The 129,495-nt window shown below is 43.1% G+C and overlaps 7 protein-coding genes across 8 annotated transcripts in view; 2 read left to right on the top strand and 5 right to left on the bottom strand.

Annotated features, from left to right (window-relative positions):
- LOC306704904 (unconventional myosin-Ic-like) overlaps positions 1-11,541 on the bottom strand; it is a 12,170-nt gene extending 629 nt beyond the window's left edge. The window contains exons 1-32 of one of the 2 annotated variants that reach the window (XM_079171505.1): positions 11,054-11,541; positions 8,574-8,732; positions 8,369-8,484; positions 7,270-7,468; positions 6,943-7,023; positions 6,643-6,822; positions 6,448-6,546; positions 5,930-6,043; positions 5,763-5,834; positions 5,544-5,663; positions 5,368-5,450; positions 5,109-5,214; positions 4,914-4,994; positions 4,724-4,815; positions 4,508-4,602; positions 4,327-4,373; positions 4,140-4,214; positions 3,825-3,930; positions 3,400-3,517; positions 3,188-3,301; positions 2,915-2,991; positions 2,494-2,562; positions 1,982-2,066; positions 1,717-1,876; positions 1,499-1,582; positions 1,312-1,405; positions 1,159-1,214; positions 926-1,061; positions 544-614; positions 364-461; positions 162-261; positions 1-42 (exon numbers count right to left, since the gene is read on the bottom strand). The exon at positions 1-42 is cut by the window's left edge and continues 629 nt beyond it. In XM_079171505.1, coding sequence (XP_079027631.1) covers positions 16-42; positions 162-261; positions 364-461; positions 544-614; positions 926-1,061; positions 1,159-1,214; positions 1,312-1,405; positions 1,499-1,582; positions 1,717-1,876; positions 1,982-2,066; positions 2,494-2,562; positions 2,915-2,991; positions 3,188-3,301; positions 3,400-3,517; positions 3,825-3,930; positions 4,140-4,214; positions 4,327-4,373; positions 4,508-4,602; positions 4,724-4,815; positions 4,914-4,994; positions 5,109-5,214; positions 5,368-5,450; positions 5,544-5,663; positions 5,763-5,834; positions 5,930-6,043; positions 6,448-6,546; positions 6,643-6,822; positions 6,943-7,023; positions 7,270-7,468; positions 8,369-8,484; positions 8,574-8,732; positions 11,054-11,071 — 3,132 coding nt within the window. In that variant the 5' untranslated portion in view covers positions 11,072-11,541 and the 3' untranslated portion in view covers positions 1-15. Of the gene's footprint in view, positions 43-161; positions 262-363; positions 462-543; positions 615-925; positions 1,062-1,158; positions 1,215-1,311; positions 1,406-1,498; positions 1,583-1,716; positions 1,877-1,981; positions 2,067-2,493; positions 2,563-2,914; positions 2,992-3,187; positions 3,302-3,399; positions 3,518-3,824; positions 3,931-4,139; positions 4,215-4,326; positions 4,374-4,507; positions 4,603-4,723; positions 4,816-4,913; positions 4,995-5,108; positions 5,215-5,367; positions 5,451-5,543; positions 5,664-5,762; positions 5,835-5,929; positions 6,044-6,447; positions 6,547-6,642; positions 6,823-6,942; positions 7,024-7,269; positions 7,469-8,368; positions 8,485-8,573; positions 8,733-9,421; positions 9,525-11,053 lie in introns of those variants that run through there. The other variant, XM_079171506.1, reaches the window with a different exon arrangement.
- Positions 11,542-16,986: 5,445 nt separating this feature from the next.
- Positions 16,987-25,817, top strand: arhgap35b (Rho GTPase activating protein 35b). Its single transcript, XM_079171250.1, has 7 exons — positions 16,987-17,178; positions 19,317-23,219; positions 23,495-23,636; positions 24,004-24,081; positions 24,255-24,386; positions 24,616-24,721; positions 24,860-25,817. Exons 2-7 carry the CDS (start codon positions 19,503-19,505, stop codon positions 25,275-25,277), a joined length of 4,593 nt encoding a protein of 1,530 aa, XP_079027376.1. The 5' UTR covers positions 16,987-17,178; positions 19,317-19,502; the 3' UTR covers positions 25,278-25,817.
- A 6,127-nt stretch (positions 25,818-31,944) lies between these two features.
- Positions 31,945-80,978, bottom strand: LOC306704790 (cell adhesion molecule DSCAML1-like; the record flags this gene model as incomplete). Its single annotated transcript, XM_079171308.1, has 33 exons — positions 31,945-32,378; positions 32,980-33,291; positions 33,774-33,974; positions 34,186-34,338; positions 34,458-34,576; positions 34,692-34,722; positions 34,862-35,017; positions 35,109-35,396; positions 35,739-35,927; positions 36,216-36,314; positions 36,428-36,591; positions 36,730-36,847; positions 37,415-37,568; positions 39,986-40,125; positions 41,914-42,069; positions 43,164-43,310; positions 44,377-44,617; positions 45,460-45,530; positions 45,674-45,841; positions 45,931-46,059; positions 46,262-46,358; positions 46,668-46,867; positions 47,441-47,617; positions 47,713-47,832; positions 48,006-48,290; positions 49,150-49,422; positions 50,155-50,451; positions 50,767-51,042; positions 52,359-52,637; positions 52,727-52,873; positions 68,802-68,948; positions 71,362-71,682; positions 80,756-80,978. 33 exons carry the CDS (start codon positions 80,976-80,978, stop codon positions 31,945-31,947), a joined length of 6,312 nt encoding a protein of 2,103 aa, XP_079027434.1.
- A 6,375-nt stretch (positions 80,979-87,353) lies between these two features.
- Positions 87,354-93,660, bottom strand: scn4bb (sodium channel, voltage-gated, type IV, beta b; the record flags this gene model as incomplete). The annotated part of the gene is made up of 5 exons (XM_079171541.1): positions 87,354-87,450; positions 87,607-87,736; positions 88,788-89,007; positions 89,093-89,256; positions 93,576-93,660. The coding sequence occupies 5 exons, from the start codon at positions 93,658-93,660 to the stop codon at positions 87,354-87,356; spliced, it is 696 nt and encodes a 231-aa protein (XP_079027667.1).
- Positions 93,661-99,060: 5,400 nt separating this feature from the next.
- mpzl2b (myelin protein zero-like 2b) lies at positions 99,061-106,971 on the bottom strand. The gene is made up of 5 exons (XM_079171200.1): positions 106,717-106,971; positions 102,834-103,003; positions 101,674-101,884; positions 101,171-101,339; positions 99,061-100,291 (listed from the first exon to the last, which is right to left on the bottom strand). Exons 1-5 carry the CDS (start codon positions 106,775-106,777, stop codon positions 100,234-100,236), a joined length of 669 nt encoding a protein of 222 aa, XP_079027326.1. The 5' UTR covers positions 106,778-106,971; the 3' UTR covers positions 99,061-100,233.
- A 2,600-nt stretch (positions 106,972-109,571) lies between these two features.
- On the top strand, positions 109,572-115,220 carry pafah1b2 (platelet-activating factor acetylhydrolase 1b, catalytic subunit 2). Its single transcript, XM_079171616.1, has 6 exons — positions 109,572-109,702; positions 110,151-110,232; positions 110,881-110,970; positions 111,228-111,344; positions 111,809-111,931; positions 112,576-115,220. Exons 2-6 carry the CDS (start codon positions 110,152-110,154, stop codon positions 112,852-112,854), a joined length of 690 nt encoding a protein of 229 aa, XP_079027742.1. The 5' UTR covers positions 109,572-109,702; position 110,151; the 3' UTR covers positions 112,855-115,220.
- Positions 115,221-122,298: 7,078 nt separating this feature from the next.
- On the bottom strand, positions 122,299-127,090 carry LOC306705443 (transgelin-like). The gene is made up of 5 exons (XM_079172203.1): positions 126,903-127,090; positions 123,576-123,762; positions 123,322-123,493; positions 123,061-123,163; positions 122,299-122,948 (listed from the first exon to the last, which is right to left on the bottom strand). Exons 1-5 carry the CDS (start codon positions 127,025-127,027, stop codon positions 122,798-122,800), a joined length of 738 nt encoding a protein of 245 aa, XP_079028329.1. The 5' UTR covers positions 127,028-127,090; the 3' UTR covers positions 122,299-122,797.
- Between the last annotated feature and the right edge of the window lie 2,405 nt (positions 127,091-129,495).

Raw genomic sequence — 129,495 nt, 5'->3', positions numbered from 1 at the left:
CTGTTTTCTGTTTCTTCATGTGCTGTTGCACCGCGGGGCAATCTGCAGAGTGAAAGCAGATTGAATACAGTCAGCTGGCTGAAATGTTTTTCATATTAAAAAAAACAACAACTTCCTCCCTGCAGGCTCCACACATGACATAAGAACAGCCACTGACTCACCACTAGCAGATGTCCTCGCTTGCCTTTGGCCACCTTTAGCTCTGGGCCCCTGACGAAATCAATGATTCCTTCTTTGCCTCGAGCCAAAGCGAACCTAATACTGTATGCCAGACAGGAGGTAACAAATAAAAAGACAGGATAGGACATGAGTACTGTTGGGTTGAAAATGACTTCCATAGAGAAGCAGTCAGAGAAGCCTCACCTGCCCGGGCTGATGTTGACAGAGTTGACTTTGCTGGCCATCATGGCTAGTTTTGTCACCAGCTCAATCACATGGTTGCAGTGCAGTACCACGTCACCCTGAGAGGGACACAGACGGATTTATTGTGGTTGCATGAGCATGCACTAGTAAAACAGCCATGACTGCTGTGTCTTACTGTACCTTCTGCTTATTGTCCTCATTGGGCATGTGCAGAACAAAGATCCCATCGCTGAGAGAGCTCACAGAGATGCCTGTTAAAAGAGAAAACCGGGCTTGGATTCATTAAACTAATGAATAAAATCACAACGAATGTATGTCCCCATCTCCTGATTTGGTTTCATAATAAATGGTCATCCTGGAGAGAAACACTTTTTTTCTGTCACAGAATATTTCTGCAGAAGTGCACAGATAACGTACAGTAATTGAAGTGTTACAACTGCTGAAAACTGTAGCAACTTAATAACTTTAGCTAGAGAAATAAAAAAAGGGCTCAGCAGTGATCGTGGATTCAAGGACATTGATCAATATCTTAACATAATACATTTCTCAAATTGCCTTTCACCTCTCAGAGCTGTGTAGTCAATCCTCTGTTTGATCTTGGTCCTGTCCACTAGCACAGCAAAGGCGTTAGTGAGCAGCAGCTGGCGAGGGCGAGGCTTGAAACCCCTCCTGTCATACTTAACGACTGATACGCCATACTGAAAAAGCACAAGGAGACGCGTGACTGTGAGGCAGCTGTAAAGTTATGTAGCACTTTTATTACATTGCATAGAATAAAAAAAAGGTCCATCCCACCTGCACTTTGTCATTGCCGAGGGTCTGGACGACTTTGAGATTGATTTGTTCACGCTCTATATAAAGCAATGGGGAAGTCTCTGTAAATGTTATTACATCCTCTGTGTGGTGTTAATTAGTACAGAGGTAATTAGTTCATGTATCAACACGTACCCAGCCTGGAGTCCAAAAACAGCCTTCCAACACCCAGAGGATAGCTGTCTTTCTGGTCCTTGAAGAGCTCACTGGCTACAACCTTCTGCATCATCTAGAGCAAAGACAAATCAGGCAAGACTTTTTTGAAGTTGCACATTTAAAAGAACAACAACTAGTAAGGCCATGTTTTCTGGAGTAAGTGTACCTGCTTCTTCCATTCAGGCTGGACCCTCCTGCAATACTTCATGACCATGTTTCTCATGTGCAGTGTCCGCAGGTGCTCAGAGGTCTGTAGGGCACCATGGAATTGACAATGCAGAATTTGTATTAATAACTCTGCAAATTCCCCACTTACTTCTGCTACTTATTCATTCTTTAATCTGTATGTAACGATGTGATGTAGCAGAATGAGCCTCTGTGTACCTCCACGAGTAACGGAGGGGGTGTCGGCCAGTTTTTGTCCAAAACGCTCCTGGGCAGGTTGTTACGTAGATTCTTGAGGAAGGAATAGCGCACATGATCCAGGAAATACTCATTCTCAGGGCAGTATTCCTCATGGCGGTAGATGAAGCCTATTATGAACCTGAAAAAAAAGATTAGACACAAAGAAGGAAATCAACTGTTAATGCAAAATGCAGTTGCAAAAATACAAACAAAAACCAACAGTAACAAAGTATCAGTGAAGCACCTGCGTATCAACTCAGCAGCCTGTCGACGCCTCTTAGCCCTCCTGCGTGCTTTCATCCCTCGCCACCCAGACTGGATCGCAATCACTGAACATACACATACATGCAAAGATCATCACCACAACTACTTTTACACTCAGTCAAAGAGACCATTCCAAGGTTAGTAAAGCATAGAATGTCAGCTAAATAAATGTGTTGTTAAGTGAGATAAAGTGACATCTTCACAAGCATATACACCCAAATACATGAGCTGAGACGTGGACTAAACTTTGATGGCCACCCAAAAGTATTTTATGTGCTTGTTCATTCACTTAACGAAGCACAAAGTCTGAAAGTCTGGAAAGAGACTGAAACGAAAGTTTGTTTGGAAGGCTAAATAAAAATAAATAAATACAGAAACATAATAAACCTGATGAGTAGTTATGCATGCATTCAATTAAGCTTTAGGGACTTAGTGAGACCGTAAGGGAGACAGGAAACTGAGGGGGGAGTCAACAGAGGGAGGTGCTCTGACCTGCGCTTCTGATGCGTTGGTACTTGGCTCTCTCCCTGTAGCCTCTCCATGACGTCTGCAGGGTCAAAGCTACAACACAACAAAAAGGTGGATTCATGCCTTTCCAATGAGGTGTTGCAGTGTTCAGCGTAGGAGTTATACCACTGATTAGATTCGTTGTGACAGAGTGCGATGACCGGAGTGAGGACATTGTTTGCTGTTTAATAGGCGTGAACACAATAATATAAATATCTCACAATATGTCGCCATCTAATACAACAATACCTCAAATTATGACCTCAGAAACAGTTGAATCATAACCCCTCTGACACCATAAAAATAGTATATATGTACTTCCCAAAGGTAATATTCTTAATAATAGTCTTCCTTTTCATTTACATTCTGATAACCCATTGTTACAAACCTTGCCACTGTTACTCACCTATCTCTGGCTTTTTTGCTTCTAGTGCATCTTCAGTGGCGAAGAGAGTTTTTGGGAAACGGATGAAGATTTTTGACCTGCAGAAAGTGGACAAAGAAATGTGTGATCAACATGACACTACAATTTGACAATCACTGCAATTAAAATGTTACGCATGGATGCATGCATTTAGTCTGGATGGTCCCATAATCTGCTGTGCCCACGAAGCGTCTCATGGACCCCCGTTGCCAAACTCTGCTCCCACTCTATACTCTCCCTCCAACAGTACATTACCTGCCCAGTTTGTACTCCTCTGCTTGGTAGCCTAGGTGGTTGACCAGTATCGAGACACCATCCGCGAGTCTCCCGTGCCAATTGGGCCAAGTCTCGGGACACAGGGGTTTATATCTGTGGCCGTTTGTACATACAAAATAATGACAGTTGGTGGAGTCAACATAATGAATAATCACTGGGACTGTAAGCCATTCAGAAAGAAAGTCAGTCACCTCTGCAGGAAGGCTTCAAAGCGACGTCGATAGGCAAAGCCAGCTCTCCTGACCCTCAGGTTCTCCATCAGGCCCAGGTACTTCACCTGGTGTCTGACCAGAACTTCATCAAACCTTCCTGCAGGGAGAGATCTTATTTACTACAACCTATTTACTTAATTACTACTTATTTACAATAATACTTATTTTATATTTATCAAAGACACCTGCCATTATTTATAATTCTCCTTGTTTTATTAGTGCCTTATTATGAACCTTGTTTTTTGATTATATTCAATCTCTTTCACTTTAAAATACTTCACAGGGCACTTCAGAGGGCACACGATAGCACAGGTGACATTATTTAAAAAATGTTTTAACTGCTTTTATTTGAGAACGGTACTGTAACATACAAGAAATTCATATTACAAGATGTAAAAGTGTACCTGGCTGCTTGGCATCATTAGGTTTGATGCAGCGCACGTAGGATGGCTCTTTAGACATGAGGATCTCCATAAGTTTCACCAGGCTGTTTTTAAACTGAGTGGCGGCCTAAGGAACACATTTCAAAAACAACATGAAACTACGGGAAATTCTCTGTATATTTCTGTGTGTGTATAGAACAGAAGAGAGAAAGGATTCATAGGTTTATTGTTATCAGTATCTATAAACGACAGGAAAACTTTTGAGCCACACCTACAAATGATCAAAAACAGCTGAGAGAGAGAGAAAGAGAGAGAGAAAAAGAAAGAAATTCTCACCATCTCAGGGCGTTTCTGGTCTTCCTCTCTGTGGAAGCAGTGACTTACGATCTGGTTGTCTGACTGGCACATGACCTGAACAGAGACCAAACAACACAACCACATGTCAACACGGCGCAGCCCCGCTCTCTTTCTCTTCACTCAAGGTTTCTAAAGGTTAAACCGTGTCCATTTTCATTATTCTTACCTCTTTCAGGTGCCTGTTCAGATATTTATTGTTCTTGTCTAGGAAACCTGAATGAGATAAACAGTAACACTTGTCATTAAGAAACACAGTGGGTTGTGGGTCATGCTCTAAAATAATTGTGGAATGAATGCATGAATAAAAACAGTCCACTGGTTGATCGAGTGATGAACTACAGCTTTACCATTGACATTGTAGTTGACCTCCCCAGCATAATGCAGCAGCCTGAACTCCTCCCTACTCAGTACCCTGCGGGTTTTTCCATTTGCCAACTTGTGACTGAAAGACATACACACGCACAGAGAGGTTCAAACATACGTAGGCTTGCAGATGTAAGAAGCTGTGGTGAGAGTCTTTGCACTGTTGGTCAAAATAATATTCGATATAAGACAATGCTTACGTGACAAAATGGGGATGGCCGCCCAGTGTGTCTTCCAACTTCTCTAAAAAGGAGACATCACAGGTCTCTCCAGGTCTCAGGCACTCCTCATCCTGAATAAACAGTCACACTATTTAACTTTATCTACAGTGACAGAGGGTAAGACGACATCACATACATGACAGACATATAAACTAGTTCTTGTGCGCACCAGAATGGAGATGATGCCTTTGTGCTTCTCCTCTATCAGGTCACAAATGATCTTGTTGTCGAAGTATTGCACCGTCTCCCACTGACATTAGAGGGAGAGAGAACAATGTTGTGCTAGCATGGAAATATATACTGTATATATCCATAAGTACATCCAACTTTTTTGTTTTGACGACCCAACCAACAATCAACTCACTGCAATTCCCTCTGTCTCGTACTCCTCCTGCTCAGATTGCAGGGTGAGCTCAATAAACAGCTGCTGGAGCTTCTCATTGCAATAGTTAATGCAGAACTGCTCAAAACTGTCAGGAGAAATATAAGGCAAGTTAGGCCAAATCCATGCTGGAGCGATGTGCAAAAGCTATGTGCATTAGAGACAATTTCTGACAATTTCTGACAAAACAGAGGCAGATTAAGATGCACTGTAAATAAACGGAATTGAATATAACTCTCACCTATTGTGCTGTAGGACCTCAAAGCCATAGATATCCAGAAGCCCAATGACTGAGCAGCCCTTGCCGCTGTGGTAGATTTCCTCCTGCATAATGTGTAAAGTACACAGCATGCAATCAATGGTAAAACACAACAATTGCATGTTGCATTTGAGTTGTTATCAGAACTGTTACTCAACCTTCAGAGCCAGCGACTGATTGATCTTCTTCACCAACCAAGTGAAGGTCCGACCGTACACGGCCTTGGCTAAGGCATCGCGGGCGGACATTGCCTGCTCAAAATTTAGCGGGCTGATCATCTGTAATGCACAAACGCAAGCAAGACACAAAATGATAAAATCACAAGATACACACCAAACAAGTAAACATGTGGGGAGCACGGACACAAAGGCTGTTACCTCCTCTCCTTTGGCAGTGAGTTTCTTGTGAGTGAGTGCCTCCCTGAGCACTGAAATGTCGATACCCAGCAGCTGGAAAACAACAACACATCTGCTGTTAGCTATGACTTTTTGACAGTGTTTTTGCATCTTTCAACGTCCAGTAATACTAGTGGGACTGTTCTGACCTTTGAGAGATTTGTTAACTGAGTCTCAGTGGTGATATAAGCTTCTCCTTCCTCCCCTTCCCCAAACTGAGTGTTTCCCAGATGGAGAACACTGGCGATGATATTCAGCAATTTCTGAGGTCAGACACAGGAAAGACAGTTAACAACAACCTCACAGATGTTTTAAAGTTATTTTTTTTTAACTCAATGAATGTCTGGAGAGTCACTGAGAATATGATCATCCATACACAATCAGAACCAGAGACATTTTAAGTGTAAAAGTGTTTTTTAATAACCTTTTTAATTAAATGGTCACCACAAATGCCTGATGCAAAGTTGATGTAAACAGTGCAGGATTAAAAACACTTTAAAAGAAGCCTTTGCAAAAAAAACAGTGGACATATTCATGATGGAAATTAACATTCCCAGATCATTGCTCATATCCATTCCTACGACCTTACCTTTTAAAGTTCCACATCGATGTGGTAAACCAGAGAAAACGAGTGAAAAACAATGTCACGGCTGTGATTGCTACTGACCTGCACTTCTTCCTCTGTGAAGCCAATGACAGACAGGGCCTTCATCACAACTTTCCAATTATTCCTGTCACTGACGGAGCTGAGTCTGGGACAGTTGCCCTAATCAAGAAAATTAAATATCGCACCACAATTGATCTCAGTAAGAAATATCAGTTTGAAAAAATATAAGTCATCATACTTCTGCACCACACACACCTTCACCAGATAGTTGTAGCTCTGAGGGTTCCTTTCCAGGGCCAGTGCGGTCAGCAAGTAGTCGTCCCCTCCACTCAGAAGCTGATAGAAGATGTGGAAGTTCCTCTCACCTTGGTTCTGGTGCACTACACGTGATTTCTCCAGCAGGTACTTCAGGATGTGACCGCCCGCTGGCGCCCCCTGGGAGGAGTTACGGGACACAGCAGGTTGAGTGCCCTTGACTTTTAAATGTTTGAGCTTCTATCAACGATATAACTAAACTAACTGCTGTTTTCAGAAAGCAAAGAAGGGAGCGTTTACCCTAAAGTCAAACTGGATATCCATGTATTTTCCAAAGCGGCTGGAGTTGTCATTCCTAAATGTTTTGGCGTTGCCAAATGCCTGCCAAACAAAAAAACAAAACAAAAGCATGGAAATTAGAGGGAGGAAGGGGACATAAGAGCAACAATACAATGACAAAATCAAACAATCAGGAATAAATATTAAGAAGCAGTTACAAATAACAAATATGCAAAGGTCATTCACATTTCTCAGATCAACCAGATAATGTAATTTATTGTGAAAGTCAAATAAGTCTAAATGTACTGTGCTTTTAACTGATTGTGGCTGTTTAAATAGTTGAAATACCTCCAGAACAGAGTTGGACTGCAGTAGGCGGTCACCAAGGGTCGCCATGTGTTCATTGACGGGGCAGGTGACAGCGTAGTAGAGGAGGATCTTCTTGGACGCTTCGGTTTTACCTGCTCCACTCTCACCCGATATCATAATACACTGGTCCTTCCTCTCGGTCCGCATGGCTCGGTAAGTGTTGTCTGACAAGGCGTAGCTGAGGGGAAAAACCAAAGCAGCTTCAACTATACCGATCAACATATAATTGAATCATGGTGGTGGAAAAGTCACACAAACGTGTCAGTCCAATGGAAGCAATGCAAGCAGACTGTTGTGACTGTTATGAGTAAAATCTGAGTAATAAGTAGGCGCACATAATCACATGCTATCCATCGTATATCACAATTTGTATAGTTTTCTATTTTTAAATTTCCCTTTAACCCCAACTCACACATGACCCTGCTGTCAAAAATACAATATCTCAAAGAAACGTGTCATGTATACACATTAAAGACGAAATATAGAGAAAACATGAAGTCACATCAACACAGCGAAAGAAAACAGCAAAAAACAAAAGGATGGCGTATTCAACACTTTGAAAGTCAACAATCTTTTCCCAAATACCTTTAGTTTTGTCACAATTATGTAGCATATGCACCAGAGTACTTGTTGCTTCCCCACTATAACATGTATTTGTAATCATTACAAAATTACATGTATTCACAAATGATAAGAATGCATAAACCTGGTAAAACCTATTTTTGTGATTAAATATTTTTATTTCATGATCTATTTATAAATGATATGAGGCAAAATCAAAAGAGGTTTATAAATCTAGTAACAGTTTAATGTTAATTATATTAAGGTACTGAAACAATTTGATTAATTGAGTGACATCCCCCCCATTATTGGATAATAAAAAAAAGTAAATTGCAGCTTAAAGTTATATATATGCACCGTAATACTGTATATGTATCGAGCTACTAGAAAGCCTCTGTGGAGGTTTCAGTATTAAGGCATATAATACTCAGCATGCCATGTGATTATTAGCTGTTGGCAGCAGAGGACAGTGGAGGACTTTAATAAATAAATGTCTGGGGACCATGAAGTGACTCACATGTGAGGCGATATCTCATAGAAGCTGACCCCTCTGTAGCGTTCCATCTGCTGCTTGGAGTAAATCTCCAGCTCTTTGTAAGGGTTCACCGACACCAACACGGAGCCAATATACGTCTGAGGCAAAACATCAGAACACATTTGTTTATGTTTCACCACAGCAACTGAAATGTTTTGGAACACACAAAGGAAATTGGCTCTGTTACATAGATGAGGTTTTCCCCGAAGCGTCTCCGTAGGTTCTCTATGAAGGCAGCCTCACTGGTGTAGTTTTCCAGCAAGACAAAGTCCTGCACCCCGACCCTGTCCCGGGCCGTCAGGGCACTCTCCATCACCAGGCGCACGCGTCCTTCAACATCCACCTCCTGCAGGAAGAGAGAGAAGGAGGAGCATTACGGAGAGGAACAGAAATGAAGCAGACAGTTCAGCAGAACTGCAGAGAGAAGAAGATCTCTTGTTTTTGCTGTTAATCTTCCAATAGATACAATTACACTCTTTTGACCAACAGGGGGCACAATGCGTGATACATTTCACCCAGTTATGAAAAAATGTACATCTGGCGCTCAATAGCACAATAATTGCCACATCATTTTATCACAAGATAGAATCTATGAAGAAAGACATATTTCAAACATATCAGGGAAAAATGTCTCCAGACTTACTGACACCAAAAGAACTCTGTAAAAACACAAAGTAAGAACGGTTCCACCAGAACGTGCCAGGATTAAACAATGAAGACATTCAACTAAGGAATCCAAATAATAAGCAGACAGGATAGACTCTTTTATCATGCGATAGTGAGATATTGTCTTATGATGTATCTACAGTACACACAGCTCGATATCACCAGACGAGATTTAACCGATGCCACAAGAAAAAGCGTGTGTACATGTCAACCCCACTGTGACGGCAAACATTATAGTGCAGACAGGAACTAATTACCAGACGGCAGAGGGAAATTCTAAGATATTCCTTAAGGTAAGGTAAAAACACAACCACACGCACGCTCATACGCACATGCAGAGAGATAAAACTGTCAGCAGTCAATACTTACTGATGAAAAATATCCAGGCGCACAATTCAGTGTGTAATCAATGCACTATACCCCAGCCAAACCAGCTGCACTCCATCTTCAGTATCAAAGATACATTTATGAGAAAAGCCCTGCTGTTTTTCTTTACGCGTTCATAAAAAAGAAAAAAGCGAGCAGAAAGTGGAACAAAGGGGCTAGACTTCCACAGGACTTCTGTTTTTCTTGAATGCAAGAGCCTCCCAAGGGTCCCATTTAATGCCGGTAAAAGGTCATTATCTCTGGGCACTGGAAGCAGGAAAATCCTTCAAAAAACAAGAGGACAACAGTGGAAGATTGCCAAGAAGCGAGAGCAAAGGAAAGTCACTGGACATTCCCACTGCAGCCACTCCTCTCTGCTCCACCTTGGAGTATTGTTCTCCCACTCCTGCAGGTGGGCTTCCTACAGATAGTAATTACAGTTCACAGATTTTTCCAGAGGATACAAACTAAGGAATGTTAGGGTGAAGTTCGGGGCAGGCGTTGAGTGGATGCCACTAAATGTTTCTATGTTGTGTGTCAACAGCTGTGCATGCTTTTATACACTGAGGATTTGCTTTTGCATGCATGGACAACAAGAAACTTGCATTCATGACACATTCATGGCACATTCATGGCAGTGCCTGTGCAGTGTCCACTTTTCCAATGTCCGACACATCCAAATTTGTGATATTCTTGTTATCCCCACTTCTTCTTTTTTCATTGACACAAAAACACAGCAAGCGTTGTTTTCAAAGACCTATCTCTCTGCAGTCATGAGTTCTTATTTTTTCTGCTTTTTTACTTTTATCCCAGAGGGATTCTATTACAGTAACACGTGGAAGTAATTTTAGGGATGAGAAGCCTCACAGAAAGCATTTCTGCCTCTACGGCTGGGGTCGAGGAAGTCGATGTGAAAATCCTTCTTATGGAGATACTGTGGCTGAGATACCCTCAGAGTTGCAGGTCTGGGGTGGAGATAAAAACCAAAACACAAATTAACTCTTGCAGCTTTGCTGTCACTGAGGCGTGGTTGCTCCGGCAGTGGGATTCTGATTTAACTGACAGGCTCCCAGCAGAGCTTGGATGCTTTATGGAAGGGGGGGGGGGGGGGGGGGGGGGGGGATTTGACTGATAATCAGGAAGCTTCAGTGAAATCTGCAGGTTTGTAGGTGGAGCAGCAATGACAACCAGTGAGGAGGCTAACCAAACAGTGGGACTTGGCTCCAGGCCCCATGACTAAGCTCTGCTGGGCCGACTACATTCGGATTGTCTTCCTTATAAGGCATGCCCCACCACTCTGTCCCAGGGCGAGCTGCTCTGGTACCGCAGCTGTGCCTGTAATGGATATCGTGGAAAAATACCACGTTTATTCTTTCTGGGCCGCATGGGTTAAAGCTTGTACAAAAAAACCCAAATATTTACTGACTCATACATGGGCAAAAAAGGAAAAAGAAAAAAACCTCTAAGTGACTCATTGTTCTGTTTTGCTTCCCCTTCCATAACAGAGACAGAGAATTAGTGGATCGGATCTTGTGCTTCACTTTGTAAGCCCAGATAAGGAACATAAAATCCAGTCAGTGTGCAGCACTAAACATGAAAACACAACAAGGAGCATCATGGTAGTTAGGATCTTACCCTGCCTTGGTACCTCATCCTGTCCTGTTGTTGTCGGAAGAAGGCTGTATTGGTGGTCCCCCCCCCCCCCCGGCTGGCGCTCCTCCTCTCGTGTCAGACAGACTCCTCAACTTTTCATCCACCTTTTCTCATGGGTGACACAATTAGGTAACTTTTCTTCTTTTTCTTCTCTCTCTCCCCCCGCGTCAGGTACTTTCTCACTTCCTCTCAGCTTTCGTCTCTTTCTCCACGCCTTTCCTCCTCTTCATCCGACTCCCCTGTGAGGAAAAAAAGCATACGCACTCGGGCCAAAACACGAACAGCCCCTCTTGTTTATACCTTCAATTCATCTTCCCTTTGACAGGTCAAGTAAATGTCCGCCTCTCCATGAGTCCCTCTCCTTCCTTCTAAACCAAACTGCATGAAACAAGGGCAGGGACTCCACTCACACGTCACACAACTGGACCAAAAAAAAAAGAAAAGCCAGGGGAAAGTAGGCTGTTGAAAAAGAGCCAGAGAGCCGAGAGGGTTTGGAAAACTTTGCTAAGAGCCCCAAACTACAAACATGTAATCACTGTGCAGCTATATAAAAAGAGAGAAAAAAAAAACAGAAATCACATGATGAGATCTCAGTACATTCTTTCTTCCCTTCCCTCCCTATTTAGTTTGCTCCCTCCCTTTCCTCCCACAAGCTGAGACAGATTCACATGAGATGTGACTTATGAAAGTGTTCCACCAGGCAAGACCGCCTGGCCGTCGTCCACTGTCGATGAAATAACTTTCACCATCATCGTAATGTCGCTCTGCAGATTTTTCTGTTATTATATTAGTCTGAGCTGTCACATTAGCCCCGGTTGGGTTTCCCAGGCAACACTCACAAGCTAACATAATAGTAATTATATATAAAATGTGCTGTCTGCACTGGCCATCATTGGATTCCTGACTTCTTACGTTGCCTCTCGTTGAAGGCATATCTGGGGAGTGCTGCCAAGGCCACATCGTCTCTGTGAGAGAACAGCGCCCTCCTTTGGTTTCCCTCCCCTTGTGTGTGCCCTCACCCCATTTTCCCTCACTCTGTCTCCACGCCCCACTCGCTTTCCTTTGCCAGCATCATCAAATATCTAACGCTGAGGAATCTGAATAATGTTGCCCAGATGGAGGGAGCCTCTCGCTCTTTTTCTCAATCCCCGGCGGTCTCAATTCTTCTGAGAGCAAGAAGGAAATGTCTCAAATGGCTTTTTATGGTGTTATTTATTTGTTGTACTGTGTTTTCTGTTTATGTGCTGTGAAAGTTGTGTGCTGTTTTAGTGTCTGTACGAGTTGATTTGGTGGCAAATAAGGGATTAATAAAGCTTTCTATCTAACTATCTAACAACTCTTTATGCTGCTCCCTCCCAGCCACTCCCTATATATGGAGTGTACACAACTATGGGGAAGTTGACACTGCTGCATTCATTAAATTATTCAAAAGATTGTGTGCCAATTGGTCTCACTCAAAGCCTAATTTTGGTGCCTTGCCTCCAAATGGTAAGTGGTGCCAGATCTACACTAGTCAAGTCAAGTCAAGTTTATATATATATCTTATTTCTCTCACAAATCAAAGATTTGCCTCAAGGGGCTTTCACCCAATATTTCCTCACTTGAACTCTTTCAGTCAAATGTTCTCGCATACCTTTTCTCTATGAAAGGTTTGCCTTCATGTCTGCTTAGTTTACTTGGTTACCTCATCGCATTCCTCCACAATGTGCTCTATTCACACCAGCGTCACCTCAAATGATGAGGTCAATTTTGTATGGGGCGCAAAAAATCAAAAGAAACTCATACAATGAGTTGATCATTTAGTGGGCACAGACACGTTGACTACAGCAGAATGGTAGGTATTGTTGGGTTCTCCTATCAGAGCCAAACAGTGCTCTCGGGAGATATTATGAAAATGATTGCATGCTGAACACTTGTGCCTGTTGTTGGGAGTTATGTTTTATGAAAGCTGAGTACAGAATGTTGAATAAGAGTTAATGTGCTCACAGGACCACCACGGGTCCATGCCAGGCTACCAGGCGCTCACGTGTGAGCTCCACTTTCAGGCCCTAGTGTGACTCAACTAGGTGTCAGATGTCATACAGGCCTTGCCTTTAGTCTGGACCCTCTCTGAGAACAAATTTCATGTGGAAGACTTCCCCAGCAGCTCCTGCCTACAACAACTCAACTCCCAGGATCACATGGACAAACAGCTTCTCCACCCCTGCATCACTGATCACTGGAAGAGGCCATCATTTCGTCTGAACATAGCAATTGGCTAACATGTAATTATGAATTAATAAATAATAAAACATATTTTCTTTTAAATATGCTACACATTTATTCCGCTGATGGTTGTTGTAGAAACCTCAGTTTCTGTTCACAAATTCAACGTTGGGCCTGTTTTTCATGGTTTTTTTCATCAGAAAAGTCAACTTGAAAAGTCGAAACCGTGCACAGACGCCTCAGACAGAATATACTGCAGACGGATTGCTGGCAGCGTTTTTTGACTTACTTTTGAAGGGCATCCAAGACATAGCATATTATGTAACCACATGCATGTGGAAAACATAAGGTTGCTCTCCGAACACATCTGGTTCGTCTACTCTGCACACATTGCAGCATCTGGCTCAACCTCACTGCCAATGAAATCCAAAATAACACTAAAGTCAAGCAGAAAGAAACTACAGTTCCACAGCAGCATGCATCTTCACCATCATCCTGACGTCTCCTTCTGCATTATTTCCTGCTGAGTGTTTTTTAAACAAGTGTTCCTATCTTTGTTTAGCCGTTCCTGTAAGAAGGATTTCCGTCCTAGCCGTTTCCTGGTGTTCGGGGTCTTCCTTCATGACCATTTGTTTGAGCTCAGTTCTGATGTGAACCATACCTTTCTAGTTCTTAGTTCTATTTCCTGCATTGTACATTTATAAAAAGGTAGCACTGAGCTGATTGATTCAAACCAACTTCCTCTCAGGAGTACATGCACTTACTACTCACCTCAACTGTCACCACTTCCATTTCTGTCAAACGCAGTACCAAAACACTGAAATAAATATCCTTCTCTTTTACAATGCAACCTGGAGCCTGACTTCAATTTCAGATAATATAAAAATAACTCTGAACATCTGACATATTCTGGAACATATCCAAAGAATCCTGACACAACCCTCCACCCTCCTCTCATAAACTAACTGCCTGCATGTTTGTACAGTGTTTGAATCTGAGGTATAGTAATCGCTTTGCCTCATTTTGTATTTAAATAGCTACGGTTTTACGATTCAATATCACAATGAATCACAGAGGAATGATGACTTTTTTGGGCGGGGTGGAAAATTGGTTTCTTCCAATTCTCTCTCTTACTCTCTCCTTCTCTCTCTCACACACACACACACACACTTGTGTGAATAAATGAGATAGTGTCAGATATCATCTTTAACCCCTATCTAGCTCATCTAAATCTCCCCATGCTAACTAATGTCTCTCTTTCTTCTTTCCTTCCTATCTCTGACCTGTTATGTTGCATTATGCATGCTTGAATGTAGAGCTATTTTGGAGTCATGACGAAAATATGCGAACGCTGTGTGGGGTTTCCTAACCTAGGTTTCCTGTTTGTAATGTCCTTGGTTGAGAAGTTGTTTTGTCGCCTATCGTCCATCTGCGCTGAGCTCCCTCAGCACCCGTCTGCTTTGCCTTTCACCCCGTTCTCACCTCAACTGCCTCTCATCCCCCAGATACTTGTTACACCACAAGAGCTACTAAATTGATCAAGGTGTAAAACAAAACCCCATGAGGGAACACATTTATATATGGCGTAGGAATTTAAAAGCAAAGAGACCGAACAAATATGTATTGGGTATGTGTAGTAATCTTAAATGTCTTCTCTCTTTATAAAAATAAGCACAGTCAACATGAGGATGAGGAAGAGGTTTTAAGTCAATAGTTTAACTTAGCATGATCACTGGAACAATAAAAAGCACAATCTTATAGATCAACTCCTCTTGATCATATGAATCATAGGATGGCTTAGGGCTCTGCCTAGTGGTAGCAATATCAATTACACTAAACTGGCTCTAGTGCCTCTTTTTTTGTGTGAAAGGGATGGGATGGCTTGCCATTACATTTGGTTCCTAGAAGATGAATCCAAATGAGCTTGATGACTGCTTGACTTTAGGTCTGGTGCCACAAACAGATGAAGATTCCCACTGTCTTTTCTTAAAACCAATAACAGAGCCTTCATTTGCATACAGGATTGTTCTTGTAATAGTATTTCTACACCGTGACAATTCTACTTTTATTCAAGCAAAGAATCTCAACATTTCTTCTACCAACACCAAGCACAAAAGCTTTCATCAATTTATCAAGTACAACCGGGAAAATTGTATGCACCTTGCACATCACAAAACTATAGACAAATACATGCACACATACACAAATAATGTCCATGCACATCTGTAATAAACACATAGAAATAAGCCTACCTGGTCTTCCTTAATATTCAGAGGGCATGAACAGTCTTCTTCTTGGTCTCCAGGTGCAGTCTGGTGGTGGCCACACAAGTTACACTAAGATGCACTCCCACTCGGAACCGCTGGATCGAGACGCAATGAAATGACGACACAGCGAACGTACTGAGTGGAAAATGGGTGGAATTGATACAGAAAGTAAAAACTGCGAACGCATGAAGCCCTCACTGCAAAGGGGAATTTCAGGTAGTTTCTAGCCCATAAATCCGCTAGGAGGCGGTGACACTGAAGTTAATCATCAAAGTAATCAGATATGATGCAAATGATGACGACTGATGCGCCCTGTTAAAGGTGGAGGAGCTGAACGCTACCATATTGACCTCAGGTTTATAAGCATGCTGCAGTCTCATTTACTACCAACTGTTTGTCTGTTTACTTAAAAGTGAGTTTACAAAAGACTTTAGCAGTTTCTTTTTTCATATGATGTAATTAAATACCCCATTGTTTTACATTGTGTTGTGATTTAATGCAATGCATTTTCATCATTAAAGATGAAAACTTGCCATTTTTCTAACATAACTTTACGGGAATAAGCAATAGTGTTAACTGAAGTTACTTTTACTTTTCGGTATTAAAATAAAATCACCCACGAACATCAGCTTGTAGTTTACGTAAACGTTACTGCAAGCACCACCTGTATCAGATGGAAAACGCTAACGTTACAAGTCACATAAAACCCCTCACTGTAAATTGGCTTTATAATAAAAACCTTAAACCTGTACGTTACTTTCTCTGGGTGAACCTTTCAGGACCAAACGGTTGCATGAAACATAGAAAATGACAATACTTTTAATTAAAGACTGAATGCCGAGAAATCGATTCCTTGTAGGTAACGAGCCCCTCATGGGCAGTGTAACGTTCCTGGTGAGCTAACGTTAGCAGAGCACCGAGCTGCTGCAGTTGTGTGAGGGCGCCGCTGGGTGAGTCCCTCTCTGCGCCGCTTCTGTCTCCACAGCTCCCTTTTCCCAAAGAAAAGAAGAGGAGAACTAGGTCCGGGGAGGAGGGCCGCCGCCATTATCGGAAAGCTTTGCAGAAATACCACTTTCACACACGCAATCTGCTCACGAATTGCATCCGGACATGAACAATTTCTGTTGCAGTAGAAACATATTTTCCGACGACACACCACGGCGATTGCACGAACCTCAAACGTTGTCTCGTGTGCGCGACCGGCCCAGCATTATGTGAGCACAACAATGGACAGAATAATTATTGAAAAAGCAACGTGGTGAACCGAGAAGAAGACGGCTCAGCAGATTTTTTTTTCTTTGAACGCCTGAAATTCTCACGAGGACAAAACAAAACCCACCCTTTGCAAGAACAAAATTGGATTGTTCTGTCATTTTGGGGATATTTATTTCTTCCTCTCCCCGTGTTTAATTGCAACGAAAACAGTGATGCGAAACCAGAGAATCCAGGCACGGGCAACGGATATTTGAATGAAATAACCCCATCGCACAAAGGTGTGGTATTACCAGTGTTGCCCGTGAGTTGAGACGACCCCATAGTGCATTCTGCGGCTCTACGCTTGTGCACATCAGGCGGCGAGGGCTGCGGCAAGCGCTGGCCTGACAGATGCGAGAGGAGAAAGGGAGAAACGCGATGGTACGTACGCATGCTACATATGCCCTTTTCTCTCACGGGCTATTTCCTATGGACGCTGTCGAGTGCTACACTCTAGACAGCTGGGTCAATACATTCTCTTTGAACATGCTCGGTGTGGAGAAGGTAGGCTATAGATTTCGGCTCTGCTGTTTCATTCTGTAGACAGCAGGCCTGGCGTGGTCAGCCCCTCTCTCTATGTGTGTGTGTGCTTGTGTGTGCGCACCCTAAAGCTCATGTTAACTGTTAATCCTTTGCCAAACACAGGCTGTAACCTTTTACCAAATCTTAACTAAGTAAGCGCGTTATGTAAACGGAATTGCTCGAAGGTGCACTTTAGCGAGCTGTGATTTGAGGCCGATGGACGGAGCAGTTTGGTGGTTTTTATTCGCGGAGAACTTGTCCGTCCGTTTTGGGGTATATATATATCAGGCCTAGCTCAGCTGAGCGGTGTGGACTGCCCGTGGTTGCTTTTGACCCTGCCGGCGGAGCTGTTTCGTTTCTAATGTGCGGTCACTTCACGTGACATGATATTCATTGCAATGTAAGCCCATAACTCCACTTGTCATGATGTTTGACTCCAGTGAATCCCATTACGCATAGGTGAAATTCTGCAATCGGTCCTTTTTTTTTTTTTTTGTCCCTCCTTTAGAAATTATGAGCCGACTACATATAGGCTATATCGGAATTGCACCAGTGCTATTATAATGGAGGTGTTAATCAATGCTATAATAGTGGAAGTAGGCCTGTTAAGTGTCTTAAAGCATTGAGCAAGGTCAGTGTCGTTTGGCAGAGATTGTGCTTGTGTCTGGCTCTCCAGTAATAAGTTCTTTATTCACTCACAGTTTTGTCTGCGGAGATTGGGCTGATGGCTGCTGTTTCATTTAGGTTAATAAAAGACTGAGGTGTCTACAACACAGTCATTTTCATGCTTGTCACCCCACTCACTGATGTCAGCTGACATTGTCATTTAAAGAGCACCACTCCCAACAGGTTTTCTTCAAGGATCAATGTAACGACTTTGACCCTGGTTTGATATTGAGTTTGCCTTGAGATGAGTGGACCAGGGCTGAAATGAGTTGATTAATGAAGTAGTTGATCGATGTAAGATTGATAGGAAACAGTTTTGATTACTCTAATGATAATAGTATTCAATATTTAAGCAAAAATACCAACAACTGGTCCAGCTTCTCACATGTGAATATTTTCTGGTTTTCTTAAGTTTCTACGATAGTAATTATAATACTTTTGGACTGTTGGTCAGACATAACAGGAGATGTCACCTTTGGCTCTGGGAAGACCGTATGAGCATTGTTATTAAAACAAAAGAGAGTAATAGCTGCAGCCCGAGCATATACAATACATCTGCTTGACAATTTAATATAATTTGCGGAAGTCAGTGTGCTGTCTGCTTTAAAATTGTATTTACTTTACTCCGGCCATTACTTGTAATATCTAAATGTCAGGAGATATTGTGACTGGTCCTGTAACACCATCTTCATTCAGCTTTTGCTGGTGGTTAGATATAATGCCAAAAACTACAGCAGTGTGTGTACTTGGTGTGTACAGTGATAAAATGGATGCAGTGATTTCACACATATTACAACTAATTGTGTTTCATAAATGATCAGACTTGATATACGATCAAGGCCATAGTCAGGGACAGTAATTAGAGCCCAGTAACCAGTTGAATTCAGAATCAAAGAGCCGATGTCAGTTGGTCTTAAACATTATACCCGACGTTTACCATTGAGGGTCAATTCCTTTAATATCATTTGGTATAAAAAGGAAATGGGCGTTAGCTGGAATGAGATGTGCCTCTTTCATTCCTCTGTAATTGTCATATTGAGTTATTATTAGAGATCACTCAATTATTAAGAAGGAAAGGAAAAATAGCTTTATGCAAGTTGACAGACATTTGCAACGTCTATGTGGAACAATTTGTCAGCTAAAATATTGTCGAACACAAGTCCATTATCATGTGAAGTAGCATGTTTTAACAATATGTTTTTATTTAATGTAAGTTGCCTAGTATGTCCTACGGTTAGGGGTCTGATATTTTTTCCCCTTTTTAATTTATTTTTTATTTGTTGATTGCTCAGTTTGTCTGATTTCTTTGTTGTTCTTTGTTTTTTTGACAGGATCTGATTCATATAAGGAGTGAATGAAAGAACCCTCTGCTCATATCACGGCACTTATTAAAACCAAAGCCCAGCAGAAGAAAGTGAAATCTGATCTCCTCTGTGGATCAGCAACTTTATGGACAAACATTCAAGTGAACTCCTTTATACAGTGCCTGTTTGTGGCAGGATGAGCATTAGCAGGCCATGATGGCGAAAAAGCAAGATGTCCGGTCGCCTATTTACAACCTCATTGTAGTGGGTTTGTCAGGAACAGAGAAGGAGAAGGGCCAATGTGGGGTTGGCAAGTCCTGCTTCTGTAATCGGTATGTGCGGCCTAGTGCTGATGACTTCTACCTGGACCACACATCAGTATTGAGCACCAGTGACTTTGGGGGTCGAGTGGTCAACAATGATCACTTTCTGTTTTGGGGGGAGGTGTCCCGGCTTCTGGAGGAGGGGCCTGAGTGCAGGATGCATGTTGTGGAGCAAACTGAGTTCATTGATGACCAGACATTTCAGCCACACCGTAGCACTGCTATGCAGCCCTACATCAAACGGGCTGCGGGAACCAAGCTGGCTTCAGCGGAGAAGCTCATGTACTTCTGTACCGATCAGCTGGGCTTGGAGCAAGACTTTGAGCAAAAGCAAATGCCCGAGGGCAAGCTGCAGGTCGATGGCTTCCTGCTTTGTGTTGATGTCAGCCGGGGCATGAACCGCAACTTTGATGACCAGCTGAAATTTGTCACAAACCTGTATTTACAGCTTAGCAAGTCTAAGAAGCCCATTGTGCTGGTCCTCACCAAATGTGATGAAGGAGTGGAACGCTACATCAAAGATGCACATACCTTCGCCATCACAAAAAAGAGTCTACCAGTAGTGGAGACGTCTGCACGCTCAAATATAAACGTGGACCTTGCCTTCCTCACTTTGGTTCAACTTATTGATAAGAGCAGGGGCAAGCCCAAGATCATTCTTTACTTTGAAGCGCTAAAGCTCCAGAGTCAGCAGATAGCTTCTGCCAAGGATCGCTATGAATGGCTAATCAACCGCATTGTAAAGAACCATAATGAAACCTGGTTAAACACCAGTCGACGCATGAACACCTCCCCAGAGTACAAAGAATATGTGTTCTTGGAGGGAACGGCTAAATGCAAGAAGCTCTTTCAACAGCATGTCTACCGCCTGAAGCAGGAGCACATTGAGAGGCGTCGCAGAATATACTTAAGCACTCTGCCTTTAGCACTTAGTTCTTTGGTGCCTGACCTGGATGAGATAGATCAGCTGAGCTGGTCTGGGGTACAGAAGGTCCTTGAGTCCAAGCAGCACTTTGCCCACTGGTTTGTCGTTCTGGAGGACTCTCCATGGGAGGATACGTCTCACATTGATAACATGGAAGATGAGCGAATCCCTTCCGACCTGCTGGAGACTGCTGAAGCGGAGGGCTTATTTAATGCCCACCTGGAACATCTGCGTAACGAGTGCAGACGGGCAGAGATGAGGCTGGAGTTTAAACACAAGTTGGCCTCCTCTCCCTTTGTCACACCCGGTAGACCCTGGGAGGAGGCCCGCAGCTTTATCATGAATGAAGAGTTCTACCAGTGGCTTGAAGAGACTGAGTACTTGGACCTGTACAACCGCCATCAGAAGGAGACCATTGACCGCGCTAAAGAAGACTTTCAGGAGCTCTTACTGGAGTACTCCGAGCTTTTTTATGAGCTTGAGGTGGATGCCAAGCCAAGCAAGGAGAAGATGGGGGCGATTCAGGAGCTTTTGGGGGAGGAACAGCGGTTCAAGGCGCTACAGAAGCTACCAGCTGAAAGAGATGCTCTGGTACTGAAGCATATCCACTTCGTCTATCACCCTACCAAGGAGACCTGCCCGAGCAGTCCTAACTGTGGAGACTCTAAGATTGAACAAATCTTAGTCTCACGTTTCCCCACGTGTTACCCATTTTTTGATGTGAAAGCTCATTTTGGGGACACAAAGGCTGACCGAATTAACCTTGTCATACTAGGGAGGGATGGACTGGCCAGAGAATTTTCCAATGAGATTAGGGCTCTCTGCACAAATGACGACTGGTATGTGTTGGACGGGAAGATGTATGAATTGACGCTGCGGCCTATCGAGGGCAACGTGCGTCTTCCAGTGAATTCCTTCCACACCCCCACTTTTACCCCTCACGGATGTCTGTGTCTGTACAACTCAAAAGAGTCCCTCTCCTATGTGATTGAAAGCCTTGAGCGACTTAGGGAGTCAACTCTGGGCCGAAGGGACAGCCAGCTAGCACAGCTGCCAACGTCCCTGCTTTTAGTCACTAAAAGAGGCGTAGGATCATATGTGGATATAGGTGGAGAAACTGCCGTAAACCTAATAACACAGGGACAGCAGGTTGCAAGGAGGCTGCAGTGTAGCTTTTTAGACCCTGCCACCCCCGGTGTGGGCTATGGCCATAATGTCAACGAGACTCAAATCAACCAGGTGCTAAGGAGCCTTCTGGATATTAGGAGGAGCACATCTTTTAGTAGCAGCTCCCCTCCCCTCCTCCCTGAGCCTCCAGGTCTCCGAGACTCTCCTCACCAGCCGGCCCACGAGGCCGACCTTCGCATTGTCATGTGCTTAATGTGTGGAGATTCCTACGACATTGAGCAGCTCCTGTCCCCTTTCCTAATGCACCAGCACTGCAGGCCCATGTCTAATAGTGGCACTTCTGTATTACTGGAGCAGACGGTTGGAGGACACAAGATAGCTATTGAGCTCTCTCTGCTCTCATACCACGCCTCCTTCACTTTGCGGAAGAGCAGGTTAGTACACGGCTACATTGCTGTGTACTCGGTCTCCCGAAAAGCCTCCCTGGAGACCCTGTGTGCATTCTTGTGTGAGGTTCAGGACATCATCCCAGTTCAGCTGTTGGCAGTGGGAGATAGCCAGGCAGAGCTCACTGACAGCGACTATGCCTGTGAACAGCTGATCCAAGGGGAGGAGCTGGCCCATGAGATTGAGGGTCGTTTCAACAGTGTGGTTTGTGGATCCGGGGGGGTGGTGGGAGGCCTGCACAGGATAGAAATGTTCCATTCCTTTCTGATGGAGGTGATTGAGAAACGCAACATTGTGGAGGCCACGCATATGTACGATAATGTTGCAGAAGCATGTACCAGTGAAAACGTGTACTCCCCGCGCTGCAGTTCTCCCAGTCCTGTCACCATGTACCTGGATTCAGAGGATGACGTAGAGCCATCACCCCCGTACTATGATGGCACGCTCTCTTCTCACAGTGGGGGCTTCAACCTGCCCGACTTAGATTCCAGTGACATCTCTGTCATCTCTGACATCAGAGACTTTGAGAACAAACTCAACAACAAAGTGCCCCACCAGGTGAGAGTCAAACCGGGTGTCACTTTTGACTTCCGGAAGGTGAGCCGTAACCCATACATCGATACAATGGGTCATCGTCGCTCCCTACCCTCTGCTGTTACCTGGGTTCCCGGTGGGGATGTGGGCTACGATCCCTCAGATTATGCCGAACCCATTGACGCCGTTTCGAAACCTCGTCCCAGCAACGAGGAGATCATTTACTCGGTGCCACACGACAGCACACAAGGCAAAATCATCACCATCCGCAACTCCAACAGGATGCACTCCAATGGAAATGGCTCGGACAGCGAAGCGGACAGCAGCTCTCTGGAGCGAAGGAGGAAGTTCTCGGCGGCGGGGGTGAAGCCTCGTCTTTACCGCGACCGCTCCAAGCGGCTTGGCAAGTTCAGCAGCTTCCGCACAAGCTTCATAGGCAGCGACGATGAGATCGGAGCGCTTCAGAAGTCCAAGGAGGACGACTTTGGGACCCTGAAAGGCGAAAGTCTTGTTGAGGAGAGTGAGGACCCAAAAAAGAGGAACATTCTGAAGAGCCTGCGACGAACAGCCAAGGTGTGTATTATATCACTTTTTTCTCTTTTTATATTAACGTGTTCATAATACAGATTGTTTTTGGCTTTTATGAAAAATAAACAGACGGGTAAAAGAGCACCACTCACTGTCGAGTGAGTGTGTTTAAACTGTTGTAGGAACTGTGATGTGAGGAACTCCTGATTTGCTGGATGGAGAACATTACATTTTGTTAGAAATCTACCAGTGCAACTTAGTATCAACTTAGTATCCCTGTTTTGAGACACTCACATTCCTCTGTCTTTATTTCTCCACAGAAATCAAGACCAAAGCCCCGTCCAGCCATTCCCAAGCCCCCGGAGAGCATTTACTTTGGGGCCCCCCTAGTGAATGTGGTATCCCCAGACAGACCCATCCCACTCTTCATCGACAAGTGTGTCCGCTTTATTGAGACCACAGGTACGTTGTTTTATCTTTTACCCATGTTGTGCTGTTCTGCATGTGATGTATGCAAAATCAATGGTCATTTACCAGTTTGTATTCTTCACAACAGCTAAATATATTTTATTAAATGAATGTTATTGAATACTCACCTAAAGAAAAATGCTTATTGTTGGAACTCAGTGCACCTGTTCATGACCACATTGTGATGTGAAAGTAATTCAAGGGTTTATTCAGTGGAGTACTCCCCCACAAACTGCCAGCATCTGTATTGCCATGTCTGTTTGCAACGGGGCTAATGAAGTGTTTGTGCTTTGCTCATTTCCCACTGTGGCCCCCCCCACGTCTTCCCCTTTTTCTCTGCTGCGCTCTTTTTTTTCCTCAGGCCTGAATACAGAGGGGTTGTACCGCGTAAGCGGCAACAAGTCGGAGATGGAAAGCATGCAGAGGCAGTTTGAACAGGGTGAGCCGATCGTCAGACTTGTTTGAACCAACTGTTTGACATGTAATTATGTGGCTGCCGAATCAAAACATAAACAGTTACCAAAGGAAAGTGACATGCAAGTGATTGTTCAGTCCTGCTGACGGGCTTATTTCCTCTGATCCCTGTAACTCTCTCATTCTCTCCTTGTGTAGACCACGGATTAGACCTGGTAGAGAAAGACTTCTCCATAAACACCGTGGCTGGAGCCCTCAAAAGCTTCTTCTCTGAGCTGCCTGAGCCCCTGGTGCCTTGTGCTCTGCAGGTGGACCTATTGGATGCTTTCAGTAAGCAAACACTGCTGGGCTGGGAGGGTCTTCACAAGCACATACAAAGATTATTTCTTTAGTAGGGAAGAGGGTAGGGAGGGTTTTGGCTGACCTGTTTTGCTCCCTTTTAGTGTTGACAAGAATCATTTTCATGGTAGTGTATGAAGACATTTAAGTTTGAAATGACTGTGTTCGGTGATGAGGTCTTGATTTTGACTAACTTAACTTCTCTCTTCTCTATGTGCAGAGATTAATGACCGAGAGCAGAGGCTATATACCATGAAGGACGTCCTAAGGAGGTTCCCCAGGGAGAATTATGAGGTCTTCAAATATGTAGTGAGCCACTTACACAAGTACGTTCCCTCTCCACTGTTTGAGTCATGTTGTGAATGTGTTGCTCCTCTGTGGTAGACACCCATCTGTTTTGTTTTTTCTGCACTGTATGATGAGAGTTGATAATTTGTTGTCTGTCTGTCTGTGTTTTTTCCCAGGGTGAGCCAGCTGAACAGGTTGAACTTGATGACCAGCGAAAACTTGTCCATCTGCTTCTGGCCCACCCTCATGAGGCCAGACTTCACCACTATGGATGCCCTGACCGCCACGCGCACCTACCAGACAATCATCGAGAGCTTCATCCACCAGTGTGCATTCTTCTTCTACAACCAGCCCTTCCTCGACTCCCCCACCGGCCTAGCAGGCCTCCCCGCCTCGCCCACCACCACCCTCAGCGGGAGCTCTGCCTACTCTTGTTACCGATCCTCTCCCCCCCACACCGCCGCGCACTTCAGCCCCCTGCAGCAGTCCCCGCCCACCACCCCCCAGTCTCCGCTTCAGTCCCTGCTCCCTCCCCTCCACCAGCACCCCCACCCCCACCCCCACCATTCCCCTGCCGAACAAGAGACACTGTGAGAGACGGTGAAACCACGTGTGCCCATGATGATGCTGGACCTTATCACCAACACACACACACACACACACACACACCTGTGCACACTATGTCTTTGATCATTGACAACCTAGGTTATGAAGAGAGGCGATAGGAAGTGTATGAGAGACTTCCCTAACCTGCCATTTTTATCCACACTTATGTGCATCAGCGTCCCGTTATCAGTGACTCTTCCTCTGCCCTCTGAGCCCCTCATCGCCTGGAATTTAAGGGTTCCAGGTCCGAAGAGGAGGACAGAGGTTGCTGTCACAGCGAGCATCTCTTCTGTCAACAGCCACCATTTATCCTACACTACCAACAAATAGAAACCTCTATATGCCAAGCTGGAAGATTTGTGGCCACCGTGTTTTTATCTGTGTAAAACTGTTTTTTTTCTCATGAAAGTACTGCCACTGGATTTCTTTTGAGACTGTTCCTCTGTAGGTCCTTTGGGCAGCAGTTTGCTCCATATAGCAGAGGTTCCTCTGTCTGCCTTTGGGGTTTCTCTCATCGGCTCTACTTGAGCGGTCAGCATGGGGAGGGGAGGGAAGGGAGGGAGGTAGGGGTTACACATCCAGGGATGCACTTTAATGATCACTGTTGTTTTTCCCCTCGAAAGGGTTCTTTCTTGTTTTTTGTTGACATACTGTTTTTCTTGTGTGTTTTTTTATTTCACAGCTCAAACAGCCATACCCATTGCCTTTACAGAGCTCTGGCAGATCAAACTTTGTTTACATCAAACTTGTTTTTGTATCCACAAACTTATCTGAAGCACTTTTTGATAGTGTAGTGTTAAATTTGAAGAAATGCCACATTGATTTATTGTCCATATTGTTTGTTCAGTGGCTGAATGTGGCATCAGTGCAGGCTTGTGAAAAAAAACAGATCCTTTTTGTAAAAACTTGCGTTCTTTAAGTTGATCAAGACGTACCAGTTTAGATTGATGGGGAGTCTGAATCTACCCATAGTCCTCATTCATCCAGCCATGTGGAAAATAGGTTTCTTTAAGAGTTCGTCCTCTTTCTAGCTGTTGGTTGATCGGAGTGGATGTTTAGGGAAGGTCGGTTTAATTTCACCAATGTAATATCAGAGAAAACGTTGCCTGCCATCAGTCAAGTGAAGGAGAAACATTTGAATGTGTAACGTAATCGTACCACAACACAACTCTTGCATTGCCACCTGCTGTCTGTTGAAACCAAACGCTTGGAACGTGATAGGTTGCTGGATGTGTTTGCCGTGGCTGTCCATCAGCCCCAGGCTCTTTGTCTTCATCTAATATTAAGGACCTTTAACTCAGAAGGTTTAGTATTTTTTGACGCACTGTTACTGCTAGTCCTGCTATACAATGACCAGTAGAAGTTAAATATTTGTGGGTAGGACACATTCAGGAAGCACCACTGCCCGTTTACCTGCTCTAGTGAATTTGTTTAGTGCTGGTCCTCCCCTTTCATGGGTAACAGTCAGCTGATTGTCAGTGGTAGCAGTGTTGGTTTGACCCATTACACTTATGACAGGCAGCACTGTCTTTTCAGTGGGAACAAGTAAAAGTGGACCACTAGAGATTGAAGTTCAGGATGATTGAAGCTCTGTTCTTGTTGCAACGATGACCAGACAAGTTGGACCTTTTGGTTGTCGTAGTATTTGGGATCATCACCTTCTGGTACTTTTTGGAATCGCAATGCTGTTGGAAGTCGTTTTATGTGTTTGTCCGACTAAACTGAGGGCTCTTTCAAACTGCTCATAGCTGCAAGCTGTAACATAAAGACCGGCACAGAGCCTACCAAGCAACTGTCCCACTATAACACAACTCCCGGGAGTATATAATCTTACCACATCACTTAACTTCTGACACAACCGTGGCAAATTTACCGCTCAATGAGGAAAAAAGCGAGTGCATACTACTCTATAATGGTTGTTTATTTGTATGTTGGGGAACACCACCCGTTAGTCAATGGTAGAAAACATTTCTAGTGTGTATTTCAATGATTAAAGGTCCATTTTTACAATTTTTGTGAATGGTTCAAGGCCACTTAAGTTTAGTGCATGATTAAAGTAAAATAAAAAAAAAACACACCAAGGGAGAAGGATGAAAGCCTCTCCCTGTTTTAAAACATGAAATTAGTACGTGAACAAAACGAATACTAAAGTGAAATAGCTGAAACGTGAAAGTTTATGTACTGTGCACCAAGAGCAAACCATGGAATTTATCTGACTGAGAAAAGTGTTTGAAGATGAAGGCCTTATGTGAACTGTATAATAGTTAATAAATTAAATTGTAAAATTGTCCTCAGCTTTCTGGAGTTGCATGTGTTTGTGTCTTACAAGTTGAGGGGTTCCCTCCATTCATTAGAGGAATCCCACAAGGTCGAAATTCAATTGGAAGTTCATTTTTTAAATTTCATTCTAATTCATGAGACCTCACAATACCAGCTGGATTAATATGGTCACAACAAAGGGGCCGTGCGATTCGAGAATATCAAGCGTATCGTGTTGGTGGTTAAAATGTTGAGTATTGTGTGAAAATCCGATGACAGTTTTTTGGAACGCCCGGCTACACCCTGCTGTCATCTGACAACATATCAGACAGGCTACTATTATTCACATTTTTTTCCCGGTGGAATAACGGAGCGTGGTTTAAACTATTTCCCTGATTGACAGGCATGTGTGGCTGCTGCTCCTCAAAGACAATCAGAGGCCCAAGCTAAACTAAAGCAAACTCTTTAACTCTGCTCTCGATGAAGCATTCGTCTCACAAAGAAGCTTAATCCTACACAACATATATCACCGCTGCTGTAGTATTTAGGCAGTGGTGCAGGTGACTCCGAGAAACATCAATTATTCACAGCATGTTAGTCATGATTGACTGCACTCTTTTGGTAGAACACAGTATCTGTTGACCTGTGTGGAGAGGCGAGACATTATAATGGTATGACGCCATCTTGTGGCTGAACAGCTACTGTTACAGGAGGCGTTGCGTCTCACTACTCACTGTGGATTTGCCTGTGATTAAACAAGTGACATGACTCTACTAGTTATGTATTTCCCCCCTTTTCCTTTTTCAGATTCATCTCTGGGTTTGTTCGTTGCCTGCTGACCGCTTCATGTTCGGTCGCGTTGCTGAGATCGCGTCTGGTGCCAGAAATCTAAAGAAAGTGTCTCTACGCTCACAAAGTCTCACAGGTGGTCTGGACCGCCTTACTCCTCTACGACTACTTATAGAATGTTGACTCGTGCGGTGCCAGACATATTCTCAAACATCATAAAGTCATCTGACTAATCTCTTGTGTCATTCAGAGGAATGTGGTTTTGCCATTATTTTATTTATTTATTTAGGTGACTGATCTAAATTCAGTAGTGTTCATAGTGTGTTTTCTTCTTATGGTTAATATATACGACTATGAATTGAACTCTCCAGCTTGAGTTTATAAACTACGTAGTTTATGAGAAAGATAAGTGGGACGTTTCCAACAACATGCAACACATTTGACTGAATGACGCGTATCACTTGATTTAAGTGTAATTGTACCCTTTTCATTGATATTGTGAGTATTTTCCCTGAATTTGCTATCTTCTGTGAGTTATCAGTATTGTTACTGACAATAGTGTTCAATGTATAACTTGATTATTCTGTGTGGTTCTTGTCTTCCCCTGAAGGCCTCTGAGAGCACAATGTTGCAGCCCAGAACGAGGCCTCCTTAACAAACATACAAAGTCTTTAAGTCAGTATGACGGACACGTTTACACATCTATCCAGACCAGCGCATGCTCTCATTGGATCATTTTCATAATGGTTTGGCCATTTTCATACCAGATAAATATTTACATTTTCAGATTATATTTATAGCTAGTTTCAACATCAGCTGAGTATCGACACCAAAAACTTTATTCTGTTTTTGGATTTAATTTAGGTTATATTAATATCAACCTGCTACAGGTCGTCCAGTGATACTCTAAGCACTTTTCCCGTCTCGTCCTGTCTCCTTTCGTCTCCTCTCGTCTCCTCTCACCTCGTCTCATGGTCCTGCCAGCATGAGGACTGCTTTAGCTGTCTTTGTTTTCATATTCAGATGATATGCAAACAAACCTGTTGAGAATGACAGAGGCCGTGACGTATGAAAGATAGCTTTATTGCACAAGGTGTTAGAATGATCTTTTTAGTTTTTCTTTTCTTTTCATAGAAAATGTACTTTTGAACACAAGCAATTGCTATAACAAGCAACTCAAACAAATGTTTGGGATACCCTCAACATTTTTTTTTTCTTTTGTTTTGTTTTGTTTTTGATTTTCATACATTTTTTCCTTCATTTTTTCCCTTTTAGCAAGCATGCAATGATTTTTTGAGGATGAACAAAATACAAAATAATGATAATAAAAAAAGTAAATAGGACAAATGACAACAGCAAAAGACCTTTAAAAAAAGAATAAAAATTCAACAAATTAGTATCAAAAACATAAAGGGAAAGAAAAAATGTTTTTTGCCCATTTCAGAAGTAAAATATTTTATTTTTGATACTATTTCAATTTTGAAATTGGGGCATTCAACCCTGATGTGTCCCCTGATTTATTCTGACGAAAATAGCTCTTCATACAAAACTGTGTTTTTATGTACAAGACTTAATCTATAAACAACACTGACAACGGTAGAGATGATGGATCTAGCATGTTCCGGGTGGTGAATTTTTACTTTAATTTATCTGAACGGGGGGGAAATGGACGGGAGCCGGAATGATTCAGGTTTACAGACCGACTCCAGTCCAGTATATACACAACAGTAAGTTTGTGTGACCAAAAGAGCTACGAGTCCCTGATTTCACTTGGCTGAACTGGTTTTAGCCACAGGCCACATACCTCACTACCAAAATTTTGACAAAACCCCAAACAAATTATAATGAATATTATGAATCAAAATCAACGGACCAACAGACACCCCCTCCCCTAAACGAACAAACAAATAAAGTACATGGATAAATAAATATAAACCACAAAACGCTATCATGGAGACATTCCGAAAGGTTCTTGTGTGAATGTACATCAGAGCAAAATGGAGGGGTATGGAGATAAAGAAAGCAGGGCATATACAGTAATTCAGACAGGGCAACAACAAAGATATCAATTGAGTGAACATTATATCATTTTCAAAACTGAACTCCCTGACATATAACATCGCTCAACATTATATTATTTTACTTCATTCACATCATGACTGGGATTCTTTCAGCTACTTGTACGTTTCTTTGAAGAGCGAAGCTCGGCTGGGTGACACCAAGGCAGGCTGGGAAGTTGGTAGGATGTGTTACTGAAGCCGTGATTCGACATCATGACTCATGTCTGCAACCACTCTCCCAACATAAAACTTATTTGTGGATCTTCTGTGACACTTGTTCTTTGTTTTTAACCAACCCGCTCAGGCTTTCGAGAAGCCCAATAGAGTCAAAGAGGCTGTATTCTCGAAAGCAGACTTGAATAATATGACGGAAGGCTTTCTGCCATGATTGTTTCCGCCGAACACACGTCCACAGCAAAGTAGGTTTTTATTTGTTCACCCAGTCAGCCTGCCTTTTCAGGAACTGAAACTAAAACTAAGTATATCTTGCTTTTCCCATCTTGGAAAGGGCCGCTCGCTGTCCACACAGGAGCGAAACACTCTTCTGTTAGTCGGTCTACATACAGCAACATACAGAACATCCCGTATATATACTAAACTTTTTTCTTTCTTTAGTCCAACCTTCTTTTTTTTTTAATTTGGGTTGAGCGATTGTCTCATTCTTAAATTTGACATTAACATTAAATTGCTGTACATACTACTAAACTATTGTAGTACATACAATTTATACTTTGTCATAATTTCACTTAAATGGCAATAATATACCTACATAGAAATATATATGTAAATTCTTTATAATACCAAATATTCTCTATTTGTAATGTGAGAACTTATAGCTGGTTCAGTTGGGTTGTCGTGATTTGTTTAAAAAGTTAGACACTGTTCAGCTGGAGAGAGATGTGTGGAGAATATTATTGTGATAGACATTTTTATCCTTCTTGGAAGTGAACCTGAATCATTTGTTTTGGAATCACCATGAAGAGAAGAACTGCCAATAGCTATTTGGGACTTGTAAGAGACACATAGAGGGTGAAAGATACAGTAAGAATAGGGAACTTAACTGGAAGTCCTGCAAGTTGACAATAATACTCAAACTATGGAGGACAGTATGTGTGTGCATATGAGAGACAGGATGGCCACACAGCTTCATACTGGCTATCGTAGTCTTCATCATCATAAACACAGAGCTCTTAGCTCCTCAATTATAGTCAATATTTTCAAATGACCACAGAATCACTTCCTGTTTTTTCTTTTGCTGTGCGACTCCGCGAGGACTGAGCGGAGCAGAGCACCAGCCGGCTGGAACTGTTAGTTGGAGTTAGTAATTCTTTTATAGAGTCCCAGGTGAACATGAAAAGCAGGGTTAGCTGGGTCTCTGTCTGGGAGAACACCTATCCCGAGGAAAATTAGAATGCTGGGCAGTTCACCATTAGTTGGGTTTAAAGAAAGATGGTTGCATGCCCTTTCTAGGCCCAGACCGAAGAGCACCAGAGGGGGGGGCTGGCTGAGGAGTGTGATAGCAATGCAAGTCTGTGCAGGAGGACGGACTACACCAGTGTGTACGACTTGGAGTAGGCCCCCACGCTCTGTTTCTGCAGTCTCCCCAGCGCAGAAGAGCTGCTCTCTAGCAGCGAGTCTCTGGAGCCCCCCACCTTGTTACTGTTGGTGGGGTTGCTGCTCGTGCTGGAAGTGGAAGCAGTCGCTGCAGTGTTGGAGCTGGGCATGGTGAGAGTCCTTTGGGGCAAGGTGGCGGTGCCCGAGCTCGCGCCCAAGCTGGCCAGCCCAGAATGGCCCAGCGTCAGGACCTGCTGCTTGGCAGGGTCTAGAGTCTTGTGACGGCCCTGGGTGTGATACGCCCGCTGCGTCAGGCTGCGGATTGAGGCTTCCCGCGGTGGCACAGCTGGGCACGGATCATGCAGCTCCCCTTGCTTGCGGAAGAATGGGTCCGTCTTCATGTACAGGGGTAGGTTGCAGAATTCACCTGAGAGAGGCGAGAGAAGAGACGGGACAAGAGCAGACAGTGAGGGGATTTAGAATTGTATGCTATTGTGTCTTTTCCATTGCTGAAATTAATTATTTCCAAATGCATCTGAATAAATATGACCCTGGTGCTTTTCTTACTACAATATAACTCATGACTTGGTGGTTTTGATTTGAGATTGATTTGTTTGCAGAAAAACCGATGCCTCTGAGGGATTGTTTTGGCATATTGGGTCAGGAAACTTCAAGATGACCACTTGGCTTTTGATTCAACCTGGATCATTCAGAGTAACAGTGCGGGATTTACTCGTTTATTATCCACATTATTGTGGCAGATAAACCTTTCTTTGGTGTGTCAGCGTCGCTACACCAACTCCCAGAGAGTGCAGTCCATTCCCACTATGTATTTATATATAGTTTGAGTAATTTTGTATTTCTTTAGTGAAATCTCTCTGGATTCTGTTACAGCATTGTTGTTGTGACTTTGTGTTGCTCTTTTGTCAAGGGAAGACCTTTTCCCATCGTTTTAGGTCACTTTAAGTAAAATCCCTTGTGTTGGTTTGGGAGAAAAAGCAGGTATTCATGCATCTTTTTGTACTTACTTTTGTTTGCGCGGTGGGGAATGGGCACAGCCACATTTTTACCGCGGTCATAGTCCTGCGGTTTGGGCGGCGAGGCAGTGAAGCGGCAGATGCCTGGTTCGGACGGCGTGCTGAGGGAGGTCATGCTGTCTGCCGGGTCGTTGGTGCCTGTGGTCATCTGGTCGGATGAGCTATCGGAGATGAAGCACTCTGTGATGGTGAACTTGGCGTGCTGCAGGTGCTCCTCCAGCTTGGCGTGCTCGTAGGCCCTCGCCAGCTCCTCATAAGTGGAGGAGGCGCTCTCTGTCGACACCATACTGTTGCGACCCTTATCTGGAAAAACAGACATAAAAACACAAACATTTTATATAATAATTGAGGCAACAATTCTTACTTAGCTGGTTTGATTGATTAAAACATTTTAGTCTGTTTTAGAGAAACTGTTGGTTGGGAGCTCATGGTTTATGAGTTTTGGGGAGCGGGCAAACTATATATGGTTTCGTAATTTTAATTATTATCATTCGTTTCACTCTCTTTTCTGTTACAGAGTACCTTGTTTCTTTGTAATAGCGTTACTGGTAGTACTAGGCAGTGTTAGGCAGAATAGAATAGATTTTCTCCATTCTTTGATTTGGTAACTTGAGAATGCATGTCATGGTGTATATACTGTTCATACGCTGCTGGATTGGGTTAGACTTTGATGTTAAACCTTCAAATAAAAAAAAATAAAAAAAACGGCGATAACATAAAAGCAATAGCAGTACATACGAGCTGCAGTGTCATTGTATCAGGGGTGCTGGCTGGGATTGACCCACCTGTGTCTTGCGACAGACTGGCGCTGTAGCTGTCGCTCTCGGTGGCGGTGATGCCGTGAGAGCCCATCGTCCGCCAGTCGGACGTCAGAGTTCGCGCCGAGGCCGTCGACTGGCTCTGACTCGGTCGGCTTAGGGTCCACTGGCTGGAGTATCTGTTCCTGGAGCTGTGGGCTGATTTTATACTCTTCCTGGACACGGGGTCTGAGAGAGGTCACGGTGATCAAAGAACAGCTTGACAGTACAAAGACCGTGTATCCATATATTGATTGTCAAGACAGCCACATACTGTCTTTACTGTCTGAAGTGCTATTCAATACGAGATCGAAGCTTTCACCTGGATTTAGCTGCTCAACCTATTTCATGTTCTGTCACTGTAAGAGCTGTGAAATGTAAAAAACAAAAAAAAACTCACTTGTGCCTGGGCGGATGTCTGACATGTCGATCAAAGGCCCTGAGTTCTGGATGAGGGCTTGGTGGTGCAGAGACACGCCGGTACAGAAGTTCTGCGGATTGACTGATTGGCTGAACTCCGTGTCCGTCACTGGCACCGCTGCCTTGTCCTCCCCTGTTGCAAGCAAAAGATGAGGACATACAACTAAATGTTAATTATCTCACAGAAGATACTAGAACATGCGTGATACAGTGATGAATCAGTTTATGCTGGTGTTAAGTGCAGCCACATGCCTATCTGTTTGATGCCTTCCTTGTCCTCAATGAGTAGCTGAACACGAGGGATGTCAATGTGGAGCCTCGGTCCTTGAGGAGGGCCCTTCACCGGAGTGTCTATGCTGCGATTGTTCTTGCTGCACACACACGTTGAAATAACACATATAGTTTTCCAAAGGTTGACCTATGTGAAATATTACATCCTTTACACAGTAGGCATAAAAACTACGCCCGTAAAACGCTGGCTCTTACCTGATAAGCATCTCAGCGAGGCTCTTAGCATCTATAAGAAGACAATATCTTAATTAGATCATAGCTGGCTATGAAGATAATCGTTTCAACTCGTCACTCTTTGTCACATTAATTAATTACACACAATAATAATGATCTCTCTCTGAACTCTCGCTTTCTTTCTCTCTCACCTCTAAGACGCTTAAGCCTCTTCTCTTTGCGTTTCTTGCGGATAATGAAGAGCAAAGCAACGCCCAGAGTGATGAGGATGACCGGAGAGCCGATGGAGAACAGCTTCTTCACATCATCCCCTTCTCCACGAGCTGATTTGATGGGAGGGATTGTACCTGTGGAGAGAAGGGCAATGAGAAAAATATTTAGGAAAGAAAATTCAGTGCACGTGGCACTCAAATAGGAAAAGATGTAGGATTCACTTACTGCCATCGTAGTCAGTGGTGGCAAACTGGGAGCTCTGGTTGCCACACCCAGCACTGTTGCACGCCTTCATCTTGAGCTCATACCAGGTGGCCTCACGCAGCTCACTGAGGAAGAGCTGAGTGGTAGAGTTGGCCTTGAGGCTCTGCCAGGCCCAGGTACCTTTGGGCCTAAAGTCCAGCATCATGTCGGTGATGGGGCAGCCGCCGCTGGTCCAGCCCTGCAGGTTGAGACCCGCATGAGTGGAGTTGATGTGGGTGAGCAGCGGCTGGTCCTTATTGAACACTGGTTCTGTAGAGAAGAGTGGCAGACAGAACGGCAGGTTAGAAAGATGCTGGTAATGCCAACAAAGCAATACAAGCAGTATTACGAAAACAGGCAACAAATTCTCTCCACATAAAGCATTTCTTTTGCACAAACTATGTGACAATTACGCATGTTTTCAATGCCCGAGATCTGCGAGGGGCAGAAATTCATATTGCCATAAAACAACATTAAATAGGATAGAACAGCAAAAGCCAAAAAAAACCAAAAGCGAAGACAACTTTATTCTGTTTTGAGGCCAGAGTTATAATCTGTTCACTTGTCTCCTGCTTCACTCATGTCTACAACACTTTTGCCTCCGCCCCTCACCTCTTCCATGTGTCTTTGCTTCAATGATCTCACTGATGCGCCCTGAGCCCACGCTGTTCTTGGCCGCCAACTTGACCTTGTACCAGGTTCCACAGCGCAGATTGTCCAGCCTGAAGGAACGTTCACTGGAGCTGATGAACACATCCCTCCACTCCTCTGTGTTGTCCACAGAATACTGCAGCACAAATCCTGCAGAATCACACAACGCGTCAAGTCATTTAGAGCAACTGATGTAAATCCAAGAAATTAAAGACGGTGGAGAGTCCTTGCTGCTGCTACGTCTATTGGACACCAGGGGGCAACAATAAGCTACAATCAGTTGTAGTTTGACTACTACTTGCACAGAAACATTGTTTACCCTGTTATTTGCAGATTTAGAACAACTGATAGCAAGAGGGTGAAGCGCATTGAAAGGATGTGTTGTCATGAGACAGCTGCAAGGTGGGCAGGTGTTTCTCTGTTCACAGAGAGTCTTACCCCTGATGGAGCTCCCCCCGTTGTCCCCAGGTATCCAAGCCAGGGTGATGGAGGAGGTGGAGGTAGTGGAGACGGTCAGACGAGGCTGATCAGGAGGAACTGGATGTACACACAGAGACAGTGACTCAACACTCAACACTCAATGAAACATCACAAAGGAAACACATCCTCCGCTGGAGTTCCTCTCAGAGGCATCTTCTGTTTCTTCTTACCTTGCACCACCAGGTTGACTATGATGGTGTCGAAGCCCAGCGTGTTGGTGGCAGTGCAGGTGTAGTACCCAGAATCCTCCGCTTTGACTGAACGTAGCACCAGTGTGCCGTTGGATAAGATCTGCCGTTGACTGTCAGCTGTCACCGGAATGGCAGAGTCCTCACTGACGAAGTACAGACAGGTTACAGATGTTAATCTCGTTCCAGAAGTAAGTGATTTTGTTTTTCTCTCACACAGGCAGCAGTGTCTGTCTGTGTGAGTCATGATGCTGACATGTAAGTGCCATTAGATGAGCTCTGACCTGTCTTTGGTCCATTTAATTGTGGGGGCGGGTTCTCCTACTGAGCTGCAGGGCAGACGCACTTCCTTCTTCCAGGGTGTGGTCACCGTTCCCCCAAAGGAAAGGATCTTAGCCGGGACTGCACACACAAAAAAGTCATGAATCTTTTGACTACACCAAGACAAAACAAAAACTGCTTCAGCGTCTCTCACACAAATATGTCTTTCTTCGTATTTTCAGATGTCTAACTGCACGTCTCTGCTGAATGAGTGGCCCAGTTGTCCTGAGGGGAAAGGCCTTTACTCACTTCTGAGGGAATAAAAAGCTGTAGTGTGGTGTTTTAGTGTAGCCCCTCCTCGAACCGCTCAGTTTCAGTCTATCTTTTCTCCATAGATCCTCCTCTCTATTGATTCTCGCCTGCTACCTCTCTCCCCAAGGGTCATTTTACTGGATAGGCCCTGTTCATCACCACATAATTAACAACAGTGTTTCTTGCAACATAGCCACTACTTAATCAATACTACGGCTGTCAATCCATAACAGAGAGAGCAGGACAGAGAGAGAAGGAGAGAGGGTGATGAGAGAGATTTGTGTACAGGAGATCATGTTGCCGTTTCATATCCATCTCTAGAGCGCTCTCCCTCATAACCTTTACAGAAATCCCTTTACCCTTCTCCTCCACTACAGGCTCGCCCGAAGGACCCACCTTTCCCAGCAGGCTCCACTGTGACCTTTGAGCTGATGTTGCCACGGCCGGCAGTTGTCACGGCTGCAGACCAGATGTGGTATTGTTTACCACGGGTAAGGTGTGTGATACGGTAGAAGAGCATCTCTGGGTTGGCCTCGTACTCACTGGGCGCCTGGGACAGAGGGCATGCGATGTCATGTTAGCAAAGTGTGATGAGACAGTGACACGACAGACTTCATGGCCGCTCTCGAGACTAAAGAAGTGTTGACGGCTCATAGCGCCCAAATGGGTATTGAAAGACAACACTCTTTCTCATTTCAAGTCTTACATTTTCTTGGGAACGAAAGAAGTGAACTTTTTCGCAGCCATCATTTTAAATAGATCAGATATCAGCACAGCTTGCCTTCTTAAAGATAAAATGATGAGGCTGACATGTCTAGTGTGTGGGGACAGGTGTTTCACACAGGTGTTTCACACAGGTGTTTCACAGGGCACTAACACAGACACAGACATAGAGTAAATAGAGATTTTAAAACGATCGCATGGGAAATTCCTGTGTGCTATATTGACAGGGATCCATTACTGTAATTTCATGTAGTACTATTTCTATATACTACATCTTCCCAAATGCTCTTCTGTTTCTAAATTGTAATCTGTGTTCATTTTAGGATACATTTCACTGTCTTTGGTTGACCTCAATTGTTGCATGTGTAACTCTGATATGTATTCATATTCCTTATGAATTGTGTTATTGCTTAAATTAATTTAGGCATCCAGATGTTCTCCAATTAGTTATTTCTCTCGTCTTGTATTTGCTGGTTCTTGGAATAGGGACCAGTCTTTGTCAAATGTGAATGACCTCTCTAAGGACTAATGTAAATTGCCCTGTGAACTCAGTGCTTTGAAAAACTCAGAAGGTTACTGGCAAACATCCTGAAGCAGGCAAGAAACCTTAATCAGTAGACTTTTGACAGTCTTGAGTGAAACGATGACGAATGGAAGTGTCATTGTGATGGCAGCGATTTGCTCGTTGATGAATTCATTTACCTTTGACGCACACGTTTAATGTTTAGAGAAAGTGACATTCTTTTGAAGGACACGATAAGTGCTGTGCTACACAGTGCAAATGAATGTGGTGATTGCATTTAATGTTTTGAGAATTGTAAGAGTGTTTCAGGACCGTTACAATTAAGTATTAACTACTACAAAAAAGTGTAAGATAAACAAATGAAATAAAAACATTCATCAAGATTAAGTGCATGTTTTTTTGAGTTTTTTTTTGGACAAGACAGAATAGAACAGATCACTCCAAATAAATTGAATACAAATTAAATTATATCACCTCACATAGGCAGATTTATTAACTGGGTTAAGAAAATTTGTATTTCAGGCCTCGGTGATGGATTAAACTGTGTTCCCGTGGATATTTTTCCAACAAACACATCTTTGAGAAAATATTCACACATACACCTGCAGGCACAGAAACACACACACACACACACATGCCAACGCGCGCGCAAAAACACTGTTCTCTCTCAAGTCGATCCTCTGTTCTATCTCTTTAATCTGTTCATCTCTCAGTGTTCATCTTCTGTTCCTTCACCATTTGCTTTCCCCTCTTTCCTTCGATCCCCCTCCGTCTAGCTCAGCGAAGAGGAGAGGATGGAGGGACCGAGGGAGGGAGGGGGGGGGGGGAGTGTGTGTGTAGGGGGTGCGTTCGAACATTCCTTCAGCAGAGCGGCGGTGTTGTGGTGATCCAGGGAGTGATACGGGGAGATAATGAAAAGACGGACAAAAGCACTCTCATCTCGATGTGACTGATACCCTCCTCTGCTCCTCCCTTCTTCCCAGCCCGTCTCTCACTCTCTCCCTCTCCCCTCATCTCTCTCTTTTCCTCTCATTTCCCCCCTCAGTCTCTCCCTACCTCTAATGGTGTGTCTCTTTCTCCCTCTCAACCTCCTTTCCCCCCTCCCTTCCTCCCTCTCTCTCCTCCCTGCCCATGCTCATTTACATGGCACTCATGCACAGAGAGGGAGGAGTATGTGTGAATAATAAGAAAGTGAGATTCTATCCTGATATCAGATTTCACTGTGTGCTGGTGTTTGTGTGCACACGATCTAACCAAAAACCGAGATGCCGCACACACGTGTATAAATAGAAAATGTTGAAATGTGATGTCTGTAAATGTGTGTATGTGTGTGTGTGTGTGTGTTTCTGATGCGGCAGTGTGCATGTGTGAGCTTGTTCTCTGCTTCATTTGCATATCTACGTCTCATCAGGTTGCCAAGACAACCTCATCTGTTCATCTGGGAGGGCAGGAAATAAAGCGATGGTGCAAACACGGGGAAAGAGAGACACTCGCAAGGATACTCACACACGCACACGTTCAATTAATAATAGTAGATAAAAATGAATTATTTCCATTGGTAGATTTCTATCAAGTTCACAAATTCCTTGCTTCTCAATCACCTGGAACATTTTCTACTGGCCCCTTATACTGTATGAGTCACACACACACACACACACACACACACACACACACACACACACACACACACACACACACACACACACAGAGGAAGGACTTACCGGCTGCCCAGACCCTGGACTGGAGCAGTAGATGGTGTACTTGCGGATAACACCGTTTGGTTTGTGTGGAGGCAACCAAGACACAACCACACTACTTGGAGAGGAAGGAACTGCCTTGATGCCAGCAGGTGGACCAGGAACTATAGAAAACACATGGGAACATCAGCAAAGCGGAAATGTGCATGTGTGTTTGTGTGTGTGTGTGTGTGTGTGTGCATGCACATGCTGGGTGTTGGACGTTGGACGTTAAAGTGAGCAGGCTTGTTTGCAGATTGCTAGTCTTATCCTGCACTAAGCCGCTCTAGGAGGACTTGGAAGAACTCCCTTTGGGTGGACGGTGGCGACATATGTTCAGTCAGACATTGGTCAGCAGTTCTGACTCTGTGACACCCAGCGGTCTCTCAACTCTTGAACCCACAAACAGATTAGACAATAGAGTCTGATCCTCTGCTAGCCACTTAAGCCGGACACTGGACACCACATAATGCTCTCATCGGCATCTAAAGGCGTTAGAAGGGTTTAAAATGGATGCACACTTAAACCAAAACACATCAGGACACAGGATACTCAGAAAGGCTTTTGTCGCATTGGCCTTACAGTATGTGGTTCACAGTGTCGAGCCTATTCAATCCCCACCATAAATAGGGCTTGCACTTGACAGTGGGCCTCATCTGGGGTCTACAGAAGGTGGCTACCGCATTGTAAGACCCGGCTCTCTAAATCCAACCCCCAACTCCTCTTTTTCTTTTATGTGAGGCCCCCTGATCCAGTCATTCAACCAGCCCATGCTGTCGGGACTCCTTCATTTTGCACATTACATGAGCAGGGATAAAAAAAACTCCAAAAGGATGGATGTAGCAAGGGAGGTTCTAAAAGAGGGAGGCGGGGGATGAAAGAATGGGGAGAATGATAGGTGCAGTTCCTGGGGGAGTGATGATGGTGGTGGTGGTGTTGGGGAGGGGCAGAGAAGGCAGTCATCATTATCATAACTGGACCTCCATGTCAAAGTAGGAGTGGCAGTAGGAGGGGGGAGAGTTAAGTCCCATCTGGTGCCCAAAATCTGCCCAGGACTCCAGACAGACACACAGACAGTCTGCTGCACAGCCAACACGGCCCGGGTGATGACAAGGAAGCGAGGCACAATGGTGCTGAGCCAACATCCCCACCTACATGAATATATTATGCACTACAGTGCCAATCAGCGGAGGATGTGTCACAGTAAAGGGTTCAACTAACTACAAAGAGAATGCGGTCGTAGCAGTCCAATTTTAAATGGGCTGAGAAAATAAATTCTTGGCAATGACATTACTACTACGTCTGTATTTTTTGGACGGTTCATTTGTTTTGTCGGCTAAGAACAGGCTGTGTGATCACCTTTCTATCTTTCCATCTTCAACCCCCAGGCCCATCCTCCTCTCCCTCCTCTATAAAGAGACATGGATCTGGCTGTAATCCCGCCTCCAATGGTGTAAGCAGAAAATTAATTCTCTCTAATCCAAGAGAAGTTAATCCCTATGCCTATGGCAAGAGGGCTGGTGGAAGGGGATGCGGGCCGGGCTGATGGCTGACTCCCGGATGGTATATGCTCCAAGGGAGCACCCCTCCCCTCCCCCTAGTGTCTCCCGCCAGCCCTCCCTCAGCCCTGAGCCGCGGCCCCAAAGCCTCTTAATTCTCATTAGTACTGCTAATGGAGCTTCCCAGCATAAATGAGCTTTCGACATGGGTTTGAGATACAGCGTCTTTTTTTAAAATATATATCCCCCTCCCATCGTCCTACCCCCTTCACCCTCACCCCATACACTGTGCACGCATAGTTCAAGCTCTGCTCTATTTGGATTTATTCCCGCACTAAAAAAATGACAAAAAAAGTTAAAGGCTGACGTCTTTTTCTTCAGAGTGAGCCAGTGTGAGTCCGTGTGTATACTCACGGTCCTCGCGGGTTTGGATATACAGGACGTTGCTGCGGACCCCGTCTCCAGCTTGTGTGTAGGCCAGAACCTGAACACTGTAGTTGGTGAACTTCTCGAGCCCTCGCAGCTCAACCTGTTCACGTTGGGTGGTGATATTCTGCATCTCTCCCCATTCTGAGGACAGGAAAAACTGTATGAGAGTACACACAACCAACTCTGATTTCTACAAAAAAACAGTTATATACTACTAACTTGCTTTGCTAAATATGTTTTGGAGGAAATGTGACGACTGCCTGGATTACAAGGCAGCAGTTGTAGGGAGAAAGTCAAGGTGGATGGTTGGTTATAGGAAGCACCAAACTTTAAAGCAGATGCATGGATTTGTGAGTTGTGTCCCACACAGTTTATAGGCTACTTTGTTAAAGTTAAAGGTTATCTATATGACAATCAGAGCATGAATATACTTACTATTTGCTATTTAAAGATATAGTGGAGTAATGTTTACCTTCCCTCTGTGTGTGTTGTTATCTGAGCTATCTAAGAGTGCCCCAGTGGATAGCTAATGGCCGCACTCTACACCGCTTTCATACGGCGGTTACAGCCGATAACGTCGTTCCAACCGACTGCATCGTTGCATAAGCGTAGCGCCCAACCTCCACTACTCCTCAGGTAAACACGGTTAGCTCTGTCACCACTGCTGTCATTGTTTGCACCGTTAGCGCTGTTAGCTGCAAGCTGCCGGCTCAGATATAGATATACTCTGAATTTAAAATTTAGCACCTTTTAGAAAAGACTGTGGTTTTGGTTAAATATTGAAAAAGTCAACATGTCCTGTCTCGCTCCACAGTCTTTCGCTAACCATAACAGAGTGCTTTAGTAGCCTCAACATAACCATAAACTGTACCTTTCTTACCATTATACGGACGTCATTTCCCACAAAACACATTCACAAATGCAAATTTGTTGTAAATGAAATACATTTTTGTGACACAGGATTGAACAGAGATAGGAGCACAAACACACTACTGTACATGTAATCTCATCCCATCAATATTAATGGTGTTAAGAATCTAAGACACAAAGAAACAAGGGCGAACATGAACAAATCCAAAGACACACAGCAACAGGAAGTGCTTTATGAGAAAAGTGGGACACATTCTGACTCACAACACTGACAGGGTGGGTGGGAGGGTGTTGGTGAACTTTAGAATGAGATAGGTGATAATTACTCTGCATTGGCCACTGGGCCTGGCCCCCACAGCACCCACCTCCGTCAGGGAAGAGGGACCAAAACACAACCCGGTAGCCTTTCAGCACACCGTGCAGCGTCAGCCGTGGAGGCTCTGCCCATGTGATCACCGCCTCGTCCGACGTCACAGAGATGGCGCGCACGTTCTGCGGAGGCTCACTGGGAACTGGAGAGAGCATGGGGCGAGTGTTAGTGCTACATGGTTCAAATACATGCGTGTTGAGGCTGTTCTAACGATTTCTACTTGTCAAAAATCCTTGGTTATTGCTGTTGCTAAGAAGACCTGACTGATCTGGCATGGCGGCTGAAGCACAGATAATTAACGACTACTCAACACCAACAACACGGAGGCAATCTCTGCTGAAACAAATCAGTCAAATAAGCTCAAATTAGCTCTTAATAGCTCCTTGTTCATTGCTAGCTTTAAGAGCACGGAGAGGAGAAGGAGAGGAGGTGTAAAGGGGGTCGGTGGAGGGGAGGAAGAGCCTTGAGTGAAAGCAACATGAATAGTAAAACAGCTACACCTTAAGGGGTTAAAATGCAGATGAAGAGGGCGGGGTGAGCTGAGAGGTGGAGGATAAAATCTGAAGGAAGACAATGTTCGTCTTTAAGGTAATTGCTGCTGTTGGAGCAGCTTCCGACTATCTGGACAATTACCATCACTATTACTGTTACTATGATCAGGGTACATTTCTTTAAGAATCTATAAGAAATAAAAAAAAAGACGTAAAATAGAGAGGATGAGGGGAAGGAGAAGGGGACCACTGGGAGGAAGAGGAAGATAAAGAAAAGGAGAGGCAGAGTGGGCAGACATTTAGAGAGTAATAGGGTTTCTTGTTCCTCTCTCGCTCTCTACCAGCCTAATGAGGGTGCTAATTAAAGTGGAAAGAAGAATGGGGGATGTGCTGCAAATTAATTTCTACGCATTTGTCTGTGAGTGTGTCTATATATATATATATATATATATTTATATGTATATATACTGTGTATACCGTGTTATTACTATACCACCAACCATGCTGTTGCAGCATTTAACTATATTTTCTAATCTTTTTGACAAATCAAAGAGATGTGCTTTAGGGTTCTTTTAATTTCTGTCTCTCTCCGCTCTCCCTCATGTCCTCCCACACTCCTACACACAGTCTAGCAGTCCACTCTCTCTCAGTTGTGTCTACACTCCTCTCGCCATCTACGTTCGTTTTTCACCCATCCTTCTCTCCTGGCTCTCCTACCATCTTCCAACGTGGTAGCGTTGATCTCAGTACTGGATGGTCCCGTCCCGGCTCTGTTGAAGGCCTGGACCACGACCCCGTACTGGGCAAACTTCTTGAGGTTGTCCAAGGTGTACACTTCGCTGTCTCCTGTAGCTTTCATCTCCACTATGCTGTACTGGCCGTTGCTGCCCGGACCGTTCTCTCTGTAACCGATCTGGTAGCCTCTGATCACCCCGTTCTGCAGCTCCTTCTTAGGAGCCTGAAAAGAAATGTGATGATAGCTATTACTATTAAAGTGCATGGCATGTCAACACTTAAACTTTGTTGAGCTGCAATGAAATCACTGGTAGATATTTTTGAATTTAGCAGTAATATGAACAATAACAACAGTAAAACGAAGAATAGCATCTCAGCTTTGTCTCACGGGTGTGACCGTGATTTGAAGCTTTCATTTAGGTTCAATTTCTATTTTTTCCAACAACATGCAGGTAAACGGTTGATGCCCAACAAAAAGGAACAGAATAAATGTGTTTCTGTCGCAGAGTGGCAGCGATGCAGTCAGCTGTGTGTGTGTATTTCAGTCAGCTGATAGCTTTTTAGCCAAATACACCATCCAAAACAATAAAAGTGAGCGAACTGTTCCCCACAGACATGAAGTTCCACTGTGTGGCGATGCACTCAGTTGTGTTATCACTAGCGGCCCCTTCCGTCTGGGGGGGGGCGGTTAAGAGTAGTGAGTGAGTGTATTTATGTTTGCATTGCTGTAACTGATACTTTCACCAATGTCTAGTTGTATAGCTCAGAATTCTCTGGCCTCCTTTGTCACCTTTTAACTAACCAAACAGTTTGTGTAAGTGCTTATCCCTCATATGGAACTACTAACAGCAAAAGCTTAAATATTTGCATATTTGCATTAATTCTTGCTTAAGAAAAGAATATGTAATAATTATTAAGCCTGTCACAATGCAGTGTATTAATCAATTTAACGTTTAGGCATGCTTAAACTTGAAGACTATTGTAGGTTAAGACATACAGGGCATATATTCGTTCGAGGTATTCGTTCTCTGGGTATAATAATAATAATCATAGTAGTGATTTTACCCTCCAAGTAACCCGTATGCTCTGCGATGTCATTGGTGTGAGGATTACTTCCATCGGTGGCCCGTCAGGCGCTGTTGATGGAAGATAAGAATAAAAATCAAGTGTTAACGTCAATATTTTTAGCCCTTAGAAATGACTATTTTTAGAAAAAGTAAAGCAGGCGTAAAGAAAAAACAGACAAATGTGCTTTCTAGAGGAGAAAACAATCACTTACGTGCTTCCTCGGTACTGATTGTGAGCTCTTTGCTGGGAAGGCTTCGGCCTATCTTGTTGTAGGAGTACATGCGGATGCTGTAAACACAAGCCGGGTGCAACTCGACAATGTTGGCCTGGTTGTTGGTGGGTGAGATGTTCCTGGTTGTGTACATGTGATCCCAGGAATCTGTCGAATACAAAAAGATTTGAGAATTTTTTTAAGACGTGTATCTTCAAAACAATCGGACATACACGTCGAAATTTAGGATACCCCACCTGACTTGTTCTTGTACTCGATGTCGTAGCTGGTGATGATGCTGTTTCCATCGAACCTTTGGATCCAGCGAAGGTTCATGCTCCTGTCCTTCACCTCCCTCACTTCCAGTTCAGGGGGATCTGGTGGTTCTGTGTGATTGTGAGAGAGAGAGAGAGAGAGGAAGGTAAGAGCTTTTCACCTGCAGTGTTTAACTAAAGTGTTGGGAGATCTGATTCAATGACATTTTCCCACTGGACTGTTTACATGTCCACATAGACTGTGTTATGAGGCCTAATGTTTCAGTCAATTAAATAAGGTTGTGAGACAGTGTACAGTTTGTGCTAGTGATACCTTGCACAGTGAGTTGGATGAGCCCTCGACCCTCTCCATAGGAGTTGATGGCATGGCAGGAGAAAAAGACAGAATCTCCTCGCTCGGCTGGGTTCAGCTGTGAGCAACAACACAAACAGAAAATGGTTACAATGTGTCACACTGATCCTCTCTAACTCCCGGCAATAACAACAAATTCCGGGTACTTTCCTACAGTCAAGAGCTGAGAGGCATTATGTAGCATTAGTGGCTTGTGGCCTTATTTTGAAAAAAAATTACACTTCTTATTTCACAGAATATATTTTACAGGAAGAAAATTGATGTTGCTGTTTATTCTCCACACAGCCTCTAACAATCCCTCTCAGTTATGGTGTGAGGGCATTATGCTGAGTTCAGGGTCTCCTGGGTGCGATATTCGGCATCTAACCTTAAGCGTAGAGATGACTTCGTCGCCCTTCTTATTGATGGTTATGGAGTAACGGGGATTTCTCTCAGCGTCGATGACGGTGTCCCCTCTCTCCCATCGGATGATGATGGGCTGCTCGCCACGCGCTGTGCAGTTCAGGTCTTTGGTCTGGCCCTTCCTCGCCATGGTGGTGTTGGGGTGGCTGGTGATCATGGCAGGAACTGAGCAGAATAGCAGACATATGTCAGTGTGACGAATGGTATTATATGGAGTAATGACACGAGGGAACAGGGATGTGGTATTGGAAACCGAGGATATATTACAGATGTATAGACATCTCTGTTTCTGCACTTCGTTTTCCATTTTCATTTCACGCTTCAAGCCCCGCTGGCCCCTCTACCTCCTCCCTGTCCGCCTTCTTCTTCCACTCCCAATTCTTTTTCCACCTCCTTTCCTCAGACATAGATTATTGATTGAACGGGTTCCTGCGGTTTTGTTTTCATCACTAATTCATCAGTCCTTTTTCCCCACCAAACATTGAGGAGCCCACAGACCGGCAGCCGGAACACATCAATCAATAGCAAAGATACCTCCAGTTAGTGATGTGCAGGACGGAGACAAGGTTTTGTTAGGTTCAGTACAGGCTTCACTAGCCTGAGGCAAAAGTGCATCTCAGAAGAGCTGACTCCCCTAAAAAAAAAAGCTAAGGCTTGTCTCTGTGTACAGTGTATGTGCAATCCAGGAGATGTGGTTATGAAAGTGTTCAAGCCAAAGAGAGTATGATTGACACTTACTCTTGACAGTGAGGATCATGCTCTTACTGATGTCTGAGCCCACTCCGTTGGAGGCCTGACAGAGGTAGTACCCACGGTCGTCCTCAAGCACGTGTCGGATGAGCAGAGAGCCGTTTGACATGATCTGGATTCGGCCAGTCAGAGGGACTGGGTGGTACTGCTGAGGGTTTCCTACACCTGCACCACACAAAGTAAATGCATGTTAGCGCTTCAATTTCTCCTTGTTCACGTGATTTCGTTTTTTATGATGTTGTAGGGAGGGATGATGTTACCTTTAGCATGTTTCCACATGACTTTTGGAGGTGGGTATCCCTCCACAGAGCAGTTGAGAACTCCAGCTTTGCCGTAGATACAATCTTGATTGTTGGGCTGCACAACAAAACGTGGTGGCACTGAGAAACAAAAAGATGTGATTAGCCTTAATGGAAGAACTAAAAAGAAGGTCTCACAGTAAAAGCTAGTGTGTAGTGTTCCTAAAATAACATGTACAGTTCTAAGCTCCCTCTGCACATCTGATCTGACCTAATTCACCATCGTGCCGTTCTCCCTTCGCTCAATCTCTCACCAGTAACAATCAACTGTCGTTCCCAGCTGACGGTGGCGGCGGCGTTGCTGGCGATGCAGGTGTAGTTTCCGTTGTGCTTCAGTGTCACCTTGGATATTTGCAGGGAGCTCATGAACTCTTTGGTCTCTATTGCGACTCCAGAGGCGGAGCCTGGCACGATGAGCTGGCCGTCTTTGTGCCAGGTGATGCGTATGGGCATGTCCCCAGATGACACCACGCAGGCGATGTACATGAGCTTCCCCACTGAGGTAGAGGGGATATCGAAGGGCTGGATGAGCGGCGGCACTGGGGGAGAGAGGAGAAGTCAGTGAATTATAAGGTAACAATAGACGTGGAATAAAGGTAGCGATAGATGTGGATGAGTGGCAGTGTGGCCATCTGGAGTAATGCTGAGAGAGAGAGAGCGAGAGAAGGTCATTGGCCAGTGGGCCCCTCTTCTCTCCCCCCCGCACCCCCCCATCTCCTGCAGCCCATAATAGCTGCTCTGGTTAGAGTCCAATTGGCAGGAGGAAGTCATTCCGTTGCCATAGTAATAGAGGTTGGGGTGGGGGTACTACAGCTGAGACATCTGGGGGATTTAATCTAGGCTTCATTATTATTCATCTAATTAAATCAGAGACACACTCGCACGCAGGCACATGCACACACACTTAAACACCTCTGCAGCTGCCCTGCTACCATCGTTACCCCTCTCACAGACTAAACAAAATGTACAAGCGCACACCGAAACATAAATCTATCCTAAACCACCGTCTAAGTCTGTCAAGCATTACTGTAAGGCAGCACTGCACAACTTTGAACATGGGTGTCTCCGATAGTGGTTAGATGCTCTGATACCCAGTAATCTCTTTATCTAACATCTGTAAACTGCATACGTGTTTTTTTTTTTTTTTTTTTAAATACCAAACAGACAATTCTGTCTAATAATGGCTATTTCAGGTATTTTTTTGGGACAGATTGCTTTCTCACTTTTGAATTTTAGATACCGTGATGTGTTCTAATGTCTTTTGGAAAATAAGGTGAAGCCACAGTACATTCCAACCAAGCAGTCACTGGTGGGTCACTCTATCTGGATGTTTTTGACCTTAAAACATTGCCCGGTGCAGTTTTATCCCCTTGAATCCATTCTTCTCTTCACGCTTACCTTTGACAGTGACATGAACAGTCTGGTTGATTGACACCTGGGGCTGGATCAGAACGCTACACAAGTAGGTGCCCTCGTCTGCGCCCTTCTGCACGTCCGTCAGCCTCAGGGTGCCATTCTCAAAGACCACTTGACGATGATTATCAGGCAGCTGCATGCCGTCCTTCAGCCACTTGATGGAGTAATACGGGTAGCCAATCACCCGGCACGTTATGTAGGTGTTCCTGCCCGCCACTGCGGTGATGTCCCGCATGGGTCTGATTCGGGGTGGACCTGGAGACACAGGGAAGAGAGGGAGGGGATGGAGGGAGGAGACGGACAGAAAGAAAAGACAAAGAGGTCGGAGAGAGGGGCAGATGAGGTGAGGGAGGTCATGGCAGAGTAAGGGAGCAGCCACGAAGACGGGAGGAGGTGAAGAGATACAGGTTGAGGGATAGAGTGATTGGGGCAAGTTGACAGGTGGAGAGGGAGGTTAGTTATGCTCCCTTTACTAAAATCTGATTGAGAATATTTGTGGATTTTAATCTAATCAAATATGTGTATATTCATACTTAAGTGATTGTGTGTTTTTTCTGAAGTACCCTCAGATAGAGAGATAGAGAGATAGATAGACAGACAGAGAGATAGAGAGATAGAGAGATAGATAGCTAGATAGATAGAGAGATAGAGAGATAGAGAGATAGATAGATAGAGAGATAGAGAGATAGAGAGATAGATAGATAGATAGATAGATAGATAGATAGATAGATAGATAGAGAGATAGAGAGATAGATAGATAGACAGATAGATAGAGAGATAGATAGATAGATAGACAGATAGATAGACAGACAGATAGACAGACAGACAGACAGATAGTTAGATAGATAGATAGATACGACTAGATTAGAGAAGAGGAGATGAGAAGATAATAACTGTGTTTAGAATTCAAAGTGATCTATGCCTCTCACTAGCCCTTGTGTTTGTATCAGGTGTAGAGTGCATTTATATTGAAAAGCAGACAGGCACCTCTTACGTTTATGCGCGCTTGGTACTCGGCGCTACCGGCCGAGTTGCGTGCGACGCAACGATACACTCCCCCATCTCGAATGAGCGGGCTGCTGACGTTGACGTGCGACACGGTCAGGCCGTCGGACAGCGTGTACTGGCTGGTCTTGTAGGTGGAGTCTCGCACCACGGGCTCGTCGTCCAGCGTCCAGGTAATGGAGGGGGGCGGGGCTCCTTTGGCCCCACACATGAGGGAGAAAGGCTCGCCGGGGTTCACCACCCGCTCGCTGAAGGAAGACACAATACGAGGAGTACCATCTAAGAGGAGACAGAGAAAGACAGAGAGAGAGAGAAAGATGAAAAAGAAGTTCTGGCAAAAAAGCAACATGTTCAACAACTTCAGATCTGTTCATGCCCATCTCTATATATGTATCTATCAATGACATTTGCAACAGCAAACAATTCATGCACGGCTAGTCAGATGAAGAATAAAAGTCAACAGTTAAAGTAGAAGCTGTAAACATAAAGAGCATGGTTTACTGCTGTTACGATGCTGTGTTAAAATGCCTGCTGCATCTGTGTTTATACAGAATGTGCACTTGTTTAGTTCCCCGACAGTCTCTGTCCACATACCCTCGAGCAGAATAATGGAAAAGTCCTGAGCAGTGTGGCCCTTTCGGGAGGCGAAGCACTGGTAGGCCCCAGAGTGGAACTTCTGCGCTGCAGTGATCTGCAAGGTGTCGTTGTGTTGCCCCTGGATGGAGATGTGCTGGTCGGGGACGATAGACTCTGTGTTGCGGTACCAGTTGATGGTGTATTCTGGAGAGCCCTCCACAGTGCATGTGAAGAACAGTGTGCTGCTGATGCCCGTTTTCAGATTCTTAGGGGACAAGGTCACTCGTAGTGGATCTGGGAGAAGGACACATGTTGTTCGTTAGAATACTAAATACTTTTGGTTTATGCATTTTCTGCTTCACTGAAAAACAATTTTTTAGGCTGCCATATAAATAAAATATATATTTGAAGTATTTATGCTCTACAGCTTGACTCCTTTTTATTTCACATATTGTTTTAACATATCTTGATATACATAGACTTTAAAAAAAGTTCTGATGTTTTGGTCAAAAATGAAAAGATTACCAAGTGGGGTGGTGTCACTGTGCAATGAATTATAATCATAAAGCGTGCATTAGCTTTTTGTTAATTGATTGGTGCTAAATAACACAACAGTAAAAAGGCTTCACAACCAGCTCCATTAGATAAAAACACATTTTGTGCTCCCAGATTTGTAATCATTTGCATTTACAGATAATATTAGATTATTACTCATTTGCAAAGCATTAATGATTCATCATTTGATTTATAAACACATTTTAAATCCTTTATAAGTATGTTGTATTGTCAAGTGACACCAATTACTCTATATTTATTTATATTCATAAATACATACAAAAGGCGTTTACATTCATAGAGACAGCGAGAAAAAGAGAGACAGCACAATCAGCGGTGGTGACTCAATCACTTCGACGCACTCATTAAAAAAGCAGCTGGAGATATCTCTTCACATCTCTGTCCACTTTTGCGTGTGTGTGTGTGTGTGTGTGTGTGTGTGTGTGTGTGCAAATGTCAGTGAGCAATAAGGCAGCTGGTGGTGTGAGCTGGGGGGCATCGCTATGCCTCCCCCCCCCCCCACCCCTGTCAGAGTCACAGAGTGTGCTGCCATGATGTGCCCACTGGCAAAGCCTACCTCCTCTCTATTCTCTCCCTCTGTCGCGCCTTCTCTTTGTTTCTTTGTATAGTTTACACAAATGTACATTTATCTCCGCCCCTCTAATTATCTTATCACATGGTAGATAATGTCATTCCAGCACTGTCTGGATGTCTGATCGTCCCTTCTGTGACCCCTCGTAATAATCTCCGTCTTCCTCGCCCTCCTCCCTGATGGTGAATGGTGCTGGCAGCTGTGTTACGGATTCGGTCTCAGTGAATTACCGCCCTGTCTCTCTTTTTGAGACCTGATATGACGGGGCATCATACAGCTCACACATGTGTTTGTCACAGACACACTCTAGGTGTGACTTCTATGTGTGCCTCAAACCAAAAAGAAGAGGAGTTTCTGAATGTGTCCATCTGCCAGGCTGATTCACTGAGAAGACAGTGCGGGAGTCTGTCAGGTTGTTAAGTGAGTTGTGTGTGTGTGTGTGTGTGTGTGTGTGTAGTTGCACCTATAACGTGAAGCTGTCCAGACACCTCCTTTGAGCCAAAACTGTTGGTGACCTCGCACGCGTAGCTGCCGCTGTCCTCCTGCCTCAGGTCGCTGATGGTCAGCCCCGTCAAACGCCGTGTCCAGCGGGCATCCGAGGGCAGCGGGCGACCATCTTTCAGCCAGCGCACGGTGGGGCTGGGGTACCCTCCCGCTGTGCAGGGGAGCTCGATACTCTGGCCTGCGTGCACCTCCCCTGCTTGGAAACTGTCCAGGATGGTGGGCGAGGACTCGTTGGCGTCTGGAGGGCAGAGACGGGTTAATTCTTTGGTCAAGACAGAGAGAATTATCAGACAAACATAAGCAAACTGACAACACCAAGCTGCTCACCCATTACAGAGAGCCGGGCTCCATTGCTTTGGCGCGTCTCGCCGCTGTACTTGTGTTTGGTGATGCACCGGTATGTGGAGAGGGCATCCTCCTTCTGAACATCAGAGATGTAAAGAGCCCCGAAGGAGGTCAGCGAGAACCTGTTACCTGAGGGAGACACATCCAGTAAAGACTTGCTTTCATTTCCACAAGGAAAAACTGCTGACAGAGAGTAAAAAAAAGCCTGCACCAAGATAATCGCTCTGGTACAAATGCATTGTGCTCATTGCGAAACCATATTGTGCAAAGAACAAACAGCTGCCTGAACAGTTGGCACTACCTGCCTGATAATGTAGCTTCCCAAAAACTTGGCACTCTTTCAAGGCCTGGAGGACACGCAGCGGTCACTTACACCACCCATAGACAGAGAAGAGACAGATTTACTGCCCCGCTACACGTCGTGTAGAACTGCACCATCATCTCCAAACTATCTAAATGTTTAAAGTGTTGTGACGAAAGTGGAAGGCCAAAGATCAAGTGTGCAACTATGTGATGAGAGCTGCCTGTTCTCTTTCATAGCATGTTGCGCTACTCAAAGAACCGCGGTACATAACCCACAGTTTCCATGCTGTGCCCACTGATTGGAGGAAGAGTGGGAAACCAGAGGCACATGAATTATCCGTACTACTTCAACATAACACATCTTGAAAGAGCAATTGTCTCACAGCTTGCCGTAAGTCTGACATATTTCAAAATGGTTGCCGCGATACAATAAGGTTAGTTGAGGTTTGCCAACATCATTTCGTCTTTTTGCATCTAAGCTGCAGGCCCGCAGCTGGATTGGCTGCGTTCAGGTGCACCTGCATGTGTGCTTATCAGCATCAATATTTTATCTACAAGCTCTGTGTTTGTCGGGGTCTTGCAGAGGGGTTGAGCAGAAATACTGAAGGTAGCAGTTATGGACTGTGCATGTGTTTGCATGGAATATACCGCATGACCCGAGAGGGAGGCACAGGCTGCAATTTCACAGCAGCCTTTGTTTGCCCCCCAGAATGAAGCCTTACAGGATAATGAGCACTTTAAGACTGCTACTCCCACAACACCGACGACTCGCCTGTCACAACACTCTGACATAGGCAAGGGGAGAGGGAGGGAGGGAGAGAGAGAGAGAGAGAGAGAGAGAGAGAGAGAGAGAGAGAGAGAGAGAGAGAGAGAGAGAGAGAGAGAGTCAGCTGGATCTGTCAAAGCCAGACTTTCTGTCATCAGCAGGGGATGGATTCCATCCCTCTGAAACAACACTGATTAAACAGCACATCACATTATTCCCCTTATTATCTAAGTTGCTTGTAAAGCATCAGTCTGTCTTTAGTCGACTCTCTCCATCTCTTTGTGTGAACCCTCTCATCGTCTCACTCACCCCTTTTCTTGTCTCTCTCTCTCTCTCTCTTTCTCAGTCTCTAAGCAGAGTGGCAGACAGAGTAAAATATTAATTACTAAATCACTGTGCTCCCTCAGCTTTTATTCATGCTGACTTGACTAGATAACGAGAAACTGAGCCAATGTGCATTATGCACACACAGACGCACACATATAGACATGTGCACATGCATGCATGCAGGCCTTCTTAGTAGAAAATGGCCACAGTTGTTGGTGTTGCATTTTTTACTTCTTCCAATCGAGCCACATTCATATGATATCTTCATTCAGTCTCTCTCTCTCTCTCTCTCTCTCTCTCTCACACAAGTATTGTGCATTTTTACACAAATCTGTAGTTTGTCCCCCGCTTCAACTCGTGCATATATACTAAGCATTTAGGAATATGACTCAAACGTGGTTCACACAGAAACTAAGGTCTTAGTTGGGACGCCTTCTTCCTGTTACAGTTAGCAACAGAGGAAACTGCTGCTGACTGTGCCATCACACGTGGTACTTCAAATGTTTCTTTATGACAGACCATCGACAAAACTGCATTTAATTGTTTTTGACCATGTTTTAATAGCTGTAACACCATCACAGAGCTTTTTGTTTTGCAAAGCACAAAGAATTAATACATTTAAATGACCCTTAGGTTAGTAAATAGAAGTACTCATGGATCCTCAAAACATGTAGAAGGGTAAGTATTTTTCAAATATAAATGGTTCTTTAAAGAGTTCTTTCACCCATAAAGAAGCTTTTTTAAAAGAAGCTGTATGGCCTCGGGGATGTCAACATTGTTGGATTTTGTATGAGTTCGGTCAGAGTCTCAATGAGACGCATTCATGGAATAAATTGTGCAAAATTGTTTGTGAAGTCCTGATGCAGATGTGGTCCAGAGGGGAACTATTGTACACTTAACTCGTAAGTACTATATCTGGAAAATTATGTCTGTTTTTGACAGGAAAATAAGTGTTAAACGAATATCATCTCTTATATTTTTACAAAAATGTTAAACATCCAGTTAAAAACCAATAAATACAATATTTTAATTATACATTTTAGAACATTTGATGTTTTTCTCATCAGACAGAAGCACGATTATTTCACCTTCACCCCTCCCATATTTTTCATTTTTATAATAAAAGGCAAACAATAAGCTTTTTTTTATATAGGTTACAGTAAAAGAGAAAAATCCAAATGCTCTTGAGATTTCTCAGTGGCGGTATAGGGGGCAGCAACTGCATGCTATGTTTGCATGTAGTGTAACAAATGAATCATACTGTATGTCCTTAGTAAACCTCTCTTGTGTAATAAAGGCTTTCTTTTATTTTATCCAACAAAATGCCCGTGGCCTCGCAGTCCCACAACAGGCCAGACCTGCTGCTGTGACAAATACCAAAGAGGAGGAAAGAAAAGGGAAAATAATGGAAGTGTAAATGTGTGAGAGAGAATAGACAAAATAAAAGCATGAGAGAGTCTATAAATAGGATACATACTGTAGCCTGTGTGGGTCCAAGAGTTGCGTGTGAGTGCACCGAGTGTTTGTGTGTGTGAGAGTTAGTAGCAGCCTCATTTTCTCACATGCAAATGAAGGCGTCGGCGCAAAGATAACGAGGCCCATATTTCCACCTCCTCAGTGGGGCCATTATTTATTGATGTTCTGCATCTTTCCCCCTCCCTCCCACTCTCACGCTTTCTTCATCCTCTCCCTGTTGCTAGGGTCTTCTCACTGCCATCCTGTTACCATTTCCGTGTACTTTCAGCAATTATTAAAGCACTGCCAGTTCGCAATCAACACGGACGAAACAGTGAAACCCTCTGTGTCGTGTGACGGTGAAGATCATAACGGTGAATTGTCAGTGAAACTAATGGGGAAAGAATAGTATCAGTACGTATTTGCTAAATATAGCATTTTCAGATGCAGGTAGGGTTTTGTATCCAATCAGAAATATTTCCCTAAACCATTCAACATAATACACTTTCTTTTTAGTATTCCCATTTCCTGAGTGTCAATCTGGATTTAGAAAGGCAGTTAAGTCCAATTTTGTGCCTTGAAATAAGGATAAAAACAGGAACGTATTTAGCTTTTAAACCCTCAGGACTTACCTACTCACAGAACGTAGTTACAATGTTACTGATCATTGGCAGTTCTATGTGCAGTTCGGAAACTAAGTTGGACTTCTCTACCCTCAACAAGAAACAAATTTAGCTCTTGGAAGTGATACTGACCTACATGCTTTAGAGGAGCACATTTCCACACTATCTAGACTATTCTATTTTAGGAGACAACCTTTTTTCTTCTCTTAGCAGGAATTATCTTACTAACCTGTCCGGAATACAGCTTTTCCTGTGCACAAAGCATAAAAAAAAACAACTAAATTAGAATATAGTTGAATGATCGCGCAGCACTTGCAGCTCTGGTTAAAACCACTGCTGTTCCTGTGGGAGTTCCCAGTATGGACCCCATATCTAATCAGTTCGGAAAAGGCTAATGAGCTATCGAACTCACATCCCTGTTTTCCTTCTGGCGGAGCACTACAATCTGATCCCTGGAGTCTCCGTCTTACTCAACACTGTTGACGGTCAAAGGCAGTGGTTCCTTGCCTTGAAGGGCTCTCCCAGTTAAACGAGGGTTAGCGTATTTTCACTGCTCATTATGATGACTATGAGCCAGCACAAGGAGAAAAATGTGCCAAAGCAGCGGAGGGTCAGAGGCTTCACTCCTCCACAACAACAACAGTATAAATCCTCAGATAGATGCCTGCAGCGCAACGTGTTTATCCATTAAAGAGATGTGGTCTAAAGTTAGAAGATCAGAAGGAAATTGACTAAAAAAACGTATTCACACGGTTACCTTTACAATTACGCTTCACAGGGAAAGACGCGAGGTATGCTGAAATGTGGCTATGATGAGAGACAATACGCGTCACATATTATATTACACATAGACATATTTAGCAGAAATCCCTGATATGAAACGTGAATTATTATATAATAAAGATTTTGTAATTTTCTTCCTTAAATGTATGATGTGCCTGGTGTATGTATGAGTGGGTATGAATGATTAGTTAGAGTCCTGATGGGCAGGTGGCACCTTGCGTGGTAGCCCCTGCCATCAGTGTATGAATGGGTGAATGATGACAAGTAGTGTTCAAGTGATTTGAGTGGTCGGAAGACTAGACCATTTACCAAGAACAGTTAAAACATTTAACTAAAAATCCATTGGTGTGATGAAATTTAACCCTATAAACTAATATATTTTCACCAAATACCATAAACCATTGGAAGAGGAGACATGTTGCGTAAAATATGCTTTGGAGATATAACTTAAATGATAAAAAAATACATATTTTATTTGATGAGCGCAGTGAACTGTAAACATTTTGCTCCAGCAGACCCGAGTTGTAATGCCAAAGGTAACTGTCTGGTTTGAGCTCCAAATATCCCAAAAAATGATACACACAAACACAAATGAGTTAAGCTAGTTGAACGTCATGATAGAAAAAGTGGCCCACGATCTGATTTCGACGTTAGAAAAACAACAACCGCATTCTGTTTCTCTGCCTTATACCCTCGCTCTCAGCGGCAAGTTGCAGAGAAGAATTTGAAAGAAGGTGAGACGAGAGAGGGGAGGAGGAACGGATCAAAGACTTGTGACTGTCACAGAAAGAAGAAGAAAGAACAAAAAACGCAGTGTATTCCGGAGATATTCTCTGCGGTGCTGGAACGTGCTTGGTGCTCACAAATGCAGACATGCCAGGCACAAACACACACACAGAAACACCTAACGGGCTTAAAATAGGACAAAAAATATTTCCCGGCTGGAATGAAAAATAATAAACTACGTTACAAAATTAGCCCAGTGGAGTCAGTGAATGGCAGCGGTCCAGTTTTTGCAGCGGAGGAATGTGTTAAAGCAGAAAATCGGCCCTGTTGGGCTGAATGACTTGATTTAGAGAGCAATGAGTGGAGAAAGGAAAACAAAAAGACAGTAGGGGAGAAAAGCAAAGGGAAAGATGGAGGGTAAACTGTGGAGGAGATAACAGTCCATGTCTGTGTTCTCCCTTCCTTTCAAACCTTTATGCAAAAAAGGGGTGTTGCATCTGTATTCAAAGCGAGAGCCCACTCCACCCTCCCTTTGCTCTCTCCTCTCTCTCTGCTGTGTACATTAAAAAGCCCAAGTAGAAGCAGGTGTCAGCCAATTAAATATATACACTTTCCTGGCTTTTATTCTGCTGCACACTTACTTAACATCTATGAATGGCGCCCTCTTAACTCCTTTCAATTCACATTCAAAGCAGGTTTTATTGGCACAACTGATGTGGAACAACTAATTGTGCAACGGGAGCCCACCCCGCTGCATCTCCTCCATAAAAGAGACTTTGTTAACACGACCAAACTGTTCAGACGGAGCACGAGTCACTCTGCCAGTTAAGACCAACACTGCATGAGCAATATCTGAATCTCAGCATTCGATTCTCTTTTTCCCCCCCTTCCCGCTTCTTCTCCGCCGCTTGTTCATCTTTATGGAAGGGGGACGAGATGCAAGACGTGGAAGGAGCCGCAGCTCTGTCATGTTTTCATTAAAAAGCCACGCTTCAGTGTCTAATCCAAACTGCTGTCCTCTTTCCTAACCAATTCTGACTGCTTACCTCATCTTTCAATCATGCTCTCCCTGCCCTGCCCCTCGCCACTGTGTTGTGCTGTGCACCGACTCACCCTGGGCGCAGAGGAGGTCAGAAAGTTGAGGGGACAGAGGTGAGGCACGGGCAAAGGTGGAGGTTGAGGAGAGAAACAAGGGGGATGAGAAAGAGCAGACAGACAGAGCCGAGTCCAGTTTCCACTGCGATGGGACCACGTCTGTTCTGCTTCACTTGACTGCTCTGTCCCAATTTGCCCTGTGTGACTTTAAACAGTAAACACTGGGGGAGGGGATGATGCGGAGGGGTAGGGGGGGGGGGGGGGCGGCCTATCGAGCGGCTGAATGGCCAGTCGAGGGCAGACATAAAACTGATCGTATGCAAAAGACGTCGTTTGCGTGGATATAACTCAACGCAACGCTGCGGAGATGCCGCGTTCCCCCCCATAAACCCATCGTAACCAGACAGGCCGACGATGCTGCATAAAGCTAAATGGACCATCTCAGAGAGACGGAGCGACGGGGAGATTAAGCATCAGTAGGAGCATCAGAGGAAACGAAGGATGTAGGGGAAGAGGGTGGGCGGATAGGAGAGAAATGGGGAGAGATGTAGAAATAGGACTCCATTATTCATGACGTGTGTTTCATGTGCTTGGTGACATCTGGGACAGCAGTGATAATGAGAGTCCCGGGAGAGAGAAACCACATATACACACACACACACACACATCCCGATGCACCGCACATACAGAAGTGTGCTACAGTGGTCAAAACACCTACCCCTACACTGGATATCCCATTAACTCTTATCGAACTGTTAATCGCAGGTGCACTGAGGCTTTAACACTGAAGTAACTATATTAAAAAATGGCACTTACTCAAGGCAAACACTCCTCCACCTTGTTTTGATTTAGCAGTAGATAAGAAACAGGGTTGTGCGTCTGCCATCATGTGTGTGTGTGTGTGTGTGCGCGATGCGATGTACTCCAGCTTAGCCCATGGCCTGGGGCAGTGAGCTGCATTAGCGGGACTGAGTGAGTGGCCTGGTCCCTCCCTATTAGAGTGCTGGTGGCAGAGGAGTGTCACTGCCCAGCATGGAGAGAGAGAGAGAGAGAGAGAGAGAGAGAGGGAGAGAGAGAGAGAGAGAGAGAGAGAGAGAGAGAGAGAGAGGGAGGGAGAGAGAGAGAGAGAGAGCTCTACTGCTTTTACACGCACACATATACATTGTTTATATCAAATATCTGAGCCGTTGCTATGGTAATCGAAGTCTAAATAAGTTTTCAAATGCAAAGTTTTAGTTGTTTGTACGCACAACCCCGAAAAAATCCCAAATAGCCCATGATATAAGGAGTTAATTATGAGTCCGATGGATAGCGCTGTTTGATGTGTGTGTCGTTTCAGCAATGTCCCGGGCACGAAAACGGGATGGAGGAGATCCATAGAGAGGTAGGCTCATCAATGCCAGGTCTGTTATTTATATGTTGGCATAGGATACAGTCTATTTATTTTTAATTTGTTTATATACCTACGTATGAGCATATTCTTTTTCATGGGTATCTGTGCAATTCATGTGACGTGATTATTGCACATTTTCTAGCGGTTATAGTTTCAATACCAAGGAAAATCCTCAAACTCATTACACAAAGGGTAAAGTAAAGTACACTATAAGTAAATAAGGACCGAACGTTTGACAGTTTTGTTGTCATCGTTTCCCCAGCCCATCGCCGTTTTAATGCAATGGCTTACCTGGGTTCAGACCCAATGGCCATGCATAAAGACGTAAAGGTAGCAGAGGTTTTTTTTAGAAACTGGTAACTACAGCTGTCAAATAAAAGTAGCAGAGTGGAAATTACAATATATAAGTATAAAGATGCAGAAAAAGAAAGTACTAAAGTAAAGTACCTCAAATTCCTTTAGGAAATGTGCTTCCAGTTTGAATCTGCCGAACAGGAAGGAGTCCTCAGATCATACAATTAATTAATTATTTTTTTTATAATTGGAAGATTAATCAGCTCCCCAAAACATATAGTAGGCACAATAAACCTGTCAAAGTGTGTATACTATAAATGGCCGTAGATTTTCTACTGAACATACAGTACATGTACTGCACATTAAAAGGTCCGGTGAGTAGGATTTAGCATCTAGCGGTCAGGTTGCAGATTGCAACCAACTGAAACTTCTCCCGTGTGCCAAGCGTGTGAAAAAACACAAATGCAAACCCGATCTAGAGGCAGTGTCTGGTTCTTCGTTCTGGTGAGAGAAAAGACCCCATTTCACAATCAGACTGACCCTCGTGTTTTTTACGCTGTTGATCCCCAAAGAAGATAGTTACTGTTTGCTGCATCTTCACTGTTGCATATACAACATGCTGACTTGTTGACTGAAGTCTTAACAGAGTTCCACTGTAGAGAGAAACATAGAGCGCGAACAACTCCCATGCTGTAGCCATGATGAATTATTGACTTGCTTACACGTGATGTTTACTTTGTACACATTAACAACAGCGGAGGAACATCTCAACCTTCTCCTCAGACTTTTCTATCACATTAACCCGGAGCATGCATTCCAGATCTGCGCACCTCCTTCACCTCCCCGTGCCCTGCCGTCAATCACGGCCCGCTGTGTTGATCTGGACTCCGTGTTTGCTTGGACAGCTAATGGTGGGGCGGATCAATAGGTCTGATTGAGAGGTCATGTTGGAACATGGCACTTGGATGACCTCCAGGGATCCCATTTGATCCCTGATCATGTCTCCTCGCGGTCCCCTGACAAACAGCTGCATTCACAGAAACACGGTAAAAAAAATGTAATTAAGAATATCTGATTCTGGCATACTCTTACAGTTTTAGTTCCCTTAGACCTTATCTTTTCTTTTTTCATCTAAATTATACATTTATAAACTTTATACTTTAGACTATTTGTAATATTCCCTGGATGGAACCAACAAGCTAAGAAATGTAATGACATGATTTGAGAGAAAACGTCACACTGAGAGAAAGACTGAAATGTCAGAACAAAACTTCTTTCCGCTGCTGAGTAAAGAAGCATTTCCTTAAATACAATTTCTTAGTAGAGCCTGCTCTAATCTCCTCACACTAATCCCTCTTTCGCTAGCCTAAACAAAAGAGTACAAGAAAACGCGAGGAAAGTGGTAAAACCTCTTTAATGAAATCCTATTTCTCAGCCCAATCCAGGCCACACAAACACTCCAACTCTTCTGCTCTAAGCCTCGACACAAGCCTTCGTGCTTTCCTCTGGATGTGGTTAGCGGTGCAGATTAACAACTATCATTCACAGAGCCAGTAAATAGAAATTATTTGGTTAAATAATCTGCCCAGATATAAAAAAAAATAAAAATCCCAGTGATGTGGAATGTGGTGATCACTCAGGAGCAAGACCTGAAATCTATAAAAAAGATGAATTATCATTGATATTTTTCCAAGCATCAGTGCATGTGCTCTCTATCCCATGATAGAACTAACTAAGTTGTTGATATATAAAATATCAAAGTGCCACCTAAGAAAAGAAAAAAGCAAAAGCAAAAGTTCCATGCAAGTTAAAGCTAATCCAACAAACCCCCAACAATATCTTAGCAGGTTTGTCCCATCGGAATGTGTTGTGGCGATCTCATTATCTTATAATATCGTTATAATAATGACCAATAGAAACAATGGCAGAAAAAGCAGAAAATAAGACCCCAGTTTTTTTTAACAAACTGTAATCATCTTTTAAATCACATGATTAGAAAAGTGTGAATCCAGACTAGACTTCCCGAACGCACACTCTCCCTCCCTCTCACTTGATAAATTCACTCACACAGCCTGGCTTGAAGGGTGAGATAGTGGCCAGATTTCTGTCAGAGTGATGTGCTTGCAGGGGCTTCCCCATCTCTCCCTCTTACACTGATTGACACTGATACACTGATGCACTGTAAACATGCTCATGCTGCATGTGTGTGTGTGTGTGTGTGTGTGTGTGTGCAATGAAGACACAAAGAGAAAAAAGGCATGGGAGAGCGACGGCAGCAGCGTTAGAGTGCGTACGTTTCCGTGTTTTGTGCACGGGAGCAGGCGTGTGTAGTAGTGTGTAAATAGTCAATAATAGCCGACACTTGTCAGCCCTCTGCTCTGTACACACAAAGCCTGTGGTTGAGCCATTGTTGAACTCCGCCTCTCCACGCCAGCCAACCCCCCCCCCCCCCCCCCCCCTCCCTCCCACACCACCTCCCTCACCCCCACAATCCGGGCCTCTCAAGCAGAGATAATTATGCCTATTGTACCCCTTTCACACACAGACAAAACGCACGCACGCATACGCACACACACACACACACACACACACACTTGTTTGTGCTAATTCACACACACCCACCCACGTGCCTACTCAACCTAACTGAGTAAAAGATGGCTGCCAGCACCCCATCTGTTCCTGCCCAGCTCTCAGTCGCTCTCTCAGCACACTGGGGCAAATGTGAGTGGGGCAAAACTGATCCGGAGCAAGTCAAAGAAGAAGAAACAGAAGTGAACAATCTGCAGAACAAGTGCTCTTTAGTTGCATTGGAAACTGAATTTGAAAGGTAAAAAATGAACACATTTCCATGTTGTTTTTGTCATTTCTTAGATGATTTCGCGAGAAGTTGTTCATCGTTAGGTTTAGGTGTTACCACCATATGTTTGCGTGTGTGTGTGTGTGTGTGTGTGTGTGTGTACATAAAAGCGGCACCATCGGCTGCATGCTTTAGTCTTTAATGTCCCCCACTCTCCCCCATGGCCATGCTGTGTGCCATGTGGGACAGAGGCAGGAAGGGAGGAGGAGGGAGGGGTGAGGGAGGGATGGTGTGAGACGTGAGGGTGGGGGTGACAGAGGGCAACAGTCGATGTGGTTATGTTCAATGAGCCCTGGGGACGCCACGTGCTCCCTGTCCTCCTCTGTCACACCACGTCCTGCTGCACCCAGGCAGCCCGAGCACAACAACAGGACAGCCGTCACACAGCAGAGCGGAGCGGAGCGCAGCCTTAATGTACCCTGAGTTAATGTTTAATGAGCACTCCATATTCAGGCAGCTTCATGCTAAATCTGAAAATGGCTTTATTGTGTTACTTTTGAGGGGTGTGTGTGTGTGTGTGTGTGTGTAGGGGGCAGGCTTGCACATTTGTACTTTGCGGAAGCGAGTAAGTGTGTGTGTGTGTGTCTGTGTGTGTGTCAGACCGGTGTTTACAAGAGTCGGCTGTGTCCCAGACAAGTGTATCTATTAATGTATTCCTGCTCTGAGTGCAAAAGCACAGATTTACAAACAGACATCGTGTCCTAACACACCACTGCTCTCCATGAGGTCCCTCAGCCTTTGTCACCTCTCTCCTCGCTGCACCTGTGCAAAGCCTTGTGACACTAACTTTTTAATTACTGAGAGGAAAAGCTGTAAATATACATATATATATATATATATATATATATATATATATATATATATATATACGTATATATATTATAACCATTTAGCACGCATCAAGGTCACCTCAATATATAATATAATTCATATTTCTATATACAAACAGGCACATACGCTGTATATATTGTATATGTAAAGGCCCAATCAGCAGTTGATGAACATTTGGTTCATATGGTCCAAACCCCCTTATAACCCATGTAATAGACTACTTTTGACTAAACTATGATGTGCTGTGAACTATTCATGGCTGCAATTTTAAACCAACATTTTAATTTATAAGTCTCTTTCCATGTTTGATGTCTATGTTTACATCTCTGTAAACTGAATATCTTTGGGTTTCGGGAGTGTCAGTTGGTTAAAAACTAGAATTAGATGACGTCCGCTCAGTTCTAACTTTCTTATCCAACAAATCGTTAAACTCTACTGTATTTTTCCAGGTGTTGCCAATGAACCCCTATGTGTGTGTGTGTGTGTGTGTGTGTATGTGTGTATGTGTGTGTGTATGTGTGTGTATAGGGTTGTGTCTCTGTTGAGCCGCTTGACTTCCAGCAGGGGCCCCAGGGGCAGAGGATTGATCGGTAATGTAGCCTGTAAGTGACCTCACCACCCGTTGACACCCATTAGGATCCAAGTTGAAATTAAAGGCCTGATAACTCAACATTTACACACCGACAGGTTTAACACAGGTTAAACCCACTTTACTTTCAACACAACAGGGGTTTAACTAGACCGATGAAGTCCGTCAATGCATGCAAAACACATCTATATCTTGTACAATGCAACCTTGGTGGAGTAGAACATGGCGGAGTGGAAGTTTGGAGAGAAAATGAGAATTGAATTTAAAAGCAGAAAATAGTACAAAGGAAGAGGAAAAAAAGAGGACACCGAGTATTGAGGATGAGTGTGTGAACTGTTGATATGTGCAAGAAGAGTTATATCTTTTGTTTTTATCTAATCTCATCCATAAATTGAAATTTCTTCCCCTCTGTCATTGCTTTTCAGCTCTAGGTTTTGCGGGCATGTGTATCAAATTACTGTGCAAACACATAAACAAGGCCAAACTGTGTGGCAGGTGGATTAGATGGAGCATGGTTGGGCATCTTCTGTGGACCACCATGTGGCCACAGCCATCTGCTGGTCCAGTCTCTATTCATCGAAGCCACTCATTAGCTTTCTGCTGGTTAGACCGACGTCCTCGATCTGCAAGCTGAACCCTCTCTGTGTCCCACTGTTGTTTTTATTCCCGTCCATAAACCCTCCATCTCTCTGTCCCCGTTCCAGCTCTCCTCCTTCAGATCACTGCACAGACTAGCGGGCCTCCATTGTCTCAGAGGGTCACACACACGCGCACCCACGCTCACACACACACACACACACACACACACACACACACACAAAGCTTAACTACAGGGATGGCATGGGACGGGGAAGTGAGAGGGAAATAGGTCAGTCTGCCTGCACCCCTCCCCTCTTAAACCCCGTCACTGTCCTGGCTGGACAGGAAAGTGGGGCAGGAGAGGACACATACACACACACACACACATAAACACATACGCGCTCGCACGGCTCCAGATGGACCAACATGTGTGTTTGACAAAATGGAACCTGTTGGGGTTCAGAGGGCACGGCTGCGTTGTGTTATGTCATCAACTCAACCTTCAGACCGGTATGTGATCGCACTACTGATCAGGGTCTGCGCATTGTGATTACTTAGTGCAAAGGCACAGGTAAGTAAAGATGAAGTAGATTCATTCAAATTAACTTTTGACAGAGGGGGGGGGGGGTCTAGTCACTTTAGTAATGTTACTTTGTATTCAGATGGTGGGGAATCAGAGAGGAGACACACAGGAAAGAACAGCAGTATTTCAAAATCTCCAGCACTAGCCCTTCGTGCAGACACTCGCAGCTGGAAAATGGAACCGATCCTTTTTTTTTTTTTCTTATGTGTTGCAACAATGCGACCAGCCAATCACAGCCCACCGGAGTATTGCTTTAGAAATTCAAAGAAAAGTTTGGTGACGGTTGAATGCTTTGACTTGCTGTTTGCAGTGGATTTCAGCAGACAATGCCCCTCTTTATCCACACAATACCAGGCAACATCCCAGGCCGAGTATGTGTTACCACAGACACAGCTAATGGGGATTTGAACAAAGTAAAAGACACGCAAGTCAGTTGCGTGAATGCGATTGTTTGTCTTATCTCTCTTTGCTCTGTGATCGTGTTTCCCTGCCTTCTGCACAATGCATGCTGGGATAGGCCTAGGGACAGGAACAAGCATGTATGCAAAATGATGGAATGAAAGCATTTGATTAAAAAAACGACAGGTGCACGTGTACGCGACCATAACATGTATGGATTTACTCACTCCAAATCAACTGCAACTGCTCCCGCTGTTTCTTAAGCAGAGAAATAGTGACGGGCCAGACAGGCAACCACCCACACACTCGCACGCAGAGAGCTCTCAGTCACAAAATCAATTTTAATTTTCACATCTTCATTAGGCCTATCCAAAGAGCCCTTCGCTGGCTAAGAGAAAGAGTTTGACCGACGGTGTTAAAGTAACTCAAAAAGATGGTTAACTGTGGAGTTGGTTATCAGCATCAATAATGTTTCTCATTGGACTGTTTATATAACCACATGTGTCTGCCGCGTATTGATATTCACCGTATGTGTATGTGTGCATGTTTGCACAGTTGTTGTGCATCCACGTGAGAGTGCACTTACAATATTCAGATTGTGAACTGTTCAGGCAGACGTGTCGTGTTTTAGAGGTTACGCTGCGGATAAGTGACGCCTCTGATTGGCTGTAAGGATGATGAGGTCACTGTGTTGATTAGCGAGGAGGACGGGGGTCAAGGTTGAACACGGCCGCATTGCGAGCGCTTGTTGTGTTTGTGTGCGCCGCTGTCGTAGGGAAATGAAAGTTCAGTGAGCAGCTCATCATGTTCAACATCTGATCGTCACACTCACTGCTCATCAGCTGACCTATATACCCCTAATTACACACCGCAGCCTCATGACGGTACACAGCAACACCCTATGTAAGGAAAACATAACACACACAGAGTACTGGCACGTCCAAACCACATCAGCTGTATTCATGTTTAGGAAATACAGGAAGTCATGTTGTCACTGTGAACCAAACATGATGGGAACTCTTACTGTAAAGAGCGACTGAATGGAGGTGAATTGAGAATCCCTCTTGATTTTAAAGTTAAACAGCATATTAGAATAGAATAAAAATGAAATTATTGTAGATTGAAAATTGAATTTTCAAATCTTATTCAATAATCTAACAGAAACTTTTATACAAGAGAATGGCTGGTTGTGTGTGGACAATATGTGCAATTTGTATGCATTTAAATAAAATAAAATGAGAAGTAGTGTGTGGAAAAGATAATCAAACTGGATTTTAAAAAGGGATTCCGTGAGTGTTTGTACCCAAAAGGAAAATCAAAGCTGTAGCATGGAATAAGGCCGGAGCCGAAAGACACTAAAAAATGATGTAATACATTTTAACATTAAATGCATAACAGCCATTTTTGGTAGTTCTGACAAAATGTGTTGTTCCTCAATATTACTGTTTTCTGCCAGGATGGTTACTGAAGACAAAAATGTAATACAAAGTACAGTAAAACACCACAATACTAAAAGGAAGTAAAAAAAATACACTGAAATTTCTGAAAATAAACTACTGAAACCTGGGTGCATGTGTATGTGTGACACAGTGTCTGTGTGTTTTGCATACATATAATATAAAACACCATCTGCCAGGACCTGAGGCCGTTCTTGCCCTACTACCCTCCTTGCTTCTCTTCCTTTGGTTCATTTATCTCCTCTACCTCTCTTCCCTCTCTCCTACATTGTTATTGCAAGCATTTTAAATGGAGAAAAACATAATCATACATACGTCTAGAACATACATTGCACACAATATATAATCACACAATAAAACACTCATAATGTATTCACAAACAGACAAAAAGACTGAACACTACATTTCTCTCTCACTCGCACACACACACACACACACACACACACGCACAAATGAGGTTAATGAAGATGAATGTGGGGGCACAGTCCTATTGACATCCTATGTCTCTAATTGTGGCCCTGTTCTTCAAGGACGTGGTGGGAAGACAAGCAGGGAGAGGACAGGAATACATCTGATGAGGACAAACTGTGGAAAAGTCATGTGACTTGGAAGAGAGTCCGTCTAATGCGGTGTCAATCACAATTAAAGGCCGGATCTGACATTAGGGTGAAATTTGTATGTGATGAGATGTAAAAGCAGCGATAGCAGAGAGGGGCATGTCTGTGAAAAGAGGAGGAAGATGAAGGAGAGGGAGGGAGGAGATACTGAGCAGGCAGGGAGGAGGAGGAGGAGGACCAGATCAGTGATCCAGAACAGTGAGCAGACAGAAGACACGAGTTAAGAGTTCGGTCAAACATATAGCACAGTTGTGCATCAGCCGTCCTCACACACACACACACACACACACACATACAAGACAAAGACATAGTTCAATCCTATGAAATGAACAAACCTGCCCACCCCGGGATAATTCAGATTGACTCATGTGATGTCCTACCTGGTACGATGGAAACCGTGTCTCTCTCCCAGGACACGACGCTGACGTACTCCTGCACGGCAGCGGGGATGAGGCACTTGAACACAGCTACGTTGCTCCGCATTGAGCGCTGGTCCGCCACCCGCACAGTGTAGGGCTCCCTGAAAACTACAAAAAAAAAACGCACAAATCATATTGAGAGAGCCGATATCTCAAGATTTAAAAAGGCAAAATTATAACCTACCATTGAATAGTTGAATTGCGGTGACCCATGGTGGTGTAAATGTTGTTTTCAGGATTTTAAACATAATATACATACATATACATACATAATACATATATTATCACCACTTAATATCTTCTATCATCTACCCAGAAGATGTGCCGACAATGGACGAACATGATTGTACCGAGACAGAAACAATAATCTACTTGCGTGTACATCATGAAAAACAACACATTAATGACCTTTCATCAATTACCACAGAACGCCACATTTACTCATTGCAAATGACGAGCCTACTCTTGTGTTGTTGGAACTCTTCTAATTCTGCCTCCCCTTTCACCATAACTGCTGCGAGCCGCCATTAAGCGGGATAATCGTGGAAATTGTTTTCTGCTTTTTGCACAGAACTTCATAAGGACGCAGAAGAGTTAGCTGCACATTTCAAGTAAACTGAAGGGTTATTGCTTCAGTTTATGCAGGTTCATGGAATGAAACACTCTGGTGAATGAGCAGGGACTCATTAGCAAAATCACACGAAAGCTAGGACGTATCCTAAGGTTGCTAAGAAACTGGTTTCGGAATCCCTTCCCTGGTAACAGACACGATGACAGCGTGCATACATTCCTGCTGCAGGAGCGAAACACATGCAAGTGCGCGGAAATTTGCATCTTCTTTGAACAGATGAGTAGAATTTAAAAAAAAAACACACATCAGTTAAGTTCCTCTGAAATAATATAATATAAACCACCACTGAATTAGACACAATGGTCACGAGGCTGAACCTCAAGACAAAGCGCCCGCATCCTGTCTGACCGTAACCTGTGCACCAGAGCTGGCCCGACAGAGGCCGCTGGCTGCAGGATGTTTGGTTCATGCTAATCCCTCGTCTCCTGAGGCCAGGCTTTTGGGTCATGTGGGAATGAAGGCAGCAACCGGCTGGCATGCAGCTCAGGGCCCTGGCTCAAATCCTCAACTTGGCGCTAGTATTAGTATTAGAATGAATATGAGTATTAGTTCAGATCGGTGTTGGGAGGCAGAATATGAAAACAGATGTTGACGGCAGGAGGGAAGGGGGAGGGACCGACTGGCCTGCCTGAATGAATGATGGAAAGGAGGGGGGGGGGGGGGGGGGGACAATAGATGCAGAGTAACTAACATCCAGCTGTAGCTTTGTTCCAGCTGAGGTTTGATGTAACTGTTTGGTGAAGTATTTCTGCTGGTTCTGGAGCTGCACGAACCCAAACCCCCAGATGCACTATTTTACTTTAGACGAGGTCTCGCTTATTAAAGCAGCCTCCCGCGGTCCAATCAATGGAAAGCACCAATTAGGTTTGTTAATGAGAGATAATTAAAGAAGTGTGCTGTGGCTATATTTAGTCTGGCACAAGAGGACAGTTTGAAGAACGAGGAAGCAGGGAGGAGAAGGAGGACAGAAAAGAGAATATGATGGCAACAGAGGCAGCTTTTGGTCAAAATGTCCAAAAATAGACTGCCTATAATATCTACTAGTTATTTATCAATGTATTCTTTATTCTACCCGAGGCTTGAATTAATTATTTCTTCTCTTTCCTGAGATATTTTTGTATGTACAATCAAATTATATATATATATTTTAAAAAGTTTATAAATTAAAATCCCCCTGTTTTAGGATAGCATACAGAGATGGTGATAACATCACTGACACTGAACTGTATCTGCTTATCACTAGGTGATGAATTACTTTTCTCACCTTTGCTAAGCATTCCTGTGAAGTTCCTGGTGGCTTTAATTGTACTGACCTTTTAAGAAGTGAAGGACTGTCAATTAGGATGAATTTGTCATGCCATATAACCTATAGTCACACTTTTTCCTCCTCATCTGATCTGGTTCATCTAAAAAATCACGTTGGAGTTGCTACTTAACGCTAAGGACCGCCGGGGTTGTGTTTTGGATTTCATCTTTCCAGATGGTGCCATGCTGTAGATGCAGCTGAAGGGGTCATGTCGGTATAAAGTGCAGTGGTTCATCACCATCTTCGGTCAAATAGGTGTGAGCGAGGGCCTCGCGTAGTATGTGATGCAGATGTTCTCTCTGTAGACTGTGTTCTAGGTCAATCTGTGTTCAGGTCGAGATGGGCTATTTTAGGGCAGGTGATGCTGTGTGTGGGTAGGGCTTTTTGCAGCTGCCAATCACATCTGCTCTACTTTATGCCTTCACAACTGTCCCTTTTTGCTCCATTCTTCAACATGTTGTGTCTAACTTTGGCCTTTTGATCCATAACCCCCCCCCCCCCTTGTTTCATCTCAATCTTTCAAATCCGTGTGTCTTGCTTTACTCTCAGGCCAGTTCCCCTTCCTGACAGTGGTTCCAACTCACCAGCTTTGATGCGGATGTTGGGGCTGCGGATCTTGCCAGCTTGGTTTTCGGCAGTGCAGAAGTAGTCGTTGTCGTGGATGTAGCTGTTGTAGGCTGAGGGCGAGAAGGGGTACAGTTGCAGGGTGCCATTGGCGTGCACGTGCCGGATGTGGGGCACGTCGTAGATGTCGTCGCCGGTGGCCAGGTACCAGCGCAGTATGGCACTGGGGGTGCCCCCTGCTGGACAGGGCAGGGACACCCCCACCGAGCTGGAGTAGGTTACCCTCTGCAGGGAGGCATTCACAAAGTACAGCCTGGTGGAGCCCACATCCTCACTGTGTACTGCAAGGGGGCAAACAGACAACACAACATCACTTATCAGACCGGGGTGGAGGTGAGAGGTCAACAATGAGCTGTATGCGCCGTATACAGTGTGTAAACACTCAAATAAGAGCTAACAGGATTTCCACCGCAACTGATTTAAAGCGATCGGCGTCACTTTAATGGACAATAAAATGGACAGAGAGGGAATGTCCTTCAAATGTGTTGCAAATTAATCATAACAAATATATGTCAAATGTCCAGCTGCAAACATCAGTCATGTGATTCAGAAAGCCAGGGATTTGGGCTAAAGCCTGTGATGATTTAGATGGATCGGAGGGAGGAGGAGCCTGTTACCTCCGTACAGTGGACACGTACACAAACAAAGACAGAGAGAAAGGGAACTCGATGATAGGTTATGTGATTGGAATTTCTATGCCAGACGCAGAGATTTAAGTCTATTTAATCTCCTTACATATTTAACACACACATACACACATGCACACACATACACACACACACGCACACACACACACACATATACAGGAATGTTCTTCATTGGCACTCAGATTAAACACATACAGCTCCAGCAGAGAAAGGAGAGTGAGAAGAGGAAAGTAAGTGGGGGGGAAGTCTCTTAAATTTGGGGTCATAATGGGAAAGATTATAAGATAAAGAGTGTGGGGGACACTGCTGACGGACAGATGTGGACTTCAACCACCGCTGCTGCTAAATGATATCATCTAATACACGTCACCCCACTACATGTTCACCCTGTTAGTTCAGTTCAGCACAGGAGGTCTGTTAAACATCCAGGAAGACGCTCAAATATTTTGATCCAAACTGGATGAAATGACCAGTCAGCATACAAGTTGTTGTCGTTTAAACCATGACTGTTTTTTTTATAAAATTGAACTAATGTATTTTTCCTCTATTTCTCGCCAATTCAATTATGTTTAAAACAATGTCAATAGTTATTACAAGAAAGAAATCCAAACTCTCAGTGGTAAAATCTACAATTTTGAATGTATTGATATGAAAAGTTGATTGATTTAACTGAATGATTAATTTAAAAATATTTATTAGTTATCACTGGCATTTAATAATGTCACAAAATCTTATTTTTGACAAACCTTAAGGTCTCTCAGTGGTCACAATGATCTTTGTGCTTTTGTACTTAATCCTTACTAATGATGATTAGTTAATTTCATGAACTGTTTGTGGTGTGATTACAAAACAGATGTTTTCTTCTTTACTGGAAACATCTTGTAAAAACTTTGTGAAGAGAACAGTTGAAGGTCTGGGACTCAAATATATAAAACATGTATATGTGACAGAAATATCATGAAAAAATAAAACTAGAGATGTGACTACAACATTATTAACACACAGTATGTATTTATGATATAAACTGTTTATTAAAACTGTTATTATCATTGCTTTTTTTATGAATCTATTAATAATCTTAGACAAGAAAATGTCAGAAAATAGTGAAAAATACCCTACAGCTCAAGCTGATGTCATCAAATTGCTTGTTTTGTCTGACCAACACTCGCAAAGATATTCAATTTATTATCATGTAATATAAAGAAAAGCAGCAAATGCTCATGACAGAGACCACAACTACAGAATATTTTTCTTGATTAAAAGGTTTTGAGTATCCCGTGATTCTGCTGTTTTCCACCTTCGTAATAACACCCACAGCTGCTCCCTGCCCTCGGGGTACAGGAGCATGATTATGGTCTGTGACAGAGAAACAGATATCTTCAATGTCTGCGGAGAGAAGTTTCAATACTTGGATTGATAATCACATTATTCCTCATTATCAGCTACCTCTTTAATCTGGTTATTATGCTGCATCAGCTAAATCGTGGTTTTGAACTCGGGGCTTTGTCACATCATTTTTGAATACTCATTAAATCATGCTGTAAGGTTGAGGGAACAGTATTATGTGAGAAATATTCCTGTTGTTCACACTGTTCTTAGATTTTCACAGGTACACGAAGCACAATACCCAAAATAGGCCTAGTTGTGACAGTCAAAACCATCCGTGTGAACAGTGACTGTTACGTTTGTGATATTGATGCAGAGAATCACAAAGTCCCACATGACCTTCTGGAACACTAAAATCAAGCACAAGCAACAAGGAGTGAGAGCAAATAACATATCTGATCATCAAAATATTAAGACTTATCAAGCCTCGTCTTTGGTGAAGCGTGGCTTTAAGGTATGTGCGATGTACACAGAAAAACATCAACAGAATAAATCACCACCATCAACAGTGTCACTGCTGACTGGCACTAAGCTCAGCGCAACAGATCAACGAAAGACGCAGCGATCGCATCCATCCAGGAGGGTTCCTTGATAACTCCAGCTTCCTTTCAAAGAAGTGCTACAATCCCTAGTAGACTACAGATTGATAAAGCTGGACAGAATGTTACAGATGGTATATGAAAATGTGTCTGGTAGTCCAGTGGTGGGCTGCAAAAACCAGGTCAGACTCCCTCCCCTCTGCAGATTACTGATAATGGCCCCTGAGCATAAAGCCCATATTAAAGATTGCAATATCTATAATCTCTCAATGGGGGGACAGGACTAAAGTGGAGGAGTGAGGGGGTCACCCTGAGAGCTGGGGGGGGCGGGGGTGGGGGGGGGGGGGGCTGGGCAGCAGGAGAACCTCTCATACAGTAGATTATATGGCCTGGGGGGCGCAGGCACTGGGGGGCTGGGGAGCAATGGACTGATGGAGCGGGAAGTGGAATAGAAAGGGGATCAGAGCAACTCCCACCACTCAGAGTCAGTCAAAACCAGGCAAACCACACATGAACTTCACACACACACACACACACACACACACACACACACACACACACACACACACACACACACACACACACAAAGCAGCTCTGAGCGCTCAGTCACACTGGGAGGAGACAGAGCGGGTTGCCATGGTGGCACTGGCACTTGAAAGCTGTGACTGAATAAAAAAAAACAATGCAACAATTTAACTGAACAACCCTCTGAACAATCTAAATTTAGAAACTTAGAGTCACCAAAACCCAAATTCTGTCACAGGTCGCAAAAACAGCTGCTAAAGATGAACAAGTAGTTATTTACAGAATGTGTGTAAAACAATTGTGTACATGCCTGATCTCCCAGAAGTGGGCAGGCTGGTCCGCCATAGGATAGAAAACGGCTGTCTGATTAGGTGGTGTGGTCAGGCATATCACACTGGCACAGTTCTGGTTTGTGCCAGACTGGCGGACTTTCCAGTTCATTTAAAACCAACAGACATTACATACCACCTGTGCCAACCTGTACAGACGGCTCGAGTGGCAAGAAAACAAAAATGCCACATGTAGCAACAGCGAGGTTAACGACGGAGATTGCATGCAAGTCCTGAAATGTCAATGTCAAAGAAGAAATTCAAGTTGGGCCAGTGGCGCTGCTGCCACTCACCATAACAACGCCCCGCTTTTCAAATTCAGCCATTATCACCACAAGAGCATGAGAAGAGGGAACTATACTCCCTTGGTGTAGCAGCTCGGATAAGTTTTAACCAATGGACAGATACATTCAGAGCAGACATGTTGCCTCCACACGGCTCTCAACATGGAGAAAGTGCGAACAGCCCTTATGACAAAAACAAGGGCAACATTGCTGACAGAGCTAACAACTTTACACGAGGAGGAACCGGAGGGTGTGCGTTTAGCTAGCCAGTGAATTACAACAGAGAGACACTAAAATGCACACGCGACTACGGCCGACTACGAATCCTGCTGTGGTGTCTCTGATTGGCTAGTACGCATTGACTTTGTTAGTTGGATTGGTTACGTTTAGACATGAAGAGTGAGATTGGTTCAGGTTAGAACAAGGTAAGCCAATCAGTCGCAATATAGGGTGGGTCATACCTTCGATAATATCCCGTCCCGGGTAATTATACATAGCACAGAGAGGGAGGACAACTTCATTATTAGCCCAGGTAGCTATGACTCCACTAGGTCTATATCTTTGTAATACAAATAGTTATATAGTTTATGTTAAAACCTTTAACATAAACTCAAGTCTTAATAGATGGTCATGCCATCTCACCAACATTGAACACTTTTTTTGTTTTGTTTTTAAGCAGATTGAAGTTTGATTACCACCAGCCAATTAAAGAAAAAAAAGTGTCATGATAGGATCTTAAGGAAAATGGGTATATGTTGATAACAGTCTTGACAGTGAAACACCACAAAAAGCAGTATAGTTAACATCTTGTCTTGGTTGATCTAACCAAGAATTCAAAACCCCTTCACTGACAGAAAACAGAGAACATTTGCAAATCCTCCTATGAAAAGAAGTTGGAAGTAGAGAGTGTAGAGCTGAAACACTTAATCGATTGCCAAAATAGTTTGCGATGAATTGTCTGATGACTGACCTAATAGAAATACAATGAAACCTGCAAGTGGACTTTAACAATTTGAGACAACTGTATCCCACGCACATGCACCGTGCGCCCTGATAGCAGCATTGACCAAAGCTCTTGGGGGTTCCTGTGTTTTTGATGTTACTGCTGCAGATCACCTGCATCCAGGAGGCTTCATCAGCCTCGTTCAGACACAGCACGAGAGAAAGCCAGCCCGGAGCACTGACGGCAGTGTGCTGGAGCTAAAGCTTAGGCTGTCAAAGTTGCAGCCACTATTTTATACATCCTGCCAGAGAGCCATGCATGAATATGTATGTCACAGAGGCAGAAGTCATAACCTATGCAAGGTTTCATCATGCATAATGCAGCTGATCTACGCCTCTCCAGGATGTGAGTGTGCATAGTGTACACACACACACACACACACACACACAACTTTATTGTGATGAGGAGGTAAACAAACCCCAGAACCCCCAATGTTTCACATACACACATTCTCACACCCAGAGCTCCCTGAGCCCGACCTGAGGCATAATACCTCCACATGTTCTTCCTATTCTTGGCTCACCCATCTCCATCTTTCCAATCCTTTCTTCTGGTAAAAACACTTTCCCAGCATTTTGTGAATGGATCGTGGTAAAGGTCAAGAGTATAGGATTCAACTACAGACGTGCACATCAGCCATGTGAACTGTCAAAAAAAACTCTGCCTTCTCTCCTCGAGTGCTTGCTATTTTAGAAATATCTTCATTTCCACCGTGTCTCCTGTGTTCAGTCTCCTCCTGTCCTGCCGCCTCCCCTTCACTCAGCCTTCAGGTGTTTTTGGGACAGAAAGTTGCAAGTGTTGTGACGATGGAGACGATTGAAACTGTGCGTGGAGAGATACAGCAGCAGATTAGGAAGTGGGAGGAGACACACTGTAAGAAGGGGTGTGAATTGAATATTGGTGGGCTGCAGGGGGATGAAGGTAGGTGTAAGTTTATGGATAATCCTCAGGGGGTCTGGCATAAATAGGTGGTTGATGGGTGGAAAAGTAGGGGGGGGGTGGGAGGTTGCTGGGGTTACATCTAATCAAGGAAGGGTGGGTCTCAGTGCTCCCCACCTACTGTCTTTCTGTACACCCTGTCCCCAACAATCTGCTCACCAACCCCCCCCACCACCAACACCACCCCTAACACCCCCCCCCCCCCCCCCCCCCCCCCCCCCCCCCGGCCTGTGCTGTGTCAGTAAAAAAAAAAAAAGTGTGCTACTTCAGCAGTCTCCTGGGACCTGCTCCCCCTCACATCAAAGCAGCCAGTTTCTCTCTTAATGTGAATATCAAATCTGTGGATCACAAGTCCCAGCACAGTCTGCATAAACTGCCCCTCCCCCAACCTTTAATTCTGCCTAGTGATGAGGGAGAGAGAGGGAGGGGAGTTACTGCGAGAGGAAGCGATGGAGGGAGGGAGAGATGGAGAGAGAGATGGAGATAGAGAGAGAGAGATCCAACAAAAACAACTACTTGCTTCATAGATTTGACATTTGCTGAACGCACCCTCCTTCTGAAAATGTGCAGCCCCAGCATCCAATAAAATTTGGAGGAGGTCTGGCTCAATTTAGCAGTTCTAGCAGGGGGAGAAAAACATTTCTTACTGTCGACGGCGTTCATTTGCATCTTTTTTTGGGATGTTATTTTAAATGATTAGTTCTTATTCATAATCTCGTTTCGGGACGAATGGGAGAGCAGGGATGCCGGTGACAGAGCTGTGACATCCTATTGGTGAGCTGGGAAGTGCGATGAGCTCCGTTTCTCTGCTGACAGTCTTACACCATGCAGCACACTTTGCCCACCATTAGGCAACAACATTGATTGATTTTGTCTTTTGTTGATTTGTGAAGAATAATTAACATTTGTCTTGTTTATTACATTTCACTGGTCCTTGGAGTGAAAAGTGTAGGAAATGTAAGTCAAGTTGGTTGATCAATCATCCGACATTGATATTTTCTATTTTTTTTAAATTGGCCAGCTTTAGTCATTTCATAAGAGATTTCTTTATTTCATATTATTGTTGAAGCACAGTACCCTCATTGTGAATGAAAATAATCAGAATAGTGTATCATAAGGCCTGAAGGGACCAAATTACAGCAAAAGTCACACTGAGTGCTTGGTATTTCTCCGTTAACCCCCTTAAAGATGGGTGTTTTCGTCAAATTAAATAATGCCGGGTTTGAGCTGGTAAAAACATGTAGGCCTGTGCCCCGCCTGAGTAATGATTGGCACCCCTGTGGACCACACAGCTCTGTCATTGAGTGGTGCCTATAGCTCAGATTGCAGCTTTAATTGTGCAGCCTTGCAAAGACAGCACAGGGAATTGGACTGGGGAGGAAAGGAGGGGGTTATTTTTGCATATTTCTATTTGTGGAGGGTGAGCAGTGGAGAGGGACAAGAGTGTGCCAGGGGGAGGATCACCTTATTGCTTTAAATTAAATTTCAAGTTATATTGTTTGAATATTACACAAATCTATTTATTAATTTACTTTTGTTTAAAATATTTTATTTCAAATTGATGCTCAGAATGGGCCTACAGCAGGCCTGTATGTTAACGTGGATTTTATTCTCTGATAATTAATCCACAATTATTGTAAATTCAATATGTGAATTTGATTTAAAATGAAAGAAGAAAACACAGGTTTTTGTTTGGACATGACCAATTAAAAATCATGTTCAAATCCTTTAATCAGGTATTATATTTTTAATTGCTGCAGAAAAATTATAAGCATTGTGCTCTAATTTTCAAAGATCCGTTAATAACCCTCCTAGACCTGAGTGTCTCTGACATAATAGCAACATTTATTTAATCAAAAGTCTTGTGTGAAAATGTTAATATATTTTAAGAATAAATGATTGATCTTCCAATTTAGCTCCTGCAGAAATAACATCCAAAAAGTGTCCAACATTTAACAACAAAACCAAAAGGGGTGTCCCCGACACTTCTCCTCCGCGCGCTTGCCAACACACAGACACACACACAACACACACAACACACACACACACACACACACACACACACACACACACACACACACACACACACACACACACACACACACACTCACAAAAAACACGAGCCATGATGCACGCGCTGGCACACGCGCGAGCACGGCGGCGGGGTCCAGGTGCGCTATTAGTGAGGAACATGACCGGGCAAGTCTATAATTTGCACCCACGCCCCTGGACTTTCTCATTTTGTGAAATAAATTTGCTTATTTTAATAAGATTCTGCAAAACCCAGAGAAGCTCTGAAATCACAGCTTTCCAGTTGAATAATTGCTTTAAATCAATAGCAAATATTTGGAACCTCAGTGAATTTAAGAGAGTTGAGGAAAACTATAAGGACAACAAACACAGGCAGCACATATGTGACTAACTACTAATTGATATTCGCCAATATAAAAAAAAGGCTTATTCAATGTGTGCGAAAATGCCAGAACTTAAAATGGCCTATTTTAATCATCTCGTTTGCATCGAGAACAGCCATATTCCTCCTTCCAGCCAATCCACCATGCCCCAGACTTTTTTGCTAAGTAAATGCACACCCTCTCAGGCCCTGTGCTATAAGGACAAACAATATGTAAACATGACTCCAAACAAGCAGGCTACACAAAGGCCTGGAAAATGCTCTCAAGTGGAGATAGTGTTGAATTCCTGTTATTTTCGACGCAGATTTATTCAGGATTATTATAATGCACTGTAATAGAAGATCAACTTTGCAGTGGGGTCGGAGATTTACTGCATATACAGAGCAAGAAGGAATCCATTTAAACAAACAACCCGCCTTCTTTATTTATAAACACAATTAAACAAAGGAGAAATTGCGGAGACAAAATGATTTAAATAAGGAGGACGAATCTGAATGCGCCAATTAAGGCCTTCATGTGGGAGCAGATCTATTAAACTATTAAGGCCGTTGTGGAGAAAAAAAGGGGGCCGTTTTTTCGCAATCCAATTTAAAATGGAAACAATTTGTCATCACATAGACAACGAATTAAAACCCTAAAATTCTCATCCTAAATAAAAAAGAGCATCTCTTTGGGATGAAGAGCCTGTGTCAAATATAGTCCATGAAAACAGCTGCAATTAGCAAATGCTACACAATGAGAGCATCAAGATATCAAAAAACCACAAGAATTCCCATCAAAACTTTACAGAACTGCAACATTTTTGAGTGAACTTGCTCTAAAATTCGTAATCAATTGATTGCAGGCCGATACATGTTTTCATTTTTCTCTCACCCTCCCTCAGTATTTGCATTCTCCCTATTCAGCCATTTTACATATTCATAACCGGAGTTGGTAATGCGAAAACAATCCGTGCTATCAGCACCATCTGAGGCCGCCGCATAAAACCCCAAAACAGTCAGGGAAAAAAGAAAAATCCCTTTACACCTTTACTTTCAAAATATGTCTACCAGTAAGTCTCAAGCAGGTTTATACATTTTGATTAAACGATTTTTTTTTTAAATATATCAATTCCTCATCACAGAGCATCCGATGATACATCAAAGCACAAGCCACACACATCATTCGCCGCCACAAATCGATTGAGGATTCGATTAATTATCACTTTTCATTCAACTTAAACACAGCAAGACTCCAGCACTCGCTAAGCAGCATTTGGAATATGTCAAGCGTTTCTTTTTTTCCTTACCTTCTTGGAGAGAGTACAGCAGGAGTAAAGTTACAAGCCACATGCCATAAATAGCAGGTATATTTTTCAGGAATATTTGGCAATCCTGGCAAGTGTGAGGCGCGGTTTTTTGGCCAGGCGGGTCTCCGTGCTGGACTGGCGACTGTGCTCCCCGGAGGTCTCTCCAGCCCTGCTGCCCCGCTAAGCATGGAGGGGAAATGAGAGGCGCTTCAGCCCCGCCCATGTCCCTCCTCTCTTCCCAAGACTACTGTGCATACAAATCCATCCTCACTGCACTAATCAAACACCGCGGAACGATGGGTCACAGCAAAGCCGAGAGTTGGTGTGAGCCGAACAGTGGATTTCGGTCAAACTGGTCCTAATGGCCAGTTTGTGTGAGCGGGTGGAGCTGCGCAGACAGATCTGTTGGCACCTTGGAGAGAGCGCACCCACCTGTGCGCCCCTGATGACCGCGTTTTCTTTGCGCAATATGGATCTACAAAAACTGCTCAGGTTACTGCGAAGACTCTAAAAATGTAGTAATGTCCTTTCCTTTGACTTTGGGCCTCAATCACAGGGACGCGGAGCTGCACCACAGATTAATGAATGCTTTTCTTTGTCTTTCGGAGCCATGGAACGTGCGCAGACATTTGCGCACAGATATGCACTGCAGATAGAGAGGAGGCGAGAGAAAGATAGTATAGCGGGGTGTGGGGCATGACACTTTCACACAGCAGGTGAATAACACAGCAGGTAAATCAAAGCAATTATCAAAGGTTTTAGTGAAACCTTAAAGCATTGTGAGCAACTTTCTACATTGCTATTTTCCCCATTTCATCCTGCTCTCTGTTGCGCTCCCCTGCATAAGCATAAATTAGGACGGCAAGAGTCAGGACACTCCCAGTTCATAGAATATTTAAAGTCACTGTGGATGCCAGTGGTGGATCTGAGAAGTGATCGTCTGCTGCAGCAGCCGCACAACCTACAGGCATAGAAAGAAACCATATAACGTGTTTTAATTGTGCATTTATGTTAATTTAGTGTCATTTTGGTCTGATTGATAAACTCACTATACAGTTGACTGTATAGTTGACTTTTTCTACCACTGCTGTCTTAAATATAAGTATTTATTTTGGCGTTATACAAGTCACACTCACCTTTACGCGTGTATATGAACACAGCAGGCCCTGAAGTTGGCAAGTATGTGAAGTGAATCACATGGTTTCTATGAAGGAGATTTTCCACATCACTAACATACATAATCAAATGAACAACATATTCTTACTGCTATAGGCTACATGTAATTCATTACAGCCTAAGGCTGTGAAACGGTTCATCATTTTAAATGAACATAATCATTGCTTTGCTCACAAGTCAAATTAAGCTCAGATTGTTACGTGATTAAATGTTTCCAGCCCACATTTAAGAACATAATAACCTCATAGCTACGACTAGAGACACGTAGACGTGTAGGTCTGTTTGACGTCCGTGTGTCGGATGTCACTCATTGAAAACGTGGTTGTCTCAACTTAAACATCTTCAAGAAAAGGTCAGCATCGCCTTCTTGCCTCTCCTCACGCTGCAATCTGCTGTGACCGGAGGTTCAAGCCTCTGACTCTCCACACACGGGTCACTGCTGACATCTGCTGGTTAGACTCATGCAGGGCACATTTCTGCACAAGGATTTAGTTTTTTATGACCGTGTATGTGAAGTGTAATTGGGTTTTGTGGCACTTTTTATTAGTGTGGAAATAACACTTGAAGATGTCCTATAACGCACCAATAACACAAATACTCAAATGTTGATGTGAAGATTTCCTTTTTTATTAATTTCATTAATTTTGTTTCATCAAGCATAAAGGGAGGAAGGAGCATATGGTGAACATGCAACATCGATACAGGATGAAACTAAGCTCCCATGTACAAAATTGTACTTTTGCATTTTCCTTTGTGCAAAATCCCTTCTCTTCTGCATGCCAGGACTCAACATGTGTTATTTGATAATTCATGTATTGCTAATGGTTGAACGTGAACATAACAATTGCAACCAATAACATGATCCCAGACTTCTGAGCAATTCCTCACTCTGGCCCTTGCAGTCAATGGACAGTACAAGGAGAAAAGATAACTTTGAAACATTAATTTGCTTGGAAGCTGAGCATGGATGTTGTTGTTAATGTAAATGTCTTGACATGAAGGTTAATCTCCCTGTCTTTCTGGGGATTACAGGGATGTTCCAGCGTTAACATTTTGCACATTAAATAAAAAGATTGCTAAAGATTGACGCAGCAGATGGCAGTGATATACTGACCTTTAGCCCATAGCACAGGCTCCAAAAACACAGGATACTACACTTCCCATGATGCAACGTGATAGTGTGTTTTATCAGACCTTCCCTGAATGCAAAGGTTTGTATTGTCTATACATTGAGATGACCCTGATGACATAATCAAGGGGGATTTTCTCAAACTTGAAAAAAACTGTCCCTTTAAAGTGATCGTTTTTCAGCAGGACTATTGTAGAGGCATACACTCTGTTGTAGATTTACCTGTGTAGTCGTGTGTTTTTGTTGTTCTTTCTCCCTCAGGCCAACAGGAGGCAGTCCTATCAAAGAACTAGCGCTTACATACAAACAACATGACAGGCCATATTTTGTTCAAAAATTTATTAGATTTCATGTTTCTATAATAAAGACATTAAGAGCTGATGTGCATGGGGGTGAGGATGAAACTGGAGACATCATTTGAGGGAGAGCCAGAGCATTAAAGTTGTACAGTAGGCTATATTTGTGCGCAGAGAGCAGCGGTGGAGCATGACTTGGTGAGTCTATACGCTCTGCGGGGTCTGATCAAGTACAGGAGCTCCGGTCCACACCACGCTCCTCTCTTGATGATCCCCATTCACCTGCATCCCATCAACACAACTCCCTGATCCACATCTCCTACTGTTGTATTGCTCACAGAACTGTCACAGTAACTCGAAGGTGCGATGTGACAAACTGTCACTTCTGTTGTGATTTGCATAGAGTTGCTTTGTCATCATAAGGCCCTCACTGTCACAGTCTCAACGTTACCCGAAAGCTTAGTTTTCGTAGTTTATTGATCAGTGAGAAGGAAATCGCTTTTCTTTTTAACCGAGTCTAGTTAGACAACAATTGACAAAGATCAGCCACTCAGAGAAAAAACACTCTTCAACAGTTGAATCAAATTATTGCGATTGAATGATTTCATCCTGCAAAACAGTGGCTTTATGTCTCCAAAGTCACAGCAACAGCTTGAAGGTTAGGACCTGATTTTTTTTAACACAATTGGATTTTTAAATCAAACAAGAATATGGAAAACATATGACGAACGTATATTACCCATAATATTTCTTGCACCTTCTGCTATCTTTCACAAAGATCCCATGAAATGGGACGATGAAGTCATTGCAGCTTTTTCCGCAATTTAGTCAAATCAAATATCATATTCAAATATCATCATCAATAATAGCCCATTGTTTTATAGTCCACTTAAAGGAATTGTTTGACATTTTGGTTGTTTAGCTTAGCTCAGCAAAAAGACAGGTAACAGCAGGTGGAAACAGCCAGAACAGCTTTGTCCAAAAATAAAATAAATCTGCCTACCAATAAAGCTCACTAACTAACACGTTATAGTTAACAACCAGTGGAGAAGAAACACTCCCTGCCAAGAAACAGTCCTCCACATAACCCCTTCCGTTCGTTTTTACACTTCAGATTAAACAAACGAAATATAACATGTTAATAGGTGAGCTTTAGAGGTGTTGGTAGGCGGATTTTGTTAACATAGTAAAAAGCCACGCTAGCTGTTTCCCCCTTTCCAGTTACCAAACTAAGCTAAGATAACAAGCCAGACACAAGAGTGGTATCCATCATAATCTCGGCAAGAAAGCAAATTTGCCAAACTTCCCAAAACGTCCAAAATATTCCTTTAAGTCTGATCCCTCCACATCTCTTGCCGTTTCAACAGAAAATACATTACATTGAGAAACGAACGACACAATTTCACGGGACTCACGGGAATGTTATCTCACGTGTGCTGTGTGGTTTCTTCTCATCTCACTTGGCTGATCAATGTGACAAACAGACACTGATTTGCATTAGATCCTATACAGAAACAAAAATATACATGTTTTCAAAGTGCCCAACACATCCATATCCATATCCATTTTATAATATTGCTTCAAGCTAGTGACTGTCGACTGGAGTCACTTTAACGTGGAGGCACATTATTATAAACATAAACAGTGAGCTTCTGAAACCACCAGAAACTCACACTTCACTGTACAGTTGGCTAAGCTAACGCCCGCTGAGACTGGTGGAGGTACATCGATATCTGACCTGACCCAGCACTTAGCCACACATCTGTCCCACTCTCCAGAGGTATTTCTTTTTAAAGCCAGACATTCAGTGTCTTGAATGTGCAAAACACGTGTATATTGTAAATGCAGGTGAAATAGTATTTCACTGTTTGAGTGCGACGCAGATACAGTACATTCATCTCCTTAATACGATGCTCGGTAGAAACCATCCCTGTTTAGCAGTCAGCGCATCACTCTTGCTTGAACAGGGTTAATACTTGAACTGCAGTCCCCCTTCTCAACCTGCTATCTGAGACCCGACCCCATGATCATTTAGAGTATGAATTTATGGGTCATTTACTGTATGCATGGGCAGGGCAACCAGGTTTATCTTTTTCACTGCAGTGCAGCTATAAACATTATTTATTGAAAAGAGTAAAACTGACTGAATGGAAAAAGTGTTTAGGAAAAAATGAGCCTTTTGTACCAAGACGCACAAGCAAGTATATTGAGTCTGATCCAGGCATACAGTATCCATGGCCACATCACCAAATAGTGCTTAGCCTTAGCAAGGGTTAGCATGATGAAATTCGTATGGCATTAAATGGGGTTTACAGTTAACCCCAGAGCAGACTCTACCAGTTTTAATACATTAGAATATGTTTTTTCTCCCCCAAAAAGTATGAATTTCTGTTTTCAAGCATTGTGTCTAAAACCTGGCCCATGTAGCACATGCTTAAATGCATTGATTATTTGTCTTAAAAGCAGCAGCATCAGAGGGTCATTCGTTTTCTATGAGGGTTTGCTTCAGGGGATTGTCTATCATGTCAGTTCAGAAGCTTGTTGTATTATTTCTGTTTGCTGAGCTTTATAAAGTGTTTTGCAATATGTAGTCGTCCTCGCTGGCAGAGGAGCATAGAAGCACTAACAGGCACCTGTGTTTTATATCAAGCAAAGAGAAGTTACAGGATGAAAAGCTGGGCTGAATCCCACAATATTCTGTTAGTACCATTTGTGTTAGCACCCTTTGTTTTACGACAGTTGCTTGAGTGAATCATACAGCATAATTTAGGTGTATTGTGGAAAGTAGCCGCACATTGACCACTGTGTCTGCGAGATAGATCATTCGATTTTGATTTAGTTGACCATTTTATCGACGGGCTACTGTGAATTTGGTGTAAGGATTCAGCACAGCTTTAACTACGTTACATTATTTCCTGTCTCAAGCACTAAAAGACGAGTGTTTTTGTTTTGACTTCAGATGAAAAACAGTCAAAGTTTACATGTATTTAATGTATCCTGGCTGTGGCCAAAGACGGTTATTGTTCTATCAGAGCACGACTGTGCAAAAATGATATACAACAGTTTTTTTTTTTTTCGTGAATAATCCCACACACACATAATTTAATAGGGTGTACACACAAATTCACACAAGCATACCCACAATTTAATAAATGTGCACATGATTGCTTTTAAGGTAAAGAGTTAAATAAACCATCTACCAGAGACACTTAGCTTACTGCTCTTTAACAAGAATGCTTTAACTTAGCTTACACTCACTGCATAATACCCGTGAACACACACGACTGCCAGTGGGATTCGTTAGTTATGCTTTCTTTCTTCTGTAAGGTTGCACTTTCTTCCATGCTGTTGTCAGAGCAGTGTGTTGTCTCCACTGTCTATAAGGAATTGTCTGTACCACAGTCTAACCTGAGAAAACTTGGCAACAATGTTTTCCTTCGAGACTTTTTGGATTTTGGACTTAATATGTATGCTTTGTTGCATGAATATCAAGACCAATAATGCACACTTCATTAAGCAAAAGTGCACACAAGCTTTATTTGTCAAATGTTTAACTGTTTCAGTTACTGGCCACACCAAAAAAACAACAAAGATAACACCGTTAATGTGTTTTTTTCCTTTTCTGGTAATATGTTGACCAAAGGAGGTAGATCTATGGGAGACCAGGTGGGAGATGGAATATAAATATTCTATGATTAAGAAATTATCCTTAATAAATCAAGCTGGAGTGTCTCTGGTATGTGCACTTATTCAATTATGTGTACATTTTAAATAATTATGTGTACACTGATTTGCACTTTCTTTAGTTGTATATCATCTGACACAGTTGTGTGCACATGTGTATATTCCCCTTTGTAAGCCACAGCCAGGCGGTTTTTAGTATCCAAACTTAACATTAATGAATTTGCTTTTGTGTAAACACATGTGCATATACAAATATATGCAAAGAAGGTAAATAAATACGAGTAATCATATGGTTTTATATACATGCACTTTCTCATTTCTTTTTTGGTGTTGGTTTTGAATCAGCTTTGGATCCTGAGAGGCCATTTTCTGTGTTGTCGATCCCTGATGAAGTTACAAGGCACTCCTTACTGCAGTGGCATTGGAGGAAAAAAAAAGAAGACAAAGTTAGGACTGTACACGCAGGGCAGCTCAAAGAAACAACTCAAGCTCACTCCATTCTCTGATGAAACAGTATGAAATTGTTGCATTGCTGGTAAATATCCAGGTGGTTGCGAAAAACTCACTTTTTCTCCTCAATCTTGGCAAGAACAAAGATGGTGAAGTTCTTGAGCAACATGAAGCCCATTAATGCTGCGATGGCTCCGCCCACAGCTGAGGCTATTATGATGGTCAGCGTGTTGTCCACCACCCTCACTGCAGACATTAACAAAGCACCGTGATGGAAAGAAATATACATAAAAACTGTTTAAGGTCCCGAAAATTAACATTTTCTACAACTTTTGTGCCGTTACAAAGCCTTCTAATTCAAATAAGTTGGTGCCTCCACAAAAGATTGGAGCTGTAGTGTGGCCCCCGGCTGCAGCCGTCTCCTAAGACCTGACTAACCAAAGCATTTAAGATTCAAACTATATCCAGACTGATGGGGAGTTCATCTCTTGTGACCTTTGGTCCCTTTAGACACTTTACCAGAACCATTTTTTATAATATTTGGTGAATTTTCCTTACACCCGTCAGGTGCGCTGAGAAAAAATCTACCTGGGTGAGCGGTGGCTTATTTGTCCTCAAGTTTCTACTTTCTAGAGACTAACATATGTTTGTTTTTTTGTTTGTTTTATTCCCTCTTATCAAAACAGCACCAAAGAGCATTTAAAGTGATGAACTGCATGATTAAACCTACCGTATGCCTAAAAGTGCTTATTTTAGTATAGGAGAGAAGGATAGTCAGCTCTCTTTGACTCGTTTGTCTTCGTGTGTGGAGGACCAAACCATTTGAGAAGAAATGCACAAAGAGAATATTCATCGTCATGAATGTATTTATTTTTTACAGTCACCTCAGGATTTATTTTCCTTCTGTGGGATCATTTAAATTGTTTTAATTTTCCGTAAGCAGACTAAACATTTCTCCAGTAACGCTGTCCTTGTTTACGTGGCCTGATTTGTCTTAACATCAACATACAAATGAAAGCATGTTCTAGTTTATTATTACTTCAGTGTGCACATTATGGGGCCATGAAGCAAACCCCAGTGAGCTGTCCCACATTTGTGATTGGCCAACACATACAGTATGTCAGGGCATATAGTTATACTAGGAATATCTATAGGGATGTGTTGTCATATTGGGCAGTTCCCACATAATTAGGCTAATTTTTGTTGCTGAAAGAGGGGACATTTTTGTTTTGTAGATGAATAATAGGCTGGTTTAAGATCATTTGGGCATGTTTTTAAAAAGATCTTGACCACTCACACTCGTCCACCACAATGAGGGTGAAGATGGTACTGTGGTTCCTGCCCTTCTCTTTGGGATTGCGTCCAAAACAAGTGTACTGGCCTCCGTCCTCGAAGGTGATGTTCCACAGCAAGATGGAGATGTTGTTCTTAATGTTCTTCCCCACAAACTCCACTCGGTCTCGATATATAGCCACAGTTGGGTCCACCCCCTCTGACACGATCACTGAATCACACACCTGATGGGACCAAGTCATCAATCATCCAAATCTACCAAACAAGTGACCTGAACATGAAGCTTTCTCTCTGACAGAGGGTTCTTACCTTCTGCATGGTGCCGTTGTCATTGAATTGCCAGTTGATGTAGAGGTCCTGGATGCCGATACAGCTGGCGTATGTGCAAGGCAACAGGACTGTGCTGCCATTCACTGCCTGCAGGAAGGGAATCTTCCCAACAGACATCTCAAGGGCCTGAACAGACCACACACCTGAGGAGGAAAGGGGAATTTAAACCACAACAAGATAAGACTACACGGGGCACAAATCAACGATACAGTGCAGTGATGTTGAGTGAACATGAAGTCAGTCTGCTTTACGGCAATAGTTCAACATTTTGGGGAATACACTTGTTTGCTTTCTTGATGAGAGTTCGATGAGAAGATCGATGCCGCTCCCATATCTGACCGTTAAATATGCAACTACAGCCAGCAGCCAGTTAGCTTTGCATAAAAACTAGAAACAGATCATCTGGTTCAGTCCGAAGGGAACAGAGTCCATCTACCAGCACAAGCTCACTAATTAACACAGTCTATCTTACTTGAATAATACGTACCATCAATTGAATAAGTAACTTTTTACAGGGCATTATGGGCCAAAATGTATCTTGGCTGGGAGCAGTAACTTACAAAAAAGTCTTGTCATATTTGTGAGAAAACCAGCAAATACTTCAGGAAGTTACTGCTCCCGGTGTCAAGAAACAGTCTTGATTTTGTGACCTTCGGTCAGAACCTCCAGTCTTCATGCTAAGCTATGCTAATCAGCTGTTGTCTGTAACCGTATTTTCACGGATTTGACAATAGTCCAAAGTAAAAGATCACAGTTACTGAACTTTGTGCTCCTTGGACTCATTTTATGGTCACATCACAAAACAAGTCCTGTCTGCTCATCCAGTTACACCTGAACAATGAGAAGAGGTTCATGGACAGTGACAGTAAATCTGACTCATACACATCAAAACCTGAGCATTCAAATCATTTTAGACCATTTTGATAATATTTTAAGTGCTCACTAATACAGTATGTCATAGGACAACTTCATTCTAAGTTAGATTTGTATGATTTCAAGAACACATTATAACATACAATAAACTATTATTGGCACTTGACTAGTCACACCCTCAGCAACATGACACCACAAAGTCCTTGCTGTGACATTACTGTAAATAAGAGAGGCTGAAGTCGTCTGGGCCCCTTGAAAGAACTGTAACTGAACACCGGGGACCACAGAGAGCCCAAGTAATCAAATCCTACCTCCACCAATTACGACGGATGGAGCAGGAAAACCGCCGTGTCTTTTTTATAGTTTGTCTTTTTTTTTTTACCTAATTAGTATCCCACCTTCTGTTTATGTGTCGAGGTCACAGGTAGGCAAGAGTGACAGTATATATAATTTTAGCAGGTCAAGGACGGACCGAAGGTCTGTTCTTTCCCTCTTCTGCACCGTTAACGCTCCCCCTGCTTAATGCTTCCATCTAGTGTGTGAGATGTAAACTACAAACTCCCAAGGTGCTGTGCAGCACTAGTACACATATGATGAGGTTTATGGAGAGAAAACACAACACCTGATAAGATGATGGTTTCAGGGGCAGCTGTATTTCCTGCACTGCTTCTCACATTCCCACGATTACGCTTTGTGTGTTACGCTTCGCTCAAAACACGGTCAAGGTCAACGTATGACAAGCAACACTGCAGCAAATAGAGAATAGCATTGCTACAAACTGCAGACGTGGCTTCACACAGCGAGGCTGTGGTATACTGTATATGGAAATGTTATTGATTCATTCTCATCTCACCCTCGCTATCTTGCAAAACTCACTCTCTCCAATCTTTTCCCTCAGCTGGTCCAATGCAGCACAGTGAGCTTGCAAAAACAGCAATAGAAGCAGTGACGAGAGAGCAACAGCATCCCCCCCCCCTCCCGTCTCTTCCCTCGTCCACATTTTATAGTGTCACTTTTTTATCAACCTTTTACAATATTTTTGTATATTGTAATATATTTGTAGTTGCTGCAGCTGCTGACAAGAGACCCAGAACAAAACAAGTAAAATTACATGGAAATACAAAATGTAATGATCTGTTCTTCTGATTACTCTGACCACATTAAAATATTACTCCCACTTAAATCAGTAGTTTACTGCTCATTGTCTCTTTTTGGAATTTTTATTGAGGTTTCTAATTAAAGCTGTTTTGCAAGGTGAAGTGTTGGGGCTTCAGATACAACTAGAGCAGTGATGCTCCAGTTTCTAGCCTACATACATCAACTTTAGAATATCTTACAACATATGCTTGCCACATAATTTCTAAAAATACATAGTACATCAAAATAACAGAATAGTAATGCCCGGCCAGTACTAAATTGTAGAGGCTGATACTAAACTTGATATTTAGGAGCTTAGAAAAAAAAATCTGATAATGACACATCAGCTGATAATACTGATAAGATCCCTTTTTTCCCACTTTTGTTGTTAAATTGTGACGACCAAGATGTTTTGATTTTTCAACCCAAGACGCTGTGCTCTCTGGTGGATAAACTATGAAGTGCTGACACTGTTTGTAAATGACCTCTAACCTACTTTGGCATTTACACCAATACAGATGTATCTGCAGTGAGCTATTGGTCGCTTTATCAGTGTAGCTGTACAGTAAACCACCAGCTATTATGAAATACAATGGTCGACCAAACATGAATGGCACTTGATAGCATTTCTTTGACAATTCACAAGAGATTTTATGTAAAGAAAGGACAAGAATCGATCTCATTCATATTCATATCAAAGGTGTAAAAGGAAACATATACTGGTTTGAATGGTTAGAATGACAAAAACACCAGAAGATGTTTCTTAAATTGGAACAAAATTCAACCTAAACATGAACATGAAAGCCAAAATGCAGACATAAAACAGCACTGTTTCTTCTGCTTAACAAGTGTAATATTCTTTAGGGCACCTTTATAAGCACCTCGTAGTGTATTATACTATAGAGCAAACACATATGATGGTTCATCCATCTTATAATGATGATGTTTAGATGTAACTGCTGCAGCATCCCTCTCTCTCTGCTACTTGTCCACCTGCATCTGCTGATGAAGTCTACCATGCAGTTTTTGTAACAGCCAAAATGTTTGCTGTTCATTCTAAATAAAGACAACACCTGTGAGCAAGAAATAGCCATTCTTGTTCTAAAAAACACCATCCAAATGTTTACCTGGCAACACAATTCCACTGTCAGCCCATGTGTGGAGATGGGATGGAATGGGAGATGAATATTTTAAACTTATTGAGAATTATTAATGTGATCAAATGTACAAGGCCAGGAATGCATGTGAGGTAGTTCTAGAGCCTACAGTTCATACACATAATGTCACAGACCATGGGCTCATGTAGATCATCTTTTTAATGCCTGTTTGCTGCACTACTGCTGCACTGATGCTGCACACACACCCATAAGCGGGTTGAGAAAAAAAATCCAAGAATGATCTACTGTCAGTACTGAATGTATGAACAATGTCAGAAAAAGGGTATTAGGCATACATATTCTGACAGAAGTATTTTACTCAAAATAGTTAAATGTCAGATAATGGCTAATGCAGAATAAATGCAGGACGGCAGCTGTATGCCAGTGTACGGTGGACATTTATACATTATGTGTCAACGATGACTGTATTTGGATTCTAATGGGATGTTTTTTTTCTTCAAAGAGGAACAGGAAAGCGTCCAATAAGGCAACACTTTATTTGGGGTTGTGTGGTTGGGTGACACTTCAGGCAAACAGAATCCAATATTCACAGCTGAATCCTCAATATCCAAAACACCATAAAAGCAACATGGTGGGAGGCTATCGCCACTGTCACTCAAAATTCAATGAATCAAATAGAAATTAAACTGATATTTTACTGGACACTGCTCCGAGTGACTCTGCTGCACTGTTACTGCAGATACACCTCCGCTGTAGGCAATCAAACCTCTTGTCTAGAGTGCCTCAAGTCTGACACAGCGTTCCCATCACAAGAGCCGCTATTCTGCCGACGTTTACTCCTTAGGGACATACAACCCCGATCAAAACCAATATGGATCGCAGATAACACCAAACTATCAAACAATGGCTTTACTCCGGACAAGCACATTTTAATGAAACATTCAGTCCTCGTTCTGCGTTTCAAGGCAGAACTAGCAGCACATTCTGCTAATGAAATGAAACATGCAACCTTCAGAAAAAAAACCCTACTCATCACGAGAAAACAAGTCCTGTCTCCAAAGTAAAACCCTTCTGCGAAACCTAGTGTACTGACCTAAAGACAATTGCAGTCAACACCGACGTAGGACAGAAGCTGATGAAGGTCAATTTCAAATTTGGAAAAGCCACAGCATCATCGTTCTGCATACCAAGCTGTCGGTATTCAATAACGGGTGAGGGGTAAAAAAAAACAAATGTGAAGTTTTCAAAAAAGAAAGATGAGGAGGCACCGTGCAAATCAGCTGTAGCATAAATTATCATGGACAGAATAAAGAGAGGTGACGTAAAGACATTACCAAGCAGCATGGAGAAGATCAGGCCGACGGCTGTGTGTGGAGGCCCCAGCCTCGGGAGTTCAACCCCAAACCACTGGACCTCCATGGCAGCCAGACCTGTTCCAAAACAGATACTGCTGCAGGATCCAGCGGTCCCTAGATAGCTCGCACAATATCCTTTCTGGTATACTCTCTGGTATACTGGATTGAATCTGGAATATGCTGTCTGGGTGTCTGGACCCTGAACGAGGCACGTCCCAGTCGTGCACCTGCAGTTGTCCGGGGGGCAGGGAGCCTGCTCGCCTATAACCCCAGAGCACTCCTGTGGAAGAGACTGTAGGTTAGACAGAGGGCAAAGGAGGAGGGGGGATACAGAGAGATACACAGAGAGAGAGAAGGGAAGAAGGACAAAGTCAATCAACAGAAATATTAAAATGGGACATTAAGTTTCTATAAAAGCACAGACAGTACAGTCAAAAGTTATTTTCACACAGACAGCGTGTGTTTACATGTTTCCTGCATTCATGAGTCTTCATACGCACACAGTATCCCTTCGACTGAATGAAAAAAAGGGGAAAAGCTGAAGACAATAAAAAAACGTCAAAACATGCACAGTTCAAGTTATGTCATGCCTACCTGCTCCTGCAGCCGGTGTTCACCCAGAGGCCGGCAGGCTGCCTGCACAGCTGAGTCAGCGTGGACAGGACAGCGGCGAACACTGCGCACAGTCAGGGTTCACTCAAGGAGAATCCGCCAGCCGACACTTTCACTGCAGAGCCCGCCACATTACAGCCCCAGCCAGGATGGCAGAAAATTAGAGAGGAGAGGTAGAGACAAAGCAGAAAGACAGACAGAAATGTAGAGAGACAGATGGACAGGAGGAAACGCTGCCGTTCTCATCCCCCCTCAGCTCAGTACCAATGACGCTGATTCTCCTCCCTGCCCGTCCCTCCGGCTACCTCACAACTTTTCCCCTGTCCTCTCCGTTGGCTGCATGCCACCTCTCTCTCTCTCTCTTCCCCCGTCTCTCTTTCTCCCCTCCCTCACCTGCCCCTGTTTCCACTCTTACTCTCTTTCTCTCCTCCATCAACCCCATTCACTCCTCCCCTCTCTGCTTCCCTCTCTGCTTCCCTCCCAGCTGCCTCACCCTCCTCCCCATCTCCTGACTCGGGGCGTGTATGCAGACTCAGGCACTTTTCTCAGAGTGTTTGTGAAGATCAGAGAAAAGTTCTGCAGTGCAGGTTGGGGAGGAGGCTGTGTAATGCAGCCCCAGGGTCGGGCCAGACACACAGTCCCATATCAAAACTCTCCATACATGAACAGACATGTTCTTATACTGATAACGTCACCGCTAAGGATTCAAAACTCAGCAACACAGAATTACAAGTGGGAGGGGAAACAGTACAAGAGTTACTCTCTATTCTACTTACATTGAAAAAGTCAGATTTTTGACTGGAAAGCTTTTTCTTTTTTCGTTTATACATCCTTCCCCAGATGGACAGGGTAACATTCCGCTTTCCTTATGTCCTGAAAGCCAAGCTCCTTCCGGGACTATTCCCCTGGCTCAGAATAATCAGCTTCCTCAGCCACCGGTGATGTGTGCATGCGTGTCCCATTCGATGCCTGGAAGGTCAAACTACCTTGTATATCATGAGGCAGCCAACGCTCTCTTGTGATCAGTGCAATGCGGCTGCAAGTGCATTATTATATGAGGCGGTGTGTGCAGTCATGTTTCACCACAGGACAGCTCCTTTCCCATAAATGTACAAACATCAGTCATCGACAGCTGACCAATAGCATGTGGCTGACTAAAGAAGTGCTTAGCTCAGAATTTCCAGATTTGATTTGTCAATTTTAGACCCTGCCAACATTGCATTCATACACTTAACAGGTTATATGCCTGCCTGTCAAACTGCATCCATCACTGGAAATAGAAGATGACTAGACAGTAATTATGGCGTATTGTTATGAGTTCATTAGAAAAAAAAGGGTCTGGTAAGAGGTTAATCTGAGTTTCATATTGGGAAAAGAAGAGAATTGAGAGTGTTAACTGGATGCAACTGAGACCATGTGACAGAGTGTGCTATCTGAGCCAAGGTACAGTTACACAGGCAGAGGACAAGGGGACTGCTACACATCCCCTTTGGACTTAACATCTTGGTTGTTTTACCCTCTGCTTACAGAACTATTTCATTCACGCGAGAAGAAAAAAGGTAAAGTTTGCAACTCTGACTGGCTAGAACTGAAATTCACATCAGCAGATTCAGTTATGAAGACAGATGCAGGTATCTGCCATTTATTATTAATTGAGCAGGTTGTTATGCAGTAATGCAGACTCTATAGGATGGCTTCTTTTTTCTTTACTAGCTCATGCAAAAGTTTACGATACATGTTAAATGTCAGCTGTTCTTAGCATTCAATATATATAGTATGTATAGTATAGGCAAGATTAAATAGTGAGGGGAGTGGATGGTCCTGACACAACTGGCTAAGCAAAGCTCTGCCAGCACAGCAGCAATATCCGCATTAAAGTCTAATGTTTGTCACAGTATGATGACTGAACAAATTGAATCCACACAGTGTTTAATTAAAGCGTATGAGATTGTATCCTATTAGAATCGGCAGTGCCTGAAAAAATAGCCAGAGGATTACAAACATACACCAACAACGACCAACGTGGTTCATAATGAGCATATACCAGTACGGGAAGTGTGGCGCAGAGGTGACAGTAGGTGGAGTGGGGGGTTGGTTTGACGGATGTGGAGCTCTAAACTGAGAGATCATGTGGCCAGGCTGCAGGCTCGCCGCTCTCCTCTCCAGGCCCCTCCACTGAGTATCAATGCAGCAGCAGTGGGAACTCTTCCAGAACTGCAGCATTTTGCTGCAGAAAGACAGGATGCTGCTGCAGACCTGTGCAGGACAACTGCGACTACAGAGAGTGCTCATCGACAGTCACGCAAACATGAACACACGGTATGTGTTATGTGAATGATTACGTGTCCCATATAATCATTCATAGATGCCATGTAAGTGCACACTCAGCTTTTAAAGTCACGTAGCTGTGATTTGCTCTTACTGCAGCAAAATGTGTGCTGCTCCAGAGGAAAGAGACAAGGACACACGTCTCAGCTATCGCTGTAGTGAGGTAGAGCAAAACAGTATACATCCACGATATATACATAAAAATCAGTGGTGGAAGAAGTATTTAGCTTTTTAAACAAGCAGTATGTTACAATACTGTAAAATACTCCATTATAAGTTAAAGCCCTGCATTCAAGACTCAGTACAAAATCAAGTACACAATCACTTCTATCAGAAAAAATGTGCTTAAAGTATTAAAAGTAAAAGTACTCCTGTGGTCTCTATGACTTGTATATTATATGAAATACATTATCAGATGTATCAATACTTAGGTAGTATTTTACAGTAACTACTGCACAGTTTGTAGGTAAGTTAGTTTAGTCCTTTAGTTCAATGGTAGCCAAGGGTTCAGGGCCCCTGCAACGGGTCACAAGATAAATCTGTATATGTGACCTCGGCACTACTACACTCCTCTCAATGCAAATCTAAATACGAAGGTTTTCATTTCTTTGGTTTGGTATTTTCCAAGGTTACGTGATGGCCGTTTACAGTCTGCGCCCATCTTTTCAGAAAAATAACCACAATCATGGCGCCACTGTTCCCTTCTCAGCTGTGTGCAGGAAGCCGTTTTCAGCTCTGACCCACGTGTACAGTTGGGGCTAGCTGGTGAACATAGAGCATTTAGCAGCTAAAGAGCTAGCCCCAATTCATGCTTAATACATCCAGGTAGCATAACTATCGGTTTCTAAAAAAGACAATTGACCAGCGATGCTTAAAAACAATATAAAATACATGAGAGGCACAAGCTGGAGTTACTAAAGAAACAAACATTTCCCTCAGGAGGTGGTAGAGACCAAAACAGAGCTCGAGGAGAGTAGACGAGTAGACATCTTGTGGCCAGAAACACGACTCTAAAGTCATGAAAATGTTTCTCTGTAGCTGCTCGATGTATAAATAAGCAACTCTTTACTAACAACATCGACATATCAACTTAGGCCGGAGATATTCTTGGTTTTTAACTACTTGTACACAACACATCCAACGCTCCAGAGACGCAGGATACACGAGGCAGCGTCATCATGCGCACGTAAACACGCAATTAACATCTTCTCCTTTTAGATTTCATGGGGGGCGGCAACAGCAAGTATATCAGAAATAAAACAAGAGGCCTCAACTAGACTTTTTGCGAGGGATCAAATGCAAAAAAGATTGGATACCACCGGTTTAATTTGTAACAATACAATCTATCTAAACTTATTAAGCTTATAAAATACGTATTCATTATAAGTTGGCCTATTTAAAAAATGTTTAAAGCTAAAATCTTACTAAAACGTAGCTAAAACTACTACTGGTGTCAGATTAATGTAGTGGAATGAAAAGAATAAAGTAGTATGATACAAGTAGCCTTGAAATCCAATATAAGTACAGTATTGAGCAAATGTTTGTCTCACCATGACAGAAATGACAAAATAAGATAAAATAATGAATAACCAAAGAGTCTTTTTTTATGAGACATAAGAGGCTAATTGATTCCAGTGCATTTCACACACACACAAAACTAAACTCAGGCACATTTATGTTATTCAGTGTTTGTTACATACAGTGTGCCAAAGGAAAAAGTGGGGACGAATGCTCATAAAAGCTTTCGATTTACTGTGACCCTTATCTTGCTGATCATTTCCTTGAAAACCAAGTTAATTGGTTGTCGGAGATCTTGAAAATATCTCTGTATTTACTAACAGCACTCAACCCATTGACACAGAGAAAGAACCGGTTCAACTGTGCATATTTTCATTCCATAAGAAGTACAATGAATTATGAGCAAAGGAGTCAGTGAGGAGCAGCTTGTGGTTTATGACAAGCGTGTGTCTTGAACAGGTTCCCACGTCTGAGGTTAGAGTCCCTCTCTACCCCGACTTCAATAGCTGTTCTATGTTAACTGCACACTTGAGTTTTGTTTTATCTTTTTTAAGAGCACGGATATAAAAGCATGGGCCGTGTTTAAGTGAACAGAAGAAAAATAACACTTAGGGACAATGTAAAAAGAGAGCTTGTGACACCACCAGGGGGCGATGTGTCCTGCATGCCTCTTCTGCTGTTGATGAATTTATGCTCAGAACAGTAAGGCCTGTGGTATTTCTATGACTGTTCAGTAGGTGTTAACTGATCCATAAAAAAAATGTACAATGTCCTGGTGAAATGATTTCAACCTGTTTACAATACGAAGTAACACATTTTAAGACAGGCAGCTCCATTTTTGCTCCATGTTAGATCCAAAAACTGGACATACTGTGAGCTTAACTCAGTTGTGTTACAACAGGAAGTGAGACTGTAAGTCATTGTCACAAACAGGTGTGGCTGCTGGTTGGTATTTCACTCACCCACCCAATCTTTTCTCCTTTAGAGCTGATCTGATCCCACACACTGAACATTCATTTTTCAAAATTCATGCAATTTAATAATTTCAAAAAACAGTTCTTTATTCCAGAGTTGCTCTACAGCGATATATATGACAACATTTCAGGACTTTCAAAAAGTTGAGAATTTCTGCTTACTTTACACTATGTACAAAAACTAAATATAAAATCAATTGTGCAACGTTGCCAATGTAGTAAACACCGTCCTTTGTTGATCACTCACAAACCTTGTGGTGGATTTTCTGGTAGCAAAAAATAAATGATGGCAGTGGCACCCATTCTTCTGTTTCACTCTAGTAGCATTCAAAACTCTCTGCAAAAACACTTCTTTCAAAACATTTTGATTTATGTACTCTCGGCTGATGCTTTTAAAAAAATGAACAGTGGAAACATCTGGCAACGCCATAGCTGAACAAACACTATCTGCACTAGTATGTGGTGTTTCTAGCAAAGAGCCCAAAACACAAAGTTAAAACAGTCATGTACAACAAACTCTCATCCATCAATCAACATCCATCAAACACAGAATTTAAAGAGGAACACCACCGAATAAGACAAGTCTGTTTACAGGTGTTGGGGAGAACCACTGCATATATATATTAAAAAGTTCTATGAAGCCTTTTGTGGCCCCAGAGGGAGCTGTGTTAAGTCTGATACTGCCTCACATGATGTCACTTGAGTCAGCGTCGACTATAAGTTTGAAAACGAAAGAAAAATCTGGAAGCGTTGGAGAGGAAAGACCACGAGATCTCGTTAGCACGCTCATCTCTGCTCGAAGCTCGAGGCTACATTACCTACTACTAGCATAACGCACCCAAATCTCTGACCGTACTGCTGGCAGGCGAGTTGCATTGTGGGTAATGTAGGCTCCAGATTGTAACAAAGAAAAAAAGACAATATTTACAGAAAGGCACGCTGTAATTCAGTGACCATAATGCTTGAGTCCTGTAAAAGTACTATAAATTACAAGTCATCTAAACATCAGAATCACGTAAGTGACTAGCAAAAAAGGCGGATGTTAAAATGGAGTCGAGTGTGTCTATTCAATCATCATCAGCAACATCATCGTCGTCATCATCGTCGTCATCGTCATCGTCGTCATCATCATCATCATCATCATCCTCCTCTTCATCGTCCTCGTCATCATCATCTCCACTGCTGGGTTCAGATGCTTCATCATCTCAACTTACAGAATCTTTCTTCTTCTTCACCAACAGATGAGCGGCCTCTTCAGGTGAACTGACGCAATCCCCACAAAACAAATTCAATCACACACACAGACAATGAAGCAGGCTACTCATGGATACATGTATAGTGTATACCCAGAATCCTTATATTCAAACAAACCCAGCCAGAGTACCACAGAGAATTGATGTACTGCTTCCTTTCGTGGACAAAGAGGACCAAAACATCAGTTCAGGAATATTTCTCCACCAAAACCAGTTCACCTGTATTCACAAGTTAAAGTGACACAAGCTATGATGCAGCAGTTGTTATTGCAGCTGAAGCTCACAAAGGAAGGTTAAGGTTTTGCCAACAGCCGGTAATAGAGAGGATATGTCCTAATTCACCGCAGCAGTATCATGTATTATAATGTGTTTTATGTGATGAGTTAGTTGAAGCTTAATTCCATAAAACACATCATAAAATAACTAATGTTTTCTTTTAAAATCCCATGGTGAAAAGATAAAGGGACGAATCAAAAGCAAAATTGGTTCAGTCAGCACTGCTGCTGTGAATTGAGGTCAATGAACAGGCTCCAAGAACAGCATGTAAATCCCTCCATATATATACATCTCTTACATAACAGTTTAAAAAAAAAAGTAATCTCAATAAAATTAAGTTAGCAATTACAATCACTGGCAACTTTTGGTAAAACATGTCAAAAGTGTAGAACGATTTGGCATTAGAACAAATGGGAAGGGTGGTACATAACCCTAACACTGAAGGACACAATAATATCCGAGAGGTTCACATTGGAGGAGCAAAGATGGAAGAAAAAGATGCCTCCCCACCATCAAATTTAATCTGTCTTGTCCGGCAGAGCGGACCCAAACAGCCAATCAGACTCCACACCAGCCCCGAGAAGAAGAGGAGCTCTGGCTCTCTGGCCCTCACCACACGGTCGGGTCCTTCCACACGCGTTCCTGCGGGTGCATCTCAATGTCCGCGCTCATGTGCTTTCTCTTGTAAAATCTCACCCCCACGAAGATACAGAGGAGGACCATGATTACAGCACAGGCGCCTCCAACTGCCGCTGCCAGGATGCCGATCTCAGAGAGGGAAACTGGAAGCAGTGAGAACCAAAATTAGTGATAACTGTGGGTGAAACCTCAATGCTTCCTGCTGCAGGCATTTCATTATGCAAAGCTGCTCTTTAGCCAGACACTGCTACCCATACCTGTTCCAGGGAAGACCTTGACCTTTGACCTTCCTGTGGAAAGGCCTGAGTACTAAAACTGAGTAGTAAAAACATCCTGAAAGCATTGATAGTACTGACTGAACAGCAAAAATGAGGTTAAAAGCTCAACAATTTAGAATTTTCTTTTTCCTGTAGTAAATGTGATGCTGATGCAATGTGACAGACTTTTCTTCCACGCGTGCAGTGCCGCCAGTCTAACCTTTGTTGACAACTGTGAGGACGATCTCTCCACTGCTGCCGTGCACATCTGGACGGTTGCGCACCTGGCAGATGTAGGTGCCATTGAAGGTCGGAGGCACCTCATGCAGCGTGATGGAAGCGTCCTGCCTCGGAATATCTCCTGACCACACCGCGTGGCCTTTAAAGCGCCCGGTCTGTGGAGGGTATGGTACCTCCTGGTAGTAAAACACCTGACACACAAACAATACAGCAAACTTGCAAAGAGTGTAGAAGTCCAAACAACTTAGCAAGTATGATAAAAAAAAAACTGCTTTTAAAATGTATAGAAACGCAGCTGCTGTGGCGTCTCTTGTTTTCTGTGCATTGGCTACCAGGAGATACGCATCTCAAGACATGACGTAATGTACTGTATGTATGCGTCACCATTAGCAGCAGACCAGCCACTGGCTCTTCTATCTCTATTTGACATTAGGGCTGCAACTAACGATTATTTTAATAATCGATTAATCTGTCGATTATTTGTTCGTTTAATCGATGAATCGGATAAAAAAACAAAAAAGCATTAATTTCTAACCCTTTTTTCAAAAACAGAGCTGACAGTGTAAATTCACAGTGCAAAACATCTTCAGAAAGTGCACAAACAGGTTGCTTGAACATCCCTGAGGTGTTAAAGTAATAATTTAAAAAAAGAAATGGACTACTATCAGGAGTGGGGTTCAGTGGGTTACCCAAAATACTCTGTCTCTCATCACCTACAAGTATAACAGTCCTTTAATGAGTTAACTGAATAAACTTTACCGTGTTCGCCTGGTAGACCAGTAGTAATGAAATTCGTTGCCAACTCTTTTGATAATCGATTTTTATCGATTTTATCGATTCGTTGTTGCAGCCCTATTTGACATAAATATAAATATATTCTTATCAGCTCCCTCTATTTCTAAGTGTGGAGCTAGCCATTGGCACTTTAAGATTGTACACCGAGAGCTGTTAAAAGAAGGCAAATACATTGAATGGCTTTTGTTACAAGAATGGAGATGAGAAAATGAACCGAATGTGACAATCAACACTTTTAAGGCCCTATAAAAAAATCACAAGTGGACTTGTTTAATAATGACATTAAAACACAATAAAAACACATTCAAAGCAAAACTTCATGAAAAAAAATGTAATTCTACACACCGACTCATCCGCTCCTGAACCTAAGGGCCTGAAGTTCCAGGACACTATGGCGGAGCTAGTCGACACCGGGTGACTGGAGCTGAAGGTGCACTTCAGCCTCACATTTGTCCCGTTGACCGCTTCCACCTCTTTCGCCGTGTAAACTTCTATTCCACTGACATGTCGCACACCTGTGATAATGACAAATAAGTGTGAGAAAACACCCATCGACATTACAATCAACCTAACAAACCTCCACTGCCTGACTCATTCACACAGCACACGTGATAGGTCAAACTGCCCGGGTCTCTTATTTCACTCCTCAGGTTTCAGAGCATTTCATTAAACCACAAAAACAAGAGCAGGGCTGTTTGCACCAAACATAGTTATCACTGCTTCTCGAACACAAAAAAAAACAGTCCTTGACAGTTGAGAGCAAAGAGAAAGACTCGGATATCTGGTGTTCACTCTTCAAGGCTACAGTATGAACTGTGAGTGAGTTTATTCTGATGACAAAAGCCACGACTCCTCTACATGACTTCACTTCAGTGCTTCAGTGCAGCAAACAAGAGAGCAAATAATATAATAGCTAGGCCTACTATGGGTTAATGATTGCATGTGTGTGCAAGTACAGAAATGTAGATGAGCACCGCCTTTACAGATGCCTTCAAAATAAAGGGACTATTAGGTTTTCTGAAAAAGAGCAGGTTTGGATGTTTGTTACTCAACATCTGTTCACTAATACAGATAGTGAACATATTAGTGACATGAAAACAAATAGTTTCCTTCATGGCTGACTTGAAACAAAGCATGCTACAGTAAGTTCAATTTGGCATCCGTTCATCTCCTTCAAGGGGTTTGGCGAAGTTAAATATTTGAGCTAAATCTGCATCACACTGTCGGCCACAGTGATGAGCAGACCTGCAGACCCCTTCTGGGGATTAAAGCATTAGTTAATTCTAGTGAATTACAGGGAAGAGGAGGACAAGAATGTTCTGTAATCCTGGACAGGGAGGGATGAAATCAAACAAGTATGACTGCAGAAGAGCATTAAACTTAACAGGGCGACAGTATTTAGTGGGACATGGTCAGTGTCTCTGTACGGTGAACCCACAGGGACAATTCGGTCAATGATATCCAACTGAATGATAAAACAAAATATTAATCAAATCAAAAACTAACCCATCTTTAAGATCTACTTAATGACTAGACTGTAATGTAAAAAATTAAGTGAAATTAGTAGATGTATGCGTTATTCTACTTTTGGTTTCCTTTTAGAATGTGTTTCTTTGTCTAATCCCTGAGAACTTGTTTAGCTCCCACATACATCACTTCCTCTCATGGAGCTGACGATGCCTTTACACCAGGAAATACCAGATCAAAGGACTTTTGTTTTCATGTCCATCTCGAGCCATAGAAGGAAAAAGGGTGCGTTTAACCAAATCTGAGCGAGAGAGATCAAATGCTACAATTGAATGATTCATTTAAACCCGGACCGGTAAGCTTTGTTTGGAGGCCGTAGTTACATCAGAGGGGTGTGGTTTCTGTGAATATTTTAGGGGCCGGTGCAAGTACAGGCACATCCACAACTTCTGGTTAAATTCCACACAGGAAGCCTTCACACATGACATTTAACCCAGAGAACGAAAAACTAAATGATCAACACGTTTTTCAAAACACGATGCAAATATTCTCCCAGTTGATTTCTTTTCAATCATATTTGTTAGATTTGGGCTGATGAAGCAGTTTTCAACTGTATTTTTTTTTGTTATTGTTTGTCTTAGATTATCAGGTCAGTGTGTTTTCCTGAAGAGTGGACACAGTGATGGTCGTTCCCTTCAGTGAGACAGTTCACTACAGCATCTGCCTCACACAGATCGAGCAGTTAAACTGAATTAACCGAACAAAAACGTGCGCAAGCTTAATTGTTTAACAGCCAACGATCTCATCAGAAAGGAACTGACATAGGAATGAGATGGACGAGCAGAATCGAAACTAAAAGTGGGATTTATGAAACTAATTTTGTATTAACTGTTGTTATTGTCCAACAATTAAATAAGAATTATAGCAGCAATGGCTCATGAAAAGCTTTCCAATCCTTTCCAAGGATTTGCATGCGAATGCTGCCAATGAAAACAGGCCTGTGCTACTTGCGAGCAGCAGTTTCCTCACTGGAAAGTGCCTGGGAACGTTACGATTAGCCGTGTAACAAAGCCTGCTCCACGTTATCTATCCATTGTGATGCTATAAGAGTGCTTATCAGACAGAATGGAGCGACGTTCAGATATCCAGAGGGAACGTTCTCATGGTGGATGTCCTACGACTGACTGGCTTTAACCGCAGGATTAAGCCTTTTTTTATTTTAAAGACGAGGCAGCCCAGGCAAAAACGTAGCTTTTTCCTGCACTGGTCAATTTTGAGAGTTTGGTCAATTTTGCTTTCATAACATGTCTTCTCTCAGACTAGTGGTCCACAATACACATATAGGTGTTTATTCTACTGTTTCTATTTGCGTCTGTAGATTTCTCTTAAATTCACTAAAAGTTAGCATTAGATAACCTCATTTGTATATTTAAAGGTGACATTTCAGAAAATTAAAATAAAACATGAAATTGTCTTAATGTAATTAATCAACTGTGGAAGTTTAATGGTTTAATCTGTTAGTTACATTTTTTTTTAGCCTATTCACCTACAGCGTCTCCTCTTAAATGTATTAACATTTTGAAAAAAAACTATTGAAATTACACTAAATAACACTGTAATTGCCACTGAATGTCCACCCTTGTTTAAAGCACCTCCAGTCCAATCAGTGGAATTCATGCCCTCAAGTCACACAGCATTTTATTGAACTACTTCTATTAATTAGGACACTCGATATACAGCACAAACATATCGCTGACTCAGTGAAATGTGCTGAAGTAAAAGGGATTTTGATCATCTGTTCTCTCACAAAATGACACTGATCAGCACAGGGAGGGTGCATCGTTTCATTACTCACCTGGACGTGGACCCGTTTTTTGTATTTTCATGCACATATCCCTACTTTCTCTTTGATAAACTAGTCTTCTAGCTTTTGCCAAATATCAATGCCTTCACATTTGTTTGTTCCACGGCATAACTTTACAGTGTTTGGGATTTAATCAGCAGCAATTCAAGTCTTGCCTGATGTTATTTTTAATGGTGATAATCAAATATTGTTATAGTGAAGCTGACCCCCCCCCCCCCCCCCCCCCCCCCCCCCCCCCCCCCCGTCCTTTGACTTTTAGCCCACGATTAAGACATACTTAGATGTTACATTATGGACTTTATAGAGACAGTATATTTGAGAAATAGAAGAATATATTTGTTGAAATGATCAGCCTCTTTATTCAAAGAAAGAGAAATCCGACTATTGAAACGTCTTGCTCTGCCTCTGGATCCCAACAGAGTACAGCAGTCTAATGAGTCTAATGAGTCTAATAATGTCTAATGAGTCTAGAGTCATAGGACTCTAATGAGTCCTATTGAGTAAAGTTACTCAAACATAGGACTATTGCTAAAAAGGTGTTTACCGTCAGTGATGTCCAGTTATTACGGATTGATGATACATTGTGAATAAAATACATACAATTACAAGGATTTGTAACACAATGGTATAAATATATAATAATAGTATAAGAATCCAGTATGAGAAAATAATCCATGGTCTGAAAAACTACCATTTAGCAATATTAACACACAAGTGTCACATATATGTTGTGTATGTGAACACATACTTGAACCTTACATAGGCCAATACTCTATAACACTGACACTCTGTAGCCTTGCCTTCCCACACAAAAAATCCTCTCTTCAACACGGCTTCAGCTTGAGTAGACTTGGTAAACTTGACAGAGAGTCTCTCCAGGAAGTTGTTCCAACTCACCTGGCCCCACCAATCCTCCCAGGAGAAGCAGAGGCCATATCCGATACATAGGACAACACATTGAAACGCTGCCTCAACTCCGGCCGGTTAATTCCTCCGTTAAAATCCCGTCATGTACTCTTGTTGAGCGGAGTCATGAACGCGAATGTCGCCGCAGACCGTCGAGGTAAAAGTAGCCTTTTTCTGTGAAACTATCTCCTCGGTGGTGGAGACGTGAGTCACTCTGCGCGCACACAAACACGCACACAAACACGCACACACGCACACACCTGGGCGGTGTTTACTCCCTCACCTCTTGCACAACCTGTTACTCTGCCTACCTGCGCAACCTGCCATTCGACACTGTGTGACTGCTTTTTGGTGGTTGGGCTGTTAGCGACGCTTTAAGGAGTGGATTTACACACACACACACACACACACTCTTCCGCTGTTTTTTTTGGTTGATGATTTAGAACTGATAACAGAGGGTCCAGTTAATCTGTAATTGTTGTGGTAATGTTCCTGCTGAATGGTACCACCTGGCGGCCACAGTGTCGTATTACTAAATAAGTCAGTTTCATTATTTATTCAAGCCAAACACAGCAATATATTCAAGTGCTGTTGTGTAAAACTGTGGGTTACACCTCAAAACAATTAGCCTATTAATTTACCTCTAAAGAGAAAAGACCATGAGTTACTGACATGTATTAGTGATGTCTGAAAGCTTGGACATTTAATTTTGTAATGTGCATTTCAAAATTCACAATTATGAACTTACATCCTCACAAGATATGTTCAAGACAGATACAAAATATGTTGGAACAACAAATTGTGTCTGATATGGATTTTCAACATTTAATTACAAGTTTCTTTCCCTTGTTGAAAACTCCAGAATCTATGAGTATGACAACACATTTCAAAAGTGTATCTGCTGGACACAAGATGTCTCCGACTTCACTGAGAAGTCCTTTCTCAGTGTATGTGCACTGAAGGTTTCAGGTTTCAACATCACCATGTGGTAACTAGTTACACATTGATTGGTTTGGAAAGTCGTTGTGATGTCACAAATTGTGCACGACTTAAACTCAGAGGTGAGAAACGTTCCTCCTTCAGCAGATAAATGTGAAACCTGCCTCCTAGTGTGAAAGACATTCTGCACAGAGAAGCTTCAACATCCATGTGAGGGAACAATAAGCAGAGCACATTTTTGTGGGACTTTAATTTAAGCAATTGTAGACTTATCTGAGTATTGCACAGTAAAGACCTTTGTGATAAATTCACCTTATTCGTCCTCTGGCAATAAGATGTGAGGGATTTTTCACAGTCCTCAAGGCTTCAGCAAAGTCACATAACTTCCTTTTTCTTATTAATGACAGTGGCAATTTCAAGCAGACTCTCCCATCTGGCTTCAATTGCGGCCTGACGAGTCAATTACATTTGGTGACCTTAAGGCAGCGCAAGAGAGTAAAAAGGCGGAGATATTATGAAATACAAGTGGTACAGTGCAGGTAAACAAACAGTCCAACAAGTGGAGGATTCCGGGTCGGGCAAGCATGCGACAGATCACCTGCCTGTCCCAAGGGTCACACGCAGAGGGTTCCTAAAGAGAGCAGTAACCAACATAAACATAGAGTATGTACGACAAGGAGCATGATGGTAGGAAGAGCACTGACACAATACAGGCTCAGTGGAGGTAAAAAACACAGATTTTTATAGCAACAGAGTATTTATTTTGAAGTAAAAGTGACCATCTGTCAGGGTTATAGCCACCGTTCTTGAGGTGGAGGATATGGCTTTTCAAGGTAGAAGAACGCCTGAAACACACACAGTCCCACTTGCACAATACTGTAGATTTCAAAGATAAATAACATTGAAACATGAAAAAAAAAACATCTTTAGAACATGTACTAATTTGTCTTTGACATTTTGCATATGCAAAATGCAATTTTACATCCAAATGAATCAGCATACGTTTTAGAATAAACACCAGGGACGATTTTTTTTTTTATGTTGCCTGAAATTTGGTCAGTGACTTCCTTTTGTGCCCTGGTTAATGATTGCATGGGTGTGTAGAGTTCAGAGGGACACATATATATAATAGTTTCAATCGACATGTCCTGTGTTTCCTACATGGAAGTACCATAGGAATGTACAAAGTTTGGTTTCCTACAGCACCGGAATGCAGCATTTTACCTCAAATGACCATGATGCATTGCCGTGAGCTGGCACGGCGGGCTCTTGAGTCGGATAGGTCCATGGGTGAATTAAGATGGGCCCATACACTGGAGAGTTCAGTGTCATACAGCAAAGATGTCGGCAGTGCTGTACGTTGTCAAAACCAAATGATGCCCTCTCACTAAGAGGTATTTCCTCCATCGCTGCTGTCTGACACCCACTTCACGTATCTTAAATAACGGAGAAAAAACGTTGTTTGGGAATCCGAAGTAAAATGTTTTAGACTGTAAAGTTTTATTTGTCGTACTTTCAAACCAACGACCCACCCATGATTCATTGCGGGACTAGCTATTACTGTGTTGTTGTTGCCCTGAGGGTTGTCTTTCAGAAAAGAGCACCTAGAAGTTATCAGCCTAAACAACCTTCACATATTACAGAAGATATACATATTTGGGGTTTTGGTCCAGGTGATTAGCAGGGGTTAGTTATAGCCGTTATAATACTATAATAGTTTGGTATCTACGCAGGCATAAAGGAATGGCTGCCCGACAGTCAAATATCAGGGTAGGAAAATCCCTATATCACTGTAGCTCACTGACTGCAGTGCCCTCCAATGGTGTTACGAGTAATAGTGTCACATCGGCGCTCTCTTCCGAAAAGACTCTCTGCTATTTGCCTTCTTGACACACCTTTTGTTGTCTGGTCTAGCTAGAGTCGGCCAACGGTTGCTAGCGAGCATCACCAGCCTCAACCAACGTAACGTGAAGTTGGGGCAAAAGAGTATCTCTGAAGCCGTGGGAGCCGAGAAGTGACGCGGCCGACACCCTGTCAGGTAGTTTGCCTTGTAAATAAAAAACAACATAATTCCTGTAAATCTTCATATTAACGACGGGCGTGTATAACGTTACGTATTGACGCTAGATGCAGCCATAACAGCCTCCAGTGTTTAGCAGGCTAGCTAGCTAGCTAGAAAGCTAACGTCAGATGAACTGTAACCTATCGTGATTAATGCGATCTGCTGTGTGATTCACAAGCACCCGCTTTGAAAGCGAAAGTAGCCTTTATCCGTATTAATTGGGTCAGTCCGTCTGCTGCTGAAACGTTAAGCTGCTGCATCACAGCAATGGTTTCTGCTAGCTGGTTCTGAGGCTTTCCTAACAACAATACGAACCCTTCATCGTTTCATAAGACATGTGTAATGTGTCTATATGGCTGAATAACGTCAGCTGTATGGCTGTTTTTGTTATGTATGCATGAATAAGAGTCGGTGTCTCCTGTAGGATGAGTGGTGATGGTATGAACCCTGCTGCAGTGGCTCAGCCAGTAGAGGATGTACAAGGAGATGACCGGTGGATGTCACAGGTATGTGTTTATCCCCATGTATCATTAAAAAAATACCCCGTTGATTCCTTATGTAAAATGAGTTTTACCAGCTAGAAGATTTATATTATTTCTCAAAGGGTTTTCCTTATTATTGGGCGTTCTAAATAGACACAAACAAAACATTGGCTACAGGAAAATGTATGTTGTCTTAAGGCCAGCTGCCTTTAATAATGAAACATTTCATACAGCAGCAACAACGCATTAAATATTGCATTTGATTCCCACCATTAATGTTGATTCTGTGGCTGTGCAATATCATGAGGTGATGTTTTGATGGTACTCTCAATGATATTAGTTACACATGTGAGGTAAAGGTTGACTAATCTATTTCAGAGCCTCACTTTATCTCGCTCCTTGTTAAATGGAACCTCCTGCGAGGTTAATCCTCCGAAGCTGATAGGACTGAGACCGTCTGCTTTACTCCAAGCTCTCTGTCAGATGGGGCACCAGACGAGTCTTGTTGTGTGATGAGCTTGCAGGATTTTGTCTGACTCCTACGGCTTACAAGTGCTATCCTAAGATTTAGAAACCTTTGTATTGTATTGCTCTGTATAAACGAAATGCATTTTTTCTTTCATTTATTTATCTATCACAAGCTCTGTTTCTTTTGTGTGTTTTTTTTTACAGCACACCAGATTTGTGCAGGAGTGTAAGGATGCTGAACCAGACGTGCTTTTCGTAGGAGATTCTATGATACAACTAATGCAGCAGTATGAGGTGAGACAACATATTTACCTCTCCAAACCTGTTCATTGGACTTCTCACATGGCACTAGCATCTTCATTATTTTTTCTAAATACACAGCGTAAATGTACATACGTTTATGTTGCCTCAATACAATTCTCATATTGTTGTGATACATCTCGTCATTACTGATCGGTGTGCTTAGCTTAGCGTCTATGAGTTATTTGATATTAGTCCCCAAAGTCAAAAATCGTCATATGAAATGCAAATGTCTGGTTTCCTTTCCACAGGTCTGGAGGGAGGTGTTCTCCCCTCTTCATGCGCTCAACTTTGGCATCGGAGGGGACACCACCTGTAATGTGCTGTGGAGGCTACAGAATGGAGAGCTGCAGAACATCCGTCCCAAGGTGAGCTGAGCCGACTAAGATCTTCGGTTACATCTCAGGTGCAGAACAAACTCTCTGCATGTCCACTTTACTTCTGTTATCCACAAAACACCAGCTGCATACAGCTTTTTACCTCTCCGACACAAACTGAACAGTAGCTGTCCCCGGACCTCCTCATCTTGTTGGACGGCCTGATGTCCATGGTTGTCGGAGAGGAGAGTTTGTGCAGAACAGCTTTTATGACCCCAGCCACCTTGTTGTTAAGTTGCAGTGTGCGTTGTAGCAGCGACGGTCTGTTGTATCACCCTCACTGTGCTTATTGGCTGTGCTGATGATGTTGTCATAGGGAACAGCTCGCATTGCTCACCCATTACCCAGATATCAATCCATGAGAACTCGTTCTCTCACTATATATATCATGCTTTGGAGATTTAAAAAGGAGTTCAGAGGAAGTGAACAGAGTGTCTGTCTGTGTTCTTGTCCAGGTGGTGGTGTTGTGGGTGGGAACCAACAATCAGCAACACACAGCAGAGCAAGTTGCAGGAGGAATTCTTGCTATTGCGCAGCTGCTCACCTCCCGCCTCCCCAAGGCAAAGATAGTTGTACTGGTAAGTAGTTAGTTGCATGTCTTCGCCTTTGTTTTTAACAAGTATGTTGACATGAAACACTGACGCGTTAGGATTGGTCAGGTACCTTTTTTTTAAACATTGCACGATATAGATCAACAGAACCATACTTGATGTAACAACCCAGTTGATGTCGGTGATCCTCACGAGTCGCCAGCTTTCTATTGTGTTATTTCTGCTCTCCGTTAAGGAATATGCAGGTACCTGTCAGTCTTTCTATCCGTGTAATTAGTTCAGGGTGTTATTTCTCACATGGTTATTCAAAATGTGCAGTGAAATGCAGCGCGGCATACTTTTGAGGCTATGCTAAAAGGCTAATGTGTGATAATAATCAGAATTAGAGTACAATTGGTAAAAAATACAAAAACGTGCACTACATACGTTAAAATATAAGTGTATGTAGATCGTCTGTTATTGTCTGTTTATCAGGTGGCTCAGCGGGCCTTGCAGACTGTCTCTGGCTTTCGATGGGGAAGGCTCACGATAGGCCAGTAATAGTTAATAGGCCCGTTGTAGGGACTGGGAGTCAAATTTATGCTCTCTTACTAAAATACAAAATATCAAGGTTTAACTCTAAGCAAATTCATTTAAATGAACGAGTCCGAAATGCTTTTTGTGTCCCTCAGGGCTTGTTGCCTCGAGGTGAGCGACCCAACCCCCTGAGGCAGAAGAACGCGGCGGTTAACGACCTCCTGCGCTCCTGGCTGCCCCGGCTGGGCCAGGCTCTGCTCCTGGACGTGAGCGAGCACTTCGTCCACTCCGATGGAGCCATCAGCCCACAGGACATGTTTGACTTCCTCCACCTGACGCCGACAGGCTACCGCACCATGGCCAAGCCCCTCAGCGACCTGCTGCTGCAGATGCTGGAGGAGAAGCCAGAGGAGAGGCGGGCGTCGCAGGTTTAAGGGCCGTGGCCGAGCAGCACGTCTACCCAGAGGCATGTCTCACCCGCCGCTGTGGGAGACTGGGGGGGGGGGAGACATGTCCCTGGTATCTGGAGGTGGAAGGGCTCACATCATATGTGAGTGGGCCCGGGAGAGGTGTAGGATCAGGGCTGGGTGTGGAGAGGTGCTGAGGAGGGGGAGAGACCTCGCTACAGATGTAGACACTGTGATTGCAGTAGTAACTTCTATTGCAAAATGATTTACAAAGTCCGACTCCTCTGAGTCACAGACAGATATTCTGAGATCACGTGGAACTGAAGTGACACACACACACACACACACACACACACACACACACACATTAATCTTGGCCTGTGGATAAAATGACTGTTTGCCTCAGTCATCGGTGCCACAGAGATATGATACAAATAGAAGAACATTCTAATTTCTTCCTCCGTGTTTTGTAAAAGCGTTAGCTGTGCGGCGTCTCTATTAACACTTGAGAAGTCCACCAGCACAGCTTACACACAGCAGGCAGAACGTTATCCAACACTGAGCAGTGGTTCCCAACCCGGAGTCGGGGGCCGCTGGCGCGTCATAAGAAAAATAATAATTGTTTTTAAGGGATAAAAGAAAGAGAAAAAAAAAATCATATTACAAGAAATGTGTTGCTTTTTTTCCCTAGCTCATAAAACAGTATACTTCCTCCTCTTCAGGCCAAATTGAAACAATCTGAGGAGTAAAAATACATCAATCTTTGGTGGCATTGTTTCCTGTAAAGGTTGGGAACCACTGCTGAGATGCACACTATGTATTATAGTGAGCAGCATTTAAAAATAGCTCTCAGCATTTGACGATTTTTGCTTAAAAGCATAATCCAGTGAAGCAAATGTCATGTAATATAATTACAGAAATGTATTATGATCGAGTTTTGTCTGTCCAGTTGTTTATGCGTGCTATTTCAAATACTCTGCAAAACAAGGAGCACTCAGTCCGCGTGTAACTAATTAGGTGTCTTTTTAAACCATTGATCGATATATATAATAGATCGGTGTATATCTGGAGAGTTAACTACTTTTCCACAAACCACACACACTGCTGATCACCACTTCGTCCTTGTGTCGCCTAAAATCATCACCGAACTAAATGTTCATCTGAAACCTGACGTCGGTGTCGGCTGCATGCATGTTTTAAAGACGAGCCTCCTCTTCGCTGTGTTAAACGAGTGAACAAGAAGTCAAAATCACGTATTCACACATATTCATTAGTGATGTTGAATCTACATACGTCTTCCAAACACTCCCGACCCTGCTGCTCATCCCAGCTAGTGTATTTACATGTTCCTATGTGTGTCCAGATGAATTTACTGTGACTTTTCATTTTAACACATATCAAACGTTTGTTTGGCCAAAACTAAGAGCTGCCAGCTTTTTACATTTTGCTCCGAACAACCTCTTGACTGTTACCTGGGTATCTGTTGAAGGACTTTGTGAAATAGAAAACAATATGCCAGTGACGTTGTGTGTGTGTGTACACTGTCTTTCAGTAGTAATGCACTTATAAAGCACTTGATTTTAGTTGATTTTTCAGCTCCAGTACTCCTGCTTTCACCTCACCCTGCTGATCACAACACGAGTCCTTCCTCATGAATATACAGATTGATTTGAGACTTTTCTTTCTGCGTCTGTATCTCACACTTTGACTAGCGCAGGCTGTCTCTCCCTCGCCCTTCTAAATACACGACTATACAGTATTTTCTCACATCTTTATTCCGTCTCTCACCTCTTTCTTTTTTTTTCTCTCTCTCCCTTGTATTTGTTGTCGACTCTCACCCCGACATCTCTTATGTGGTGTAGTTACTGAATATTCTCCTGGAATAAAAAAAGTAGCCACACGGTTAAGCTACTGAAGACGGCTGAACTGAACACTGTCACGCTAAATGCTAAAAAAAAAAAGGCCAACACGGGTGGCGTAAAGCAAAGCGTTGGTCTGTGAGCTTCTACTGAAGCGGAGTCATTTCTTCTGTTCAAACCGTGGCCGAGAGTCTCTCGTCGAGCATCGACGCTCTCCGACGTTGCTGCTGTCTTAAGCTCTGCACGTTTGCGTGCTGTGTATATAAAACGGTGTATGTATGTGTGCCTTAAGTGTCTACGGGGACGGTTGTCTGTATACAGTGTGTCTGGTACTGGATGGTGTCAGTTGGACGTATGAGTGTGGAGAAGTGACCCCCGGCTGTATATAAGACGTGTGAAGCTTGAGGGGAATGATGTTTGAAGGTGGGGGGGGGGGTCAGATTGTGGGAGTCTGTGTTTGGTGCGATACAGCATTTGCACTGTTTTGGCTCGTTGTCATGTTATTGAGGTAAAGCATTCCAATAAAAAACAACAAAGAAGGATCGAAACAAGTGTTGGGAGTGATTTTTTTTTTTTCTTCTTCTAATTCTGCTCATTATCAAAATCTGTTACTTGTGATGAATGATCGTATTTTGATTTTTAAAGAAAAGGAAAGGATGCACAAATCTGTGTTGAGGTTCTGAAATCAAGGCTTGTGATTTGCAGCACTGTGCGCTACACACTCGCCAGCAGAGGGAACCGTTTTACCAACAACTACGAGGACGCACGCCCAACAGGCCTCACTGCTGGATCCACGCCTCTCTCTCAGCCAGAGTGTCCTGACTGCCTAATTAACGTGCCTTCACCGAGTGCATCTCTCTCACGTAATAATTCACCAACCGAACATGTTGACTTGTTTTAAAAAAAACGCCCTCTTTGAAGATGTGGTGAGGCGTGCCGGAGCGTATGTGATTGTTGGCGAGTTGTATAATACCTAGTTAATAAACCATTGGCTCACTTTTTAATGTTGCTCTCATGTGACCCCAAAAATGTCCCAGTATAGCAGAAATAGTCGGTCCATCTGGAGGCCCGTATACCGCAGGCTGTCGAGTGTGAGGTTTGTTGCACTGTTAACACGTCGAGCTGGAGCCCAAAACTAAACGACTTAATAGCTGCATTCACATTACGGATTCGTGTGTCTTGACGCAGGAATGACGGAGGAGGTAAAGCTGGTATTTTTTTAACTAGTTTTTCCATCTCAAAGAGTTGTGATGCTGTAAAAATGAAGGAAATTTGCGTTACCTGAAATGGTAACGACGTCGAAAAGGCACTTTCCTGAACATTAAACGTCCAGTGAAATAAGAAACCAACACTCTGTCCACAGCTTGTACATTTCCATCTAAGCCCTACATGCTCAGACTGCCAGGGAGCCACATCTGTTTTAAACGTCTTAAAACTGGCCATGTTGAATATAGATAAATACGTGACATGCTGCGTCTATCACCACGCAGCTTGAATGGGAAATGATAACTTTCTAATCCCGACAGGCATCAACATTGACAGATGTGTCAACGGCAAGTTGGGAACACCCTGATAAAATCTATATCTGGCCTTGTGTGTTGTTCCTGCTCTATTGACCTGTTAAATATTTGGCTTTTGTTCAATACTAACATAAGGGCATGTGAACAGGAATAGAGATGCACGTTCTCACCGATCACTTAATGCTATAGACAAAGACTTAATACTTAATCCTAAAAGACAAAAACAGTGCCGTACACAATGCTGGAGTACGGGGGATGTTCTTCTTCCACTAAACTCAGATTTATTAAAAAATAAGTGGCTTTACGGCCTAAATTTCACTCGTGGCGTGCAGACTGTTTTTGATCTCTATGCCATGTGACACATTCTATGTGTGATTTCTCTCAGATGTCACAAGTTCATAAATGATGAGCGATGTAAGTGCATATTTGTGCCAGTGCCATGTGCTGTGAACCTTGTGATGTGGTTTTCCCCGGTCAAAAGTTAAAACAAGTCCACATGTTTCAGCTTCACAATCAGATTATGTAATTTCAGAGGAAATGAAATGCAGAAGTTGTTGTCATCATAGAAGCAGAAGTTAAGGAAGCCCCCCACCCCCCACCCCCCAATGACATTGTGCCATTTTTATGCTTAGTTGCAGAGCAATTATTTTACAGTCGCCTAGAGACTGTGGGATTTTCTTTAGATGTTGGAAAAATGCTTTCTGCCTGACGTTTAGTAACCAGGATGAGCCAGGCGAGGGCCCTCATGAGCACAGTGTGATTTGTTATATTATATGTTTAAGTTATTTGATTTTAATAAATACAGTATGATGGAGTGAAACAAGGATAAATTGATAAAGATGGACGTGACAATAAAACATGAGAATGTGACGCAGCCTCTTATTCAGAATAATTCAGTTTCTATTGAGTTTATGTCTACAATGCAGGGTTTTTTTAAAACTTGTGCCAGAGGCATTTTTATAAATCAACAGCAAACATATTATCCTGCCCGTGATATTCCACGACTGCGACTCCAGGATTCCAGCTTCACTGCAGCAGGTATGGACCGCCGTGATTGGTTGAACACAGTGAAATGTGGGTTTCTGGCAGCAAGGCAGGTGAGCTTTGAGGATTAAAGTGAATGTTTATAGAATATATTGAGCTTTTAACTTGTCACGCTGACTCAACAGCTTTGTCCTCCTCTCGTGGCGTTTTGAATAGCGGGTTCTGATCTCAATATTTGGCCTCAAACCAAAAGTTTCGAGGGGAAACATCTGCTTCCTGACTCGGATTACCCGCCATTTACACTTGATACCGGCTGTGACCTACCTCTCTCACCCTTTCATCATTCAATGCAGCCGCAGACAGAGCCAACGACACATGTAGGTCGCACCACTGCACCTTCCTCTGTGGTTCCCGCATCAACATTATTCATGCCCATGAGTCATTCACACACACACACACACACACACACACACATATTCAGTCTGAATTTTAACCTCAGCCTGGAGGCAATGTTTATTGTATGTGATGTGATGCTTAACCATAATGAGTACAAACCTGCAGACTCCCGCTAAGTGCCTCTCTATTTCATGAACACATTTGCTCGTCTCCATCTTGAAAACCACACTCGTGCACAGAGGAACTCCACCGCAAATCACACCTCCATGAAACCACATTGGAAGGCAAGTGAGCTGTGATTTTGGTGCAAAAACAGTCCAGTACCTCACTGGAACGGTGTAGAAGAATTCCAGAAGGTCTTTCTACTCTGTGAACAGGTCATCGAAATTCATTTATACCCATTGATTTTTGCGCTGCACCTCTCCCTAATTGTCTTGGTCCTTAAGCTAATTCAGCAGGTCTCAGGTCAGGCCGTCCTGTATACTTCCCCAGCCTTTCACTCACAGGGCAATCACTTCTTGACTGCTGCCTTTCGTGGCGTCACTTAATGACCTCGGACTGACATCACACCCTGCTGCATGCAAACCAAAGCAGGCTAACATTGCGGTTGCTGTCAATTAATGCCTGAATGTTTGGCGTTTCAATGTAGTTCAGAGCGAAATGCTCAGTGAGACATGCTGCCCTTTGGCCTATTCGAGGTCCACAGCCAATCACTGAGTCTTAATCAGGCTGTTTTTCTCATCTCTGTCACTTCTTTTTATCATATTCACACTTAACTTTTAAGGTTTACGTACAAGCATTCTCTCATAACCTCAGGCCTCTTCCTCACATTTCATGCAAACCATACAAGCCGACCAAGAAAATTCTGATTCGGAAAGACATCTATTGTAGGACAAGGTTAGTTTTGTCAAAAATGAAATAGAGATTGATGTGAAGATGTGTGACAAACAATCTCTGTAATAGAACAATTGGCCTGCTCTTGGTAAAAGGTGTAAATCAGGGAAAAGCTCTTTGTGCCTGAAAAGGTTACACGAGTGAGGATGAACTTGATACGCTCACGCCATAACTCAAGCTTTCCTGGAGTTTTTTTCTGGCTTCCAGCTCACACTCCTGCCTGCAATCAGCAATCAGCACACCGGTTGCCAATCAGCTCATCAGCCCTGCCGTGTTTAAGCCCCGCCTCTCCTTTCATTTTTAGCCAGATTGTTGTCAGCTCCCCCAGTGGTAAACACCTGACCGCTGAACTGAACAAGTTTGACCGTGCCCTCTAGAACGACACAGCGAAGCATTTTCTGATTTGACGCCATTATCGGCCCTTTGTCACTTGATGTAAACTGGACCACTTGTTCTATTGTTCTTCCCGGGAGCACAGTCTCGCCGGGTAATGTTGCTGGCCAAGCCAGACGCACCGCTGCCAGAGATTGAAGCCAGGTCTCTACGGTAGCGGGCGGCAGATTCTCTCACCTTTCTCTCAGATGTCTTGATGTTCTGCCTTACCGTCTTCACTAACTGTAGCATTAGTTCTTGTCTATAAACAGAGTGATGGTGCTTTTCATTTACTTGAGTCTTGAGATCTGGCCCAGGCTACTTAAGATCAGATTTGGGCCTAAAACATTATTTTGTATGGTGTCTCAAAAGGCTCAAAAAGTTAAGGTGCATACACTGATAAGAGCAATTTACTTCTCCTGTACCTGTTTTTTTTGTAGTTGTGCAACATTGCATCCTTCCTCTTGAGACATGACTGGAAACTAATTTTAAGAACATTTTAAAATGACCTTCGGGTGTTAATGGAGTCAGCTCTCTACTGAAGCATCGATGTGTTGCAAGAACTCGATAGTGGACCCAAAGATGGCGCCTATTCAGTCAAATGACAAACGCTCACCTGGCGCATGCAAACCCCCTCAGGACCCTACGTAGAGGAGAGGAGGAGTGAGAGGGAGGGGTACCGAATACGAGCGTGTAACAGGAGGAGCGGGTTAGGTGGGTATTTATGGTTATGCAGGAAGTGGAAGGGTTGAGGAGTGGTCCTGCTCCTGAAATTCCAATAAGTATCTTCAACAGTGTTTCTGCCGCTGGCCGCTCAGCCATATATATATATATTTACATTGAGATGACATCACAGATTTTGAGGAAAGTTTTACAAACATAAACTTTCTTTGGATCAAAAATTCAAAACAGAAAAATCAAATGTGATGTTTGCAAGACAAGGTGTTCTGTCAATTATTGAGAAACAGTTTTTTGGGCTCCAGGTAGATTTTTTGCTGCAATACACATAGTGGTCAATACAGCGAGGTTGAGCCTTGGGACTGGTAGAACGAGGTGTGAAAACAGCCCCATTCATATTTTTACAGACAGTCTTAGGATTTGAACTGGCATCTCTCCAGACATTAGGCAACTTCTTTAACCTTGAGGCTAATCGTCGCCCCTGTTATGCCCCTGTATGGCAGCAAAGTGCATTCCTCTGTGGTGAGGCCAGTGGTGTGTTGGTGTTTCCACACTTTGATTAAACCCCGAAGGAATGAAAAATAAAAGCTCCTGTGTCAAAAAGACCAGACGACGCTGTGCTGCTAAAGATTAGCTGTAGACATGTTTTAAACATCTAGACTGTGAGGGATAAAGATCTCTAAAAAAAAAAAGGAGTACAGAGTGTTGTTTGTTTTAGCTCGTTTGGGGAATATTTCAGATGCGTTTTGAAGTCTCATTAATTTCAGCTGCCTTCCACAGTGACAGGTCAGCAGTGAAGTACGAGTTCAACATATGAGTTTATAAGTTTAACGCTCAACCTCAAAGTCACGTGGTGTCTAATGTGAGGTAGACATAGAACTTACACACACACACAGTGTTTTACTGAGTAGCTCCACTGCAGTGCTTTAGGAAGTTGAGTACCTTGCTCAAGGAGTTTTCTTCACTCAAATGATCAATTGATGATCAATTAATTCTTAACCAATCACTTTACCGATTCATTAATTTATCATCAACAAGTTGCACTCCACCACAGGGTAACAAACAATAGCTGATGTAATTCAGGGAGGACATTATGTATGCTAAAGGTTGGTAGCTTAGTCAGTCAATAAATGATGAATTAGCAGTCATCCATGCAGCAGCGCTCCTTACACAATAAATGAGAAACCGTTCACATCAGCTTTTATCTCCCCAGACATGAAAGGTGATGAAGCGACGATGTAACGCATTTCTGAAATTTGTTTTCTTGATATCTCCGTCCTCCGATGCATACAAAGTGCTCAGTGACAATTAAATGTTAAATATGAATTTGATTCAATGATTATATTTAAATCTACTGTTTTATTGCCCAGTAGTTCTCTGACCTGCACTTACAATACAATATGTTTGAGTCTTGACATTGATGTTCACAACCAGTAAAAATGAATCCGAGGTCTTTTGTAAAACTGTCTTGCAGCGACACAAAGCTGGTATGTTATGTTAACGGACCAGAAGTGATGAGCAGTGCGGGACTCAAGGATCTCGCCGATGCCAAAGCGCATGACTTAGTGTTGAAATAAATATTAGTGTTGAAATAACAAACCCTTTTTGGCAATTAGAATAATCTAAACTACGGCTGAGAAAAGCAGCCGCTGTCCCACAGAGACCAAAGTCCTGCAGCATCATCAACAGCAGGAGTAAGCTTTAGTGCTGAGGACATCACAAACGGGACATTATCTCGCTCCACCAGAGGCAAGTAAGTGCTGTAAAAAGTATCTACGAACTGTTTAATACAAGTGTGACTGCACAGTGATCAAGCATGCTTTTATTGTGAAAATAATAGATTATACAAACCAAAACTGAAGAATATGACACCACTTGTACAGTAGACCTGGTTACTGCATGTTTTCCATTTGTTTTAAATGTGTTCTTGCTTCTCATGAGTTTACAATATACCAATTTACCCCTCTGTGTATGTTATTCCCACAGTTTCATGTTAACAGATGAAGAATGAGAAGGAAGGAAGGAAGGAAGTCTATTTGTTTGCCCCCCTTCTGCAATGATCACTCCTTTTTTGGGAATGCTCTCTGATTTCCTAGGTCCTCTGTTCTTTCTTGACCTATTCTCCTTCTGACCCCAGCCACCTTAATCTCCTGTGTTGGACATTTCAGTTTTAAAAACTACCACTTCTTCCTGTTTCTTTATAAGCTCTCTTTCTCATCAAACCTAACTATTATTTTTCTGTCTGCTCCTTCCTGCTTTTCTTTCCCATCTCCGGCCTTTTTCTGAGACAGTTCATGCTGAACAGCTTAGTCGCTACTCAAGGAAAAACAAAGTATAAACAAAACCTTGGCAGGAGATAGCGATAGTCCTCTGAATCCCCCTCGTTCCATCCAACCAGGCAAAGTCCGGCCAGGAAAAATCCAGGCTTCATCCCGACCCGTCATCACTCCCACCCATCATGTGTTCTCCTCCCACATTTGGGCAGATTGTCTTTTTTTTTTTCCCTTTCTTTCTCATCTGCTTATCTCTACGTGGAGTACAGCTCAGGTTTAAAGCAAACAAGGCTAGGTGTAATGTTACCTGCAGACTGCGACATGTTTATCGTGGGTTGCTACATTAGTTTCTCTGTTACTGTTTGCCTGGTGCGACCAGGCTAAAGAATCACACAGCATCGTGATTTAGAGCGATCAATAGTGTTATCAGTACATGTGGCCAAAGCCTGCTACATTCTTAATCTCTATTGGTAATCTATTCAACACACAAGAGGCTTCTTTAAAAGGAAAAAGAAACTTTATTTCAAAATCATTCTCATTATACATGACGTATCAAACGCTCAAAAGAAGGTCCGACATATTGATTACAAATCTAGCTGCAGATTGTGTTACGAAGCAGGTAAAACACAAACCCGACTGTATTCTATGTTTTTCTTAAAACAGACAATTCACCTTCTAAAATGACTTATAGTTGACCGTCAGTGGATATGTTTTGTTGTAGCCTAATAACTTTAAATTGTAAACCACACTGCACTTCTTACCTTCCAGGCTGCTACTTGTCACAAATGAGACTTGAAACTTGCTTGAGATCACATTATCCATCACTTTTAACAACTAGTTCAATTTTCTCTTTATCGTTAATTCTTGCACATGTTCTCATTGGTCCCCGTTTTGGTCCAGTTCAGCCTTGAAAACAGTCAGGTTACACTTCTCCTCATGGTCCTCGTTGGCCTTTCAGAGGGCAGGAGAAGGAGTGTTTCAGCTCTGCGTGGATTCATGGGTTGTTGATGATCTGCCTGGGTCTTCCGTAGCCCGTCATTCCAGCTTGAGATGCTCCTCTGTTTGTGCCCATTTGCAGGCCAATGACATTTTTGCCTTCGGTCAGCTGTTCCTCTGAGAAATCTCTCCTGTTCTCTTGGGCTTTCCTGCACACACACACACACACACGGGCACACATCTCAGTCCTCAGCACTGGAATGAAACCTTTGCATTTCCAAATCCCCACAGAGAGACTAGTTCAAAACGCCTCAAACTCACCTGTGGAACCAGTTGGGGTCTCCTTTGTAACAACCGTTGTTCTTTGTGACAGCCAAATTACCCAGAGCCATCAGGGTCCTCTGGACAGCGGCCAGGTCCTTGCCTGCAACAATCTCACATGAACAGAGCACACACCAAGTACAGGGAGGGGGCCAGTGACCTGTGCTCCTCGCCACTGAATACAGTTCATTTCCACACTTTCATTCCTGTAAATCTGCAAAACACTTACATTTTATATATCCGTTCTACTGATTGTCTTACCTTCAAAGAGATCTACAGTCTGAAATATGTCAGTTTTGGTGACTCCATAGTTTTCTGCAGCTTTGAGGAACAGGGATATTTGTTCCATCTGCTTAAACACCATGCTGGAGGTCTTAAAGTTCTTTATCGGCGGGTTGGAAGCATACAGGCTGTTGATTAGCTCACTCAGCACCTAGACAAACCAAGCAGATCCCTCTAAATATACTGTACACAATGGAAACTACAATGCTGCATTTACACTTGCAAACACTCACAATTCCGTTCTTGAGCCAGTTTTGGAATCCGATCTTTTCTGGCTCAGGGCGGCCCACTCCAGCGCCACACTGAGCGACGATCCACTCCACCAACTTTCCCTCCAGTTCCGGGTCGTATTTCTTATCAATCTTACTCTGCACCTCCCGGGACAGACCAAAGGAAGGACCGACGTTTGCCATGCTGAACCTGTTGGAAGGGAAAGATTATAGTGATAGTTAGCTTAGCAAACTTCACTCCTTGGCAGCGTATCGTGTTCTTTTCAATATTGATGTTTGATAGATGACAACGTTCACATTCAAATCCCTGCCCTGCTCACACCCAGTCCTGGCCTGCAGTCAGAACAAATAGCATTAGTCACTCTCTTCCTGATGTGTGTGAGAATGTGTTTCTGTTGAGAGTTAGAACTGTTTTTTGAGAACCTATTAATCTTAAACTTTCAGAATAAGGATGTTTATTGGCTGGTCCCCACTTGTTCAAGAGGCTGATTTATTGTTCAGACTTGTTAGAATTAGGTTTGAGACAAATTGGGTTAAAATGTGGAAATCAGGCATCTGATGCTTAAAAGTAATGGTTTGAGATTTTGGGAAATACAATTCCTTTCTGTGTGTTAAATATAAAGCGACAGCCAGGCACTGGTTGGATTAGCTTAGCATAAAGACTGAAAAGAGGTGGAAACAGCTAGCGATCTTCTCATCCACCTTTCCACCAGAAACCGAACTTGCCAAAATGTAAACTACCACAGACTGAAGGTTTTTGTTTCCATTATTCAAACCTTTATTTAACGAAGACATTTTGTTCCTTGGAAGCTGAAAATGCTGCAGTGTAATGCTAATGTCTTAAAGAGTTCACAACCCTGCTGTAAGTAATTACATTTGGCCTATCTCGGTTATTAATGCAGTATGAGCTTCCTGTTGGCTTCAGTAGAACCTCCCCGCTCCCTGCATCCTGTTTGCTCATTCGGCTGTTACTTCCTTCCTCCCCGACATGTCCTGTACACCGAACTCTAAACAAAACACTGCTGCTCAACATAGCAACGACCTTTAAGCAACAACAAAAACAAACCCTCCATCGAGCCTGTTAAGACATGAAAGTATGAGACGTTACCTGTTAACCGCCAAACCACAGCTCTTGCTTTTACAGATTAAATAATTGAGTTGCACGATCGAGCAATCTTTTGGCTAGAAAAGCAGATAGCATATGGAGATGTTTATAGCAGATAGGAAAACCCTCTGCTCTTACTTGTCTTCACTTCCTGCCTCAAGTATGCATACAATTTCTGGTTTGTATATACACTCTGCAAATATATGGAATCTGCATTTGTGTTGCCTTTTAATAAGGCTGGAGACACGCCATGGTGTATTGTCTGCGAGAATCTGGGTTTGGTTTTCGAAACTGGTTCAATACGAGGACAGAAAGACACACCTATTACATATCTTGTGAAACAGAGGCTTCTCAGTCTTGCACAATATGTGCCACCGCTCATTAGACTGTCTAGCAGCGCCAAACTGGAGCCCTGGCTGCCATAGATCACGCTCGTGGCTCTGTTCATTGTCCGAGGTTGCAGTGGTTACGTGGGCATGTGGGGGGAGAAGCAACTTCCTGTCGGCTAAGTGACTCCTGAACCAGTTTGTCACAACAGCAAGGGTGAAGTTAATGTGTAAACATCCCAAACTCATGAACAACCTCTTTCTCAAACACAGAGGTTCAATCGCTTTTGTTCTGGCGCACCCAGAGAACACCCAGCAGCTGCAGACATCAGGACTCATCTCTGCAATAAACAATGAGGGACGATGAACTCAGACTCTACTCCTTCAGATTATATATAACCTGCACTCTGAACCACACAAACTGCTGATTGGATGTCACAAGATTAGGTCAACACCATTCAAGCAGAGGGTTTGTATGCGTGTTTTGGAAGATTAAGTCAACCTGTATACTTTAGAAATCAACTGGGAGCAGCCTAGTAGTTACCCAGAACATCTTGTAATCATAGTCACAACACCACGAGGTCGATAAACAGCGACGTGTGCTGCAAAGGTGACTAAATATGGAAAACAAGTGTCATAAAGTGGTTTAAGCATCGTCTCACACATGCTGTGGCAAAGAGGCAACTGCAGTAAAGCATGTTCGAGCGACACATTTTTAAAAGGAGTGTCAGTTTAATTTCAGTACCTCATCGAACTGAATGTGTTGCAACAAGATTATTGTGCTTTTGTGCAGTAAACCTGTCTGCGTACTTCAGTGCTCAGCATGGCGGGATTCTGTAGTGGGACTGCGTGTTACTATTGTAAGCTACTCCAAAAAATAAAAACTACTGATGTGACTGATCAGTCTCACTTATTAATTTAGTGAGCTTTTCCATTAATCCTCTGCTTTACCTTTACACAGTTTTTAATACCTTGACTGCTACTCTGAGCCCTGTTTTAGCTGTGTGTCCTCTGAGGGTTAGATGATTTATTCAAATGCAACTCCAGTTACTCCTAAATTCACCGCTCACACCCCCCCCCCCCCCCTCTCGAACGCGTCAACTTTTGTATCATAACTTGCAGTCCTTTATTACAGGATGTTTCACAACCGTTATTGTATTGCAACAGGGATGCATAAAACAACAACATTGCTATAGTGAGTCAAATTTACCACCATCTCAACTCAGTTTGATGTGGAACTCATTTGGCTCAGGAAAAGACTAAAGGTCGTTCTAACCCTTTGTTATGTGAACACAATGGATTAACTAGGTCACACGATTATTTCTACACAGTCCCAGCTGCTGACGCAGACTGTTCATTCAGCATTTTGTATTTCTATCTTATCAGTGAAGATAGTGAGAACAGCCCAAACACCACCTAAAGTCACTCTTTAAGTTCCCTCCCAGTCGAAAGCACATAAAACTTTACCATGGTCCATAAACGTGACAACATATGTGACAAACGCATGCAGACTTTTACTGCCATATCCTGAACTGGTGTTCAGAGCATATATTACACTAGAAAATGACATATTTCTAAGGCAGTACTGGCTACATGTTGAACACGGAACCTCTGAAGCCATGCGGTCTATGATAAGAGTAGTGAGGGCAAACTGTAGAAAAGAAACAGGATTACATAAAACAATCATTTACAGTGTTTAGCCGTTTGCTGTGTATGATCAAACAGGCGTGAAGAGAAGAGAGAAGGAGACAGAGTGCGAGGGTGGGGTGTATGATATTACACTTTTTTTTCATGTTTCCTGCACAGAGTTAGCCACAAAAATCTTTTGACTGCCAGCGAGAAAGCAAAAAAACAGATTGATGAATGAGGCAGAGAGGAAACAAAAAGAAGAATACTTACTTTGTGTAGTAGCTTTCAGGTGAATGCAGGTGGGTTAGGGCTTGTGTTGCTGGGTTCCCGCTCTTCTTCTTCTTCCTTACAACAGTGCTGAGTGTACCATTCAGGACTGCAAACAAATACAGCATACACCCTCGTATGAAATATACGACTTCACCACATTCAACAGAGAGAGAGCGAAAGAGATGCCTTCCCGTCCTCTTATTTCACTCTATGGCCCGCCCCTTTGCTCAGTCTCTTTTTCCCCCAGTCAAATTGTAATTCCTTATTTAGGAGAAGGACAGGAAGGAAAAAGAGATCACGTGACTGGATAGTTTGGTGTGGTCACTGAAAAGAATTCTTCAAATGTCTCCCTCCACCACTAAAGAACGGGACAGGATTACGAGGGAGGGAAGAAAAACAAATCCTGGAGAACAGTGCAGTTTGAGGGAGTTACAGTAATTAGAGAGCAGGGACGCACATATGGGAGATTATTTGTTGCCTTAAATCAAACTGGTGAAGTTTGTGTCTGAAAATGAAACGGGCTGCTGCGGAATGTGAATCTCTTCCTCTCTGTTGAGTTTCATGTCAAGACACATCAATGAGGAAGGAGAGAAACAGGTTATGACACGTTTAAAGGCGTACTAAAGGACGGAGCCAAATGCAGGGAGACACAGGTAAACACAGGGTTGAATATAGCTGGTTTTAATAGTAAAGAAAATGTTTCAACACAAAAAATGGGCAACAAAATTGTCCAAGAAAATAAAACTTCAAAACAGGGAAGACGGTAGGGGAGAGCAGAGATGAATCAGGGCACATACCAGGGATGATCAGCAGGAACACAACAGACCAGGATACACCACAGACCAGGGGCACACAGGGTTTAAATACACTGGGAGGGTGAAAGTGATGAGACACAGCAGGGTTCAATCAAGGGCGGGGCAGACAATCATTGAGGCGGGAAACAGACAAGGGCAGGAAGTGAAGTGAACGCAGGACACAAGAGGCAGGGAAAGTCAAAATAAAATGGAAGAAACAACTAAACACAACCCTAAACCGTGACCGTGGTTATAACACGTCACAGCATTTCGTCCTAGTTTAAAATGACATCTGGAACTGACTCTTGTCCTCGTGCACAGCTTCAGCTCAGAGGCTGCAGTTGTGCATCCAGGCGGTTTCCAAGACAGCAAGGGGAGACACTCCCCTCCGAGGGCTTTGAGATATAACGATGACGTCAGACGTGATAACACTGGGACGAGTTGGCAACGTGTGAAGCCGAGCCCAACGGTCACGAATATGTAGGTGTTAAGTACGTTCACGTCAGCCATGTTTTGTGTCATTTCAACTATACAGGACTAACAGTCTAACATTCTGCCACCAGGACATCTACAGGGTTAATGATTATCACAACCTGAATTATGGTTTCGTTGCAGTAGAATGTTTCCTCTTTCCTGCACACAAACTGTAACCCCGTGCAAGTTCAAGAGCAGTCAGCTGACCCTTTTTCATTCAATATTTGAGTTTAATCATTCTTATAAAAAGAAATAGAAGAAGAGCAGGACAACACTGAAGTGAAATACACCTCGCCTTATTTTCTGTGCGGTGGTTTTATTTGAGGGGGCGTGTGGAATTTATGTCAAAACATTTAATTCAGTTATTAAAGACAAAATGCTGAATATCTATCCTTCTAACATATGTGTTTAATCTAACTGTGACACAGTGAATTTATACATAAAAAGTAAATAGATATAATAATTTGTAATGTATTTCATACATTTTTTTGGTTGATTTGTTTTAAATCTTCCATATTTCAGACTTTGCCCTTTTTTGCTTTCATCTGGTTTGCTTTACTGTTGTACTTTACATTCTTACTTGACTTTTACTTTTAATGGAGTATTGTTACACTTTTATTTGAGTTTGAGGATCTGATACTTCTTGCACTAGTGGTAACCACCTGAATGTACAGTGAACTGGTTGACACGGCGGGACGGGGAGTTGGAGGGGTGTTTCTTGGCGGACTGTTCATGTTCAACCAGATGACAGATAGCTGTGTGTGTGTGTGTGTGTGTGTGAGAGAACATGGGAAAAATGATCCAGCAAATGTGTTAATGGTGAAAATACACACAGATGAGAAATTCAACATGTGGTTGAGCTCTGGGCGAGGGGGGGAAACACTCACTTTTTTCCAATCTGAAGTGGTGACAGTTTGTCATTGTTCTCACTGAAGCCATATACCTGTCCTGGACATGGTGGCTTGCTGCTATACCTATAACATCAACATTGTCTCCTATCTTTATTTAGCATCTCTAAATTGCTGCCTTTGCAGGAACTACGCTTTTTTTTCAATTCCAGATGCCGACCAGCCCTCCTGTGAGTCTCTACAGGCTGTTTCTGCTCTACAGCAACATCTGGTGGCTCAGGGGGACAGAGAGCAGACATCCTCTCACACGTCTTCCTCTGTGGTGTCGATTTAACTCCAAGGGTGCAAACAGCTAAAAGCAGCATTATATTCCACACTGCTACTTTTAAATGTGATTATGTTCAACGAGAGGACAATTTTAGATGCCATGCGCACCGTCTTCTAGAATCAGCCTCGTCCTGAGAACAGATTTTTACA

Source organism: Pholis gunnellus, assembly GCF_910591455.1.
Source record: "Pholis gunnellus genome assembly, chromosome: 13".
NCBI classification, from domain to species: domain Eukaryota; kingdom Metazoa; phylum Chordata; class Actinopteri; order Perciformes; family Pholidae; genus Pholis; species Pholis gunnellus.
This window is presented reverse-complemented; position numbering and strand designations above follow the sequence as displayed.

Coding starts and splice junctions, on each gene's coding strand:
- arhgap35b (XM_079171250.1), top strand. CDS start 19,503: ATGATGGCGAAAAAGCAAGATGTCCGGTCGCCTATTTACAACCTCATT. Junction 23,220..23,494: donor GCCTGCGACGAACAGCCAAG/GTGTGTATTATA, acceptor ATTTCTCCACAG/AAATCAAGACCAAAGCCCCG. Junction 24,082..24,254: donor GCAGAGGCAGTTTGAACAGG/GTGAGCCGATCG, acceptor CTCCTTGTGTAG/ACCACGGATTAGACCTGGTA.
- mpzl2b (XM_079171200.1), bottom strand. CDS start 106,777: ATGTGTTGTCCTATGTATCGGATATGGCCTCTGCTTCTCCTGGGAGGA. Junction 101,340..101,673: donor CCTCACAGTTGTCAACAAAG/GTTAGACTGGCG, acceptor CACTGCTTCCAG/TTTCCCTCTCTGAGATCGGC. Junction 100,292..101,170: donor TGGAAGGACCCGACCGTGTG/GTGAGGGCCAGA, acceptor GGATTGCGTCAG/TTCACCTGAAGAGGCCGCTC.
- pafah1b2 (XM_079171616.1), top strand. CDS start 110,152: ATGAGTGGTGATGGTATGAACCCTGCTGCAGTGGCTCAGCCAGTAGAG. Junction 110,233..110,880: donor ATGACCGGTGGATGTCACAG/GTATGTGTTTAT, acceptor TTTTTTTTACAG/CACACCAGATTTGTGCAGGA. Junction 111,932..112,575: donor AGGCAAAGATAGTTGTACTG/GTAAGTAGTTAG, acceptor TGTGTCCCTCAG/GGCTTGTTGCCTCGAGGTGA.
- LOC306705443 (XM_079172203.1), bottom strand. CDS start 127,027: ATGCTGTATTTGTTTGCAGTCCTGAATGGTACACTCAGCACTGTTGTA. Junction 123,763..126,902: donor CCTGAAAGCTACTACACAAA/GTAAGTATTCTT, acceptor CCCTTCCAACAG/GTTCAGCATGGCAAACGTCG. Junction 122,949..123,060: donor GACCCCAACTGGTTCCACAG/GTGAGTTTGAGG, acceptor GTGTGTGTGCAG/GAAAGCCCAAGAGAACAGGA.